The 134,260-nt window shown below is 46.2% G+C and overlaps 4 protein-coding genes across 12 annotated transcripts; 1 reads left to right on the forward strand and 3 right to left on the reverse strand.

Moving 5' to 3' along the window:
- Positions 1-10,139: 10,139 nt before the first annotated feature.
- Positions 10,140-92,363, reverse strand: NHEJ1 (non-homologous end joining factor 1). Of its 2 annotated transcripts, none has more exons than XM_043577855.1 (8): positions 92,258-92,363; positions 88,920-89,096; positions 88,292-88,504; positions 81,487-81,625; positions 80,853-80,911; positions 11,793-11,853; positions 11,078-11,196; positions 10,140-10,661 (listed from the first exon to the last, which is right to left on the reverse strand). In XM_043577855.1, the coding sequence occupies exons 2-8, from the start codon at positions 89,094-89,096 to the stop codon at positions 10,587-10,589; spliced, it is 843 nt and encodes a 280-aa protein (XP_043433790.1). In that variant the 5' UTR covers positions 92,258-92,363; the 3' UTR covers positions 10,140-10,586. The 2 variants fall into 2 exon arrangements, with proteins under 2 accessions (XP_043433790.1, XP_043433789.1); XM_043577854.1 differs by having other exon boundaries at positions 11,793-11,910.
- Positions 92,364-93,123: 760 nt separating this feature from the next.
- SLC23A3 (solute carrier family 23 member 3) lies at positions 93,124-99,946 on the reverse strand. 4 transcript variants are annotated; one of them, XM_043577856.1, is made up of 12 exons: positions 99,422-99,936; positions 99,097-99,254; positions 98,842-98,939; positions 98,557-98,630; positions 98,168-98,349; positions 97,726-97,849; positions 97,473-97,587; positions 96,257-96,510; positions 95,580-95,685; positions 95,109-95,273; positions 94,017-94,112; positions 93,124-93,924 (listed from the first exon to the last, which is right to left on the reverse strand). In XM_043577856.1, exons 1-12 carry the CDS (start codon positions 99,599-99,601, stop codon positions 93,635-93,637), a joined length of 1,842 nt encoding a protein of 613 aa, XP_043433791.1. In that variant the 5' UTR covers positions 99,602-99,936; the 3' UTR covers positions 93,124-93,634. The 4 variants fall into 4 exon arrangements, with proteins under 4 accessions (XP_043433791.1, XP_043433794.1, XP_043433792.1 ...); XM_043577859.1 differs by lacking the exon at positions 96,257-96,510 and having other exon boundaries at positions 97,473-97,518; positions 97,726-97,818; positions 99,422-99,946; XM_043577857.1 differs by lacking the exon at positions 95,109-95,273 and having other exon boundaries at positions 99,422-99,933.
- A 1,433-nt stretch (positions 99,947-101,379) lies between these two features.
- On the reverse strand, positions 101,380-107,365 carry CNPPD1 (cyclin Pas1/PHO80 domain containing 1). Of its 4 annotated transcripts, none has more exons than XM_043577862.1 (9): positions 107,347-107,365; positions 105,901-105,988; positions 105,358-105,466; positions 104,473-104,554; positions 104,186-104,306; positions 103,971-104,099; positions 103,308-103,369; positions 102,845-102,962; positions 101,380-102,618 (listed from the first exon to the last, which is right to left on the reverse strand). In XM_043577862.1, exons 1-9 carry the CDS (start codon positions 107,355-107,357, stop codon positions 102,073-102,075), a joined length of 1,266 nt encoding a protein of 421 aa, XP_043433797.1. In that variant the 5' UTR covers positions 107,358-107,365; the 3' UTR covers positions 101,380-102,072. The 4 variants fall into 4 exon arrangements, with proteins under 4 accessions (XP_043433797.1, XP_043433800.1, XP_043433799.1 ...); XM_043577865.1 differs by lacking the exon at positions 107,347-107,365 and adding an exon at positions 106,983-107,094; XM_043577864.1 differs by lacking the exon at positions 107,347-107,365 and adding an exon at positions 106,944-107,052.
- Positions 107,366-107,464: 99 nt separating this feature from the next.
- Positions 107,465-113,306, forward strand: RETREG2 (reticulophagy regulator family member 2). 2 transcript variants are annotated; one of them, XM_043577860.1, is made up of 9 exons: positions 107,465-107,861; positions 108,142-108,248; positions 109,247-109,277; positions 109,629-109,764; positions 110,178-110,262; positions 110,595-110,738; positions 110,895-110,989; positions 111,149-111,284; positions 111,540-113,306. In XM_043577860.1, exons 1-9 carry the CDS (start codon positions 107,578-107,580, stop codon positions 112,163-112,165), a joined length of 1,644 nt encoding a protein of 547 aa, XP_043433795.1. In that variant the 5' UTR covers positions 107,465-107,577; the 3' UTR covers positions 112,166-113,306. The 2 variants fall into 2 exon arrangements, with proteins under 2 accessions (XP_043433795.1, XP_043433796.1); XM_043577861.1 differs by having other exon boundaries at positions 107,496-107,861; positions 110,895-110,986.
- The last annotated feature ends 20,954 nt before the right edge of the window (positions 113,307-134,260 follow it).

Genomic DNA, 134,260 nt, shown 5'->3' on the forward strand with positions numbered 1-134,260 from the left:
CAAGTCACTTGACTTCTCTAAATTTTAGTTTTCTCATCTATAAGGCGAAAATATTATCACTTACCTCGTAGGGTTGTTGCAAGGGTTAAAAATATAAGCTGTGAAGTACAAAGCTTATGTGTAATTTGTTTTTATCCTCCACTGGGCTCACTAGCAGCAGTGGTTCTATGATTCCTATCACCCGTCTCGGGGGAATAATATACAACAGGTTGCTCATACATGTGTGCCCCAAGACAGTAGTGGGATTAGGAGGATCCTTTCTATTAGTGAGCATCTATCTTGTGAACAGTAGTGTGATAGGTGCGTAAGGATAGAGAATACAAACAGAAAGTAAAAAAACACAGTTGTTGTCCTCAAGAAATTCACTATTTAACCTTAAAAATAAATCATGAAAATAAAAGACAGTTGCAAAGCTGTGAATGCCATTTATGAGTGAGTACAGAATAATGCATATATAGTAAGCTAGATAGGTTAGTAGGTAAGATGAACTTGGCCTAGAAGGATATGGAATTAAGAAGAGATTAGCCTGGGATCTTTCTTCCCATTGAATTCTCCCCACTAGTTGTCCAAGTTACTTAACTGTTGAAATATTTTCCATCATCTTTGGATTTTTTTTAAGTTTATTGGTTTACTTTCACAGGGAAAGGGGGAGGGGCAGAGACAGAGGAAGAGAGAGAGAAAATCCCAAGTAGTCTCCGGACAGTCAGCGCAGAGCCCAACATGGGGCTCAAACTCATGAACCTGGAGATCTTGACCTGAGCCCAAATCAAGAGTTGGACAATTAACTGACTAAGCCACCAAGATGCCCCCATCTTTAGGTCATTTTGACATCTGTTTCATATGTGCTTCAATTCCATCTGATGATGGGGTTAGACCTCTTGGAAGAAATCAGTTTTGAAGGAGGGAAAGGAATGCCTGAAAAGAATGAAGGGGATTCTCAGTGACGGGCAGTGGCCCAAGCAAAGATGATGGCGCCAGTGATAATGAAAACCCAACCTGGATGATCTAGTAAAGGGGGAAACCCCAGTGTTATCTGATGTAACCTTCACAAAAGCCTTATGAAATTGACACCATTATTTTCACTTTATGGATGAGGAACTGAGGTTCAGAGCTTGTAAATGAGCGAGTTGGAGTTGGAATCCAGGCCATTTTGACTCCATAATGACCCCGTTTCTTTGTAAGTGATTCCTAGGGCAAGCGTGCTGGGTTGTTGACCTCTGTTCAGGTCACTCATTTTCTCTCCAAATCTAGGGGACTCTTTTGTTACTTTCATCTTGGATTTTTAAGACCTCATACTCTTTAATTTACCATTTCCCCAGCTGGTTGCGATCACTCTCACTTCTACTGTTGATTTTTGAGAGAGAGAGAGAGAGAGAGAGAGAGAGAGAGAGAGAGAATCCCAAGCAGGCTCCACACTCAGCACAGAGCCTGACACAGGGCTCAATCCCATGAGATCATGACCTGAGCTGAAATCAAGAGTTGGATGCTCAACTGACTGAGCCACCTAGGTGACTCCCTACTGTTGATTTTTTAATTCTTTATTTTTTTAAAGTAGGCTCTATGCTCAATGTGGGGGTTGAACTCACAATCCCAAGATCAAGAGTCTCATATTCCACCAACTGAGCCAGCCAGATTTCCCTCTGTTGATTTTTTTAAGAGGTTAGCAACTCCACCAAATTTGGCCCATATTCAGAAATGGAAGCAGGCTGTCTTTCAAGCCTCAGATTAGTCCAGAACACATTTGGAGATCCAATTAGAGCCACTCAAATGCTTTGAAAGCTGGCTATTGATTAGAAATGGGAATGTCAAGTTACCTTTGCCCTAACAATAAGCTCATTACGAGGCACTTCAGAGAGATTCAGGCATTAAAGATCTTGTTTTGATGACTTTGAAAAGGTAGGAAGAAGTAGCCAGATTGTTACATAGAAGAGTTTTTGCCCTCAAATCAGAAACTAAAGATTGTGGGAAACTCTTATAGACAAAAAGACATATATACAAATATATTTTTTGTGTATGGTTAGTAACATGTTTACTAATACTAATGCGCTTTATTTCCACCCCAGCATCTCTATTAGGAAAGAAATTAGTTGCTTAAAGAGAGTCTTGGAAAATACTAGTTCAATGAATGGTCAGTAAAGGGGAGGGTACTAATCTTTAATACTCAAGCCATGCTCCTCGGCTTTCTGTAACAGGGTCTGGATTGGTCCACCCACACCCTCTCACCAGTCTCTCTTGGTACGTATAGCATCCTAAGGATGCTGGAGATGTATAGCCAAAGAAAGCAAGAAGGTATCCTGTCCCTTACTTTTAATAACTTGTATTCTTAGTTTCTGCAAAATGACATCATTCCATTATGGTCCTAGCTAACAAAATGGCATTTAACCACCACTCTTGCCTTACTACTGGTTGCTGTAAACAAAAAATATTACAGTAACTTGTGTCTACAAATTTCTAAAATCGCTTCAAGATACTGCCAGTGTGGAGGGTGTGTGTGTGTGTGTGTGTGTGTGTGTGTGTGATCCTCTTTCTTCATATATCCACTCACAAATATTTTTGAGCACCTATTAAGTGCCAAACACTGCACAAGATGCGTGGGATGTGACAGAACCCGAAAAACAAAAAAAAAGATTCCTGCCCTGATGGAGCTTTAGTCTAGTGGGGAGGCATTAGGGAGACCAATTAAAGATAATGTAAAAACCAGGAAAATGCATAATGTGTTAGAAGGGGACCCAAAGCCCTATGAGCACAAACTGTAAAAAAGGGAAGGAAAGGATTGGGAGGGCAGCCACCTTGCGGGGAGGGTGTGAGGCTGGGAGGCAGGTTCTGGTAAGTGGGGCGGTGAGTGGAGATCTCATTGAGGTGTGACTTGAGCCAAGACCTGAAAGAGGTGAGGTCTTCAACCAAGAGGATATCTAGGGGAAGAACATTCTGGGCAGAGAAAAAGGCATAGAGCAAAGGCCTAACGTACTTGCATATTAAAGAAATAGCAAAGAGACGAGTATGATGGAAGACGAAGCTGGGGAAAATGGAATAGGTTGGCTTTCTGCTTGCTGACCACGAGTATGATTTTCAAACTTTTTATATAGCTCATAATGAAGATAATTTGCCCTTTAAAGACATTTGTGTTTGACATGTAGATATGGACACAACCTAGTCAAGTAAAAATAAAATCAGGGAACAAAACAGTATTTATACATAGGATTCTTTTAAACTTTTTAAAACAGACATAGGCATGGCTCTCACTTTCTACTTTATACAGTTGGGAAAAAAATCTATCTTTTAACTATCATCTTGGGATTGCAGACTTCTTGAAAACAGAAGATATGTCTTCGTGGCCCTGTTGGTGGGCGTGCTGATGTGTAAGCTCTCAGTATGTACAGGATTTGAATTAATTCACATTTAATTGTATTTGTTTCTTGTTGGATATGGTTTTTCTGTTTCATTCCTGAAACATTTCCTACAAACCTGTGCCTTTCTTTGAATTCCTTTGTGATGATCTGAAGCTTCCCTGTTGGACTTCCCCATTTATAGTTCAAGTCTATGTACAGCACAAGGTTTAACCCACCAACCTGGCTCCTTACATCCCCCTTCCTGGTCAGAATTTTCTGGAGCTTCCATTAGGGATCTTTCTTGCCATTGAATTCTCCCCACACTGGTTGTCCAAGTTACTCAACTGTTGAAATGTTTCCCATCATCTTCAGATCATTTTGACATACATTTCATAACCTGCTTCAACTCCATTTGATGATGGCCATTAAGGTGTTTTTAAGATTCTTATCCAGAAGCTTACGTATGTCTTAGATTCTCATTCCCAAGAACTATTTTCCAGATGTCTTTCTGGTGGTAAGGTCAGCTTCCACCAAGTGGTTTCTGCTTCAAAATGGTTTTGGTGAGGGGCGCCTAGGTGGCTCAGTCGGTTGAGCATCCAACTTCGGCTCAGGTCATGATCTTGCGGTCTGTGAGTTTGAGCCCCGCGTCGAGCTCTGTGCTGACAACTCAGAGCCTGGAACCTGCTTCAGATTCTGTGTCTCCCTCTCTCTGCCCCTCCCCCACTCATGCTCTGTCTCTCTCTCTCTGTCAAAAATAAATAAACTTTAAAAAATAATAAAAATTAAAAAAAACCAAAATGGTTTTGGTGACTGACCCACAGGAGCCATGGCCACCCCTGAATTATCACATGGCACCATCGGTGAGAAACAGCAAATGCTCTCTGGTATTGCTTCACCCTCACCCTACGTGAGTAGATTAAATATAGTTTCATTTGGCACGGTTCTGTTTTCATTCTTCAAATCCTAAAAATGCACATACACTTTGACCGTTCAATAGTCCAAGGTGCTGGAGCTGGGGCCTCCCTGTACTTCACCTCCCTGGTGACACCTCTGTAACCAGGGTGGCTGTGACTCGTGCCCAGTGCACCCTGGGTGCATGACGGCCAAGTACGAACTCACAGTTGGCCGTTTCTCCAGCCAGGTGCTCTAGTGTCTGCAAGAGGAACGTCCTCTGCCTTTTGCTGAATGTATCACTCTGCTAGTTTTCCCTTTAGCACAATCCAGACACTCCGTCTTCTTTTTGATCCCAAATGCCATTGTACAGGCTACCTGTTCCCTCTGTTCTACTCTTCTAATCGTGTAAATTATCCTGCCACACTGAACTGGTACTTATTAAAGACAGCAACGTGAAGGGCAACGTTTCTGAGTGGCAGAAAACCACTCAAGTTGGGGTATCAGTGTCACCTCCATACATCATCGGACTATTACTATTTACATTGCTGTTATATCAAGTTACTAGTGAAACAGACATACTTGTTACCAATTCCTCTTCCCCCACCCGGGGCCTCCCTGGTCCTTCCATACACGACAAGGACCCACTGGTTTTGCTCTGTGTTCTGGTAGTGCCAGGCAGCAGTCATAAATGAAACTGGCAGTCTTTCCTCCTCATATGGCAGCCGTCTTTTTGTCTTGAATATGGGATCTCTTTACCCCCTCCCAGGACCCCCAACACTACTGCTCTTGACCCCTGACCCTAGACCCAGACCCTGCAGGGCTTCCCCCCCCACCCTAGCTCCAACTCTGCTCACCACCCTGCTCACCCTTCAAGGCCTGGGTGGGAGGGGAAGAACAGGATGGAGGGCTAGTCAGGAGGATTACCCTTCTCCTACTCCATTCTCTCTTCTCCTGTCACCGATTTCTGACCGGCTGTCGATCCTATCAGGGGTCCATAAAGCGAGGAGGACTCTGGCCTGGGAGAGGGGGGTAGGGGTTAGGCAAACAGGCCAGGGAGGCAGTTGGTTGAAGTTTAACCACAATATTCTTGGTCTCTATTGTTTTGAGTGAGGCCCAATATTTCCACAGCAGGATTATAGGATCTGATTAACCATGTTAGACAACAATGCCGAGCTGGGATGGGCTTCCCCTTCCAGCTGCCAATATGAAAAAGTAAATATAACACCCAGATTTCAGAAGGGACTCACAGAAGCCCCCAAGCCCTACTCCCCAATTCTAACCCTGCTTCTGTTTTGGGCCCCCAAGTAAGGGGAGGAAGAGTGTGGTGCTGTATGCTCCTTTAACTCCTGGCCCTTGGCCCAGCAGGACAAGTAATCCTGGCACAATCTTCCCAGGTGAGTCAATGGCTGTGTGCTCCCCACACCCTGGAGTCCTTCCAGTGCCTCTTCCGGGTTCCCCTAAGCTGGCCCAGACTCTCAGGAACCCATGAGAGTTAGGTGCTGAGAGGCTAACAGCCATTCAAAGGGTCCAGGAGTGTAGAAAGCACAGCAGAAGCTGCTGGGTTTCAGGATAGAGAAACTGAGGGCAGGTAGGAGTTAACAGCTTGGAAGAATGATCGAGCCTTTGCTGGAATGCTTTGGTGCCACCTGATGACTTCCCCTTGTGCCAGGGCAAAGTAACGTGACCCCAGAATTGAGGAGAAGCATAAGGGACCATCATAAAACAAAGTCTCAGATGGAAAAGTATTCCTCCAAGGGTCTGGGATGAAAGACGGAGGATAGATGGGCTTCTAGGTCAAGTAGTGAAGGATTCCCAGGTCTACACACACACACACACACACACACACACACACACACAAGCTACCTCATACTCTCCCTGTCTGGAGGTTTCCCCACAGGATGGGATCTTCTGAGGCCCTGTCCGACAGAACAGGGGGGGAAAATAGAGCAATAAGGAACACACAGCAAGAATAACTGGTAGCAGTTTCCAGAAGGTCATGGCAGTTAGGGAAAGCTCTCCCCTCAAAGTGGGGCTCCCTTCCCTTCTGGCATTCCTCTCTGTAACTGAGTGCCCAGCATAACCCATTGCAATTCGGTGAGCCCACGCATTTGCTGAAGTTGATAACAAGGACTAGGAACCCAGGGTCGTGGGCTCTGAATCTGGAGGCCTCCCATAGTAAGGTCACCTCTCCTTTTGAACAGTTTCTGCATCAGGGAAACTAGAATAGAGAAAATACTTCAGGACAGAGCTTAGAAAAGCATACATCCTGGGGCTCCTGGCTGGTTCAGTCCATAGAGAATGCAACTCTTCATCTTGGAGTTGTGAGTTCGAGCTCCACATTGGGTGTAGAAATTTACTTGAAAAAAGAAAAGAGGGAAGGGAAAGGAAGGCAAGGCAAGGCAAGGCAACATCCTGATCCTATCAAAACCCAGTTAACATCAAGTTGCACCCTTTGGTAATATAATACCACCACGGTGATATTTTCTGAGTTAGGGTTAAAAACTGACCCTGTTCTCAAAGAGTATAATCTAATGAAAGGATGAGAAAACAAAAAGCACATAGGAAATGTGTATATAACACAGATGGTATTAATAGCACAAATAGTGAGGGAGTAGGCAGAACTGATAACATGACTTTATCACATCATGAGGAAGGGTTATCAAGAGGATCTTAGGTTTCCCCTATACTCTTTGGGGCAAATCTTCCGTTTTGTAAGTAGAAGAAAATGAAGGACAGAATGATTAGAGAGAAGGAGATGCCCCTGGTGACAATATCAAGAACGAGACTAAGTTGTTGCCTTTTCTGTTCCCCTCCCTCCTGCCATCTCAGTTGGGTACAGCTGGAAACCCATTCTCTGGAAACCCCAGAGAATGACACACGAGACTCCTGCTCATCTCCCAGCAGATGAGGTAAGACCAGGGCGAGGGGAGGTAAGGGCCTGGGAAAATGGGAGTTTTCAATGAATAGGAAGGCAAGAAAAGGAGGCAAGAAATAGGAAGGCAAGAAATGTACCACCCGATAAGATTAAGAAGCAGTAGCACTGAGTATTCAGGAGAGTTGACCCTCATTCCTTCCCCCAAGTGTTCCCTGTAGGTGCACTGCATCAGACCTGTGGAAGGACCCTGGTCTGACGGGGACAGATTCTTTCCTGCGCCGGAGTGTAGGAACACAAGACTCTCTCTTTGCTACCTTACACCCTAGGAATTCCAGGGCAAGCTCCTCGGGGTTCAGTAGGAACATGGAGACCAGAAGCTCCTTCCCTCCTTCCTTATCAATCACTTTGCTAGTTTTTGGAAGCACTCCTTGATCTGGGAGACTGGCTGACCCATAGCAGAACAGAGAATGATCCCCATGGGATTTTTCTAGGAGGCGGCTGGGACTTTGCCTTAGAGGCTGCTGGGAAAGCCCTCAGTAAGGGCTAACTAAAGGAGATGCTGCCCAGCTGGAGTGCTGAGGGATGATTTCCCTTCTAGCAAAGAGCTTGCCTGTCCCAGCTGACTGTGGGGGGAGGGGAGCCAGCCAGCCCGGCCAAGTAGGCCTTGCAGCCTAGGTGGCGCTATTTCCCTATTTTTAGGTCAAGTTGCTGCAGGAACTTCCTCGAGGTCCCTAGTCCCGCTCCTGGTTTGCTGGCTTGCTCATGTAAACCACCTTATATTATTTTTTTTTCTAAAAATACTCCAAAGCAATTGAAAGAGTCCCTTCTCCCACCAGCCAGCCCTGGCCCCAGCCCCGGCCCCGGGGAGCGGGCGGGTAGGCGGGGAGGTGGGCCACTGCTTTATTAAACACAGGGAAAACTAATATTTACGGAATAAAATTTATGGAGCAGCCACGAGAATTCGACCCTTTTATGTGCATGTGGGGTGGGGGTTGGGCCGGGCTGGGGGCCTCGGGGAGGGGCCCAAGCCAGGGGGCAGGGCTGGAATACAGCCTGGCTAGGCCAATTTGTCCAGGCAGGGATTTCCCTGGTATTGCCCAGGGATTCTCAAACACCACCCCTCGTTCTGGGGGGCAAGAGCTTCGGGGCAAGAATACCTGAAGCAGACCCTCTGGGAGCAATGTTTCTCTAAGGATGTGTTCAGGCAATATCCCCATGGAGGCTGCCACCTTTGGGGTAGAGGGGGGCAGTGGCAGGGAGATCATTGGGCATACTCTTACTTAACCTTTTAAAAAAGTCATGCATTCTTTTGAGAACATGGAAAAGTTATGCTCTTAGAATTATTTCTTACAATTTTAGGGGGTTCACAAACCCCTGATTCCCCTCTGATTAAAAGTACAAGCTCTTGAGACCATGGTCTTAGGGCAGAGGGATTATCCAGGGTGAAGAACCCTTATTTTCTCCCAGCTTGCTGGGGCAAGTCTTCCCATTTTCCATGTGGTCTCATACCTTACAGATGCTGAAATATGGCTATCTAAATTATGCCAAAAAAAATCCCTAAAGAACAAAGTGAGCCATCTGATAGATTGTTTTTACATAGTCCCCAATTTGCATCAGTGATAGTCACGACAGTGGGGCACTGTGATCTGGAGGTGAAGAGTTATCAACGGTGACTGGGAATGAGCCCCGGTGGAGCTCTCAGACTGGGCTAGTCAGTAAAAGCATGGGGGTCCTGAAGTCCTGGAGTCCTGAAAGGCTCCAGCTGTGAAGAGGTGATGGGAACTACAAGATCCTATTGAAAGGAAGCAGGGTCCTAGGAGAAGGGCAGTTACAGTGGAAGATAGAAAAGGCCTAACACCCTTCCTGGAAAACGTTTTCTGTAATGTACATACGGGTGCAGTGAAGAACTCAGAAGTCTGGGTTCAAATGCTGGCTGTTACTTATGAGCTGAATGACCTTTGATAAGTCACTTAATCACCTCAAGACTGTATTTCTTAATGGATTAACAGTATCTTCATCATACGATGCTATGAGGATTCAATGCCAGGTAGTTATTAGAGTACTTAGTATATATTAACTGCTCAGTAACTTTTAGCTGCCTATTATTATTGCTGTTCTTATTATAATTATTATTACTTTATCATTGCTTGGATTGTCCTCTTCCCCATGACTTGACATAAGGACAGAAACACCCATCCCAGACAGAGAAGACGTGGGGATGAGGAGGCATTTGACCATCATAAGTAAATAAGCCCGAAAAGGCCCCCGTGGGTTCTGCCCCCATTCCTTCCTCTACCTAACAGCTCCCAGTAAACATCGGAGTTCTACTTTCCTTCCTGTCTCTACTAAATAATGTTTCAGGTGGTCTTACCCATAGAGGAAAACCTAGCAGAAAAGGCCATGGGACTTTGCCAATCCTGGTCTGCTAAATCTTTCCAGATCTGTCCAAAGAGTGGACTTTTTAACTAAGATTCTTCCTATCTCATACAAATTTTGCCTTTTTTCCTGCTAAGCACTATTCATTCCCTAGGCCAATTCAGTTGTCCCAGAGAACTCTGTGGCCATTCCTGTTCCCTGCTGTCCTATCTTCTCGAGTTCTTCTAGTTACCATGTTATTTGAAGTGGCATGAAGGACGGGAGAATAAGATTCCTTTCTCTCCCACTCCAGTGGGAAACTACCTTGGCGCTTGTGCTCGAAGCTCTTTATAATTTCAATCCCATATTGTGGTTTAGTCTGTTGTCTATGCCTTGGAAACAGACAAAAAAAAAAAAAAAACAAAGACAAAAAACAAAACAACACCCCATATGAAGTTGGGCAAAGGAGAACAGCAGCAATCTGTTCTGTCTTGTGCCCACCACGGAAAGAGTTCTCAAGATCAAAGTTCCCAAATGGAGGCTTAGCGTAGGCCACATGAGAGAAGCATGAGAAGAATCTGAAGGAGCAGATTGAGGGCCTAAACTTCATCTAGAGACAACAATGGGTGGGGCCCAGTAAAGTGAAATAGGTTGGTTGTGTTACATAGAATAAGCAATCTCGAAAGCAGGGGGGTGTGAGTGCTTTTTATTCCATGCTTAAGAGAGAAGTGGGTCTCTGAGGAGCACCTGGGACTGGCTAGAGACTCTTAAGAAAGGTAGATAGGCTTCCTGAGCGTGTTGTGCCTTTTTGCTGGCTTGCCCTATGTATCTAAAGTCCATGGTAGGACCCTGGGTCTGGAGAACCTCTAACAAAAGAGAGGAAGGTATGGGATTCTCAGAAGCTGGCTTCCACTTGGATAGGAAAGGCCAATGGCCAACAGGCTAGAGCCAAGATTCCCTTGGTCAACAGTACCCATGCCTTTCAACATGGACTTCAGTTATCTTGCCCCTACAGTGGGGCCTCAGATGATATAACTCTGTGTCAGAGATACTCCTGCCATGGGAGTGACTTTTAGGCTGACATTAGGGCACTATTCTCCAGGTCCATCCTCAGCAGTTGAGACAGTGACAGGTTAACTGAAGAGCCCCCTTAGCTTCTTCCTCTTGACCTTTGACAACTGAGGTCTCTTCACAGGGCCTGAAGGACGCTAGAAAGAAAAGGAATCCAAGTTAATAGAGGTTTCGAACAGTTCCACTTAGGTTAGGTTGCTCCCCTGACTCTGGGTGGGATGAGTGGCTGGCACAGGTGGTCTGAAGTCTGTGCTAGGCCGTGAATGTGACACAAGACCCTATGCAATGTGTACATCCCTTCTCCCGCAGGGAGCAACCTCATAGACTATCACTGGAAGTGGGGTAAGGGAGAGAAGGAGTCAAGGTCCCTCAGTCAGTACAGGAATTGCAGAGAGGAAATACCAAAGTAAGATGCACAAGACCATGATTCTCCATATAGAAATCCATAATCTAGAGGCCTGGTCACAAATACCCTCCAGTATTTGTTACGGCAGCATCAACTAGGTGATAGCCTCGGGGCCTCTGGCTCGGGGGCTACAGGTGCATGACTCACTGTGGGGTCTTTCTCAGTCACTGGGAGGGATGGTGCTGAGGAGACCGGCTCTTCTGGCTGGCTCAGAAGTTGGTTTTCAGTTCCTTGTGGGGAGGTACTGCTTGAGGGCTGAGGATCTCCTGAAATCAGAAAGATCAAGAGAAGACAGTGATAAATGTCTTCTTCTTACCAGGAAGGCATTAGCATTTACCAAGCATTCTGATAAAGGCCAGGGTTTAGTACTAAGATATAAACAGACAGAAGTAGCCACAAATCCAACTTCCAGCTGACTTTTGGAAAGCTCTGTGTCTACTCTGAAGATTCCCCAGGCCCACTTTAACTAGGTAGGACAAGAGCTTCTTTGACTCAAAACAGCCAACTGCTCTTCAATAGACATTTCCTACCATGTCTCAGGTAGAGAGATTAGTCTTTCTCCTGGTCCTCTCACTAATTCTCCAAATACCTAGACCAGTTCCAATAGAAGTTTCTGCAGTGATGGAAATGTCTGCATCTTCACTGTCCGCCTTGGTAGCTGCTGGCCACATGTGGCCACACGTAGCTATTGAGCATTTGAAATGTGGCTACACCAAAGGAGGAGATGTATTTTTCATTTTAGTTCATTTATTCATTTTTAATTTAAATTTAAATCATGACTACCATATTGGACAGCACAGACCTATACCTTAACTCTAACCCCAGGGAGACCAAGAACCTCCACAGCTACGGAGCTACTCACCAGTGCCTTGATGCTCCTGTCTCACTTGGATCTCTTGTCTGGTGACTGCCACATACAGATTCTGTAAATGCATGACAAAGGGTCTTCCGTCACCTACATGGCATGCCTCTGGTAGTTTCTAGAGGGGAGAGAAGATGTTGTCATTGGTTGTACTCTATTGCCAGAGAAAAGGAGTTTGATACCTCCACTGGCAGAAACAGCATCAAACCCAAAAGAATTTATGTAGGGAAGTTAGATCCAGTATAGGACATCCATATCCATATATTGTTGGGAACAATATAAGACCTCTTGTGAGCTCCTCTCCTCTGAAAGGCAACTCCAAATGTATATCTTTAATTCCCCCAATACTTAAAGTCTATTATGTTTTCCCATGAATACCCCTGGGGTACCCATGGGTCTCTGGGGTCTTTCTCCCAAAGGGATGACCTCTTAAAGGACGGTTTTAGGAAATCATCTTCCCTACATTGTCCCTGAGCTGTACAGATGACTGTTTTACTTAAATTCACTCCTACAATTCCACACTAGAGAGAGAAAAAAAGATGAAATCCAGGGAGGGGGAGAAAGAGCAGAATGGGAATGACAGACTGAGAGAGAAGACTATAAATTATGGAGCTGTGAAGTTCAGTTAGAGGAGATGGGAGAACTAAATTTTGCAAAGCTTTGGAGGCTTCCCTGCCATTTTACATTCCTTACTGCAATCCCATGGTGCTTTACTGTAATCCCTGAACCGACAAATGGGGTTCCCCCAGGAGGGGAGAAAAATTGATTCTTTAAAAAATTTTTTTTAATGTTTATTTATTTTTGAGAGAGAGAGAGAAAGAAAGAGAGGCAGAGAAAGAGGGAGACACAGAATCCAAAGCAGGCTCCAGGCTCTGAGCTGTCAGCACAGAGCCCGACGCGGGCCTTGAACTCACGAAATGTGAGATCATGACCTGAGTGGAAGTCAGATGCTTAACCGACTGAGCCACCCAGGTGCCCTGAAAATTGATTCTTGAGGCATAAAAACATCTTACTCTTTTCAAGTATGAAAGATCAGGGCACCTAGGTGGCTTGGTTCATTATGTGTCCGACTCTCAATTTCAGCTCAGGTAGTGATCTCACTGTTCGTTGGGATCTAGCTTCACGTTGGGCTCTATGTTGACAGCATGGAGCCTGCTTGTGATTCTCTCTCTCTCTCTCTCTCTCTCTCTCTCTCTCTCTCTCCCTGCCCCTCCCCTGCTCACGTGTGTGCACACTCTTTCTCTCAAAATAAATAAATAAACATTAAAAAAATTTTAAAGTATGAAAGATAACACACACCATATATAAACAGAATTTTGGTATGTCTGTGGATTAAAATTTCTTGAGAGGAAGTGATTAGAAAAAAGTGTCTTAAAAGGCTCCTTATGGGGTGTCTGGGTGGCTCAGTCAGTTGAGTATCTAACTCTTGAATTCAGCTCAGGTCATGATCTAACGGTTCTTGGGATCAAGCCCCCCATGGGGCTCTGTGCTGAACTCGAGGAGCCTGCTTGGGATTCCTTCTCTCCCACTCTCCCTGCCCCTCCAGCCCTGTCCTCACCTTAAAAATAAATAAACAAACATTTAAAAAAGGTTCCTTAGCAAGGTGATAATGAGAAAAAAGTTGAGAAATACCACTATCATCACACTCTGTTTGCTTCCTTGTGAATGAACCATGGATTTACATCTACAGGAAAATGCTTTGCCTAGTTCAAGTTTCGTACACTTGGCTTAACTGAGTTGAAGTAATGGCTGAAGACGGAAGAAAGGCAATAAAAATGAGATGAAGGAGCATGGTATCCCGTGGTCCCAAGCCTGGCTGCACTCCGGAATCTTGGAAAGGACCCAGAGTAACTTCCCCTGTCCCTGTGCATGCAAATAGTCATGGTCCCAGCCAAGCTAGCAGGTCTCTGAGGGAAGCTGTGCCAGCAGCTCACATGGGCACCAATCCAAGCATCCTGGATCGACCCACATCTCGTGTCAAGGGCACTTGCTCTGTGCTATAAGGGCATTCGTTTCTGAAAACCCACCATGGGAGAAGGCTGGAAGAAAGAAAGTGGGAGAAGCAGTGAAGTAGTTGCTGAACCACAGTCAGGATTATCTTTCCCTGAGTAGGGTGGTGGCTGGAAAACTTGTTGATGCCCAGGAAATGTAACACACATTTATACTCCAATCCCATTTCCCTAAGGACTATATCAGGCTTGGACTTCCACTGGAAACCACAGATAATGAATCAGGAGCCTTAAGTTGAAATTTTGCTTCTAGCCAATAATCACCCCAGGAGTAAAACAGCCCTGAGGAACAAACTGAAACAGGGAAGGCAAACTATCAGGCCACACACCTCTACCTCGCCTCACTCTCCTTCTTAGTGTCAGCTTCCCCAAGCCACCTCCTCCAGCAGAACGTCCTCTACTCTACAGCCAGAGAGCCCTGACAGTGGAGAGGTCAACAGCTGTTCTCCTTCCTTATGTCTCATGTTTCCAGACTGCTCAAGAAATGGGGGCTCTCAGGGCACCTGGGTGGCTCAGTCAGTTAAGCGTCTGACTCTTGATTTTGGCTCAGGTCATGATCTCAAGGTTCGTGAGATCGAGCCCAGTGTCAGGCTCCCACGCTTGGAATTCTCTCTTTCCCTCTCTCTCTGTCCCTCACCCGCTCACATGTGTGCACGTGCTCTCTCTCTCTCTCTCTCAAAATAAATCTTTAAAAAAAGAAAAGAAAGATGGCCTCTCTTAAGGGTCCTCCACACACAGCTTGTTAGGCACGGTGCTGCCTGTACAAATGGGCTTAGGCAGAATCTAGGCAGTCCCATGTCACCCCCTCCTGCCCTTTCTATGGAACTAAGCAGACTCATACATTTTCTAGGGTGATTTTTAGCCAGCTCCTGCATTTAGTGTCAAAATGAAAGGCCACTAAAGCCAGTGCTGTCCTGAACCTAAGTTCAAATACAGAATCTGTATCTTAAACCTCTTCCATCCTTCCCTGTCTCAGGGACATCTGGTCTCGGCAGCTGTTGTCAAAAGTCACCCCACCTGAGTATTCCCTGAAAAGTACTACAAAGAGAATATGGGTACATTTGCTGCATATTTACTATGTGCTAGATACTGTCAATGTATTAACCCATTTGCCTTGTTCACTGCTGTTTCCCTGGTACCTAGAACAACAATAACGACTTGTGAGTTGGGGCGCCTGAGCCATGCAGTCAGTTAAGCTTCTGGCTCTTGATTTCAGCTCAGGGCATGATCTCATGGTCGTGGGATCAAGCCCCCGTGTCGGGCTCTGCACTGACAGCATGGAGGCTGCTTCGGATTCTCTCTCTCTCCCCTTCTCTCTCTGCCTATCCCCACGCTGGCATTCTCTCTCTTTCAAAATAAATCAATAAACATTAAAAACAAAATAACTATTTGTGAAGGAATGAACATGGCAGGCACTAGTATGACCCCGTTTTCCCGAGGTGGTGCCTACTGGCAAGCAGTGGAGCAGGATTAGAACCCGGAGAGGTGGGCTTTAGGGCCCGTGCGTACAATGACTACCCTGCTCACTTCCCGAAACAGCAGAATTTTAGTCAAAAGGGCAACACAGCCTTTCCCAGGATCACAACGCTCTCTTGCCTCACATCACAGTTCACTTGCCTAAACTCCCATCCAGCTCAGGAACACACTCTCTCAGGGAACAAGGAAGGAATGAGCAGAGAAAATGGACGTTCTACCTGAAAAGCTGGCCCCACCTGGAACCCTCAGGAGGCTGAGGCCATCCCTCAATTCCATTCCAGCCATTCCCATCATCACTGACTCCGCAGGCATCATCCTCACAATATGCAAGGAGAAGGAGGTGGAGAGGCCCCGGCTTGGGAAGGAGGAACATTAGCTCCAGGCAGGACAATGGCAGGGGCGAGCTAGGGCAGGCGGCAGAGATCAAAGGGAGAACATTGGGGTCAGGACTAAGAAAAGCAAATAGCAGTGCCCCCTGCCATAAGTACAAAGGAGCCAGGAGCAAGGTGTACCAGCCACAAAGCAGGTCACTGCCCAGAGTGGGGAGGGGAAGAAGAGACAGGTCAGTCTACTGTATAATGTGTTCATCCGATTAACCCAGAATCAGTGCTACGCAGCAAAAAGCTATTAAGATTCTCCCACGTGCCAGGCACTGCAGGACTGAGGCGAGGGGGAAAGACGTGTACCCTGCCCTCCTCAGAACAGGACTGAGCTAGTCTAAGATTTAAAATAAGAGTCCCTGCCTCAAAGAGTATATTCAGGTGCAAGGAACGGGCAGTGTAGGGTTTTTTCCAAGTGTTGTGTTATCACAGAGTTATAAACAAAGAGTATTAGGAACCCAGAGAAGAAGAAAGAGGAGGAATTTGAGAGTCTCCCAAAAAGCCTGGGGTGGGGAGGGTGACACCTGGCTAGCTGTGCAAGGTTAGACTGTGAAGGTGGGGAGCTATGTGAGGCACAAAGGTGTGAAAAGACAAGACATGTTAATGTATCTCATGGGAAACAGGACCCGAAGGCGAAGTTCATACCCACCAGATTGCTAAGGGCTTCGTTTTTTGAATTAAGGGTATGCCCGTGGGAGTTTCCTTTTGTTTCACAAAGTGGCTTTCTCCACTACACCCGTGCTTGCCAAGGCTTGCTTCGCTCCAAACGAATACTGAATCAAGCGTGAGGGGTCAGAAGCATTCTCCAAGTTTGCCTCTGCAGGCTTTCGGCAACATTTAGCACCTCCTCACTAACTAACCCACTAACTAACCGTTACACTGTGACTCTTCAGGAGTCCCACAGCGACACTTCCCTCCCATCTCCAGTTTGCTGGGACTTTGGCCCCTGCCATCTGGCCATATCAGAAGCTTTAGGAAAACCAAAGCTACAGATCCTCTAGGGCATTTTATTTCCCCTTCTTTTCCCTACTGCAGCTCATTTCAGTTCCCAGTGCCCAAACTCCCCTCTGTTGTGGAGCTGTGTCTGTAGCTCCCATCACTATGAGTCCTCAAACTCACTCCCAGGGGTCCAGAAATTCCAAGGCTCCCTCTTACTCTCTGACCCCAGCAGGATCTGCTGGAGAGATCCCAATCGTCTCTTTCCATTAGAAATAAGACGTCAGACTGGGGTGGGGTGCCTGGGTGGCTCAGTCGGTTGGGCGTCCAACTTCAGCTCAGGTCGTGATCTCAAGGTTAGTGAGTTCGAGCCCCAAATCAGGCTCTGTGCTAACAGCTCAGAGCCTGGAGCCTGCTTTGGATTCTGTGTCTCCCTCTCTTTGTGCCCCTCCCCAGCTTTCTCTCTCTCTCTCTCTCTCTCTCTCTCTCTCTCTCTCTCTCTCTCTCAAAAATAAATAAAACTTAAAAAAAAAAGAAATAAAAGGTCAGATTCCCAACCTCACTCCCCACCTCCCTACCCACCCTCACCCCGCCCCGACTCCATCCCTCCTTTCCTCTGAAGCTGTTTCAGAAAAGAAACTTTTAGAGTCCTGGGTAAAGAAAGGCTGGACCCTGACTGACAGTAGCTCACCCTACTCAATAGGGGCCCACAGCCGAGGAGACTGGGCGTAGGGGACAAAGGAGAAAAGGGAACAGACCAAGTGTCAGCCGTGAGCAGGTCTTTGGTGCCAGCACCAGGCCCAGAAGCCTGTGCAGCGCCCAGCCCCCAGGCCCCCACAGACTGTACTGTCACACAGCAGGGCAGAGCCCCCAAAGCATGATTTCCTAAGGGTAGGAGTTCCTCTCCTCCCTCACGCAACCTGGTAAACTCTGCTGGGATGTTCACAAACTTCCTCGCCTGGAGAAAGCAAGTCCCAGTTTAGGAAATCATGGTGATTTTCATCATTAGCTCCGCTTAGGGTTAAGGGCACATTGGAAAATTCTTCTAGGGTCCCACATTACCAAAGGGTTACCAAAATAGCGAAGAAGGAGAAAAACGTTTAGGAAGATGACTCTAATAAGAAAGATTCTAACAAACAGAACTCCCCAGTGCTCCTCTCCACCTTCAATCCATTCACCCAACAAATATTTACTGACCATCTACGGTATTCAGGATGATTGAGATGCTGGGGATATAGCAGATCGAGCACAAGAGATAAGAAAAAAATCTCCTGCTCTCGTGAAGTCTACATGCTAGAGAGGGGGATCAACAACAAACATATAGCTAATTAAAACATACACTCTATCAGATGGTGACCACAGAGAAAAATAAATCAGCACAGGCGTTATGGGATTGGGGCAGGATTGTGCCGCAATTTTTATCAGAGGCCAAAGAAGGCCTCACTGAGAGGGTTAATATTTTTTAACAACCCAAACAGAAGTGAGAGAATGATCCACATGGCTCTCTGGGTCAAGGGACTAGATTCCCAGTTTGCCTGGGTCCAGTCCCCGCTTATGCCTGTTGCCGTTTATTAACAGAGGTCCCTTTCTCCCTGATTCAGTCCTAGTTTGCACGATAAATTAGACAGTCACCCTGTACCAGAGGACGAGCATGGCAGCTATGTGCCTGTGTGTTTGTGTATTTTTTGAAATCGGCAGTTAATGTAGTTTATTAGCTTTTGTTCTGGAGGATGGGAAGCCATTAGAGTTTACAGAGGAGTGAAATGATCTGATTTACATTTTGAAAGCATCACTCTGAGTGTTGAAGGACCAGAGAAGAAGTAGGCAGATCTTCTAGAAGGCTGCTAGGATGACCAGGAGAGCCTGGGCCTGGGTGGTAGAGGGGAGGTGGCCACGAAGTGACCAGATTCTGGGTATGTCTGAGGGTATGGCCAACAGGATCTGCTGATGGAGTGGGTGTAGCATTCGTAAGGAGTCAAGGATCACCCCATTCCAGAACAGAAGGTGGATGTCACAGAGGGATGACCCAGAAACCGAAAATAAATCCCCAGACCAAAGGAAACCTGAAATGACCCCTAAGTCTGCAACACAGAGCCAGCTGTGGTAGCAAAAGGGTGAGACTAGAAGGAAAGGTGAATCCAACGCCCAGGGGAAGTATCACGGTATAAAAAGAGAAAGCCCAAAGTGGCTTCTCACTCAAAGAGGAAGCAGGAAGATTATCCAGGGATTAGAAAAATAAATTCTTCGAAGAAAAAAGAGAAGTAGAAGCAAGCTTTAAGGTCTGGCTCGAGAGTCCAAAGACTTGGATTCGTACCTTAGGTCTATTTGCTAGCAGGAACACTTAGGGCAAGTTATTATACTTAATCAATGTCTGATCTTGAGAGAGAGAGAGAAAGAGAGATGGAGGGATGGACAGATGGGTGGGATGGGGGGGGGTGACTAACAACAACTATGGTCATGGTTCATGGAAGGATTAAATGAGAGAGTAGAGTAAGGACCCAAGAAATGTCTGTCCCTTCCCTTCGCAAGGCACACTGAGACTTCTCTTGCCTGGAAAAGTCCAGTGCCAAGGAGGCTCAAGAAATGTCTTGATGCTCTAGTGCAGACAGAGAAACCAGGTCTGACTCAATTATTAACCCTTCCCCACTGCTCTTCCAACAGTTCAGTGACAAGTCAAAGCCCAGAGCAGGGACACACTGTCATGGAAACCCTGGTTGGTAACCCTCAGGGAGTTCACTGCCCACCATTGCCACACTAGCCCACTCCTCAGACTCTGGTCAGGACCAAGGCCGGAAGGCTTCTGTACCAACAAGTCCTGGCTTTAAATCCTCACTTTGCCAGTCAGCGTCTATGTTCCTAACCTCTTTTGGCTCTGTTCCCTCACCAGAAAAGCGAGGATACCTAGTGACACCTGTTCATATGAGATTGCTAGAAGGGTCACACGCAATAATGTAAAGGTTGCCAGCTCGGTATATATTATGTCTCCCAATCTACCCCAAACTGCTCTGTTGCTTCTCAAAGATCTTCTTTGATCTCCCAAGTTCAGGACCTACCCAAGAGGTCAAGGTCTTGCTTTTCGTCCTCCTCACTCTCTTTTTTTTCTGGTGGGGCAGGTGTGACGCTAGAGAGTAAAGCTACCCTCTCCGGAGGCACACAGAGCACAAGCAGCTTGCTCCCCAAAAAACTTCAGCAAAAGCATTCCAACTAGCCCAATTTGTCCAACGATGTTTCAGCCAGGAACCCTTTCCCACCACCCCTTCCTGCTCCCTAATGTGCCTGGTGCAAAAGGCTCTGCCTCGCCATTTCCATTTTAAACCAACACATGCTCAATCAACAAAGGCTATTTGGAAAGTAGAAAAACATAAAATATGACCTGCAGATACATCATCCACAGTTGACAGACAAATGTATTTTGATGGGATTGATCTCTGTTTCTTCAGAGTCTGAGAGAAAAAAAAAAAAAAAACGTTAATGGGACAGAAAAAAGAGAGAGATGGCATTGATATCCAGGTTTTGCAAATACAACCGCTGGCTCTCCCTCCTCCGCACTTCAGTTACTCCACAGCAGCTCACTTGGATGAGCAGTTTTGGAGCTTCAAGCAAGATCCAGCCTCTGTCTTGTCCCTCACAGAGCGCCCCTGTGAGTTCTCTCAGTTCGCTGATTGCAAATCTTGCTGATTTGGGAGAGAACACAGTACCCTGAGCACACAAGGCACGCTGCCCTTGAAGACGGCATGTGAAGTCCAGACGGCTGAGGCCGCTCCTGTGTTTGGTCTGGGTTAGCTTTGTTTGGGTCTGGGCCCCACCGGGCCTACCCTGACCACTCTGCCCGCCGCTGCTGACCTCACCGTGCTCTCCCGGCAGCCTCTAGCTCCTGAGCACCCGCCCACTCAGCGCTGGGCTCTGCTAAGGAGAGAGCACAGACAGGTCTGGACTTAATCTTGTGTTTGGGGGAAAAAAAAAATCTTGCACTGGGGACCCTGCAAATCAAGTGCAGTCCATCTTGCCCCTCCCCACGTTAACGCGAGGTGGGAGAATGGCTGTGTGCACGCGTTCTTACATTCAGGCATGCAGGTATGCCGTCTAGTCAAATCAGTAAATCGCTTTGTGGCCTGCCCTTCTAATGGGATAATTTTGCTGCCTCTCTCTCTCTCAGGGTGCTGGAAATGCAATGGAGATAAGATACGCGCATAGTTCAAAACAGTTCGAGATAAAGTCCGGTCCTACTTGTATTATTCAGATTTTTCTGGTTCCACTTGAGGCCTAGTGAGCTCCCTGAACTGCACAGCTAGAAGAGATGGGAGATGGGAAGAGAGACTACAAAAGAGGTGTCCAAGTAGATGGCTTAACTAATATTAGTAAGATTAACATTTGGAGACACTTTTAATGTACTAGGTACTAGGCTAAGCATTTTAATGCATTATCTCAATTAATCTCCACAGTAACCCTATCAGCAAGGCACTAAAATCATTGTCATTTTATATATGAGAAAACAAGGGCCCAGAGAGGTTAAGTAACCTAACCAAGGCCACAGCTAGAAAGTGGTAGGGTGGGGAAGCAGAAGACCTGGGAAGCCAGACTCCAGAACGTACCCCTGAACCACTATGCTCTAATACCTCTTAGAGTCACCCCATGAGACACGCATGTCTCCCTTCTGCCCCCGCAACCCATTCCCCACAAGGAAGCTGGTCCCCATTCTGAGGTCCAGTACTAGAAGCTAGCCCTCACCTACTTCTTAACTCCCCAAATAGCCCAAGAGGCTGGCAGAAGGAAAAGACAGAAGGCCCTCCAGAGAAGGAAAGCCTTACTCAAGCCCTGGCATGTCCTCCGATGGTACTAGAAAATCAGAAACAGGAGTCTCTGGTACAGGGAGGCTCTAGACTCTAAATCTCCTTTTAAAATAAGTACAGCCCCTCAAAGTCATAGCAGGAAGGCCCCTCAGCTCTGCCCCAAAAGAAAAATAATGGTAAAGGGAGTGGAAGTGAAGGGGGCGGGGTGGGGGCCGCCGCTCTCATAAGAGCCCTTTGTGGTGGCTGCCTCTGAAAGGAGGTTTTGCTAGACAAGGTGGAACTTCTCAAGGTGACAAGCAAATGGTACAGCCTAAGCTGTGACCCTTTGCTCGCTCCAGAGCCACCCCTCCCCTTTGCAGGGCCAAGCCTAAACTGTCCCAAAGCCCCACCCAGCCCCAGCACAAACCGCGGCTTTCTAGTCTGGGGAGCGCCTCACAAGCGGCAAAGGGGCTGGGGGACCAAAGTGGTTTCCTGGGGGGGAGGAATCCTCGGAGCCCCTCAGAAACTTCAGCAGCAGCTCCCACTCCTTCTCCAAGAACAAGCAGCTCCTGTCAGCTCTGGCTCAGGGAGGGGACTCCGGCCAGCCTGTGCTGGGGAGACAACCAGTCTGAATGACCATCAAGCACCTCTCTCAAGTTCAGCCGCCTCACCATCCTTTCCCCAAACGGAGATGAAACAATGTGGTAAAAATCAGAAAGAAAAAGCATCATATTTAATAACAACAAAAATCACAGCTATAAGGCAGGCACCTGGCTCTGAAGGCTCTGGATCCCTGCCCTGTGCCACGAGCAACTGTTCAGAAGTGCAGATTTCATTTTCTTTCTTGTTCCAGTGGAGAAGAGAGGACAGTCAGCTGGGTCTACAGGACACAGAGGTGATTTAGAGGACCCGCTAGTATTCTCTGTAGGACCTCTACCACTAAAGGGATTCTCTTTCACTCCAGATTACACGCCTGACAGCTGGGAACACAGCCCATGGCGGCTGTCACCTCATGGGCTCCCTGCCCCCCCGCCCACCGTGCCTTCTGCCTGCTCCCTGTAGGGTAACACAGTATCCTGTCTACCCTGCAGAATCTTACTCTAGAGGGTGATGCACCGCCTCCCCATATACACATAAGTACACACACACACACACACACACACACACACACTCATGAGAGGGGTCTGATCTTCATGACCTTAGGTAGGTAAAGATTTACTAGGACACAAATCACAAAGGAAAAGATTGATAAACTAGACTACACTAAAATTAGGAACTTCTGTTCACCAACAGATACCATCAAGAGCAAAACAGCAAGCTACAGAATGGGAGAAAATACCTGCAATACATATAAGCAATAATGGACTCATTTCTAGAATATATGAAGAATATATGGAAAACTCTTAAAAATCAATATGAAAAAGACAAATCACTCAAGAGAAAATTGGCAAAAGGCTTGGTCAAATCTAAATGACCAACAATTGCATGAAAATGTACAAAACCCCATTAGTTATTAGGGAAGTCAAAACCACAATAGGGTGCCGCTACATACTTACCGTAATGGCTAATAGGGAAAGGGCAGATGATATGTGTTGACAAGGATGTGGTACAACCAGAACTCTCAGATGCTGCTTGTGTGAGTACAAACTGAGAGTCACTTTGGAAGACTGGCAACATCTAGTAAATCTAAACATATGTGTAACTACGAAGAGACCATTCCAATTCTATGTATGTATCCATTGCAAATGGATAAATTGCGGAATGATCTTACAATGAAATATTATCCAGAAATGAAAATTAACAAAGCACTGCTCTCCACAACACGGGTAAACTTCATAAACATTTTATTGCGTGAAAGAAGTCAGGCATAAAAGAGTATATATTATGTATATAATTCCATGTATATGAAGTTCAAAACAGGCAAAAATAACCTATCGTATCAGAAGTCGGGACAGCGGCAACCCTTTAGAGATGGTATGCACTGAGTAGAACTGAAAGTTTCTGGTTCCTGATTTGGGTACTGATTATATGGCCATGTTCAACTTGTAATGATTCTTCAAGCTATCTGCTTATGATATGGACACTTTTCTGTATATATCTTACACTTCAATTTAAAACGTTTATTAATAAAAGATAAACCACCATGGAAAGCAATCTGGCAGTTGCTCAAAGAGTTAAATGGAGAGTCACTATATGCCCCAGCAATTGTGCTCCTAGGTCTATACCAAAGAGAACTGAAAACATATGTTCATGCAAAAACTTTTACACGAATGTTCATAGCAGCATTATTCATAATAATCCCAAAGTGGAAACAACACGAGTGTCGACCAACTGATGAATGGATAAACAAAATGCGCCATACCCATATAATGGCAAATTATTCTGCCATAAAAAGGAACAAAGTACTGATACTTGCTTCAGAAGATGGATCTTGAAAACATCAAGTCAAGTGAAAGAAGCCAGATGCAAAATACCCCACATTGTATAATTCCATTTGTGTAAAATATTCAGAATAGGCGAATCCACCTAGAGACAAAGTAGTTTAGCAATTTCCAGGAGCTGAGGGATGGGGTGGGGGGGAGGAAATAAAGAGTGACTGCGGATCAGCACAGAGTTTCTTTTTTTAGGGTGATAAAAAGGTTCTGGAATCACAATAACAGCTATGGCTGTACGACCCTGTGAGCATGCTAAAAACCACTGAATCGCACACTTCTGGTAAATGTTAAAGTATACAAATTGTAACTCAATTTTTAAAAGGATTTTTTTTTCAACGTTTATTTATTTTGGGGACAGAGAGAGACAGAGCATGAACGGGGGAGGGGCAGAGAGAGAGGGAGACACAGAATCGGAAACAGGCTCCAGGCTCTGAGCCATCAGCCCAGAGCCTGACGCGGGGTTCGAACTCACGGACCGCGAGATCGTGACCTGGCTGAAGTCGGACGCTTAACCGACTGCGCCACCCAGGTGCCCCAAAAGGATTTTTAAAAAAGATAAAGTCTCTGCTCTCCCCCTCTCCTCTTGCCATTCTCCATTCTGTTTCCTCTTTTAGGAATAGACGCTTTGTGCTCGCTTCGGCAGCACCTATACTAAAATAGGAATAGACGCTTAGGCTCTCAACAGGCTTGGACAACTTTTAAAGGGCTTTAATACAGTCAGTGGAGCAGACTCCTGCCTAGTGACTGAGTGACCGGAGTTAGCACAGAACAGGGACAGAACACAGGATCCAGAGTCACACGTGCCCGACTCTGAAAATACGCCCCTCCCCATTTACATATCCATTTTATGATCTTAGCTAAGTGACTTAATCCCTTTGAGCCTCAATTTTCTCTCCATAAAATGAGAAAAATAATTCCTATCAATGAGGGTTTCCGAGAGGATTGTTAAATGAGATAATGTGTGAGACGTATTAATCACATTCCTTTGAGAGTTCTAAGCAATCTGTGTTCCTTGAAGGCAACCAGAAGAAGCACTTCAATCAGCTGAACAGTGTGGGCTTTGGAGTTGAAACGCTTACACTTGGATCCCCAATACATCACTTTATCTTGCTAGTAACCCTTTGTTTCTCCAACTATAACCCCAGGAATAATAATACTACCTGCGTTACAGAGTTATTGTGAGGATTAGATGAGATAATGCATGTGAAATGCTTGCTACACCGCCTGGCACACAGAAAGCGCTCAATAAATATTATATTAACTATTATTAGCAATTCAATCATTCAACGAAATTGTTGAATATGCCACACAGTGTGCCATGTCCTAAGGATAAGATGGAGTTCACTGCCTTCAAGAAGCTCATATTTTGGTTGAGGAGTCAGACCCATAAACAAATAATTGTTCTTCGTGGCCAGCCACACACTAGAGCCTTTGATTCCCAGTCAATAACACCAGGTCTAAGGTATTATAAAACAAAGCTGGATATGTAAGGAACGGTGTGGGGTGGGGGCAGCGGCGAACACACTAACCATGAATCAACAGTAGACCCTCCTTTTTTTTTTTCTATAAATAGCCTACAAGAATCTAGATAAATAGGCATGCAGACTTCCTCCTCGGCATTACTTCTAACTGGCTAGGGGTTTAACAGCATCTCTTATATATCTATCCCCTGCTGGCTTCAAAGCTGGTCCCTTCTCATCTTTTAGATCTCTGTTTAAATGTCACTTCTTCAGGCCCCTGGACCATATCATCTAAAGTATTTGTCCTTATAGAACTCTGTTCTTTTCCCTCCAAACAATTACAATAATTTTCAACTGTTTGTTTGTTTACTAATTTCCTACCTCCCCAACCAAGCTGTTAGTTCCTAGAATTCAGGTTCATTCTGCCAATATTTACCAAGTGTCTACTATGTGCCAGGCTCTGAAGTATGTGCTGGGCATTCAGTTTGGGGGTACAGACATGACTACTTCACTCATGGAGCCTACAACCTATATTCACTGAGCTTTGGGATGGAAGTTTTCCCCAATCCTGGCTGAGGATCTTCTTTTGACTAGCTCAGTTAGATACAGGCCCTTGACTGCCAATCTCTCACTCAGTCCAAAAAACAAGAGGTTGGAACTCTGGGGACTTCTTAGTTCTTCCTTTTGCAGTCCTAGATTCCCATAACCCAGTAGAGTTTAAGTTAGGGCACACGGCACAACCTCAGAGCCATTTCTGCAAGTTCTTATTTAAAAAAGCTATTCAGGGGCACCTGGGTGGCTCAGCCGGTTGAGTGTCCGACTTCGGCTCAGGTCATGATCTCACGGCTTGTGGGTCCAAGCCCCGCGTCGGGCTCTGTGCTGACAGCTCAGAGCCTGGAGCCTGGGTCCTGCTTCGGATTCTGTGTCTCCCTCTCTCTCTGCCCCTAACCCACTTGCATTCTGTCTCTGTCTCTCTCAAAAATAAATAAACATTAAAAAACAATTTTAAAGCTATTCGTATCAGTTTGCTAGCAGCAAAAACTGTTGGTATCAGGCAAAGGATGTACTCATTGGGATAGGAGATGGGATGGGAGGTGGGGGGAAGAGAGGCAAGGGTCACCCTAAGTCCTGCGGAGAAGGAATAACTAGACCTAGAGGTTCTGAGCCCTTAGCACCTTTCAAATTCAATGCCCTGAGATTTTCTGATGGCAGCTTCCCACAGTCTGAGCTTCTCTATCACTGAGCCTGACTTCATCCCAAAGTCTGCTTCCTGCTAAGGCCAGTCTGAGGTCCAGGGATGCTGAATTAGATTCTAGTAAATATATTCTGCTGCAAGTTTTCTGGGAATAGGTAAAGGGAACACTGTTTTCCAGGTCTGGGGACCGGGAGATAATAAAATTCAAAGGGTTACTGAAAAAGCTGCTTTAAATTCTTTATTAAATAAACAAGGGTATACACGCATGTGCGCGCACACGCACACATACACAGAATAAATCTTGCTTAATAGCAGGAGATAATTCCCGAAAGCAGGATCAAGGAAAAAAATCTCAAGCTACAGAAACAAATAAATTTAGTCACTTACTTGGCACCTTCTGTGAGCCATATTATGCTAGGTCTAAAGAAATAAATGAATGATTATGGGTTCAGCAAAGTATGTTCAGCTCTATGATACAGGTCTGTGCCCAGTCTGCCTTGAGAGAACAGCAGGAAGCAGGCAGGATTTTTCACCCTTGTCAGGGCTTTCCAAACTCTGTCCTCAAACTCTCTGCTCTTAACCTACGCTGGAGACAAACGGAAGCAATGCCATGGGGCAGACCTGGAGGGTGGAGCTGGGGTAGATATATGTCCATTAATTCAGAACAGCATACTGAATTGAAAATAGGGGGGAGATCTACAGGAACCAGCGAACTAATAGCCCCCTGCCCAAATCACTGTTGCCAGATTGATCAGAATTAGTGGCATGACTGAAGGAAGGCTAGCAAGGAAAAACAGTGTCATGTAAGGAATGAGATTCTGCAGCTAAATCTGTGTGATATTGTCACAGGAAAATGAGATTCTCTGGAAATCTCTGCACTCAAATTCCTAACTCAGCCCCAGGTTAGAAGAATGCATGTCCTCAGCGTTAGCCTCCCTTGCTCCTCATTGTGCAGATAGTAAGTATCATGTTGTTTTCCTGGCATAGAGACTGCATATCCTAGATGAATACACTGAGCACATCTATGACAGATTAAACATGGAAGCTCGGGGCGCCTGGGTGGCGCAGTCGGTTGGGCGTCCGACTTTGGCCAGGTCACGATCTCGCGGTCCGTGAGTTCGAGCCCCGCGTCAGGCTCTGGGCTGATGGCTCAGAGCCTGGAGCTTGTTTCCGATTCTGTGTCTCCCTCTCTCTCTGCCCCTCCCCCGTTCATGCTCTGTCTCTCTCTGTCCCAAAAATAAATAAACGTTGAAAAAAAAATTTTTTAAAAAAACATGGAAGCTATAATTTGGAGAAAATGCATGTGGAAAGAATGGCTCTTCCAGGATCCATGATCCTGGCTGGGGGAAGAAGAGAATTTTTTTTTTTCACTCAGTATTAAAACTTTACTATTAATTCCAATTACAAACTGTGTTTTCTTGCCATACTAACATGATGCTACTACTTAGACGATCAGTAGATCTCTTTCTGGATTCATATTGATCTATCCACATTCTACTGGTTCCTTTGACAACCAACACTACATACTTTCTTTTCTTTTTTTTTTTTTTAAAGATTGTATTTTTAAGTAATCTCTACACCTAACGGGAGGCTCGAACTCACAATCTAGAGATTAAGAGTCGCATACTCCACCAATGGAGCCAGCCAGGTACTCCAACAGCACACATTTCCTAGATAGATGATACAAGTAGGAAGAAAACTGTTCTCTATATCAAATACAAATGACTACAAAGTAAGTTAAGGTGGCCAGGTCACTTAAGCTCCCTTCTCTGGAGGTGTATTCTATTCACCCACATACCCCCATAAAAGGACAAGATGAGGTGGTCAAATCTGTACTATGTGACCCAGATCTCCTGAAGCCAGCTAATTAGACCAAGGGTGGACATCTGACCCAAGAGAACTCAATCCTTAGACCAATCAGATTCTCTCCATCCAATATGTGACCCAAAAGCCATAGAGCAGGCATTCTTTGCTTTTTTGTGTGTGCCATGGACTCCTATGAAGTCTGGTGAAGGCTGAGGACTCTTCCAAATATGTATAAAAAAACATACAAGAGGGGTGTCTGGATGGCTCAGTCGGTTAAGCATCCAACTCTTGGTGTCAGCTCAGGTCATGATCTCCCAGTTTGTGAGTTCGAGCCCCACATCGGACTCTGTGCCGACAATGCAGAGCCTGCTTGGGATTCTTACTCTCTCCTCCCATCCCCTGTTCACAGTCTCTCTCTAAAAATAAATAAACATTTAAAGAAAATAAAAAACAAGACATATAAGATTACAAAGAAAACCAATTAATTAAAATGGTGTTTTTTTTGAATATTTTTTAAAATGAGTAATACATTAATATGTATGCTTCTTTATTAATATATTAAACTACAAGATCTAGCCACGGGCCTAATAACTTGTCATTTCAAACAGCAGTGAATATAAACTATATTTCTTGATAAAATTTCATATATAAATTATTTCATATATAAAATGATATAAAAATATCTGTAATATCTATTGGTGACAAAAATTATAGGCACTGCTAATGCTGTAGTGGTTTCTGTTTATAAGAGAAAGAAATGCCAAATTTCAATTACAGGTTAATGAAGATAAGGTTGCAATTTTCCCCTCCACCCGATTCACGAATCCCTGAATTCTAAGCATGGATTTTCAAGGGAACCACGGACCCTTGGGTAAAAAAAAAACCCTGCTGTGGACTTTCACTGAACAACAGTGGATGCTTAGTTAGAACAGCCACGTAGAGTTAGTCCGAGCGAGCAACAAGTCAAACCAAAGCCACGTGCCAGTCAGTAGTTTGTGGGAGCAGAAGCAAACTGGCCAGGGGGCGGGCATGAGGGATAAAAAGTGATTTGAGATCTCTGGGAAAGAAGCCACCTTTCCAGCCCCTGTGAGGCATGGTTAGTGCCCTGAAATCAGGTACCAAGAGATCTCTCTGTGCCTTTTCAGTATATTCCCTTTTCACTTAAGCTAATTGATGAAATTTTCTTCCTGACAATTAATTGCTGAGACAGTATTTAAACAAACAGGGGCACCTGGGTGGCTCAGTTGGTTAAGCATTTGATTCTTGATTTTGGCTCAGGTCATGATCTTGTGGCTTGCGAGTTTGAGCCCCGCATCAGGCTCTGAGCTGAGAGTGTGGAGCCTGCTTGGGATTCTCTCTCTCCTTCTCTCTCTGTCCCTCCCCTGCTTGTGCTCATGCTCTCTCTCTATAAATTAAAATAAACTTAAAAAGGAAAACAAATAAGCTTACTGAGAGTTGATAATACACTATGTATATTTGTGTATATTAATATTCCACTGGATTATGAATTCCTTAATAGTTGAGACTATGTACAATCTTAATTCTGTAAAACCTGTAGCTGCTGGTTTCTGTGAGCCTGCTGTAGAAGACACTAATAATGTCCAGTGGCTCAAGGGCTCAAAGGGAGGGGGAGAGCGGCCTGTCCTCTGTCTATGTGACCAACCCTGGCAGGCAAACCTGGGCAGTTTAGATATTTCACTTGTAGGAGCCAGACAAAATGAAGCAGGATGAAAAATCAATGAAGTCCTGGAACTATCTGGATCATTATAGATGTTTAGGTTTAGGGAGGGCAAGGGCAAGAGGGAGACATAAACAGCCAGAAGAAGAAACCAAAGCTGTCAGAGTTCTTCTTGGGAAATGCATCTTAAATAGATATTCCATTTTATTGGGGGAAGGGAGGGACTGAGAGGGATAAACTGTGTCCTGATCAGCCTTCCTGTTAACAAAAATAACACCGATGGTCAATGTCTAAACTCCCATTAGACGAATGTAGGTCTGGGGCCACTTCTGTGGAGAAGGGAACAGAATGACCCTCAGGCTTCCCCAGCTGCTTTGCCCACTGTTTTCAACCCACTGAGGGTAAACAGGAAAGAGGGACAGGGGATGGAGGGGAATGGGGCTGAAAATTACTGTTAATTGCTTTAAAATGCAGTGACTGGTGGGTACACGGTATTTGCTTTATTATCCTTTATGCCTTATGTACATCATATATTTTCCTTTATATGTACCACTATTTTATAGTGAAAATACTTTATTTTATTATTATTATTTTTTTAATTTGAGAGAGTGCATGCACACAAGCAGGGATGAGGGAAAGAGGGAGAGAGAAGGAGAATCTCAAGCAGGCTCCACGCTCAGCATGGAGCTCAACGTGGGGCTCAATCTCATGACCCTGGGATCACGACCTGAGCCAAAATCAAGAGTTGGATGCTCAACTAACTATCTGAGCCACTCAGGTGCCCTATAGTGAAAATATTGTAAAAGACACAGTGAAAACCAGATCAAATCAAACATCAAAAACATGAAAAAGTGAAAATTATTTAACACAATATCTGCAGTAACTACCAAAGTCCAAGCATGGTGGTAAGTCCATTGAGGGACATGCTCTCCAGACCTGTGGCCAGTGCCTGGCCCCTCTGGTCTCTGAGTTTAAAGAAGGGCAAGGATTCCAAGGATTCTGAGGTTCTAGAAATAAAAATTCTGGATACAAAGTCACTTTCCAGAAAGACAAGAAGACTGGCAGGTTGTGGGTTAGGAAGCTGAAGTGCTTGAAGGTCAACTGCTAAGCCCCAGTCGCCTGCTACTAGTTTAACTCAAAATACTCATTCACAACAGGGCACCAGCTAACCCCCTGGCTGGGGTGGCAGTGGAGGGACGTGACCTAAACGTGTCCAATGATGCTCTAAAATCCAGTGCCTACCTAGGTTAGAGCAGGGCCTAACGAGGCATCAAAGAGATAGCAGAGGAGGATGGAGCAGAGACAGACGAAAGTGGGGGTTAAAAGATATGCTTCAAGTTAGACCTCAACTCAGAACAGACGTGTGGTCGTGATGAGGGTGGGTGGTGGGAGAAGAGGGCTGGAGAAAGAGAGAAGTGTGAATCTGCACAGGAGTCAAGACAGGTCTGATGAGGAAATTTTCCTAAATGGATGTGATCAGGCCTGAGGCTAAAAGCTGCTTTCTGAGACTTCAGTCCCTCAGCCCAGGATTTCTACACTCCTTGTCCTCTCTCCTGGCTGCAGCCCAGGTACTCTAAGATCATTTCCAGGTATAGTACATCTCGTGCTCTCTTGGATCTAGGTTTCACTGAGGAGGAAGGATGCCCTGGTTACCTAATTTAGTGCTTCCTACTGATATACTCCCCACTTCCTTGCAGGAAGCCATAATCTTGTGGGTTTAAGATTCCCAGTGAGTTTGCTAAACCCCTAAACCCAGGCTCACTTAGGAGGCAAGAGCAGGCAGCCCTGACACCAGGCTGACCCTAGGGAACAGAAGAGCTACTCCAGGGTTCATCTCCAGGTGAGGGGATGAAGGAAGGACCAAACCTAGGCTCTGGTTACAGGGCATCTTGAACACCTGCTGACAATAAAACATTTTCTGTCAAGGCTTTGGCCCTCCAACCCTCCAAAACAGAGGAAGAGGGTGGGAGAGGAATCTTATTCTCTCTGATTCCCACCCCAGCGAATAACAGCTCCCACCCCAATGCCACCCTAAAAACCACTAGCCAGAGCACAAGGGCACCTAAGGGAGAATCTAAAGGAAGGACTGACCAAGGGTCAAGAGACCATATGGGTCCCTTCCTAATAAAGGGAAAGCATATAGTAGACATGGGAGAAAGGCTAAGGAGACACTTGGCCAAGCCAGCTTTCCTCCATTCCCATTTGTATTATCTCTAACAAGCAAGGTAGCTTTTGGAAGATCTGTTGGGAGAATAAAGCAGAGAAGGGAAAGGAAGTAAAAGCCAACCATGATAAAAAGAGACCATGTAGCGTGTAGACGTCTAGCCCAAGAGGCCAGGTCTCCAGGTCTTGAGGAGCTTATCTTTCACCAAGAGTCCTAAGTGTTAAAGGAGCTCACCACCAGTGCTTAGCACGTGTTTCTATATCAGTACAATGCTTTACACCTGGTGGTCACTTAACAGCTGTCCCCTGCCCAGCTCTTTCCCCACATAATCAAAACCTTAGTTCATGCAGACCCTTAGTCTGTGCCCATTTCTTGTGCCCAGGACTGATCAGGAAGAGCCTTACCAGAGCAGCAAGAGCCAAGAGTGAATAGGAATGGCGCCATTGATAGCAGGAATTAGTTTCTCAATCAAATTCTTAATAACCTGGGATCTAGTTCAGAGAGAAGGGGCATGGGCACTATTATAAATGCAGCTGGAGAGGGAGCGTCATCAGAATAATGTTAAAAGAGCAAAGGGGCAGGTTTTAAGGCAGACAGGAAGTAAGAAACATTTTCACTGAGGTCATAAGGGGTGCTGAAGACAAAAAACCAGAGGTATAGTCAGTTAGACTATATCTGGGTTGGGCCCAAGAAGAGAAGCTTTGAGAAGCTGACAAAAAGTAAGAGGCTCAGTAAACCAAAACGTAGATTGGGGGAGAAAGGTGGAGACTCACTTACTGAGGGGCTCCTGGTGCAAAGCATTTTGCCTCATCCAGAAACCCTTCCTAAAACTGGATCCCAAAGCCCAGAAATCAAAGAACCATATTGAGAGAGGGACACTTGGAGAAGAAGGAAACATGGAGCTCTAAGATTTCCTTCTTTCTAAATAATTCAGGACAGGAGGAAAGTGAGAGGGCCAATTTCTTGCTATTTTGGTCTTTTTTTTTTTTAAATGACTTTGAACTTTGTATTGCATAAAGCTGGTAGAATTTTGCAAGACTAGTCCCCCAGGAGGGGAACACCTGATGAGGGAGAAGAGTTGGTAATAAGCCAGGAAAGATTCTGTAAATATAAGGTGCTGCAGAGACACACAAAATTACTGCTCATTGGACTCAACTGGGCAGTCACCTGTGCTCTGTGATCATGCCTAAAACTAGATGGGCATTAATTCAACAGATATTTACTGGGACCCACTGTGTTCCAGGTACTGTTCTTGGTTAGTGAGACACAAAAATGAACAAAACATAAAACAATTCCAGCCCTTGTGGCACTTATATTTTAGTGGTAGAAGACGGGTAATATAAAATAGTAAGTATGTTGGCGGATGTTGCATTCTATAGGGAAAAAAAGAAAGAGTAGCGTAAGGAATTGAGAGTGTAGGGATGGAGGAGTGGATTGCTGTTTTATTTTATTTTATCTTATTTTATTTTATTTTATTTATTATTTTATTTTATTTATATGTGAGGGAGAGAGAGAGTGAGGGGGGGCAGAGGGAGAGAGGGAGAGAGAGAGAGAGAGAGAGAGAGAGAGAGAGAGAGAGACCCAAGCAGGCTCCATGCTCAACGCAGATCCCAATGTGGGGCTCAATGCCATGACTCTGGGATCATGACCTGAGCCAAAATCAAGAGTTGGGCACTCAACCAACTGAACCACCCAGGCACCCCAGATTGCTGTTTTAAATAGGGTAGTCAGGGTGGGCTTTGAGGAGATGATATCTGAGCAAAAAACTTGAAGAACCTGAGAGATTTAGCTCATGGATATCTGAGGGACAAGTGTTGGAAACAGAGGAACAGCTAGTGCAAAGGCCTAAGACGGGAGTGTGTACAGTGTATTGAAAGAATAATAAGATGGTCAATGTGTCTAGAGTGAAGTAAGGGAATAAGAGATTGTAGGAGAGGTCAGAGAGTAGTTATGGAGGTCAGATAATATAGGACCTTATCAGTCACTCAAAGGGCTGCTTTTACTTGAAGTGAGATGGGTTTTGAGCAAAGAAGTGGCATCAACTGACTTAGAACGTTAAAGGATCAGTCCAGCTTCGAAGTTGAGAACAGACTATAGGAGAGCCAGGTGGAAGCACAGAGTCCAGTTAGGAGGTTACTATAGTCATCTGAGAAAAAACTGAAGGTGGCTCAGATCAAGGTGGAAGAAGCAGTGGAAAGTTCTGTATCTATTTTGAAAGAGGAGCCAACAGAATTTCCTGATGGACTGGATGAGAGAAAAAAGGTAAGAGTTAAACATGATTCCAAGATTTTTAATTGAACAAGCAGAAGGACAGAGTTGCCATCAACTGAGAAGGAAAGGTTATAGGAGGCCCATGTTTGGCATATGCGTGCTGTGGACACAGAGGGAAATCAGGGGTTCAATTTGAATGTGTTGAGTTTGAGCTGTCCAACAGACTTTCAATGGGAAATGTTGGACAAGCAGCTGGAAACACAAGTCTAGGGTCTGGGAAGATCTGGACTGGAGATACAGGAATAAAGATGGTATTTAAACCCATGAGATTGAATGTAATTACCAACAGAGTGAAATGTATGTAGAGATCAGAAGAGGACCAAGAACCAAGCCTTGGAGATAGTACAGGAAAAAAGAAGTCATCAAAGGAGATTGGGAAGAAGTAACCAAGAAACAGAAAATAAGGCCAGGAGAGTGCACAGCTCTGGAAGTCAAGTGAAGAAAGTATATCAAGAAGGACTGGCTGACTAATTGTATGAAAGGCTGCTTGTACACCAAATAAGATGAGAACTAAGAACTAACTATTGGATTTTGCAATGAGAAAGTCAGCAGTGATCTTTTCAAGAACAACTTCAGTACAGTGATACGAGTCAAAACCCCAATGAAGTGGTTTTAAAGAGAGAGAACAGGAAGAGAGGGACTGAACACAATGTAAATAGACAGCTCTTGTAAAGAGTTTTGCAACAGAGTGGGCAAAGAAACAGACTAGTAACTGGTGGGCAAAGTAAGATATCAAGGGGAGGATTTTCCAGGTGGGAAAAATAATAGCACATGTGTATGCTAATGTGATAAACCTAAAGAAAGCAATAGGTTAGAGAGAGGAGAATCGCTGGAACAATTTCCTTGATACGTGACATGGAATCTAATGCACAAATGGAGGTACTGCCTGTAGACGGGCAGATGGCAAACTTACCTATGCAAAAAGGTAGAAAGGCAGTGTATGAGAGCATATATGTTGGCAGTGAGGAGAAGTGGTGGTGGAAATCTGTTAAGTTCACTTCTGATGACTCTTCTTTTTTTTTTTCCCCAGCAAAATAGGAAGCAGAGTGAAGGTGGCTTGGGGAAAGAGGAGGTGTAAAAGGACGGGAGAGTGAATGGGTCAGGGAGACCCAATATGACTGCCTGGCAGTATTAGGGTGCATTTGAAGTTCATGGCCAAGAATTTAAATTGAAACTAGTCAGCACAGATGTTATGTCTTGTTTTTGTTTTGTTTTGTTTTGTTTTGTTTTTCTGACCATGTTTGGCTACATATGCAGGTATGGAGGAGGTCAAAAAGTCGGGTTTAACTGTACACAAGACAAGAGATGGGCAATAGAATCAAAACGTATGCAAGGAAGTGATTATAATGATTGACCACAGGAGCTGAGTAAAGAAGGGAAGCAGGACATCAAAGAAGCCAGGACAATAAAAAGGAGGGTAAGATCAATGGACTGCAAGTCCCTGCAGGATTAAAGGAAAGCTGAGTCAAGGTAGAGAAAGAGACCTGGAAGAGTAAAAGGAATGAGTGGCTAGAAAGTGAGATGTATAAAATTGAGATTATGGAGGGGCTGCATTTATTAGCCATGACAAGGTCTAGAGTAGGCTCTAGGGCAGAGTTTCTAAACAGCAGCACCATGGCCTGGACAGCTTCTTTGTTGTGGGGGGTGGGGCATCCTGTGCACTATGGGTATTGAACAGAGTCCTGGACACTACCCACTACTACCAGATGCCAGTAGTGCCTCTCAAGTTATGCAACCAAACATGTCTCCAGACACTGCCAAATGTTCCCTGTGGACAAAACCCCTCCTTGTTAAGAAGCACTGCTCTACAGTAGGACCACAGAAATCAGTGAATGAGATATAGCAGAGGTCAAAATAATTCAGGAAGACTGGAGAAAGTGGCAGTGAATCAGCAGCTCAAGTCCTCAAGAAACAGATAGGAATGAGTCAGAGTCACTGCACTATAGCAATAAAGAGTACTGGATGATAGAATCGTTTGTTTTGGTTTGGTTTGGGTTTTTTGTTTGTTTGTTTAAGTAGGCTCCATGCCCAGTGTGGAGTCCAAGGTGGGGCTCAAACTCACAACCCTGAGATCAGAACCAGAGCTGAGATCAAGAGTTGGACACTTAACTGACTCAGCCACCCAGGCGCCCCTGGATGACATAAACTGACGAGAGCGTGAAAACCGGGCTTTTTAGGGAAGGAAAAGGAGAATGGTCAGAAAGCAGCAATTAGAAGCATGAAGGATACACCTCCCACCACCATACTCAGTGATAAGAGGACTGTAAGAAAAGAAATAGCCACCATGTGAGTGGGCTGCAGATAAAGAAGCATCCTCAGCAAAAGCCATGTTTCTGAGCAAGGAGAAAGGAATGCTTAGAGAAGAGACTGAAGAGGAAGGACATTTTGCTGATGATGCACTATTGATTCCAGAAGGCATAGTGGAAGGGGTTCAGGAACCGGGGAAGGCTGGGAAAAGAGGACAGAGTGAAGAAGTGCAAGACACGCTCCTCCAACTGGAAGGTGGAATCCGGTGGGAGGTCCACTAAGGGCAGCGGTGGTTTGGCAGACACAGGTCTTCAAAACAAGAGAAGAAAAAAGCTTCCTGTTATTTTAGCAAGAAGGTGGACCTAAGGTAAGAATCTGCCGGGAACATGGCACGTGCCACTAGGAGTGACACTATAATTACCGACCCTAGGCTAGACCTGGTCTAGAATAAGAAGGTAATTTTCTAGGCTTCACTGAGGAGCAGCACCAGCTTTAATACAAGAAGGCCAACCGGACAGACACACATCTATCGGGAGATGAGAACAAGGGTTTCAAAAGTCTAGGAGCTGAGGAAATCTTCAAGAAGGGTAAAGCTTGAGTAAGATTAGTGTGGACAGGCCTAAAGCCCTAAGTGACATTCTTGGGGTCAACTAGGGAAGTGCCTTCCTCACTAGGGGATTAGAAATTAGGGTGATCTAAGAGGGGCAAGTGGCTCTAAAGAAGCAATGGAATATGGCCAAGAACCCAGAGGACCTGACCTAGTGATTACACTGTGGAAGAGAAGCAGAATGTGAATTCCCAGATGAACCGAGAAGCCCCCTAAACCAGACAGGGTTGAGAAAAGGAACCTGGACTAGGGGGAAGCTAAATAAATCAAATTAAGAAATAGCAAAGAACGCTATCAGGATAAGGAACTGGTACTGGGTAAACTCATCCAGTACTTTCTCTTCCTCTAAGAAAAATTACAAAATGATATACTGACTTAACACTTAGATATACATTTAACACTTCATTTTATTTATTTTTTTTTACATTTATTTATTTTTGAGAAACAGAGTGAGACAAAGCATGAGCGGGGGAGGGACAGAGAGAGAAGGAGACACAGAATCTGAAGCAGGCTCTGAGCAAGCGGTCAGCACAGAGCCTGATGTGGGGCTTGAACCCACAAACGGTGAGATCATGACCTGAGCCGAAGTCGGACACTTAACCGACTGAGCCACCCAGGTGCCCCCATTTAACACTTCATTTTAAACACTACAGAAGTATAGAAGTAAAAGGCCCCCTCTCTTCATCCCCAACCCATTCTCAGAGGTAACCACTGTGAACAATTTGGTGTGTATCCTTAACCAGACTCTTTCCTATTCTTATATATAAACATACATACACAAAGGTGATTTCCCCCCACAAGGAGCCACATAGTATATATTCGTACGCATTTTGCTTTCTTCACTTACTAGTACAGGATGGCCATCTTTTCACGGTATATACAGGTCTACCTCATTCTTTTTAATGGCTTCATTGTATTTTGTGTTACGGATAAACCATAATTTTTTCACATTTACATAACAGGCATTTAAACTGTTTCCAATTTTCCCCCATTAGAAGCAATGCTGCTTTGAACATACTCATGCACATGTGTTCACAAGTTAATAACCCTACAGATTACATTCCTACCTGCTGGATTAAAGGGTATATCTGGGTGGCTCAGTCAGTTGAGCGTCTGACTTCAGCTCAGGTCATGATCTCACAGTTCCGTGAGTTTGAAACCCACACCAGACTCACTGCTGTCAGCACAGAGCCTGCTTTGGATCCTCTGTCCCCCCCACCCCCCACCCCCGCCCTTCCCCTGCTTACACTCTCTCTCTCTCTCAAAAATAAACAAACATTAAAAAAATTTTTAAAGGATATATCGGATACTGCCAAAAGATTGCCCTCCAAAAACAATATATCAACCTATATTCCCACTAAAATTGTATGAAGAATGCCCAATTCCCCATAATCTTGCCAAAAATATAACAATCGACTTCAATTTTTGCCAACTGATAGAAGAGGATCTCGTTCTTGTTTTAACGTGAACTCTATTTTGTTCTGTTTGGTGGGGGACGATACATCAATTTGAGAACAATGAGAACTGTTTTCCAATTCACTTATATACATCAACATTGAACCAAAAACGAAGTGTCTTTGTTAAATACACTGAATCCTAAATGGAAAGAAATAAGAGAATAACAATAATTAGACACATAACCAATACTTTTGATTGTTTATTATGTGCCACACCGTGAAATGCACTCAAGTACGTATCATACTGAGCCCTCACAACTCCATGAGAACATGTATATGCCCATTTTCCACAAAAAGAAACTGGAGCCAGATAGGTTACGTAACTTTCTCAAAGTCACACATCTAGTAACTGAGTAGAACCAGGTTTTGAACTCAGACCACCAGACTCTGGAGCCCCCATTTAGACAAGTTAAGTAACTTGCTCAGCAAAGTCCTGTAGCCAGTAGATGGTGCCGTCAGGATTCAAAGCCAGGTCTGCCTAACTCCAGAGCACCCATATGCAAGGTGTTTGTTTGTTTAACAGAACTTACATCATCTATATGAATAATGTAATGATAGTGCAGGGAAAAATTTGTTCCTATCTAAACTTTTTTTTTTTCTTTTGGTTCTGGTTTTGGTATTTTTGGCTCTGTTTTGCCTAAGGTTAAAAAAAAAAAAAAAAATACTGACATTGCCTTGGCTGGACTAAAGGCAGGGCCACTGCATCGCATGACTCAGAGGCATCCTACTTGACGTGAATGATGCTCACTGGAGCCGCTTGGTACCCAGCCTGCAGGGCTGAATGTGGTGGCCCTGGGCCAGATACAGACTGACTAAAGGAAATGGCAGATTTCCCCCCACAATTAGGCCAAAAGAGCTAAGGAAAACAGAGTGCCCCCTAGTGGCTGAGAACAGTGTGGCAACTGCAAACATCTAGCTAGAGATCTCCAGAACTGACAGAATGAGGCTGGTTGCGGAAGTGAAATCAGGAGACATGAAAAACGAATCGCTACTGTATCCGGAGTGTGCAAGTGAATGCAAGATGTGTCAAGACTACTCTGGAGAGTCCATGGTTCCTCCAGGAAACAAAGGAGAACAGAAGAAAAGTATCACCCAGAACTCAGGTCTTGAGAATAAGATGCCCACACAGTAAATGAAGACAGGAAAGGGAAATGATTTTACTAAACCGGAGAAGGTGGGGATATACATAAATAGACTCAAGACTAGATAATCAGTCCTGGAAACTTCTGAGTAATCTTCCAAAAGGCACCTCCCCCACCCCCCCCAAAAAAGCACTAGAAAATTAGGAGAACCTTGAAAATGTTCTCAAGGGGGAAAATGATGCTAAAAGAAACCCAGATGTGGTGAATGGAAAATGAATGGAATTTTGGATTCATTCCTACTGTCAGCCTCTCTTAGAATTGAGGCAAAGGCAATTGCAGACTTGGGAAGAAAGGCTTAACTTGACCAAATTAAAATGGCTTAAAGCCATGAGGAGACCATGGGTAAAACAGAAACACACATCAGCTGGGCAGAAGATGGGCCCTGAGAATCAGCACAGTAAACGAAAGAGGCGGAGGAGATACAGCCAAGGTAAACATGATTAGAGCACGTGCCAATCACTTGCTTGATGGGGAAGGAGATATTCTGGGTAAGCGCATTTTCTAGTTTCATGTTTACCATTTGTTACTTACATAGGTTATCAATCTTCAAAGAATTTACAAGTATGTTGTAAAATAAAAATAACACTAAAATACAAGACACCTCATCATCTTCCAGTGACGTTGGGTGTTTATCAAAAGTATCAATTTCACTACTGCCCAAGGTTTGTACAGAATCTGGTCTCAGTTACTGACCTGCCAAAAATCTGGCTAAGAGGAAAGAATCCAGAAAGATGGCACCAAATTAGGAGATGACAATATGTCCAGAGGGTGTAGTTCAAAGGACTTAGTACATTTAGAAGTATGGTGAACGATAATGGGGCACAGAAGAACAATGCCACGTTCACTCTGACAACTCACTTGACTGTATTTCTATGAGAGCAAAGACTTTGTTTCGGTAACTGCTCTATCCCTGCATCTAGATTAGTGACTGGCACATAGTAGGCACTCAAAAAATACTCAAAGGAAGAATAAATGTTGTCCTGCTTAATGCCCTTTCCCATTCTCCTCTCCCCCGCCCTGACAAAAAAAAAATATTTCTGGAAAGAAAGAATGAATGCTATTCACTCTAATATCCTTTTCCACACTCTCTACTTAGAGAAATTCTCATCCTTCAAGGTCCAGCTCAAATTTCTTTTCTTTCTTAAGGTCTTCCCCGAGATCCATTCCTGCTGCCCACCACCCAACCTTCTTCAAAAAGCCAGAATTAAACCTTTTTTATTCTTTGCTTCCAAAGCACATCACTTGGACCTATATTTGCTTTCATTTTGTTCTGCATCATGTTGTAATTTAGTCTTTGCATGTCTGACCCTTCAGACATGGGTTATAAACTCCTTGAGGGCAAAGTTTTTGAGAGATTCGGTTATTCTGGAACCCCCACCTTCTAACATAATGCCTAACATAATGCCTAACGTAATTACTTAAATGGCTGCTAAGTTTAATAGAACAGAAGGACATCCTTGGTGTCTAATAGAAAGCCAGCATATAATAGGTGCTCAATAAGTGTTTATTATATGAATGAACTGAAAGAAAGATACCAACAAAACTAAGTTCTGTGCCCCAAATCCCAACGCTGGAGGGCATACCTTGAAGATAGAGAAGAGGTCTCTTTCCCCTGGTTCTGAGAGACTTGCCTGGTTCACGTGCCCAGGATCAGGTGCTCCCGCAGCAGAGCTGCAGAGATAAGTCTCCGGGAGTGCCAGGAAGAGGACCATAACTGATGTGAGGTGGGGGGGGGGGGTGGAAGGATGAAAAAGGAGGGAGCGAGCGATGAGGGGTGCAAGGCAGATGGCCTAAGTGACGTCTGGGACTACATACGATAATCTTCTGCTAACACTGGGAGAGTGTAAACACCCAAGCAGGGAGGAATTGTTTAGCCTGCTCTGAAGAGCTAAAAGTAGGAGAAAGGATGAAACAAGGGATGGGTGATCAAAGCCCTGTGACAGGAAAGCCAACCAGGGGAGACACTGCTCTCCTTGGACTCGGAAAACAACGTCACATACACTTTCACGGATATCAACTAGCGTTATTATCCTCATCTTCAGGCATAAAGGAGGTCTACAAACAGACGGATTAGTGAAATGGAAACAACTGAAACCTAAAATAAAGAGCCTATGCTTGCAACATGAAGTCCTTTTACCATTCTGCAAGATAGAGCCCCACACTCCAATGTTATTAGGCAGTGCCCAAAAGCACCACTAATTCAGACTGCACCGTTAAGAGAAAGCACCTTCAAGAGAAGAGGAAAGAAGGGAGAGAAAGGAATCAGTGCAGCTGTGGGACTGGCATCCCCCGGTTCCGTAAAACACATGAAATCTCCCTTCTGGGTCCTCATTTGCTGCTTTTCATGTTAGTCTAACAAAGACACCTCTCAAAGTGGTGTTTGCTGAAAACATACTCATTTCTTCCTATTTCCCATTCCACTCCAAGCTGGGCTGCCCGCTCTCAGGAAGTTTGAGTGGGGGTCAATGGTGCCTACAACATTAATACTAAGTGCTGAGTGGTAGGAACAGAGAAGACAAGGTTTCCCGCTTCAAAGAATTCGCAATCTACTTGAAGAGACAAAATATAAATGTATGCGAATCGCAAGAAAATAATTGCAAAGAAACATGTGACATATGCAAGAAAAAATAGGATAAACTATATAACTGCAAATGGTCTGTGAAGTAAGAGGAAGATAAGACAGACCCAATAATTCAGGAAAGGCTTCCTGGCAGAGGTAAATTTTCTTCCTGAAGAAGAAAAACTGAGGAGCACTTGGGGGGCTCAGTCAGTTAAGTGTCTGACTCTTGATTTTGGCTCAGGTCATGGTCTCACAGTTTGTGAGTTCCAGCCCTGCATCAGGTCCTGTGCTAACAGTGTGTAGCCTACTTGGGATTCTCTCTCTCTCTCTCTCTCTCTCTCTCTCTCTCTCTCTCTCTCAAAATAAATAAATAAACTTAAAAAAAAAGAAAAGAAAAACTGAAATGGACTGATTGAAATGATGTATGGGTTTATAAAAGCTAGAAGGAATGCTGGGGTGTATTCCATCAAAATTGCTCGTTGACAGATGAAGAAGCAGAAGCCCAGGGAGCTTAAGTAATATGTCCAGTGACAAAGAGATAAGCAGAAGAAACGGAATGCAGATCAAAGTATTCTGTCTTCAAATCCAGGGCAGACAGGGGCACCTGGGTGGCTCAGTCGGTTAAGCATCCGACTTTGGCTCAGGTCATGATCTCACTGTTCGTGAGTTCGAGCCCCACATCAGGCTCCGTGCTGACGGTGCCGGGCCTGGAACCTGCTTCGAGTTCTGTCTCTCCCTCTCTCTCCCTTGCTCACACACACATTCTCTCTCTCAAAAAGAAATAAACGTTAAAAACAAAATTCAAATCCAGGGCAGACAACAGGAGCAAGAGTTGGCAAATGCCTGTGAGGAAGAAGGTTCCCACAGATGGGCTGGCTGTGACAGAGGGACTGTTTCATTGGGTCCTGAGAGGTAAGTCCCAGTCTACTGCCAAATGAACTGAGTAGTTCCATGTGAGACTGTACTTTTGTCCCCTGCAGGAGCACCCGTCACACCTTAGTGACAGGGGCCCTGCAGGACTTCTGCATTTCCCATACCACACGCCCTGCTCCTAGACTCAGCTCCTAGCAGCTACCATTTCTACTCCCAGATCCCATCTAGTCCTAAGGGCCCCCAAAGCTCCAAGATACAAACTAACCAAGAAGCTACTCCACATATGAACTTCTGGTTCTGCTCACAACCCCACCCTCCTCCTTTGCCCCCACCAACACGGAGGAAACCAGATGTACAAATGGTTAACAGAGAAAAAAGAAAAAATCCCACCCAGACCACTTGAAACGCGGCTAGTCTGGCTGGGCTTCGAGTCCGCTCAGCGACTGCTCCATGCCTGCTATTTATAGCCTCTGGGTGCCCAGCCCAGCTTCCAGGTCACTAATTGTGGCCCAGCCCCGAGCCAATCCCCCCATCTCCTCCCCCGCCTTGGCAACACAGGGAAAAAGAAGCAAATCCAGTTTTGTCTGGCCCAGGAAGAACAGCCAGGAGTGAGATCTGAATCCAAGACCCTATATTATGTATCTTGTAGAACGTATCAAAACTGTCCAGAAAGGTCTGCCCTCACACTCTAAATCCTGGAGAGCTGCACTATTCCTTCCTTCTAGAGCAAGCATCCTTTCCTGAATTCTTCAAGTTCATCCAAACTTGAATCCTAATTTCAGGCTAACCCATTCAAATACTGGAGAGGGGAGGTATGGGTTTAGGCCACGAAGGACACCAGTAAACAGTCTAGTCAAGAGCATATGTCTTTGAGTAAATGCTTAAGCACCCATAGATTGGTATTTTGCCCCTTCTTGGGGTCTATTTGCTAGATGACCTACCTGTTTATTTGTTTTACTACTCTACCACAAGAAAAGTACCCAGGGCGGAGGCTTGCTCAGTATTAAACGTCTCAGAATTCTTTTCTAGCACCCACCAAATACATTTGAAATCCCCCACATTCTTAGTTTCAGATAGAGGCCCTGAATATGATAGTTTTATTAGGGCACTATAAATAATCACTTCTGATTCCAAGATGCTATTATTTGCATATTATTCTATAACATTGTTTTCCCTCTAAGAGTACAGATGACTCTGAGATGGGCAGTGACTTTTTTTTTTTTTAACATATGAGACTTTGTGAAGTTATTCTGAGTAGAGAAAGGCTTTTTTTTTTCATAAAGGCATGGCAGGTGGGGGTGGGGGTGGGGAGCTTGGCAAAAAGACCCAGCGAAGCTTTCTCTGTCAGTTCTGTATCTATGCTACACTGGGGTGACCCCCAGCAGGCCATATACTTGATGATTAATTCTATATCTGAAGCCTTGTCTCCATCCTGGTGAAGCCCGCCCACTGTCAAGGATGTTCGTCTTCAGAGCAAAGGGCTGGGACCGGAGGTGTGGGGACAGTTACAAATTACAGCAAAAGGGAGAAGTGCCCTTCCTTTCCCAGTGCCTAGCTAGGCTTACCTCTCTTTTCAGATAGTCCAACAAACCCATAGGCCCCTACATCTTTGACCACGACTGCCCAAGACTACGCACGCCAGTGTCAGTCTTCTCCTTCTTGTTTTGGGGTTCATCTGGGCCACTGGGTAACATGCCAAGGATTCTGGTTTACTGGAGCCAGAGCCAGAACGCTGCTGTGCTATCTCATCATCACCCACAAATACCAATTCCCAGCCCCAAATGGCCCCAAATCTTTCCTCCCAAGACCACAAGGGGAAAAAAAGTTTCCAAATTAAAAAACTAAAACTGGCAACAAAGGTGCCCCATGGCAGTAACCTTTAAAACTGGCCATTAAAGTTTATAAGTCAGACGGGCACCAACATGAACGATCAAGAAGAGAAAAACAGCCCCCTCCCTTGGGGACCCGGAGCCACAGCCTTCCCCCTAAAGCCACAGAGTTGATGTCACAAGAAGCGCTGACTGCCGTCAAGGGCTCTCTGTGTCCTGACTACAGCCACACCGCCTCTGTGAGCAGGAGGTGGAGGTGGGTGGGTGTCTGGCTGAGAATGAAGGAAAGGGGAGGGGCAGGGAGGCATGGGCTGAGGGTATAGAGTAGGCAGGGGAAGGTGGGTAGGGGGTGAGAAAGAACAAATCTCCTCCTAGCCAGCACAGCTCTCTGCAAGTCACAAGCCAGGAGGGGACAGGCCTGTTGGGCTGCCGAGGACAGTGGTTCTCAACTTTTTTTTCCACCCAACACACATGAGGCATACCACATATTTTCATCAGTAACTATGGGTCATTATGCAGTGATTCTTAACCATCCTGGGGCAGAGGGAGTGCATATCAGAAATTTTTTGGTAAGGGTATGAATAGTCTGAAAAGACCTCCAAATCATTCTGACCACCTCCCCTAGGGGCTATGTACCCCCTGTGAAGAATCATTAGTTTAGGGAGCCTACTTCTCCTTCCCTCCCTTCCTTCCTTCCATGTATTCAACAAATACGTTTTGAGAGCTTACATGTGCCAGACATTGTTCTACGGGCACCGGGGAGACAGCAATGAACACACAGACAAAATTCCCTGCCCTCATTGAGAATCCATGCCTTCGCAGGGGAGAAAAACAACATAATAAAAAAGTATAATCTGTGGCATTCTGGGTAATGATACGTGCTAAGGAGAAAAACAGAGTCCAGGGGGAAGGGACAGACAGTGCTGATGGGGGCGGGGAGGGAGGTGGGGATGAAATTTTAGATAGGGTAGCCAGGAAGTCCTCGACTTCCTGAAGGAAGAGAAAGAACGAGCCATGTGGATATCTGGGGAAAGAGCATTCTTAGCAAAGGGACGAGCAAGTGTGAAGGCCCTAGGGTGGGGTTCACATCTAATATGTTCATGGAAGAGCTGGGAGGTGGCCACCATAGCGGGAACTCACATACTCTCCTTCTGTTTCAGATCCCACGGCTCTGAGGAGTCAGGCGGATCATCTGCTGGACTAAACTGTCCAAGCCAGTCACATGCTCACAAGCAGAAAAAGCATATATAGCTTGGTGCAAGGGGATACGGGTAGGTAAGATGAACTTAGTATTAAAGTACTTCTCTTTCTTTAAACAGCTCAGACTTCTTTTAAATAAAGTCTCTTCATTTGAGGATAAAAACGACTTGCTCAAGGACCAGTTTTTCACTGTTTTTAAAGCTAGAAGCTGGAATAGAATTTCCTCTTGACATGCAGTCCAATGCTTTATGCTTTTTCATAAAATCACAGGATAATAAAACCTGGAGGAGGCACTAAAGAGATTATCTTATATACTCCCCTCGCCTTACTCGAGAAGCAGCTGGCAAAATTAGAGCCCAGGGTTCTTGGATAAGGGGCTAACACTCCTTAGAAAGCAAGGTAGGGGGACGGTGCAGATTATACAAGAGGGGACCATTTCTCTCCAATCCTGCATTCTAGAATCTCTCCTGTAAAGGCAGATATGGTGGTGATATTAGGATTCCCGAAGACCATATAGTGTTCTCTGTCCCCTGACCCCAGGAAAAGGGCCATTTCCACATGCCAGGCCCACTGCCCTTTATCTAATGCCCTTTAGCCCAAATGTCCTCCATGAGACAGAGGCTGGCCAAGCCAGTGGGCTGCAGGTTTGGAAGACCAGAACCAAGCCTCCAGTGTGAATCCAGATGCACACACACACACACACACACACAGACGCACACAGCCAGTGGGAAGGAGGGAAGGAAAGCACACACAACACAACACACCAGGGCAGCTGCAGAAAACAGCTGCTTGTTAAGTTAAAATTAAACTCTGCACAAATATTGACCTTTGGAGGGGACAGAAACCGGTCCCATATTTACCAGTTTTATAAATGGGACTGACCACAGCTGCCCCACGCGCTTGGCCAGCATGATGGCAGGATGGGGCGAGGCCATGCTTTGGGGGTGGGGGAATGAAGGAGAGGGGAAGGAGACATTTTAAACACTCTCTGAAATGCAGTTACTACAGGTAGGTCAAAGTTCCCAAAAGCCTTACAAGAGGAATTTCTAAGAAAGCAAATAAGGCAGTCTCTGAAAGGGGGGCGGGGGTTCAGGGAAGTAGGGAGAGAGAGGAAAAAGGAAGTGTCAGAAAGAAAAAGAATTGCTAAAAATAGTGAGAAATACGACAGAGATTAAAACAGAATGGAGGGAACACTGGGGAGCTTACCCTTTTGAACCCTGGCCCTTGGTCAAACCAAGAGTCATAAGGTAGAAGACCAGGTGACCAACTTAACCTAATGGAACAGTCTAAACTGACCTGGTTTGAGCCTTGGCTCTGCTGCCTACTTGCTGTGTAACCTTGGGAAACTCAGGACCCCAGTTTTCTCATTTATAAAATAGGGACAATGACACAAAAACGCTGCTTGAATTCGCAAAGACAGAACCAGAAGGAGACAATGTAAGCAAAAGCGATTTGCCGACCATAAACGCCACACAGATACAGATCATTATTTTTACTAATCCTATCCCAGCTAACTGTACACCTTTACACTCCAAACTGGCCAATAAACTTCAGTCTCTCTGAGAGCAACGCCAGGGGTCAGAAGGGGAACTTGAGCTTCCCCCGAACTTGCTAAAAGCCTCCTGCAGGCAACTAAATCCTTCCCTGGCGGAAGGATAACAGGGAGGCCAGTTTGCTGAAATAGGCCCCCAAAGCCATACCGCCAGCTTCAAAGGTCCAGATACCACGGGAGAGAAGGGACTCATCAATACTATTTCCCTGAAAGCTGATCTCTGGCAACCCACGTTTTTTAGGAACAAACATCACAGATGCTGGGCAACTCAGTTCTGTTCCAAACCTCTGATGACTTCACTCTCTTTTTGCATTTTCCCTATACTCACGACTTCCACAATTAATAATAATAAGTATAAAACAATCTGGATCCAGTCTCTATATAGAAAGGCACCTCTGTAGTTGTGCCACCAGGAATCATAATCTACAAGTATTTCAGATAAAAACACTTCAAAAAAAATGTATGAAAAGATTTTGCCAAAATGATTCGCCCGGGTGCATGGAAAGCTCCTGTGCCTTTACGCGATACATGGCTTACACTCTATACCTTAAAAGTACAGACCAGCGTCACTTACAGCACAAGAAACAGGCAGTGATGAAGTTAAAGTCCTCTACCTCCTCACTGCTAACCAAACACACGTCGCTAGTGTCTTTTGACTCTGTTTCGCTTGTTCAATGTTTTACCTTAATATATTACAGTTTATATTGTTAAACGTGTGCCATAAAATATAAGCAACGTACAGCACAACCATGTCAGCAATTCAGGAAGAATTCCCAACGCTGCAGTCTCTGCGGTCACAAGGCAGGGAGATGTTTTGCATTTGGTGCACCAAATATGTGCTGAAGCATAGACTCCAAACAAATTGGGGAGGGGGAGACAGACAGGAAAGAAAAGGGGAAGAAAATGGGGAAATTATACTCCATGTGGGGAACCAGTTTCCTTGAATTCCGATCCAAGAATTTATTTTTAAAAAGTAATCATTGAATTTCTAGAACTCTCTTTCTATGGCTTTGTCCTCCTACAGGGAAGTGCTGTGCCTCCAGGTTCTGCCACTCAGGGCTTCTGAGGGTTTTGTTTTTCTAACATGAATAACAGTCCGCTCCTCACTCCACCCCCATCTTCCCCAAGAGCAAGGGACTCCCCTCCCTAGGTCTTAGTTCCATCTTTTTTAAACAAGAGAACCTGAGCTAGCTGACCTTCCCTGGATGAGCCTAAGATTCCCTGCCAAACCTGTTAAGTTGTAGCCAGAGCTGATAGTATTTTCAAGTATTCCATACTTCTAGAAAAAGGGAAATGAGAACTACCATAATTAAGACTGTCACCCATTTAATACTCCAAAAAAGTTCATTCTCTCCCTCTAAACACCCAAGCTCACAGGAGTAGCCCCGAATAGGACCAGTGAGTCAATCACTCCTCAAGATCTTCCTCCCATCATGTTCCTATCCAAATAAAATCAATGCCTCAGACAGGGAGGTTTCTAGGCTAGGAAAATAGCGCAGGAGCTGAAAACACTCCCCTTCAAAAGCAAAACTTTCTTGGGGTGGCTGGCTGGTTCAGTTGGTAGAGCATACAACTCTTGGTCTTGGGGTTGTGAGTTTGGGCCCCACGTTGGGTATAGAGATTACTTAAAAAGAAAATCTTTAAAAAAAAAAAAGGCAAAATATTCTTAAGGAAAAACACACAGGGTTCAGTAGATCTCTGAAAAACAAAACAAAACAAAACAAAACAAAACAAAACAAAAAAAACAAAAACCAAACAATAAAGCCCACAGCAGGACAAGCAATTATCACCCAGCAATTAGAAGTCATGCTTCCAAGGATGCTTTGCCTATGAAGGCTCTCTTGACCCCCTACCCACAGCTCTATCTATGAGACCCTGCTGATACCCTCCCAGACAAAATCCAAGCTGCCTAAGTTCAACAAAATGCAGTAAAATGCAGCCCCACATAGGACTTCTAGTTGAATACTGCTTGTTTCAGCAATCTCCTGCTCTCTTTTTGCCTAACTGGTAGATTGGTCTCTCAGAGAAGTCCCTAAGCAGATCATGTGACAGGGCTGATTTCTGTTTAGAATGCCTGGGCCCAAGCAAGTGACATGTCATTCCTGGGGGCTTCAAGACAGAAAGGGCACCTTAATATTTTGGACAACAGCAACATAAGTGCTCCTAAGGCCTAAAAGAGGTAATGCTTATAAGGCCTGAGAAACAGTGAATGGAAGCCAGGGTCCCCAGAAATGCTCTGATGTCCCAACAAGGACAGCAAGGACAAGAAGGGGACTCTTCCACGGGGACTGGCTAAGGCAGGGAACAGAGTGCAGCAGAGAGACCTGGGGAACATCTCCAGACACAAGTGCATGCCTATCTTATATCTGCAGCCCAGACACTGCAGAAGCTTTTGATGATGTAGGAACTATGTCCATAATCCAGAAACAACTAAACTTCAAGCACACAAGGAAGCATCCCTCCACCGTAATCTTTAAAGCCCAGAGAGAAGCCAATAAGGAAACATTGCTACTGGGTACCAGTGACTGCTGCCGACTCACCAGCCCTAGGAAATGTCTGAACAGAGTCTTATTCAAGCCAAGGGAAAACGCTGTTAAAACACACAAAACTCCTTTGACTAATGTGAGAGGGGGAAAGAGCCTCTATAATTAACAGAAACTGTCACAGGCATTGGGGGCCTCCAACGTGTTCAACGCAAACCACTTGAAAAGACCCGGTCTTCTAGGAGAAGGCTGGGGTTTGTGAGTGGGGCTCCAACAGGCTGGGGACAGTTTTTCCAAAAGAATCCCACCATATTAAAAAAAAAAAAAAAAAAAGAGGGAGGAGGAGGAGGAGGGGAGGAAGAGAAGAAGAAGAAGAAGAAGAAGAAGAAGAAGAAGAAGAAGAAGAGGAAGAAGAAGGAGGAGGAGAAGGAAGGAGGAGGAGGAGGAGGAGGAGGAGGAGGAGGAGGAGGAGGAGGGAGGAGAAAGAAAGGGGTTGGTGGGGGGAGAAAGGAAAAACCCAAAACTCAGCTGCATATTTTTCCACCACTGGAACTAAAAAGCAGAACAGAAGAAGAAAAGTCCAAATGCAACCAGTTTTCAATTAGGGCCTAATTAGAAAGGAAAGTGGCAGTGCTGTTATTACAGATCTGGGGAGGAAGAAATGCAGTCAATGACTTTAGTTTGGGCTGAGCCGTCCACTTGAAAGCTGTGATGATTAGGGGAACAATTTATGGTGAGAGATGCTGGAGGGGAGTAGGGAATAGGAGAAGAGGGCCTAGGGCTGGTTCAGCGTGCCTGTCACAAGCCAAAGCAGAGTCTGAAACATCTATTGATCCCCCACAATGTGCAAAGCATTGCGTGAAGGGCTGAAAGGAGAAACAGAGATCCTAACAGACCTGAAGAGGCTTATAAACACTGTCCCTGCACTAAGTACCCACCTCTTAACACTCAGCTGCTATATACACATTGCACACATCTTCAGAGAGAATCTAACCTCGGCTTCTTTTTATACACAACGTCCAGTGTGACCACTCATGTGGCCTCTCTCTGCATTTCTCCCAGCTCCTTCCGCATCTCCATATGGGACACACAGAAGCCCTAGAGAAAAAGGAGCCATCATCAAGAATAATCCCCAAACGAAGCTATCTGGATTTGCCTCAGCCCTCAAAAGAAGCCAGTCAATGGGGTGCCTGGGTGGCGCAGTCGGTTAAGCGTCCGACTTCAGCCAGGTCACGATCTCGCGGTCCGTGAGTTCGAGCCCCGCGTCGGGCTCTGGGCTGATGGCTCAGAGCCTGGAGCCTGTTTCCGATTCTGTGTCTCCCTCTCTCTCTGCCCCTCCCCCGTTCATGCTCTGTCTCTCTCTGTCCCAAAAATAAATAAAAAAAAACGTTGGAAAAAAAAAGAAGCCAGTCAAGGTCTACCCCCTGGCATGGATAGACTGAGACCCTACACCAAGATGGGGAATCTCAGAATAGTTGGAAGGGCCTTTTCTGCTTTCTTCATGATCCCAGAGGATTCTGGTCCATTTTCTAGGTAAAGGCCATACTCCCTGAGGACAAGCAGAAAGGCACTAAGGATGGGCACCCTTACACCTGGCTAGAGGAAGGAACGGGTCAGCTAGTTCCAGTCCCTATTGCAATAAAACAAAGGAGTCTGACTGGTAGATACATGAAGGACTTTCTTCCCTTCCTCTGGGGTACCCTCTCCCTTGTTGATTTAGTTCAGGCAACTTGGAGGAGGGACAGGAAGGGCCAGGGCAAACATGTCACAGCCTGCAGTGAATAGGGCCAACAGAAAGGAGAGGCAAAGAAGAGAGCTGAGAGGAGAGGAAAAGAGAGGAGGCCTCCTTTCCCATCCCACAACCTGGGCTCCATCCAACACAAAGTTAATTCCTAACCTCGGCTCACCACCCTGCCCACTGCTTGCATGATTTATCCCCCTATCTGCCTGCATCGCCTTTACAAGCCTCCTAGCCCTGCATACCATTATAAAAGCTGTCTGTGCTGCTGGCTCGACCTGGCCTGGCCCGGGCTCCTGCCACAGTAACCCTTCCCCACCCCTGCATTTTACAAGCCTTCCGCCATCATGGAAATCTGAAATCCCACGAAAGAACAGTAAACATCGTAGGGAAAAGAAAATACCTAGCCAGGCCACTCTGGACAGCAGAGTCACAAATGGACTGAGGTCTCTGAGCCAGGGATGAAGGCGTCTAGGCAACAACAGGGAGCTGCCTTCTTGCCCGAGCTCCGCTGGGTAATAACAAAGAGACGCACGCCGCACAGATGTGCCAGTCCTTTATGGGGCACAGCCAAGCATCCGGTGCCCTGGGAATTCCCAGGCTCAAAGAAGCAGCCAAAACGTCAGGGAGACTCACAAGTAAACACAGGTGTCAGGTTTAGAGACCATGTGGAAATGTGAACATTTTAAATAACGGAAAGAGACTGAACATTATTCAGACCACAAATTAAGTCAGAATCAGCTTTGTCACCTTCTTATGGGCTCTTTAGGGAGGTAGCACGGTGTCGTGGAAAGAGCAGGGGCTGTGGGTTTAGCTCAATGGCTTTGAAGCCTGGCTTCATCGTTTGCTGATTAGCTCCATGACTCTGGGCAACTTACATCCTCTGGATCTCAGGCTTGCTCTCCATCCCAGGGGAAAATACCAACTCCTAAAAATGTTGTGAACAATAAGAACAAGATTTACAGCTGGAGGGCCTGGGCTGGCACTCAATAGGTATTAAAAAGTTATTGCTGCTATTGATTACTTGGGATATTAGACATCCCCAAATTGGTGGTGGTGGGGGGGGTGCTGTCTACTGCTTCCCTATGCAAATTTTAGCCCACTTAACAGGTTTCTCCTTTATTCTATGCAAACTTTCCCTTTCTAGACCAGATTTCACCTTTTTCTCTCCTGGCCAGAGAATGAGCCAAAAGGAGTCCCGGGGGCAGGGGGGCGAGTATTCTTTCCTACCCACTGTCTTAGGTACACTGTCTCCTCGCCACTTTCAACCATTCAATCCAGTTCTGCTCCTGACCCTCCTCATTAGGCCCCCATTGGCTCCTCCAGCCTCAGTTTATAAAGGTTCTTCTTTCTCTTCATTTGCCTCAAGAGAACCTGCCAGCACCCACTGGGTTCCATTCTTTTTGAGAAATGCCTGCATGCCCTCTGACAGCCAGAAGTCAGGGTTCATACCTTCCCCACCTAGCTTAGTGGAGAAACGGACACTAAAGAATTCTCCACGAGTCTCTGGAGTTCCAAAATGCTCTGCCAACGAGGCTGAGTGCTCCCCAGAGCTCTGTTATTCACTTGGGGGTAGCTAGTGGGAGATGGAGGGGGAGGGACGGGGGAGGGCAGGAAGAGAAGAGAGCCTTGATTCAGGGGCCAGACTGAGTCCGCCACAGGCCAGGCTCCGCTGAGGTTTCTCGGGTGAAACACGCCTCTGTGATGGCTGTGCCTGTGAAGCGGATGGAAATGCCCATAAAGCCGTATCAAACCCTGTGCAGAGAAGGACAGGGATATATATAGAACCAGGAACCAAAGGGGCCACAGGGGATTCAGGCGGACAGCTCCGCCCAGCCCTTAAACCCGCCCTAGGGAAGGGGGGAGGCCCAAGGAACAAGCTCAAGGAATGAAGGTTGGAGACAGCCCGGCGGGTTTACGAAGGGAGTGGGGAAATTGGGGGCGTCAGGGACAATACTGGAAGAGAGCTAATGGCTCCGCGGTGGTGGGAATCAGTCAGGGTTGAGGGAGCCGTGCCTGCCCAGCGCGGCTGCAAAAGAGCCTCTGAGTTCTAGTCCATCCTGACATGACTTTTAACACACTGCTTCGGTGTCCTGCAGTCTGGACAGTGCTCTGCTTCCTTCTCAGAACCAGAGAGCCTCTAATGGACTGGCTTGCCCTGTCCTCCTCTGCTCTCCCAGCCAGCACCTCTAGTTTAAATTCATCTAGGGGCCAGTGTTCTCCATTCCCTACTCCCTGATCCCCACTTCCAGCACCACCCCCCACAAAGAAACTTGGGAAGGGGGGACGTGAGAAAAAGAAATCTACCCATAAGGAGAGTGTCCTGAAACAAGAAAAGTATCTCAAGATAGACAACTGTCAAAATTTAGAAACAAATTCACAGAGAGGAAAAAGAGGCTGACAGTATGAGGCAAGAGCCTCAGAAACCATTGCACCTGGCAGAATCAGGCCCCAAAGGAGACACAGTGACAGAGACAGAAAGTGAACGGGCTCTTCTTCCACTCTGATCTGCTGGGACCTCCCCACCCCCACCCCAAACAATCTTCTTGCCAAAGAAGAACACTGTAGGTACAGATCCTGGATGATAAGGAACTGGCAGGCACCGAGCCCACAAAGATCTCTTACCTGAGCAACAGGGCCAAGATAGCCAGTCTCCCTCTCTGTCCCTAGTTCAAAAGAGAATCCTCTCCACCTGGAGTCTTTTCCCAAGCCAGCACAAGTATGACAATGTTTTGGCGCCACCTGCTGTCCTTTTCCTGACAGATGAGTAGAATAGATCCTAAAACCAGATGAACTTCAAATTTACCTTTAATTCATCATAAGCCTGAAAGGAATGGAACCCAAGAGAAGAGAAACCATAACTCCCACCAAAGGGACTATTCCAATGTAGCGCAATGGACAGATCCAGTGTTCCACCCTTCCCAGGCTTCCTGGGACTGATGTCTTGAGAATCCAATTAGCCAAACCCCTGTCCCTGGTTTCTGGTTCCAGTCTTAACAGCCATTAGTCTGTGAAGTTCATTCTCCAAGCATCTTGCTGGCTTGAGAGCCGTGAATACTTAAGAAAGCTTTTCTCTATTTAATAGATTCCCTATATTTTCCCCCTATATTTTAAAATTATTTCTATATTGGGGTACCTGCATGGCTCAGGTGGTTGAGCGTCGGACTTTGGCTCAGGTCATGATCTCACAGCTCATGAGTTCAAGCCCCACATCGGGCTCTGTGCTGACAGCTCAGAGCCTAGAGCCCGCTTTGGATTCTGTGTCTCCCTCTCACTCTGCCCCTTCCCTGCTATGGCTGTCTCTCTCTCTCTCTCTCTCTCTCTCTCTCTCTCTCTCTCTCTCTCTCAAAAATAAATATTAAAAACAAACAAACTTAAAAAAATTATTTCTATATCACCCTGTTTTGGTTTTTCTTGGTTTTAGGTAGAAATTCTAATTTTGCACCAAAATGACATGATCCTTTGTCATCAAGCAGTAGAATGAAAACACTGTCACCCAACAGCAAGGACTTAGACATTTTACACTGCTCTCCCATTCCTGTGGTCCTTAATATGGTCTGGGCAAACATTCTAATAAGCAAAACGCTCATTGAGAAGTCAGCTCATCTCACAAATATAAACATTTGTTCATCCATTTAACAAATATTTCTGTAGCACCTCCCATGAACCAGGAGCAAATTGGAGGTAGAGGGTGAATAAGACAAGGTTCCTATTCTCACACAGCCTCCACCCCAGCATCATCTGCCTGATTCGTGAAGGTAGTCTAGCAATTTCTCACCCATCTTAAAGAATACCTGTGTGAACAGCAATGATCAAGACAAAAAAACATGAACAGGCTTTGTAAAGAAACAGAAGGAAGAAATGTAAGAGGACAGAAGAGGAAAGATGTACAGAGGAAGTAACAACTGAGTGTGGAAAATAACAGGTTTTTTTAATTTAATTTTTTTTCATTTTATTTATTTGAGAGAGGGAGAGAGAGAGAGAGAGAGAGTGCCCATGGGGGAGGGGCAGAGAGAGAGACAGAGAGAGAATCCTAAGTGGGTTCCACACTGACAGGACAGAGCCCAATGTGGGGCTCGATATCACGACCCTGAGCCGAAATTAATAGTCAGATGCTCAACTGACCAAGCCACCCAGGGACCCTGAAAAAGAACTGTTAATATACTACACCTGTTGTGAGGGAAAGACGCAAAGAATTCTAGGAAGGGAGTTTCCAAGTTTCCCTGGTAACATTCCAGTCAAGTAAAAAATATATATATATATTTTTTTCTCTCTCTCTACTTCAACTATATCCTTATCACTATAATTCAAGTTCATCCTTTCTTGCAGTATCTTAAATGAAATGTGGAAAAGTTCTTTACCATCGTACATGTACCAATATTCATATTTAAGCGAATGAGCTACCAACCTACTTTCTGAATTAAATAATCCCATTTTCCTTGGATACCTTTTTAAAAATTCTGTTATACCCCTTTTGTTATTGTCCTGATTTTCCTATGGCACCAAGGCCCCATGTATCTTTCAAACATGACACAAAAATCCTAAGAAGCCAACTACCGCTAAATACAACAGGAGGGTGATGTGGCCTCTCATGCTCTTCTTTTAATTATACAATCTGGAATTATGTTCATCTTTTAAAATAGCCAAACTTGCCAAAGACTATATCACAGTTGGGAGCTCTTACTAGTTACATTTTTCAGAAGAAAAAAAAAAAGAAAAAAGGTTAAAATGGCCATCTAGGAAGTAGAAGGATACTTTATGGGAAAGAAGTTCTATTAAATAAGATATCAGAATAGCTAAAGCATTTGATAAAAGGATACAAAGGTGAGGTTGGTAAGCAGGAAGCCCCGGAGGGGCATGTAAAGTAGCTTTCTGCCTTACTGAAGGTTATTAAGAGTCACAGAAAATTCTCCTTTACTTCCCTTAGATTTGCCCTCTTTCAAGAGCTCCCTGGGAATCCTTCACTGCCTTCCCCACAGAGAAGGACTTCCTCATCCGTCCCCACCTAAGTACCTGGTGTACATCTCTATTTAGCATGGCATTCTCACCTGGGATTAGAGGTATATACACACCTGTGTCCCCTTCTCTTCCATATGCTTCTTGGGGCAGGAATCATGTCAGGTATCACTGAAAACTTAGCAGTGCTAGCTTCCTACTCCCCACAGTGCCTCATACAAGAACCCAAACCCAGTGGTATTCAATAAACACTGGATAAGGATGATAACATTAACAGCCATCCAGCCCAACTCCACTAAGTTGTCAGACCAGTTTAGGATATTGGCATGAAAACTCCTTTTTCTCTTGGCCCAGACATTTACTCTTAAGGTTTGTCTCCTCCTCAAGAGACTTCAGGAAATAGGGTTAGTTTTAAAGTTCTAGAAACTCTAATTATTCCTGTTTTCTCCGAGCTAAGGGCCTAAAGGAAGACTGTAGATACCTCATGAATATTAATGAGCCTCTGCGGTCACATGAATATTAACAACACCCTGTGGCTTTCGGGAACAGCAGCCCCGCTAGAAGGCCTAATATTAACCTTGGCTAGGCCCAAAATGTGGGAAGAGCATATACCCATAGGTCTCCATGGGGAGTAAAGAGTGCATGGCAGAGCCTAGTTTGGGGGTTGGCCCCTAGGCAAACACTGGGCACAGAGGCAGTGAAAAAAGGACTAAACATTGTGCCCCCTGTCCCTGGCACCAAGGGCTCTTGTAGCTGCTACCTGGGCAGAAATCCCCACTTCTCAAGCTTTGCAGAAGAAAGGATGCCGAAACTACATCCTACAGGGGGGTAAGGGAGGTTCAAAATCAGTTCTCAGTGGACAAAAACCAGAATCAAATAATAAGAATCAATCAGACAATAAAATACACAGTTAACAGATCACATGTTGACAGTAATGAAAGAACTACAGAGTGTAGCGTTTCCAGCCCCACACCTCCCATGAGGCTAGCAGACACAGAGACCAGTGACTCGGGTTTAAGAGGAGAGGTGTCCTAAGGTTGAAGCAGCAAGAGATGGGAGGGATCAGGTTCTTCTAGCACTTACAGATTCTGGAACCAAGAGACATCAGAAAGAATGACGGGTGTTATGAAAAGTAAATATGGGGCGCCTGGGCGGCTCAGTTGGTTAAGCGTCTGACTTCGGCTCACATCATGTGTGATGTCATGGGTTCGAGCCCTGTATTGGGCTCTGTGCTGACAGCTCAGAGCCTGGAGCCTGCTTCAGATTCTGTGTCTCCCTCTCATGCTCTCTCAAAAATAAATAAATATTAAAAAAAAAAAAAAAAAGTAAATAAGGGCACCTGGGTGGCTCAGTCACTTAAGCATCCAACTCTTGGTTTCAGCTCAGGTCATGATCTCAGTTTATGGGTTGGAGCCCTGCGTCGGGCTCTGCAGCTGTCAGCTCAGATCCTGCTTAGGATTCTCTCTCTCTCTCTCTCTCTCTGCCCCTCCCCCACTTGCATTGTCTCTCTCAAAATAATAAACTTAAAAAAAAATGTAAATAAAAAAAAAGTACTGTGAACCAGAGCTGACCAAAGAAACCCATGCACCCTTGGCCCCGAGTCTCAGTTCAAAACCTACTTCTATGGATGGGCACATGACAACGCTATTAAAAGGAAAGGCAAGTTGAGGTGCCTGAGTGGCTCAGTCAGTTAAGTGTCCAGCTCTTGATCTCAGCTCAGGTCTTGATCTTAGGGTTGTGAGTTCAAACCCTACACTGGTCTCCATGCTGGGCATGGAGCCTATGTAATAAAAATAAAATTAAATTAAAAATAAAAGGATGGAGCGCCTGGGTGGCTCAGTCGGTTGAGCATCCGACTTCGGCTCAGGTCATGATCTCGTGGTTCATGAGTTCGAGCCCTGCATCGGGCTCTGTGCTGACAGCTTGAAGCCTGGAGCCTGCTTTGGATTCGGTGTCTCCCTCTCTCTCTGCCCCTTGCCTGCTCATGCTCTGTCTCTATCTCTCAAAAATAAACATTTAAAAAAATTTTTTTAATAAAAATAAATAAATAAATAAATAAATAAATAAATAAATAAAAGGAAAGGCAGGCTGAGTGGCCTCGTGCGGCAACTGGAATCAATGCTAATGATAAGACCCCTGCTGAACTCACACACCAAGATACAGCTGAAAACTAGAAAAGCACCTCTTTACTCCTCTGGCCCAATCCTACCCAAAGGCCTTGACCCCTTACTTCTGTCTGAAAAGCTGTCCCCAGCCCCCTCTGCATACACTCAAGAGGAACAGAGAGGCCTGTGGGCCTAGCCCAAGCCGAGGCGGTGAGAGGCCACACCTAGGAAGAGGGTGGGGGCCGCTCACGGGAGCTGTGTTCTGTCACACAGTTACCATATTATGTAGCTCTAATAAAAAGAAATACTTGAAGTTTTACTAGTGCCATATAATAAAGTATTTATAGAATCCGGGGGGTGGGGGTAGGCAGAGGTAGAGACCGGGAGGGAAAAGGAGGAATCAGAATTGTTAGCAGGAGCCCTGGCGAAGATAACTCCCAGGACTTATCACACAGGTAAACTTCAAAGCCGTCAGCCCGGGACATCAGGCTCTCGCTCACTAACCTAGATCAAGGTGGCTGACTGCTCACCCCCTCTCCGTAACAGTCTGTCTCTGACTTCTTCCCGCTTGACAAAGAAAGAAATGAAGAGCTGGGGAGAAAAGAAGGCAGAACAAGGAAGGCAGAACTGTGTGGCGCCTAGGTCCGGAAAGGCTGGGGACCAGAGCAAAGGGGACACAGTTGAAAGAATGAATGGCACGTGAGCGCTAAAAGGTTCCATTCTGAGGCTAAACTTCTCCATCTCACCATCCTACATACCTGAGAGTTTTGAAATTTGCCAAAACAGGGTTTTCCATCATTGCGCTAGCCCCTTCCGCACACCTTTCACCCCACTTCCAACCATGCTCTCCACTTGCCACCACCACGAGAGAAGTTCACGCCACACCTACCGTGACCACACAGCGCGTACCCGCAGCTTCCCACACCTCCCCTCCGCACACATGGGCCCTGCAGCCACAGTGTCACACACACACACACAACACGCTCACCACAACACGCTCTTCCCCGAGGGCGCTCACTGGCTGCCTGGATTTCCTGGGTATCTTCCCAACCTCAGACACATCCTAGATAAAAACATTTTCAGAGTCTACAACCCTCTTTAACATTTCAAAATTTTCTATTACCCAGAAAATTCTCCCCAAAGAGAGAGAGCAATGAGGGCTGTGGCATTATTACAGAGGAGACTATAAACAGAACAAATATAGAGCTGCTTTATTACAAGGCAGTGTGGGGCTGGTGGCTGGCTGATTACAGGGACACTCCCCAGAGCTCTCTGCAGTCCCAGACCTCAATAAAGGCCAGACTAGAGCTGCATTCAAACTGAGGGGGCAACTGGATCCAGGGGCCCCCTAGAATCTCTTCAGATTCCAGTCCAGGATATGATACCTGCCTTGAAGATAAGAAGAAAGCAGACACAATCTAAGAATAACCATGCTTGGCAAAGAGCCACCAGGCCATCTTCTCAAAGGCAAATACAATTAGAAGTACGGTTAGAGTTTCTTGAACTCAAAAGATTTCAAGCTTTAGATTAAAAAAAAAAAACAACTACAGAAATCTAGAACAAATTGATAGATTAAAATCCATGCACGCCATGGATAGTGAAGATCGAGGAGAAAAAATGGGTTAGAAGACAGAAGGAGAAGCAGCGCGGCAGTCTGAGTGACTAAAGCAACTCGTATTACGCCTAAAATCATAGAAGGAAAGAGTGGGAAATCCACAAGTCCTCTCTTCTGGGCTCTGGGCACACGGCGTCCCTTCCTGGGTGACTCACTGCGGGATCACCTTCACCCCCTGCTTCATGTGGTAAGGGCCTCTTTATAAGGAGACACACGGCGAGCCTTCTCCTCCTCCATCCCTGCAAGCCAGGGGAGTTGCGTCACTGACCTCCACACACACTCACTCCCTCCTCTTTCCAGCCGGCCACCACACAAGGGATCTTGTCTTGTGGTCCCTGTGATCCTTTCATCTGGGCTCCAAACCCACTGTCACCTTGGCCCTGAATCACTCCCCAGGAGACACTGGGAAAACACTGACGGACAAAGAACGTCTGGGTCCCGCGTGGCTCAATTTTACTGATCCCTGCTGGTGAGAGAAGCCAGGCCACGCTCTTCCCTGCCCAAAGGCCAGGGCTCAGGAGTAACTCTGAATCTGGCCTTGTGGCCAGCTCTGCCTACAGACTAGGTTTCCATTGATCTGGGTGATACCAATTCCTTCCAGCTCCCAAGAGCTGAAGAATAAAAAGGGCTGAGAGGCAGCCTTAAACATTCTAGCTCATCTACTTTACTTGTTCAGTGGCTGAGAAACTGGTGGAGATGGAAGAGGGCCAGCAAGTGTCCCCCCGAGCCCCTCAGTTCTGTCCTCATCCCACTTGGCTGTCTTGTTCTCAGGGCAGCCCCAAAGAAAACATGCTGGCAGCCGAAAATGTCAGTGTTTCTCAGATCCTTCTCCAAGATTGAGGATTCCCCTCCAACTGTGTGTGTCTCAGCTCATTTTCATGTCTCATGGTGTTGACATTTTTCCTCGACCTCCTATGTGATGATAATCTAATTTGGTGCTCAGCCATTTTTCTAGAATTTCAGACCTACATTTCAATGGGAAGATTTAAGAAGAGTTACAGGAATGCTTTTTTTTATTCTCTGGGTATCCTCCCTTCTCAAATACATTTCCTTAGAACAGAGCCTCTGAGACAGGGTGAGAAACCAGGGGAGAAGGGGACAGGGGGTGGGAAGCTCTGTGCTAGAAAGTTGCAGGACGAGGTTCTGGTTTCAACTGCAATTACCTGTGGGACTCAGGGCCACATAATTTCTCCAAATGAAGCCATCGTATCTCCTCATCCTGAAGTGACCCTTGTGGGGTTAAAAAAATGTATGTGCATTTGTTTCTTCTTTTTATGTGAGTAGGTGATCAATAGATTTGTGTTGAATTTTATTCAGCAAAGCCTGCTCATTTCACCTGCTAGTTACAAGTGAATCAAATTAGGGGCACCTGGGTGGCTCAGTCAGTTGAGCCTCCAACTTTGGCTCAGGTCATGATCTCACGGTTTGTGAGTCCAGGCCTCGCATTGGGCTCTCCGCTGTCAGTGCAGAGCCTGCTTCAGATCCTCTATCCCTTGCTCTCTCTGCCCCTCCCACACTCACACTTTCTCTCTCAAAGATAAATAAAAACATGACTTAAAAAGAAAAATGAGTGAATCAAATTAAATAATAAAGGCACAATTTCTCTGAGTACCTACAATGGATCAGACAAGTTAAACAAGGCAGATCATACCCCTGCCCTTGGGGAACTTACCATCGGGGGCAGGGAGCCAGAAAAAAATAGCAATTACAATGCAGTGTGATAGGGCCTATGATACAGGCTTTCTAAAGAAAGGCAACTAAACTGAACTTAGAGGGCCAAGGCAAATTCCCTCAAGGAAGTGACATCTTCACTGAAATCCAAACAATGAACAGGAGTTATCCAGGTGAAAAGGTCTGTGGTGGCAGGGATTTTCCAGGGAGAACAACTCGTGCCAAAGTCTAAGAGATAAGAGAGAAAATAATGGGCTCTGGGAGCTGACAGCAGGTCACTGTGCCTGAAGTGTAGATTTGGGATGGAAGGTAGAAGTGTGGGTGGGGAGTGTAAGTGTGGCCTAGCAGGAGAGTGGGAGAAGAAGCTGGGGAGGTAAACAGAGGCCAGATCATAAAGGGCCTTAATGGTTTTATTAAGGAGTTTGGACTTTATCCTAAGGTCAATAGGGAGCCACTGAGGAGTTTTAAGCAGGGACATGTGACCAGATTTAATCAGGAGCTTCCATCTGGTTTCTCTTCCTGATTGCAGATCCCTAGGGTTAGTGGGGTGTTAAAAAGAGAAAAGACACAGAGGTGAGTCTGGGCTGACTTCTCTCTTCCTTCTTCCCTTAACAAGGGTGGAACCCAGCAGGTTCCCACTCCCTCCCTCATGGAACTCTCCAGTCCTTTAAATTCCTGGCTTACTTTCCAGTCTTCTCTCTCAGTGCCCTATTCCTCTTTCTCTGGCAAAGACAAACCTTTCACTGTGTGGCCAGTCCCCTCTACCCAGCCGTCCTGCAGACCTGGGCTGTGAACCCCCACCCTCCAACTAGGGATGTTAAGTAACCCTGCCAGTAAGCCACAGTTCTAATCCAAGGCCCAGTTCTTATCTCTTACTTGAATTCCACCAACTCTGCCAATATTTACTTTTCTCCTCAATCCTAGATCTCTCAACCTCTGGAAACAATTTGGTGGCCTCCTAACAGAAGACAAAGATAATGCTGACCAAACACATGATCGATCTGTATAAGAAAGACCTCATATCTAGATGAAAATGACAGACTAGTAAATGAACGCTATGAAAAACATCCCCCTCCTTTTCTTTCTTTACCTTGGTAAGTCATCGAAAGCTACTCTTTTAAGATTCATCAAGACCATTAACTTTACCTCTTGGCCTTACCATTTAGCATTAGAATCACAGAACCTTGGCACCGGGAAAAGAAACCTTTAATCAGCTAAGTTCAAGTTTCCAGCTCAGTACCAGAGCTCTTTGGCATGACCCGGCAACTGAGATCAGATTGCTTCTTACTGCCTGAAATTTCCTTAAGAATTTCTTTTTCTATCCATCCCCTACTGAACCCCTACTGAACATAAGGGTAGGACCTCTATGACCAATAGGAAATAGCTCAAATTCACTAGGTCTTACAGTTTTAGGACAATGCTATTCAAAGTGTGATCAGCAAACTGGTGCTGGCCCATGAACTCCTTGTAACTAGCCCATGATGGGGTAAGTATAGAAATCAAGTATAAGCATTTAAAAATCTTCATAGCCATCTGACATTGCCATGATATCCACACACTAGTTCAGAGGACTCATCTCAATGAACAGGGTATAAAATGGTTTGAGTACTGTTGAACTTATCATCACATGGGACACATGCTGCATATTAGCTACGCACAGTAAGACCATGGGTGAGATCACTTTGAAAAGCACTGTTCTAGAAGGTTCCATGGGAAGAGAAGAGGATAGGTCTGGGGACAGGAGGGCTAACTCTTCCTTTTCTCAAACCCTTTCTGGGTACAATAGGGAGTGAATCTGCTGCCTGGGATGAGGAACAGGAAGCTGCTCCCACTAAGCCACTGGCTGCATGGGGTGAAGAGGAGGGCAGGAGTTGGTGGCCAGGTTATCAGGCAATAACAAACTCAGCATCCAAGCACGCGACTTCCAGCAATGCAAGGAGTTTCCTTTGTTTGGGGAAAACAAGAGCCGCAAGAAGCCTCTCCTTGACACGTTCTTGCCTGGCTTCGGGAGGAGCCCAACCACCCCTCACACACAAACAGGACAGTCCTGGCCAATGACAGACAAGCCAGTACCCTGACCACAACCCCTGTTTGCTTTTCCTTTTCCACCACTTCCTCAGTTGGAGGGCCACTGTGGGGCCATAGGTAGCTGCCAGCCTAGGTCACCATTCAAGAACTTCACCCCCAATGACCCAGTATCTACGCCATGCAAGTCTTCCGATGCTCTTTCCACAGCTTACTTTCTCTCCCCAGTATGGTGCTTTTGGTCTGAGCCCACAGGCTCCTGGCCCCTTCCCTAGAGTTAACAGATAAAGCTAGGAAGGGCACTGTTCTCACACAGGCCAGGGTGTGCTCTAACGAACTGTGCTGTCTTAACTCCAAAACTGAGAAGATTAGCATCAACTCAAGTGCCCCAAAAGAAGAATATTTGAGGTTTGAACAGAATATTCTAAACACATTCTAAACAGAATATGTTACCTGAACAGAGTTATGTTAGATCCTCGGCTTCAAGAACCCAGGTATCACCAAGACTAAGATATATATAAAACAATGTACCTCTTCGTGAGGCAGAATGTTGTCAAAAGTAAATGTCTAAGTAGCTAGCTAGGGAGCTTAGGACCAAAGACCAAAAAATCCAACAACACTTGGGAGCCAGCTCTTGGGGTTTTATAAACAGAGTAAGAGTGTCAACCTCTCAGATTCACACGAAAGTGCCTTCTAAGACTAAAGACTTCAGGGTATTTTCTCTGAGAGCTCTGAGAAGCAGGGCTAGTGAGTTCCACTTCTGACTTTACTATGTTAAATCAAGAGCCTTCGCGACCAGAAACCTTCCTCCCTTTCCGATTAATCAAGAGAGCTTAGTCTTTACCCTAATGGCCCAACAGCCCAGGTTTCTATGAAGACTCATTTGTCCAGAAAGGGGAGGGGTGTGGGGGCGGGACTCCCCCCACTCCAGGCCCCCTTCATGCCAGAGAAGGAGGAAACAGAATAAGCAAAATAAAATTCATAAAGCGAAGCAGTAATTATGGTGTGGTCAACAAGAGGCTGTCCTCAGGCCCATCATTATGTGGCTAAATTTAACGCCCTGCGCGGCCAGGGGAGCCGTGCGCCCCGGGCACCGTGTGTCCACACAGACGCCAGCTCTGCCACCTTCACCCGCTCGACAGCCGCCAGGGCTGCCAGAAAGCAGGTCACAATTTTTTTTTATAGTCTGTTTACCAAGATGCTGTTTTTACTGCCGAGGTTTCTCTCATTTTATCTCTTTTTCCCTTTTCCCCAAACAGACTGGCCTGTATTTTCTGTCCTGGTTTTTTTTTTTTTCTTTCTCCCTCTCTGAGTACTATTTTCAGAACTCTAATTTTATATGGTATGTCCCTTTTTTTTTTTCTTTTCTTTTTTCTTTTTTTTTTTTTTTTTTTTGGTAAATATTTGCCATGACTAAGCCAGGCACATCCAGTTTAAAAGACTCCGTCCCACAAAACATCGGGTCTTTAATGATATGCATCTCATTAGCTTGCCCCATGAAAGGGGGTATAGAAAAAAAAAAGCAACTTACAGACTCTCTCACTTTTTATATCTAGAGACACCTATATTTATATACGAGGACAAGCGGCAAACTGACATTCTGAGCCCCGATACAAGATCGGTACAATGGTCACTTGATTCAGGCTTTGGAGGCCTGAGAAGCAGTTTCAGGTGAGACAGGTTACTGGTCTGAATATCACTGCTGGTTGATCCAAGAGGGTCTGACCAGTTCAGGGCCACTAGAACCAAGCCTCGGGCTGCGAAGAATTAGGCTCTCTAGACCCGGGGAACAAAACTCTGGGAAGTCCTCTGACACTAAATTTCCTCAAAACGGCTGTGAGAAAACAAAGAGAGCAAAAGGGCCAATCTTCCTCTGCACCACGGGCAGATGCAGTCAGAGAAAGTTTAAATTAGAGAGCTCTGAGAGAGTCCCCCTCCAAGGCAGAACTTCCACACTTTCACTCACCACCCAAAGGGCTTCTCTAGCTGGGCAAAGCCCCAAAATGGATGGCACGTTTTCTGGAAGTACACGCTTCCAGGTTTGATGAAAGGGGCAGCATGGCCAGGCCCACCTACTGCAATGACCAAGAGGGTCAGTGTCCAATAAGCACTACCTGAGGACTTAGCTGGGTGCTTTTAAACCCAGCGCGATCCTCTACGATGGTTAGAGGAGCCCCAGGATTCAGCGTTTGCAGTAAGATGTTAGGGGAGATAAACAGCCAGATATACAGATTGAGAGACCCTGAGAAGCTGTTGAAGCAGCATCTCATGGGAAGTCTATACTTTGTAGGGGTCACCAAAAGTCCAGAGTCCCCAACTTGGTTTTCATTAGTTCATTTAGGGATAATCAGATTCCAGAGGACTGACAAGTGCTAACTAAAATCACAGAACACTACTTTAGAAATTAAAATGCCAGTGGATTAGTTTATAAGGTGGGGGGCTATACCATTCCAGTGACTGAACTATCTTCAGCTGATTTTTCCTGGGAAGCCAAATAAACACTGAGTGCTATTTGTCAAACACAGAAAAAAAGGCAGAAGACAGCAAATGACTTTATGGGAGACTTCATATACACTGTGGAAAAAAACTAGACATTTGTCCCCATTCTATTTCACTGCTTTGGCACTGTGGTAGATAAATTAATAAATTGTTACTCCTTAGTTTCTCTTTTTTCAAATTCTATACAACTCTGCTCCTCTGCTAGAACATCTTCTCGGACCTCATGAATAAATTATGTATGTTTTGCTCTAATTGCTTATGAGAGCCCAGAGGTGTGCAAGACCAAGGGTTACAAGAAAGATGTGGAGGAAGAGAGGAGTACTCAGGCAGAGCACTCCAGCCACGGACCACTTTCCCATCTCTTACGTAGGCTAGGTCTCCATAAGGCTCACAAATGGGTCTCAGTCCTGCCTACTGTCCACATAAAGTTCCAAGTGTCGCTGTGTAACACGTGGCAAGGCAATAGAATATGATGGAATAATACCGGACCTGAAGTTCAGAGCCATGGGTCCTGGTGCCAAAACCTACCCCTGTTCGTCTACAGGGGTAAAGATAAAGTTCTTTTATCTTTGCAGGCCCTAATTTCCCCAAAAGTAAAACAAAGAGATTTGATATATTCTTAGATCGATAAAGACCCTTCCAGCCCCCCAAATTCTATGGCTCTAATCTTCTCTGCACATACTAGAAACGCCATGATTTCCTTCGTTAAGTTACTAGCCTGCGCCCTTGCTGAGACTTGTAACCTAGTCTCATAGGCAATATATTTACAAACAGTAGGGTAAATCATTCCTGTAGATAGCTAATCTCACCCATTTCATATCTCAAAGATCCTCCCCATTCCTAGCTTCACTCACACCAAATTGGAAGGGGTTCTGTGGAGTAAAAGATCCTAAGAGGGCAGTGTACAGTTTCAGAGGTGCTCAAGCTTCAAGGATAAGAGTAACAGAAGCCAAAGTGTTTTTGAAGGATTCCCTCAAACCACCACACCTAGGGAGAGCCTCTCAGATTGTGTAACTGAATAAAATACCTAGTTGTGTCTTTCCTTCAGTAGCCATTCACCGCACGAAATCCCTACATTCTCTTAGCTCAAGATTTACCTCTCCAAAAGAGGTTAGAGTGGGAGAGAGCCAAAGCATAAGAGACTTAAAAACTGAGAACAAACTGAGGGTTGATGGGGGGTGGGAGGGAGGGGAGGGTGGGTGAGGGGTATTGAGGAGGGCACCTTTTGGGATGAGCACTGGGTGTTGTATGCAAACCAATTTGACAATAAATTTCTTTTTTTTTTTAAGAGGTTTTCTCTTTAAATTTTTTTTAATGTTTTTTATTTATTTTTGAGACAGAGAGAGACAGAGCATGAACGGGGGAGGGGCAGAGAGAGAGGGAGACACAGAATCGGAAGCAGGCTCCAGGCTCTGAGCCATCAGCCCAGAGCCCGACGCGGGGCTCGAACTCACGGACCGCAAGATCATGACCTGAGCTGAAGTCGGACGCTTAATCGACTGAGCCACCCAGGCGTCCCACAATAAATTTCATATATTGAAAAATAAATAAATAAATAAATAAATAAATAATAAATAAATAAATAAATAAATAAAAGATTTACCTCTCCGGAAATACCTCTTCCAAACTAGCTTGCTATGCAAATGAATCTGTTTCTTCTCTCTCTGAGGTGACATATATTTTAAGTATTTAGAATATCCTTTGTATATATGCAAATTCCAGTGGTCTGATCTCCCTCAAAAGTCCACCTTTCAAGGGCAGAAACCACATTTTCACTTTTCTGCATGATTCCACAATGTTTCATATTTCCAATGGTGCTTAAAATGTACCATCTACATAGAGTTTAAACCTCTAAATATAAAAACAAATAGACTAGGGGCACCTGGGTCGCTCAGTTGGTTGAGTGTCTGACTCTTGATTTCAGCTCAGATCATGATCCCGGGGTCATGGGATCGAACCCCTCATTGGGCTCTGCACTGAGTGTGGAGCCTACTCGAGGTTCTCTCTCTTTCCCTCTGCCCCACTCACACACACACTCTCTCTCTCTCAAATAAAATTTAAAAAAATAGACTAAAGATTTCCCATACAAAATGAAAAAACTGTTTCTTGAGATTTTTAATGGCAATCTCTCCCTTGACAATTCCTTTATGGGTGAAAGCAAGAATACCCATGAATCCTAACATCTTGCTCCCTACGCACTGGACTGCTCAACTGCTAACCTACAGGACTCAGTCTCTCACTTTTCAATGTGGCTCACTATCCAAAAGAAATATCACCCATGAGTAAGGCTATAATAAGAGAACACTTTAGGCATAAGGCTAAAGGTAGGAAGCCGGGGTGCCTGGGTGGCTCAATCGGTTAAGCGTCCGACTTCGGCTCAGGTCATGATCTTATGGTTCGTGGGTTCAAGCAGCGTGTAGTGACAGCTCAGAGCCTGGATCCTGCTTCGGATTCTGTGTCTCCCTCTCTCTCTGCTCCTCCCCTGCTCGTGTGCTATCTCTTTCTCTCTCTCTCTCTCTCTCTCTCTCTCTCTCTCTCTCTCAGAAACAAAAAAAAACATTAAAAAAAATTAAACTTAGGAAGCCAACACATCAGGAAAGCTTAAAGGTAAGTCATTTGATTCTTTTGTTTTTCCTCCACATTTCTATAACCGGAGACAACATTTACCCACGTGAGAGGATCTTCCAATGCCACGGCCTTTAAGCTATAACCACTCATCACTGTGTGCCTCCTATATACAAGGCACTACAGTGATAAGTGACATAGAAAAGACACAAAGCGACACAGGAGTTCAGAAGAGGGAAAGAATACAGCTGATACTTTCACTCCTGTCTGTTTCACTATTTTGGTCATTAACAGAAAAGTCATGGAACCATCTGATGCTAAAAGTCCTTGGGAAGGACTTTAAAATTCCTGAATGAACAGGCAACATCTCCTGGGGAAAGAGGATGGAAATAGGCAGAGATCAAGTCATCTGCTCAAAACATCACCTGCGCCTTCAGGCCATCCGCAAATCTCAGAGGAAGGACTAATTCTCCCACTCTGCTCAACTCCACAGGTCCTTGCTTCCCTCTATCATTTTCCCTTTATCAGCTTACGTTGCTGCTGTTCCAGTGGCTCCTCCTTTGCTTTCAAACACACGTGCATCTTCTCACCTTCAGAAGGGGTTCTGCTAAGCCACAGCTAACTGAGCAGCCAGCTCTCAATTCCTTTTCATTGTGAAATGAAATAATGAGAGTTCTATACCCATTGTGTCCATTGCCTTATCAACTGATCCTTCTTTAGCTGCCTGCAATCTGCTGATATTGCCCAAGATCACAAATTGCCTAATGGACTTTCCTCTGGCGGGCAGGCAGGCAGGCAGGCACTCGTTCACTTTGGTCTCTCTCCCGCAGACGGCGCTCTGGATCACCCTCTGGGGTGACGAGAAGAGCACGGGATTTGAGTAAAGACAAATATGAGAAAATCAGGCGAGTTGACTTGAAACAAATTCCTTAGCCCTTGAGCCTCTGCTTCTTTATCTTTCAAATGAAAATAATATCACCAACCTCATAGGTTTAAGGATTGTAAATTAGACAAACCACCTGGCACTGTGTTTGGCACATGTACGTATGTACTTGATAACTGTCTGTTCCCCTTTCTGGGTTAATTAACTACTGTGTTCAGATTCTCCTCCTATCTGCTCGCACTTCCTTCACTGGCTCCTACTACTACTTCCAACTATGACTCTTCTCCAAATCTCAATCATTGGACTTTTGTTCTTTTCTTCATGCTCTTCCCAGCAAAACAGGCATCCACTCTCATGACTTCAGGTATCTCTCCTCTGCAGCAGACTCCCAGATCTATTTCTATAGGTCTTTTCAACCTAAGCTTCAAACCCACTTTGTCAGTGCTTTCCTGAGCATTACCACTTATAGGTCCTACAATCAATTTAAATCCAACACGTATGTGAAAAAGACTTTCATCTTATATTTTTTCATTAACTCTGATCATATATAAGTCATCATTTTTTATACACTAAAGCACTGTTTAATGGCCATAATGTAATGAATGGACTTTGATGAAACCTTTCCTCTACTGGGGAAAGAGGAGAGAGATTCAACTGTGTGAATCATTGCCAAATGTCCCAGAGGTATGAGAAGCTTAGAGTTTAGGCCTAAGAAGGCTAGATGTTTGCCAGAAATAAGATATCCATCATCACTGCCTCACAACTCAATTCTCAACTAAGTGGATTTCTCAGACTGGAAATAAGAATGAAACCAAATAAGAGACTAATGGTGGATTCAGTGGAGCTAAACAAACAAACAAAAACAGTTTTCATTTTAGAAGAGTTGGTAACTTCCTGTGAATGAAGTACGATACACAATCCCCCAGAGCAGTGTCTGTTCAACTGTGCTAGCCTATCTGGGTCTAGACACAGGGGGCATGCGCAATTCAGTTTTCCACAGACCCCTACAAATCTCTGTTGTCTTCTATCCAGCCTGATACGCATATTTATGTTGCACGCTGGTCCCCTGTAGTCATCTGAGTTAGGAACACTTGATTTCAAGGCTTTTAGATATGAGAATTTAGAGGCTGATGAAGTCCTTCACTATTAGGATTGCCACAATCAGAAATCTTCTCTTGGAAATGAGTGATTTTATTCCACTTGTATTTGTTATGTTGATTTCCTTTTTGCTTTCCCTCAGGTTTTTGATAAATTTTCTTTGGAAAGTATCAACCCCTATAATGCTTTGTAAAAGGAAAATAAAGAAACAGGCCTTTTAATACATCCTTGGGCCCAAAAGAAAAGAGGTGGTGGCCGGTGGCAGCAGGGCTCAAGAGTGACTACAGGAACCACATTGGGAAAACCCCAGAGGAGGCAAAATTCCGAAGAAATGTAGCTGAGAAACATATGCAGCCATTCCTTCCTCTCTGGAGATTTTCATTCCAGAGCTCAAATACTGGTGGATTTGTGTTTTAAATAAGGAAAACCATTCCTTTGTATGCCCAAGATTAGATTTAATTGAGCCCCACCCATGATTTTCCTAGTCTGTCAACAGTACCACGATTCTTGAGCTCACATAGGCATACCACGGACAGACTAATCTTCCCAAAGATCACTTTCCTATGTCAATTCTCCAGCCAAAACTTTCCACAGCTTCCCACTATCTACGACACAAATGAGTAACTACAAGAAGGAAGTGCTCATCTCCTTCCTAGGAGATGTGCCGGTTTGAGAATCACTGCCTGTAATGATAGATGTTAATAACTGAACACAAACCGGCAAATAAATGGAATGCCGGCAGAAAAAAAAAAAAAAAGCTGAAACACATTTACCTTCAGAATGAAGTACCAATCTTCCAGAGCAGCATTTAAGGCCCCCCAACAACCTAGCCTGAAGTTATTATCTTGCTAACCTTTTTTTCGACTAATCCTCTCCCACTCATTATTATTTTACAGCCTTCACCCATGTGCTTCCCAGCTAAAATGTCTTCCACTGAGTTCCCTAGCAAAACCGAAACCGAAAACAAACATGGAAGTCCAGATCAAGTCCTGCCTTTTGCAGGAAGCTTCTTCCGATCACTCCACTACCGTGGCCCCTATCACCATTCATTAAGCACAGCAAAAGCTCTTTGACGATAATATTCTCATACCCTGTCTGCTCACAGAACCTGGCACGGTGCATATACATCACGGAGAATACTGGGAGAATGAATTAACCACAGGGTTCTCTCAATCAGAGAACTGACATGCATGCTGGTAGGGAGGACAGTCTCCTGCATCTAGACTTATCCTTCTTTACGATGCCCATGAAGGCATACTGGGTCCTGTGCCTTCCTCTACATACTGAATACCAGGCATATGGTAGCAGGGCAGCCCTTCTAACTGTGGAGGGAGAGCCCAGAGGGAGGAAAATTTGAGGAAAGAGGAAACTTAAGAACTTACTTTTGGCTGTATGACTAATGTTCTTTCCAGGATTTTGGTAGGTTCTTATTCTTTTGGTTTTTGTGATATTTAAATTCTTAACTGGTCTAAAAAAGAGGTTCTGGGGTCACTCAGTAAGAAAAGATTCAAGGTTGATAGTTCATCCCAAAGTTGGGACTATCTCCCAATAAACAGGCAGGTGAGAGAATGGCAATCAGACAGCATTTCTTTCCTTAGGCTCCTCATCTATTTATAGTAGGGCTATCTAGATCTCGGGCTACCAACAGGTGATCATTTCACGGCCTATTCATAAGGTAGGGAAAATAAAGAGGAGTGGGAAGATAAGATTCATTCATCCATTCAACAAATATTTATTTCATGCCTATTGTGTGTAGAGGCACTGTTCTATGCACTTTGGATAAACCAGTGCACAAAACATACGTACTTGTCTTTGCTGAGCTTACACATTCTAACAGGGGGAAGATACCATAAATGATGAATATAATGAAATAAGGAAATTTTATAATATGTTGAAAGTGAGTGCTATGGAAAAAATTAAAAGTAGAGCTTGGTAAAAATGAAATGGGAGTGCCATGTACAGAGGGGCAAGGATGTGGCTTGCAATTTTAAATAGGATACTCAGGGTAAACTCCATTGTGAAGGTGACATTTGAACAAAACCATGTATTATATTTTTGAGACACCTCCCCTTAAGAGGTGTGACTTAATTACCCTCCCATTGAGTGTGGCCTGAACTTAGTGACTCACTTCTAATGAAGGGATTACAGTAAGATAGTGATGGGCTGTCACTTCTGAGATTAGGTTGTAAAAAGACTGCAGCTTCCATTTTGGTCTTAGTCTGTCTCTTGGATCACTTGCTCTGGAGGAAGCCAGGACCATGTAATGTGAGCAGCCCTATGGAGAGGCCATATGACAAGGCAATGGCACCTCCTGCCAACAGCCACATGAGAGAGCTTGGAAGTGAAATCTCCAGCCCCTTATGATAATGGCATTCCCAGCCAACACCTTGACTGCCACTTCATGGGAGACCCTGAGCCAGAAATCACTCAGCTTAAGCTGCTTCCAAATCCCTGACCCTCAACACTGTTTGTTGTTTTAAACTATGACATTTTGGAGCAATGTGTTATAAAGAAGTAGATAACTAAATTTTTTTTTTTACATTTATTTATTTTTGAGAGACAGAGAGAGACAGAGTACAAGCGGAGGAGGGGCAGCGAGAAAGGGAGACACAGAATCCGAAGCAGGCTCCAGGCTCTGAGCCGTCAACACAGAGCCCAACGCAGGGCTCGAACCCATGAACCGTGAGATCATGACCTGAGCCGAAGTCAGTCGCCTAACCAACTGGGCCACCCAGGCGCCCCAGTAGATAATTAATATAGACAAAAAGGAAGTGAGGGAGTTGGCCACACAAATATCTGAAGAAAGAGCATTCCAGGCAGAGGAAACAGGCTGCAAAGAGGACTAAAATCAGGTGGTAGTCAGAGAGAGTTAGAAAAACAGCACAAGGCCAGTGTGGATGCAGTGGAGTAAAAGAAGGAGAAAGTGGTAGGAGATGAGGTCAGAAAGGTAACAAGCAAAGTCCATGGGGCACCTGGATGGCTCAGTCGGTTAAGCATCCAACTTCGGCTCAGGTCATGATCTTGTGGTTCGTGAGTTCGAGCCCCACGTCGGGCTCTGTGCTGACAGCTCAGAGCCTGGAGCCTGCTTCCAGTTCTGTGTCTCCTCTCTCTGCCCCTCCCTTGCTCATGCTCTGTCTCTCTCTCTCTCTCTCAAAAATAAATAAACATTAAAAAAAAAAAGAAAGGTAGCAAGGTCCAGATCATGTAGGATTTTGCTCTATAAGTGTAATGTGAAGCCAATATGAAGGACTTTGAGCAGGGGAGTATCATGATGTGATCTGTGTTTTAATAAGATCGCTTTGTTGGTAATGGGCCGAAGGAGGCATAGGTAGCAGCAGATACCAGTAAGGAGGTTACTGCAATAATGCAAGAAAGAGACAAACATGGCTCAGACCAGAAGGGTAGCAGCAGAGGTGAAAGTATGCATGTGTTTTGAAGGAAGAGCCAACAGGAGATCCTGATGGACTAGAGGCAGGATGTGAGAGAAAGAAGTCAAGGATGACTCCAAAGTTTATGGCCCTAGCAAGTGAAAGAATGATGTTTCCATCAACTAAGATGTGAGGAGGCTGTTGGAAAAGCAAATTTGGGGGTAAGATTAGGAGTTCAGTTTTGGACACATTGAGTTTGACACTCTGGCGGACTTCCGTGCGGATATGTTGAGCAGGCAGCCCAGAGTCTGGGGGGAACGTCTAAGAATAAAAATTAAATTCGGGATTCATCAACAAGGTGGTCAAAGCCACAGACTACATGAGATCACTAAAGGAGTGAGTGAAAAAATATAAGAGCACCAAGGACTGAATGCTGGGCACTCCAACGTGAAGAGGTAATAAGGGAGAAGAACCAGCAAGCGGTTTGGAGATGGAGCAACCAATGAAGTAGGGTGAAGGACAGGACAGTATCATACTACAGAAGCCACGTGAAGAAAATCTTGAGAAGGAATTAACCAGCATTATATTTAAATTTTTTTAATGTCTATTTAGTTTTGAGAGAGAGAGAGAGAGAGAGAGAGAGAGAGAGAGAGAGAGAGAGAATGCGTAATTGGGGGAGGGGCAGAGAGAGAGGGAGACACAGAACCCGAAGGCTCCAGGCTCTGAGCTGTCAGCACAGAGCCTGACGTGGGGCTCATCCCCATGAACCACAAGATTATGACCTGAGCCAAAGTTGGACACGTAACCAACTGAGCCACCCAGGTGCCACAGAATTAACAAGCATTATAAAGGAAAAGCCTAAATGAGAAAAGATCAGCGAACTCAATTTTCCCTGTCGCCCCATCCTTCTTTTTCATTTCCATATCTTCCCTTATGCCAAATGCCATGGCAGAGATATGTACAAGAGGCTGTGGGAATAGCAGGATAGTGTCCCTGTGCCTGAAAGGAGAGCAGACTGCGGAAAGGAAAAACTGTCATGGAAAACACAAAAGAGATGATGTCTGTGCAGAGTCAGGAAAGCTAAATAGGAATCTGCCACGAGGACGAGACAGAAAAGAATACCAGGCAAGTTGGTCAAGAGATGTATGGGCATTAAGACTTCAGTGTGGTAGGGGCCCCTGAGTGGCTTCGTCCGTTGAGTGTCTGACTTCGGTTTCGGCTCAGGTCATGATCTCACTGTTCATAAGTTCAAGCCCCACATTGGGCTGGCTGCTGTCAGCTTGTCAGTGCAGAGCCCGCTTTGGATCCTGTCCCCCTTTCTCTGCCCCTCCCCTGCTTGCACTCTTCCAAAACTAAATAAATATTTTTAAAATTTTCTAAATAAAAAAAATAAAATAAAGACTTCAATGTGGGAGAGTGACAGAGGATCAGACTGCAGAGGTCAAGAGGACCAAATCATATGCCATGACCTTGTGTGAATGACCTTGTGTGCCATGCAAGGAGTTTGAACTTTATCCTGTAGGCAACCGGGAACCCCTAAATGACTCTAAGCAATCTGGTTTTCTGTTTCCGTTTCAAAGAGACCACTCTGACAGAACGCAAATTCAACTGGAGGGGAATAAGGACTGACTGAGTGACAAGCTAGGACACTACTGGAAGGTCAAACCAATAAAAGGGGGACGGGGGTGGGGGTGCTAATCTAAGGCAATGAACGCCGGAATAGAGAAGAGCAGATTCAAAAGAGAGTTGACAAGTTAGGCTTTGAAAGTAAGGACAAACAGAAAAATGGGTAACTGTCAAGTTTCCAGCTTAGAAAGCTGAACGGATACTGGTATGATTCCCCAAGATAAGGAATAGAGGAAGAGAAATGGGTTTAGGGGAGTAGATGGTTTCTTTTGGACAAGTTTAGGGCATTGCATGTGGGGCATCCAGGTGGACATGTCAAATGTGCAGAAAAAAATATGGGCTGCAGCATAGTAGAGACATAAGATTGGCACTCACTGGTGTACTTGTGACAGTTGAAACTGGGGTCTGGATGAGATGCCCCAGAGAGGGAAGGGTGAGTGGATAAGGACAGGATCTTGAGTAACACTAACATTTAAGGGGCAGGTAAAGAATGGAACACTGGCCAAGGAAACCAAGCAGAGGCTCTCTGTGAATGAACTCAACAGGACAGCAGATTCCAGGTTAAAAGATCATCTTCCCCAGGGATCACTGATATAACCTCTAGCTTTCTAAGAGCAGCAGTGAGTATCTTCACAACTTGAAGCATCTGCTCTAGCATCGGGCTGCAACCAGGCAGAGAATGAAGACAGTAACTTAAAACTAGACAGGACACAAGGCTACATTTAGGACGCTGAGTCAAATCAATGCTACCTATAGGTACATAACTATAACCATATAATAGACATTGGTGAAGGCACTATACCGAACGGATTAATTTAAATCTTACAAGGCATGCAGCCTGCAGCAACGGGAATGACTGGCTATGCTGAATACTCTCCTCTGAAGATAGGGAAGGAGAGAATCCGTTAAGGCCCCCTCCCTAAGGAAGCCAACTTCACGCAACCGCTCAGGTTTTGGTGTTAAGGGCTGATTCCCCGCCAGGGGTTGCCAGCTGCAGAGGGCGGGGCTCTATTTTGGGCTGCCTGCTGTCCCTGAGCCTGGCCGCGTCTGGTTTGAGCAGCATGCAGCCCCAGTGACTCACACACCCATGCAAACCGCCTGTGGCTCAGTGGCACGGCCTCGGAATGCCAGCCTCAGGCCAGCTCCCTCCTCACCCCATTACACTGGGATAAATAAATAAAGAGCCCGCCAGCAGCCGCACAGCCTGATGGCAACCAGATGGAGAGAGGGAGGCATGGACAGGGCCAGGGGAAGGAACTCCCTCCAGTGGACTAGAGTGAGAGAGGGCCATGCCAGCCCCATCCTCCTAAACTTCTTTAACACAGTTCCTACTGCCATGTGGTAATAGTCTCCCATTCCTGGACTCATCTTCCATTCCTGATGGTGCCTCCCAGCCCCCAGTCCTAGGAAATGCTCTTTATGGGGATCTTCCCTCTATGAAGATCAGACCAGCAGCCACTCCATCCAGCCAACTTGAGGAACACTGCCAGTACTCCCCCTAGATCAGGCCACCATCAGTTGGCCCCCTGGGGCTCCCTGGAAATGAGAAATCGAAGGCTCTTGGCAGGAGAGGAAAAACAAAAGAACTAAATATGAAGATGTAACCCCTGTTCAACCCTTAAATATTTTTCCTGGCCTTAGTCTCCTAGAAACTTCCCTGCCCTACTGCCCTCTGTGCTCTATCTCTATGGCCTCTAGCCTAGAACTAGGAAAAACAGACCCTAGGCACTGACCGCATGGCCCTCTGACATCAGCCGTGGCCCCCCTCTACCTTCATCCCGAGCTCTCTGTCCCCGGTTTGTTTATCTTCCTATGTTGCTTATTTTGATGGCACATCCTTTCAGCTGTCTTGGGTGACCCCATGACCCTTCTGTGTCCTGTTTGTAGGACCCCAGGCAAGAAGAGTAACTGAAAAGGTACAGTGGCCCTAAGAAATTCTGCAGTCCCATGAGGAAACGGGTTCTAGCGGCTATGCAGGACATTCAGTGATCCCAGAGGACACTGCAGTGATCCCAGAGGTCACAAGAATTCCACATTGTCCTAGCCCTTAACTCTCCTCTAATTGGTGTATACAGCCAGTTAGCGTGGCAAAACAAAATAGGGACGATCCCAGATAAGAAATGTAGGCGGTCCTAAACATACAGCTACAGCTACATGACCTTAGGCAAGTCATTTAACCTCTCTGGGGCCCAATTTCTTAATCTATGAAATGGAAAGCTACAGCCACTTGTCTCTCAACTCCTTTGCAGATATATAAAATTCCGTTAAGTCTATGTGGTTTGGGTGTGATCCACCCAGTACTTAGAAGACCAGTATTCCTGAAGTAATTGGTTCCAAAACACCAATATTCTTCCTGGGTTGGCACCAGGACTCTCCATGCTTTCTCATTCGATTCTGCAGGATTGCCCCCACCCCAAAGCATGGAAGAGAGGAGCTTCCAATTTTACAAATGAGTAAATGGAGGCTCTGAGTACTGATTTATCCGAAGCTGCAAAATAAACCAAGAGAATAACTGAATACCCCAAATATAGGTCTCACAAGCAGCACTGTATGCACAGGCCACACCGCCACACTTTTCATGAAATTCCCCTAGCACGGATTTACCAACATCTTCATCCACAAACTTAGTGAGAACCTACGACTCCTAGGCACTCTGTTCAGTGCTGGGGATACAGAAAAGCATTCAACACAGTCCTTGTCCTCAAACTGTCCACAGATCAATGGAGGAGAAAGGCATAGTCTGGCAGACATATAAACGGTAATATCACAAAGCTGTAAGTGGTAAAACAGAGGGAGGAACCAAGGTACTATGGTGGCGGGAAGAAGGACTATCTTTACAAGGAGAGTCTGGAAAGGTCTCCCAAAGAAGCCAAAGCTGACATTTCAAAGATTAATAGAAGTTTACAAGGTAGATAAGGCCAGGGCGTTGGGCATTATAGATTAAGGGAACAGTGTATGCCAAGACATAAAGGCTGAAGAAAGGCACTTTGGCAATTCAAAGTCATTGTCTGTCACTGAAGTATAAAGTTCATAAAGAAAAATGTTAAGAAATCAAGTTGGTAAGTATGTGGGCACTAGATTAGGAAGGGACCTCTCTGCTGGGCTAAGACGAAGCTTTGTATTGTTTAACTAAGGGGCTGAGGCAGGGAATTAGCATGTCACCCCCAGCCTGTGTTAACCTCCTTAATACCTACACTTATGGACAGAGGAAGCTATCTGGCAGAAAAATGGCCTAGGAAATCTCTCTGTGGCAAGTGTAATGGTCTCTCTTTCCCCATAAAGACTTGAAATCTCCTCTGCTTCAGGACTCAACAGTACATGCTTTCCTTCTTCTCCAGAGTTAAATTGCTTCAGTAGGTGGACTGAGCACTCAACTCGCATTTTTTGCTCTTAGTGTTAAGACCCCAAGCATCATGGCGTCTTGGCTTGGCCAATGCACAGAGGCAGAACAGAAGGTTCCAAGTCAAGAACACCTGCTTTAGGCCTAGCCCTGTGAAAAACATTAATTTCATGTTCAAAAGAAATATGAGTCACCGTCCCTGTCCACAAAGAGTTTACAAATTAGCCTAGATGACAAGACAAAAATATGAATAATCTATACAGAACGCAATATTATAATAGCATTATTTGCTTACATAGTAAAGTACCAACTTGGGTAACACATATAATTAGAAAACAGGGCAATAATACTAAGGTACTCACTGTACAACTAACCAGTCCCAAAAGAGTTAGAGAAGGAGAAGATCAATATTGACTGTTATTATCAAAGGTCACTATTATTAATACTCCCCCTGTTTGGCATTTAATAGATGTTTCTTTTGGCCAAGCTCAATCCTTAGAAGGGAAACCTAGGCAGGAGCTTCTGACAGGCCACAATTATCTACTCCCCATTCATTCCTTTGCCAGTCCCCTTGTATAAACACTGTGATTTTCCACAGCCTACTGTGCCCACAAGACAGTTCCCAAATGGTAGCCCTGTGCTTTTCACCTTCCTCTGCTGTGGGATGTTGAAGGGGCCTGGACAAGTAATAATAACTAGCCCCCCACCCTATAATCCAGACCTGCGATCTGATCTCAACAAGCAAAAATTTATCAACTGGTCAACCAAACTTTCCAAGGTTAGAGAATTCCAAATGAAATCCCTACGTTAACAGAGATGTTTTACAAATGTTAACCAGCCCACTTTCGCCTTTTATATTCTTGCCCCCTATTTCACCCTATCTTCCCCAATATGCGTCTCAAGTTTTATCAGATTTTCTCTACGCACCTTTTTCAGAGAAAGGACTTCCCAACCATGCAAGCGAGCTAACACCCAAAACGCGTGAGAAAATAAAGCAAAGTTGCGCAAGGAAAAAGAAAGTTCTTATTGTTGCATACACTACCTCTACCATAAATTGTTCCAAGAAGGAATTTTCTTCAAATGGCTCTGTCTTCAGCCGATCTGTAATAAGAAGGGATACAGAAAAGAAATATTAGTCTTAGGATGAGCTTCTTGACTGTGAGAAGGAAAAGAAACGGAGCCCAAGATTTCTTGGGAAAGAGCATAAACATGCAGCACCCAGCGTCCAGCAGGAGAAGGGATGAGAGTGTGTGAGCAAACAGGAGGAGGAAAGGGTGATTAGCCACACAGGACATGTTCGGTGGCAGCATGTGCTCTTAGGAGTTTTTCCTGCCACGAAGACAAAGGTCAAACTGAGTTTTTATTCTGAAGCTGAAACTCTAGCACTTCCTAAGGTCCCAAGTCTGTGTCGCCCTCGTACAATTTTGTATAGAGCTGTTGGCCCTTTTCCAAAGTCCCCCCTTGCCATAACCTAGGCCATGGCTGGACTCAGTTACAGCTTCTATGGCTACTGGACACCAGCCAAGTCCTCAAGGCAGAGAGAAGTGTCACCCAGCATCTGGTCAGCATCTCCCCAGGGAAACCCATCTCTAATGCAAACGACTCTCCCCTTTTCTGAGGCCCTTTGACCATCTGAACCATTCCCCTCGCAACACCCCCAAAGAATACCCTCTCACCTCGGCTCAGCACAGCCCCACTCTCCTGGTAGTCCTGGATCTCCAGATCTTTCATTCGAAGCAAGGTTGCTAGCTCCCTCCCTTGGCACTGCAAGGCCAGGCTCATGCCCATGAGAGGACGAATCAAATGCTGGGAGACCTTTCATAGAAGAGACGTCCATCAGCCAACAGACACTTACAGAGTACTCCCTAACACTATATTAGGAACTAGGAAAAATATTGAAAAATAAGTGTTTTCACAGGGACTTACAGTTTCATAGGCAAGCAATCCATCTACACAAATACAGTAATAAAATAATTAAATAGGTATGTGAAAGAAGTTCAAGGGTTTTCTTCGCAGCACGGATAAAAGGATGGGAAGAATAGAGGAGAACACAGGGACAGATAACCCGGAGTGGCAATTTAAAGAGAAGGACGTGGGGTGCCTGGGTGGCTCAGTCAGTTAAGCATCATCTCTTGCTTTCAGCTTAGTTCATGATCTCACGGTTTGTGAGTTCAAGCCCCACATTGGGCTCCATGCTTACAGCACTGAGCCTGCTTAGGATTCTCTTTCTCTCCCTATCTGTCCCTCCCCTACTCATGCTCTCTCTCTTTTTGTCTCTCTCTCTTTCTCTCTCTCAAAATAAAGAAATAAACTTAAAATTTGTTTAAAAAAGAAGAAAATAAAGAGAAGGATGTGACAGAGTTGATAAGAGGAAGGTGTTGCCTCAATTCTCCTCAGAGACTGAGGGACAAAAGCGGAAACCCAAGTAACCTTCAGGAAAGTAGGTGTGGCTTAAACAGAGTGAGCTAGCTGGCATATAACAGAAGACAAAAACCAACAGAGAGTAGAGAGCCTTGGGTCAGTCTCAAATTAAACCCAGACACTGATTACGAGCCATTTCAGGGCTGCCAATAGCCCAGAATGAGCCCAGAGTTTCAATTTGCTCCCACAAATGCACCAAAGTCTCAGGTCATAGTAACAGAAGCCAGCCAGTCACCAAGAGGCCAGCCTGGGAAGGAATAAACCGACTAGCACACCTTGCTTTTAACAAGAGATAAGAAGGACGTGAGCATAGCCACGCCACCGAGCAGCTAAGATGGTATTCTCACATGATAATACACAGCTATATAGGAAAATCATTTAATTCACCTACGCAAGGTATTCAGTAGCTTTAGAAAGGAGAAAGCCATAGCCAAAGAAAAAAGCTAAAATCAATCATCTCTCTGTGGCTAGTGCATGCTATCGGAGTTCCTCTCCCTACCCCCAAGCAGATGAGCTAAAGGAGGCACTAAGAAGAAATGCCCTAGATCAGAGGTCAGCAACATTTTCTGTATGAGCCAGGTAGTCAGTATTTTCAGCTCTGTGGCTCATACAGTCCCTGTCACAATAGTCAATTCTGCTATTGTAGCAGGAAAGCACCCACAGACAACGTGTAATACATCAGGGTGCTGGGGTTCCAATGTAACTCCTGAAAAATAGGCAGCAAGCCAGAGGTGGCCCACTGGCAGTAGTACACCAACCCCCACGTTTCTCTAAGGACAAATTAGGAGAAGAGATGGGGGGGGGTGGGGAGGCATAGGTGACAAGGGTTAGTGGCAGCAGCTTTTGTACCACCACCAGGACCCAAGAAGTGCAGGGTACTGACACAGAGTGGAAGGCCAGAAATCAAGTCTAGCTGTAAATACCAGTCACTTCTTTCCATCACACAGTACATCCCAACCTGGTCCTATTTCTCAGTTCAGGTCCTTCGGATAAACTTAAGCCTCCAGGAAGTACTGTTCAAAATGTGGCAGAAGTTCTGCCTCGGGAAAATTAATCTGCTCTAGACCCAACCCTCTTTCCTAAGAATTATTTTCTTAGGTTTGGTCCTGTTCAAGGTAGATTAGGAGGAAAAATAGGTGAATACTTGTATGAAAGTAAGTCAATGTTTGCAGGGGTTGAAGTGAAAGTAATTACAACTGGTAACCAAACAGTGTCACCGTCCATCTGGTAACAGCCTTCAAATAACAGAAACTCCTGGGGTGCCTGGGTGGCTCAGTCAGTTAAGTATCTGACTTCGGCTCAGGTCATGATCTCATGGTTCCCGGGTTTGAGTCCCGTGTCGGGCTCTGTGCTGACAGCTCAGCGCCTGGAACCTGCTTCAGATTCTGTGTCTCCCTCTCTCTCTGCCGCTCCTCTACTCATGTTCTGTCTCTGTTTCTCTCTCTCAAAAATAAATAAACATTAAAAAAAATTAAATAAAAAATTTTTAATTAATTAATTAAAAAATAAATAAATAACAGAAACTCCTAACGTAGTAACCAGCCTCTCTCTGGGAATCCACCTTAATAGCAATTTCTTTGAGTGGCAGTAAATATAACAACATGAAACACAATGAGAAACAGTTTTTAACCAATGCCATGTTCTAATTAAATATGGTAATACCATACCAAGCACCTGAAATGATCTATCAGACTCTAATGTCTACATAGCAAAAAAAAAAAAAAAAAAAAAAAAAAAAAAAATTTAAGCTTTTTATCAGTAAATATTTCAATTTCCCCAACAATTTCATAAGATTGGGTTACACCACTCTGGATTATCAGGGTATAACTCATTTCAAAGTTAGATGAACACTAATATAGATAAGTATGACAAGGCATGTGGCTGAAGTAACAGATTTCAGAGCAAATCCACAGATACTACAAGGAAAAATCTTGAAGTACTTCAGGTGAGGAACACCCCACCCCTTCATTTACAGACAACAATATATGAAGAGAAGGAGTTCAATAAGTCAATTCAACAAATAACTACTGTGTGCCTCATACATATTCTGACCCTTTGAGGCTTCTGCCCTCAAAGAGCTCACAACAGTTAAGGAGGTCAGGAAGTGTGGTGGATATAGAGGCAGGAGCTGCCGATCTTTTCCAGAGGAAAAGCTACTTATAACTTCCTCCGATGTCTTCATATTTCCCATTGAAATATTTACAAGTCAGAGGCAGGAGAGCAGAATGGCAGTTATCGATCCCGAGATGAATTCTATCAGGTTTGGATATAGTGAAGAGCGCAACAGACTGGGAATGACATCTAGATTCCAGCTCTGGTTCTGAGAGCACCTAGATGTGAAAATGGCTTAATCCCAAGCACCTTCAAGGTCCTTATCTTTTTCAAGGGAAAATTACGGAGTCAGAGTATTTGCTCTCACAGGTCCACTATAATGCTAAAAGTTCAGTAATACTACATATGTTCTCGATTTACTCTTCACGATTCCATAGTAAGGCTGTGACTGGCATCTCCCCTTTAGAGATGAAGAAACCAAGTCTCGTAAAAATTCAATTATTGGGGCAACTGGGTGGCCCAGTCAATTAAGTGTCTGACTCCTGATTTCAGCTCAGGTCGTGATCTCAGGGTTCATGAGTTGGAGTGCAGGCTGTCAGGGCAGAGTCTGCTTGAGATATTCTCTCTCCCTCTCCCCCCTCTCTGTTTGCCCTTCCCCTGCTTGCTCTCTCTGTCTCTCTCTCAAAATAAATAAAAATTAAAATTAAAAAGTTACATTAGATACTAGGAAGAACGAAGGAAGAAGGGATAAAGGGAGTTGGCTGGAAGCAGAAATGGGCTAGGAAGCGGTGACCCAAAGCTCTACATATTCCATGATATCCCGCAGAGCCTTGAGAACTAGTAAGTCATTAGTGTGAACATCCTGTGTTGTACCCTCCTGTTCTCCTGCATGACTAGTGAGAGTTTAGCTGCGTAATCTCTCTGGAAGACAATTTGGCATTATGTGAGCAAGAGTGAAATTACAAATATTCCTCGATTTAGCTATTCCACTGCTAGTTTACTCATATGTTTACACATAGGAAAAGTAAATACAAGGACAGTCGCCAGGCATAACAACAAAAGAATGGAAACAACTTAAGAGTCTACTAGTAGCATATCAATTAAATACATGTTGATATATTCATTAAATAAAACTCTGTTACCATTAAAGAATATTAAGGCAGATCTTCTCAATATAGTGCTATGAATGATTTCTAAGTTCTAGAATTAAGTGATGGATTATGTGGATAGCATGCTGCCATTTGTGAAAATGCACATACACACACCCAGATACGTATTTGACTGAGTATGTACATACTTACATATATACAAACCTACGTATAGCTTTAAGAATTCACAAGATGGCATCCGTAGTTGCTTTAAAGAAGGAAAAGGAACGACTAGAAAAAGGAGTAGAAAGACCTATTTTTTCACACTAGACCTTTAAATGCTATTTGAAATGTTTGTCTTTTGCATGAATTACTCATTGAAAAAAAATGAAATAAAAACTATCACAACAATGAGTAACAAACAAAAATTATGACTGTGTGACCTCACAGACACACACACGAGCCTGAAATAGTATCCGCCTACACCCTTGACAGTGTCCACTGGCTCTAACTTTTTCCCTGTAAAGCCTCCTCAGGTTCAGGGGTTTCCCTGGGATGGCATGCTTCTTCTTTTTTTAATAATAAATATATTATTTTACCTTAAAGCACTATTGTTCACCAACTGATCCATACTCACGTCTCCCTGTGGCCAGTCAGGACTGATTCCACTCCAAACACTAATGCTTCTTTCCTTATTGCAGCTGCCCAATTAGAGAAATTTGCCTACAACAGCTAGTTTTCCCTTTACATGGTATTTTCCATTCTAATATCATTATATAAGTGCTCTTTATTCTTTCAGGGAGAAAAAACAAAAAACAAAAACATTTGAGCCCACCAGCCTCCTAGGAGACCTGCCTCCGAAATCTCACTATTCTGAATTTCTAGGGCTGTGTGATGCACAGCTAGTTAGCTATAGCTGGCGCTTCCCAAAGGCAGCCTTAATGCTTTGGTCCCGGAACAGGCATTATCAAGGGAACAGTGCCCCCTGGTGTTACTTAGAAAAAGTTAACAGGGTTTTGAACAAAAGAGCGACGTCCAAAGAAGGATGGAAATTTTCATCAAAAATTTCAATTAAAAACAACAGATATCAATGACTGCTATCTGCTAAGCACTGCTGATGGACCTTAGAAAGTCTGGGATGAGAGGCGCCTGAGTGGCTCAGTCGGTTAAGCGAGTGACTTCAGATCAGGTCATGATCTCACAGTTCATGAGTTCAAGCCCGTCGTCGGGCTCTGGGCTGACAGCTCAGAGCCTGGAACCTGCTTCAGATTCTGTGTCTCCCCCTCTCTCTGCCCCCCCCCCCGACTCGCACTGTCTCTCTCAAAAATAAATAAACATAAAAAAATTTTTAAGAAAGTCTGAGGTGAATGAGAAGTAGTTCTCCGCAGCACCCAAGCCCAGCTTTACTGGATTCTAGATCAATGGGGCGCCTGGGTGGCTCACACAGTTAAGCATCTGACTTCGGCTCACGTCATGATCTACTTGCGGTTTGTGAGTTGGAGCTCCGTCTTGGGCTCTGTGCTGTCAGCTCAGAGCCTGGAGCCTGCTTCGGATTCTGTGTCTCCATCTCTCTCCCCTCCCCTGATCACGTTCTATCTCTCTCTCTCTCTCTCTCTCTCTCTCTCTCTCAAAAATAAATAAACATTTAAAACAAATTTTTTTAAACACATGAGAGAAGAGCTTCTCAAAAAGCACTTTGTCACTCACATCCACTCTGTTGATGCCAAAGCATCACATCATCTCTGGAAAACTAAAGAGGGGCTATAGGAAATGATGCCCACTTGTCCACTTGTCTTCAGGTCCTTCTGCTGATAAACCTACACCCTGAGACCTCCCTTAGAAGACGCAAGCCTCTAATGCTACTGACTGAAACAAGCCATTTATATAAAAGGGTAGAAGGGACCAGTGGCAGTAATTCCTGCAAACAAGTTTAGTGTTTACTCTCAAGCTAATTCCTAATAAAAGCTCTTGGGGCCTAGAAAGCTACAAGTGAGCAAAGAACATTATCTTCCTAGTGGCTGAAAATGGGCTCTTGAATCAGACCTACCTGGGAGTAAAATTCCAGCTCATTCATTTATAAGCTGGATGACTCTGGACTGCCTTCGATCTCAGCTTCCTACTCTGAAAACAGGGATAAGAATACTTACCTTGCAGGGCAGTGGTGAGGATTAAGTGACAAGAAGGGTTCAGAAAGGTACATGACACTACATACTCTGCCCTGTTGCCAGGCTGATCTTGATAAATTACAAATTGGATCACGTTAAACCCCTGCTTAAAGTTTTTCAGTGTATCCCTGTTGCATTTAGGATAAAATCCAAACTCATTAGAATCCTTCAAAATCTGGTCACTTACACTTCATTTCCCACAACTCCCAGCAGTCATGAAGTTCCCCCACTTGCCCACACTTCTATATCTCCTTGTTTCTCAAAATACACTCTGGCCTAGAATGACCTCCTGATCTTCTCCCAATTACTTCCTGCTCACCTTCAAAATCAGCTCAGAAACCATCTCTCCAAAAAAGGTTTTTCGGACCTTTGATCATCCTGAGCTTACCTCAATCAGAGAATTTGCCATACTTTATCCCGTTTTCCGTCTGTCTTCTCACTAGATTACGAACTCCAGGAATAGGCTATATTGTGTTAGATCTAAACACCCAACAATTAGCCCATAGTAAACACCTAATAAATGTTGAATGAATAAAGCAATGAATAAAGACACACAATAAAGCAGGTAAACCCAAACTCTGCAAGTAAAGGATACACCAGTCAAGAATCCATTTTGCCTTCTGTCTAGTCAAGGAAAGTTTTCCAACTGGAGAAGAATTTCAAATGCAGTCCACAAAAAAAGTAAAAGCACCTAAAGATTCATTTCAAAGCAGCTGGCATTCCCCTTTCCCACCCCATATCTGAATTGCACTCACCAGGGAAGGGTTAGCTAGGATGCAGTGGAAATTCCAATAAAAGGGGAGACCAGAGAGCTCACTCTGTACCCGTAGTATCATTGCCTCGTCCACACGATCACAGGAAAAGGTAGCTTTGCCAGGGCAAGCAGTGTCCTTCAACAATGGGCGAAGCAGATCATCCAAATGACAGAGAAAAGCTGCAGGGGGGGCAGTCAGGCGCTTGTTCAGCTCCTAAAAAGACAGCAGGGGTCGTACAGAGTGAGACTACTAAAAGGAAACTGACTCCCCACTCCGTAACAGCAAAGGAAAGCTCGTTAACATGAAGACAGTGGGCATGAGAAGAAGGGAGGGAAAAAAGACACAGGAACAGGAAAGAAGAAAACAAAAAGAGAGAGCAACTGGCCTCCTTCACAATCGTGCGTGTACTGCATGCCGTGCAGAAACTAACACACGTACAACCAAATGGAAAGATCCCAGGGCTTTGGGTAGAAGTGCAGGACACTCATTGGAACTGTCTCAACCTGATCCGACCTCCCTTGGCAACCTACAGGCCAGTATGCTGGTTGGTGTGAATGTACCCTGACCTCCACTGAGACAGAAATCGTATCCACGACCGCCCCACCGCCGGACTTCTTGTCACACTTACCTTGGCTCTCTGGCTGACCACACTGGCGTCCACCTGTTCGTGCCACACCTGTTGCAGATCTGAAACCAGCAAGGCATAGCCCTGCTTGGTGATATAAGCCTTGACCAAGAGGGAGTTCTCGGCGAGTGGCAGCCACGCCCATGGCTGCATCAACAGACCTTGCTCCAGTTCCTCCATCTGCAGGAAAGTCTTAATTTAGGAAAGTGCCCCGGGGTACTGCAGGCCTGGGGGTGGGGGCACCACTCAAACAGCTCTATATCAAATAAGCCTTGTGAAAGACTCCTCCCTCATAAGACAGAAGGCACGGACTTAAATCCTCCCCCTCCCCCCCCCACACGCAACCCCCCTCCTCCCATCCCCTGCCCCACATGTAACCAGCTGGACAACCTTACTACCTCCTGGCCACTACAGATCTATTTAGAATTTTTTTTTTTAATTAAGTTCCTAAAGGGCATAAAATATCTTTCTTCCATAGTGTTCAAGCCTTGGCATATTGGTATGAGTATTTCTGCTTGCTAACAATATAACTTAATGTGGAAACCTGAACCATTCTTGTTACATCTTTTTTCTTTTTTTAATGTTTATTTATTTTTGAGAGAGACAGAGACAGAGCTTGAGCAGGGGAGGCGCAGAGAGGGAGAGAGACACAGAATCCGAAGCAGGCTCCAGGCTCTGAGCTGTCAGCACAGAGCCCGATGCGGGGCTTGAACTCACGGACCATGAGATCGTGACCTGAGCCGAAGTCGGACGCCCAACTGACTGAGCCCCCCGGGCGCCCCTCTTGTTGCATCTTTATCACATTCCTAATAAAAACATCAATGCTACCCTGTCCCAGAACTTCTAGAAGTAGTTCTTGTCTTATACAACATCATAAGTCATAAGTGTCATGAGCAGGAAGTTCAACTTATTTGATCATTATCTAGAAATAAAACTCTAGAAACTCTCAGAATTTCAAATATATATTTATATTCTCTAAATAGATATATACATACATATAAACATATACATATACATACATACACATTTATATACACATACAAACATTCCTCAACACAGGGATTCTTAATCTAGTGTCTGTGCTTGTGAATCCTCTGAAATTATATGCATAATCCATGCAAACATGCGTATAGCCATTTGGGAGGAAGAAGTCCACAGCTCCGTCAAATTCTCAAAGGGATCAATGACACACATATACAGACCTAATAAACTCTTTTGTTTGTCCAGAAGCAAACAAAAAAGCCCCAAATCCCATTTCGAGAAGAATGTGGGTGACTAAGAAGTCATAAACACAAGGCACGGCATTTCGCAGAGGTAGAGACAATTCATTAACTTCCATTTCACTCATCCCCCCAGATCCCCAACCCAAGGTACTGTCATGCCCTGCTGTATATCCTGGAACTCCTGGAAACCAACTTTTCTAGTTCAACAACTAAATTTGTAGTCTTAACTTAGTAGATGTTCTGTAACTATGGTTACTTTACAGGAAGTCTGGTCATTTTTCCTGTGGGTAAAAAAAAAAAAAAAGTGATACAATTTCCTTCATTATTTCAGTCTATAAATACAAAGTGAAGTGAGGGAGTCGTCTTAGAATATAAAGGAAATAATGAAATTCCTTGGATTTCATTAACATGATTAACATGGCTCTATTCCTCCTGTCATTTCCATCACAGTCTAAGCCGTTATTCTTACAACCATAACCTCGCTTTTGAAGAGGGGTCTTGTAATAAAACTTAATTTGTACAGTCAATAGTGAGGTGAAAAGTAAATATATTTTGTGATTTTTATTTGCAGCAGCCTTGTGTTTGGAGGATGGGACTGCAGTCACTTCCCATCTGCCGCTCCCACAGGGAGGAGATCTTGGAATGATTAAGCTAGCCCTCACTAGACCAGAGTTCCACATTGCCAAAGGTCACAAAGTCAAGTGAACAAGTGAAGTCGCCAAGCCCTTCAGTGCACCCTCTAAGAGTGCCAAAATTGGGTTGATTCTCCTTGCCTAACGCTTCAGAAAGCCTGGAAGCTCAAAACCCTCAAACTGTATAGTTGTTTTCCGTCTTGTTTGGGGGTGGGAGAGGAGTCTAAAATGCGCTCAGGGGGGCGCCTGGGTGGCGCAGTCGGTTAAGCGTCCGACTTCAGCCAGGTTACGATCTCGCGGTCCGTGAGTTCGAGCCCCGCGTCAGGCTCTGGGCTGATGGCTCAGGGCCTGGAGCCTGTTTCCAATTCTGTGTCTCCCTCTCTCTCTGCCCCTCCCCCGTTCATACTCTGTCTCTCTCTGTCCCAAAAATAAATAAACGTTGAAAAAAAAAATAAAAATTAAAAAAAAAAATAAAATGCGCTCAGGGTATGGGGCACACGGGTGGCTCAGTTGGTTAAAGCCACAGACTTCGCTCAGGTCAGGATCTCACAGTTCATAGGTTCCAGCCCCATATTGGGGTCTACGCTGAGAGCTCAGCTCAGAGCCTGAGCCTGCTTCGGATTCTCTGTCTCCCTCTCTCTCTGCCCCTCCCCTGCTCGCGCTCTGTCACTTTCTCCCTCTCTCTCAAAAATAAATAAACATTTTTTTAAATTAAAAAAAAAAACGTGCTCAGGATCAAGAGGCCCCATAGGAAGGTCTGAGACATTCAGCACCAGACCTGGGATTGGCAATGCTCCCACCACGCGCGTCCTATTGAGTTCAAGGCCTCTGAATCTTATCTTTCCCCACCTCCCCACCCCCCTTCAAGGCCGTCTTTAACCTTCATGTTAACAAGATTCATCCATTTATTATTCTTGAATGACGCTTAGGAGCGCCGACAGTCAGATGCGGTAGTCTGAGAATCCGGGTCCGCACCGAGTCCCGCCCCTCGGCCCAGCCCCTCTCTCGGCGCAGCTCCCCCACCATCCTGCAGAGGGCAGCAAGGCCCCAGCCACCGTCCGGGTTGGGCCACGCCCCGTCCCTCCGTGGGGACCAACCCTGGCTCCCTTTACCACAGCCCCACCCCAGGAGTCGCCTGACGTAGTTTCCATCCGCCCTTGCCGCGAGGGACTTCGCCGTCTGCCTCTCCACTTTGACAGCTGTGGCTGCACCGAGGCGCGGCTCGGGACCCCTCGGGGGTAACAAAACCGACCACCGGCCGCTTTGCAGTTCCGAGGAGCCCGCCAACCAGTAGCCACACAAACCCGCCTCGCCACCGGAAGGCGGGCTGCGCACGCGCTGCGCACGCGCCCCGCCCACCCACGGAGGCCCGCCGCAGCACCCGGGCCGCGCGCGGCTCCCGGCACGCCGGCGGAATCCCGGGGGGCCTCTCACCGCCTGGCTCCGGCTGAGGCCTCGGCCCTGATTCGAACCCGACACCACCTACCGTGAGCGGCCGCGAGAGCTCCCACCGTCCTCTCAGCAGACCGCGCAAACCGAAAGGCCTAGAGTAGAGGCCTTTCGGGACCTAGGGGCGGGGCCGAGGCCCGACGTGGGCGGGGCATCTGGGTCCTCGCGGCAGAAGAAAGCGAGCTGGGGGGCCGCCGCTCGGAGAGAGCGGGAAAAGGGCCGCTGGACCCGCTGCTGGGAAAGTGGAGTAGTAGTGGCGCCCCTCGGAATCGCGCTGGCCGAGTAGGAAGAGTGGCAGATGAGGTGCGGGAGAGGGGTCCCAGGATTTGGACCCTTCAATAAACTCAGGTCACTTCCCTCCCCTACCTTTCTAGCACCCCCCCCTTTCTTTTTTGTAATAAAATGAGGGAATTGAACTTCACTAATTTTCGGATCCTCACCAGCGCTCAAGTTGTTTCAGAGATGATTCTTCCATGCATAAATCCCATGGTCTGACCTCATCCTTTACCTCTCCTTTCTCATTTCTCCTTCCATTTTTACCCCCATGCTTCTGCTCCATCACCACGGAGAAACTTAAAATCCCTCAACTCATCTTGTACTTTGTACAGTTTATGGTTTTGCTTCAGCTGCATGCCTGAGCCTGACATATTCTCCCCATCCGCTTTCCACAACCAGAGTCCTCTCGTCAAGGCCAGCCTCAGTGCTGCTTCTTCCATAAGGCCTTTGCCACGATCCACAATCAGAATTAACTGTTTCTTCTCTTTTGCTCCCATAGCATTGTTTTAATCTTTAATACAGACTGCCTTCTGACCTGGATTTTAATTAATAATTACATAGGTCTTTTTTTTTTAATGTTTATTTAGAGAGAGCACACAAGCAGGGGCAGAGGCAGAGAGAGAGAATCCCAAGCAGGCTCCACGCTCAGCACAGAGCCCTACACGGTGCCTGAGCCAAAGTCAAGAGTTGGACACTTACCCGACTGAGCCACCCAGGTGCCCCTACATAAGGCTTTTTAAATGGTAGGTACCTTAAGAAGGCAGGGACCCTGTGTTCTCCATATCTGTAGTTCCAAGACCTTGCACATGGGAGGCCCTCAATAAATATTTGTTAAGTGAATGCTGGGGTTCGACTATAGATAGTTCACATACAAAATCTCATTCATTCATTCATGGTCCACTAAACCATGGCCCCTGCCCAGAACAGTTAGGCCTAATTAAGAGAAGGAAAGGCAACACACCTATTGGGAAGTGAGACCTTTAGGTGGGTCCATTTCTCTCACACACACACACACACACACACACACACACACACACACACCTTCTTCCTAGGAGAAATTAGAGCCTGGGAGCTGACTCACACAGCAAGCTGGGAGATAGGGCTAAACTAACCAGGACAGGGGTAGGAGTCCTGGTAATCACTGGGACCTAAGTTCTCTGCTAGACTCAGGACACTGCTCCCCAAAGCCAAGCAACAAGTCTGCTGTCTCTCCTGGCTCACAGGCCCCTCCTTCCTCATTCCTAGGGTCTTCAGGCAGAGGGCAGAGGCAACGGAGGGGCTGGGGGATACAGGGAGACCAATTTGGGGTGGGGAAAGGAAGTTGGTACTCTTTAGCAGCCTTCTCCCTGGATTTCTGAGGCACCCGAGCCTCTTGGGTAGAGAAAGGAGATGGCAGCCCTTGACCTAGGCCTCGCTCAAGCCTTGTGCCTGCAAAAGAAAGGTTGGTCAGGCTGTTGCCCCACCCAGGGAGTGATAACATCCGGGCTGCTCCCCAGTGCTGGGGCTTGGCCTCAGCTTACCAGGAATGGTGTTCTCTAAGAGGAAACCCAAGAGTCCTGCCAGGAAGATGGGCTCTGTGAGCAGCGAGCGCAGTAATACATCCAAGGGGCTCCAGCCTACAGAAAGTTGGGGCCAGGCAGGAGGGGAACTCTGATCCTATGCAAGGCCAATGGGTCATACTTCTAGACCTAAATCTAAGTCTTGGGCTAAGGACAGATCTTTTCCCATCTACCCCACCTTTTACCCCTACTCTCTAGTTCCCCCACCCAGGCCCTTCGCACAAGGTCCCTGCCTATCATCCTGTCTTCTGAGCATCCACATGCCCTCTGAATATGCTTTGGTAGTTCCAGGCTCTGGAAAGCTTGGTATTAAAAGTCCCAAGCTTACTTCCCACTTCCTATATTCTATGCTGTAGCCTGGTTGTCTCAACCTCAGAACTACTGACATTTGGGGCCAGATAATTCTTTGATGGAGGAGGGCTGTCCTGTGCATCGTAGGATATTTAGCATCATCCCTCTATCCACTAAATGCCAATAACAATCCCCTCTTCCGTTTGTAATGGCCAAAAATATCTCTGGATATTGTCAAATATTCCCTGTGGGGCAAAATCATCCTCAGTTGAGTACCACTGCTAGTTGCTAAGCTCCACTAACTAATGTATTTGCTACTCCTCAGACATACCCTATGACCCTATTTCTATGTCCTTGTTTATGACGGTTCCCCCGCCAGAAATGACCTTCCTCTCACTAAATATGTTCAAATCTTACCATCCTTTAAACCAGCTCAGTGTTAACTTGTTCTGTAAAACTTACTTGGATCATCTTAAGCAGAAACCATTTCTCACTGCCAAGCACCCCAGCCAGCTCCTTATCTAAGCCTTTCCTGTTACGTTCCTACACATGTCATCTCTTTTGTTAGACCGTAACATCTGGAGGCCCCTTTATATCCGAAGGGGCTAGCCTGGTGCTCAATAAATATTTGCTAAACGAATGGGTGAACTATTTACACCAAATCACAGAAAAGGGTGTGGGACCTGGAGTCTAGAGAGCCTCCAGCCTCCAGCCCTTGCTTTCCCAGTACTGTCCAACTCCTCTTCCCATCCCCACCCCCACCTGTGCTCAGCACAGGGGCTTCCTGAAGCCATCTCGGAAGCAGCAGGGCCATGAAGACGGAGAAGCCAACAATGAAGACGTTCCGCCCAGAGTCAATGTCAGCCAGGTGGAAGCTGGAGAATCCAGTAGACAGAACCACGGCCTGGGTCACCCCAAGCACCCCACCTGTCTCGTAGGGAAGTAATCAAAGGGGTTGGGAAGGGCTGGCAAGGAGAGAGTATTGCAGGGTGGGGCAGGTTGTGATGGAGAGAGACAACCAAAGGCTCATTTTCCCCTTATGTCGGAAGCCCAGTCAAGAGGCCAAGATGTTGGGCTGAGAAAATGAGAGCAGCTGACCCACAGCTGACACCCCATAGGTCAGGGGTGCTGTTCAGAAAGAGAGGGGGCCAGCCACAAGCAACCAGTTGGCCATCCTGGGGTGGGGGTGGGGGGCACTGGTTCAATACCAGTCCTGCTGATACATCCACTCACCAAGTACAGGCAGCGGGATGGTGGTGAGGAGCTGGGCCAGCCTCGGGGAGAGCCCAAGCCCCACGCAGAGCAGTCCCACCAGATGGGCCACTCGCCGAGATCCAGCCTGTGCGAAGCAGAGATGCTAGAAAACACAGCCACCTCCTTGATTGCCTCTTCAAGAGTTTTGCCTGGCTGGCCCCTTCTCATCATTTGGATCTCAACTCAAATGTGATCCTTCCGAGAAGCACTCTACCTAAAGGACACTCCTTTTCTCAACCACTATCCCCCTACTACCCTGCTTCATTTTCTTTTTCTTTTTTTTTAAGAGTTTATTTTCAATTTTTACCTGCTTTGTTTTCTTGATAGCACTTAACACTCTGTACCTATCTTACTTTTTTTTTTTTTTTTAATTGTCTGCCTCTCCCTCTCTGAAGTGCCCAAGAGAGCAAGGACCTTGTATGACTTGATCTCACCGGACGCCCCAGCAAGGGTACCGTGCCGGAGGTATGGGAGTTTAGTAGTGACTTAGTGTCTTCCTCACGGTCCTAGCCGTTACCACTTCTAGGCACCTCCCTAAATGAGATCATTGAGGAGGCGTGCCTGGCAGGATGCTGGACACAGATGGCAACTGGTCAGCGTGAGTTCCCTTCCCTCTCGTGTACTTCCACTCCCCTGCCCCACCCCTGTCCACATACCTGGATAAGACTCACTGTGCCCACGTTGGGGAAGCTGGATGCAGTGCCCAGAGGGCTCCCCAACAGCCCGGCCAGCACACTGCCCAGACCCTCCAGGCTCAGCCCTCGATTGCAGGCATGTGGAGGTGGGGAAGGCAATTGCAGGAGCCGGCCACACAGGGCATAGCAGCCCAGGGAGCTGGTGGAGGCTGCCAAAGCCATGGAGATGCCTGCAGCCACAGCCCTGGGTGTCAGCAAGGGCCAGTCCCACTCACCTGGGGAGGGAGAAAAAGCCACCTTGGGGCCAGACTCAAGTCTGGAGCATCCCCCTGCTTCCAAAGGCCTGTGCCACAAGAATCCTCAAGACCCCATTGTCTTTGAAGATAATGTCTTCTGACAGAACCAACAAACTCAGGATAAGGACCCATTCCTTTATCATGGTCTACAAGGCTTCATCTTCCACCACACTCTGCCCTACTCTCTTCACTCCAGATAACACTGGCCTTGTTTCAGGCCCTTGTCCTTGCTGTGTTGCTGGCTACCACAGAGCCTTTGCACATGCTGCTCTCCCCACCTAGAATGCTCTTCTCCCTTGCCTTCACCTTGTTAGCACCTCCTCACCTCTCACATCTCAGCTCAAAGATCACTTTCTCAAGAACAGTTTTCCTGATCTCTCTGGTAAAGTCAGATTCTCCGTTATAAGCTGTCATTACACAATGCATCTCCCCATTGTTACACTTACCACATGTAATTTTCAATTTACTTGGGTGACTGTTTAATTAGTATCTGCATTCCCTAGCAGATATAACCTTCCTGAGTATAGGTACTGCATCTGTCATATTTAACACCACGTCCCCTCTCACATGCCCAGCACATAATCAGCACTCAACAGACCTCTATTAAGTTGACGAATGAACAACTTTTGTACACAATGCCTCAAAAGCAAACTTCATATGTAGGGCCACCAACTCCAATGCTTGTGAGGGTAGGTAGCATAAGTGTGTAAATCGGATGAGGATTATTAACAGGGAGTGATGGGCTTGCAGATGTCTCTTAACACTAAATAAAACACCTGTGGTGAGGGGCTGGTATTGCCCTTCGGACTGGCAATTTCTCTCCCCTGGGTGTTTTGAGAAAGCACAGGATTTAACTCAGAAATGAAATTCGCTAAATCTTGAGTTCAAAGAAATAGACCTCTGATTTGAGTAAGAGGCTGAAGGACGAAGAGCAGACCTACCTGGGTGAGGCAGCCAAACCCATGGTGCCTTGGGTGAGGCAGACAGCTCCAGGGGGATGACGCTCAGCCCCAGAAGGGCAGAGATGATCCACACACAGGCCACTGGTATCAGCACCTGAGGGGCGAGATTGAGACCGGAACCTTCCAAGCCAGCCTTCGAGGGGTAGATAGAAACCAAAAAGGTAGCGGGCCAATCAAGCGTTCCATGCCAGCCCTTCTCACCTCAACTCGCCCTGCCCAGACCCCAACATACCGAGAGGAGCCGGAAGACAGGAATGTGAGTGTGAGGCGAGGAGGCTGAAGCTGGCCTCCAGGGGCACAGAGGTAACTGGCAGGAGCCCAGATGCTGAGAACAGATCACCATGACCAGGATAAGCCTAGGGGAGAGAAAGAGCTTTAGGAGCAAAAGGAAGCAGGCATCCTGAGGGGGGTAAGGGAGGTAGAGGAGGGGCAGAATTCCCTAACAGGGATCCCAGAGAAGAGAAGGAGGAGGACACCTTGGAGGGGCAGCAGGGCACGGTGTAAAAGCCAGGGAGACCCCATGAACCCAGCGAAAGTCCTGGATTCCAAATCCACAAAGCATTGTCCCTGCTCAGATGGCTGCTGAATCGGGTAGGGCCAGCTGCTCTGCCCTCCCCCAGTCCCGCACAGCCCACTCACTGGTCACCACCCCATGCCCCTCAGGACTTACGTACAGCAAGGCCAGGCCCCAGTGAGTAGAGCAGAAAAGGGACACCTCCCTGTGGGCAGAGAACCCTGCCACCACCAGGCTGGGGGCCAGCACCAGGGGCCCACAGTGGGAGAACAAACGGCCGGGACTCCCCAACAGCCCCAGCGTGCCCTGCAGCACCCCGGATACCACCACAGCCCCGGACACCTGGAGAAGCCGAGAAAAAGACAAAGAGGATGCATTCTGCTCCATCAAGTTGACCTTAGTCTGGACTTCTCAACTAATCCCAGGGGGTGGGTCTCTGTCCCAACTCCTTCCCCCAGATCATCTCAGGCCCCAGCAAATGGAAACAGGAACCTCCTCCATCCTGGGCACCACCTTCAGCCCTCCTGCTCGCCATCCCCAGGCACTCACCTCTCGGAGAGAAGTGTTCCGGGGCGCCAGGCCATGGCAGCCAGGCCCCCCACACAGGCGCAGCACAAGGGAGGCTGGGGAAAGTTGGGGGCGTGGAGAGGAGAGAGGTAAGTGGGACAGAGCCCCATTGTTCTACAGTCCTTGCTGGTCCGGGGCACAGCTCCAAGACCCCATAGCCTAGCAGTTCCCACCACTGCCCACTCTCAATCCTGTGCCCACCCAGGTCTGGAGGCTCAGACTGGCACTCCACTCCACCCTCACCCTGTGCCCTTGCTCTGTGCTCACAGTTTCCAGGTGTCCGGATGGCCAGAGGTAGCTTCTGGCTGGTCAGCACCAGAGCAGGGACAAGGAACTCTAAGGACGGAGCCTGGACAAGAGGCAGCCTGTAGGAATAGCAGCCCTGGCTACTAGAGACAAGTGGCAGCCAAAAGGACTCCTCAGGCCACTCCTACACACACACACACACACACACACACACACACACACACACACACACGCTTGCAGGAACCCGCCCCATTCTCTCCAGGGAGTTCCCCTCACCTGCTGCCTATCCAAATTTGCAGGGTGGTAGACACACCACACGAAAAGAGGCTGGAGGCCAGCAGTTGGGCAGGGGAATATGAGAGCTCTCCTTGGGGGAGATTTTGAAGCAGGAGCAAGTGGGAGACACAGAGCAGAGAAGCCAGCACCAAGATATGCTGCAGGAGAAGAAATGGGAAGGAGAGTCTTCAGAAACAGGTGGAAATGCCTATTTCCTGAGGGTTTCTCATGCCACGCCTACTCTCCCCTCCCCCCCCATCTGCTCCCCCCCCCCCCCGCCATCACCCCTTCAGCTAGGACTAACTCCTACACCTCTGCCTCCTACCTGCAGAGCCAGAAGACAGCTGAGGCCCCAGGGAGGAGGCCCACACTGAGAGGCCCAAGGGTGAGAGGAGGGATTTTGGACAGCAGGCTGCGGTGGAAGTGGTGGTGGCGGCAGTGTGGTCAGGGCATCCTGGGGGCCCGTAGACCGGAGTTGGACGGGATGGGGGTGTGATCGGCTCATGCTGACTGCCTTTCTTCTTGTCTTGGCTGCCCTGGGCCAGAGTTAAGTAGAGAGAGTAAGAGGTCGGAGTTTGGAGGAAGTTAGCTGCCTGGAGTGGGGAGGGGGTGGAGGCATCAGTGAAGCGGAGCGAAGGGATGAGGGATTTGGGGCAGGACAGGCCCTTTCACCTTTGCCCAGCTCTTGTGCAAATTCCATCACCCATTAACTGTGGAGCCACGTTCTGGACCCCTCCCCCGCAAGAATCTCCCATGTAGATCCCCTGTTTCGTGCTTTGGAAAGTAGGATACGAGAGGTGGGGAGGAGACTTATCAAATATCCTGGGGAGGTTTTAGTGTTCCCTCCTCACAACCAGGATTTGAAACGATCATGGTTATACCAGTTCTCAACCCTTTCAGGGTCAAGCCCCCAGGACTACCTGGGAAGGAAATGCATGGGTAATGTCCCTACATCATGCATGGCAAAAGTGACCACAACTCTATATAATTTTCCCACTGTAACAACAGAAAGGAGAAATAAAGGTAAGTGATAATAAAAAGTATTTTGTGGGGTGCCTGGGTGGCTCAGCCGGCTGAGTGTCCGACTTCGGCTCAGGTCATGATCTCGTGGTTCGTGAGTTTGAGCTCCGCATCGGGCTCTGGTGCTGAGAGCTCGGAGCCTGGAGCCTGCTTCGGATTCTGTGTCCCCCTTTCTCTCTGTCCCACCCCTGCTGGTGCTCTGTTTCTATCTTTCAAAATTGAATAAACATAAAAATAAATAAATAAATTAATTAATTAATTAAAAGTATTTCATATGTGAAACTTGGGCCCAACTAAAGGAGAAGACAATGTCATCCACTGCCTACCCCATATAGAGAATAACCATGGATGTGATAACTACAACATCAACGGATACTAGTGCTTTCCTGGCGACTCATGTATCACAAGCAGTGTTGCCATTGGTGACCTGATGTTCCAAAGTAGTGAACAAGTTCTTGGCCAAGTGCAGAACAAAGCAAAGTCCAGTTTTAATTTACACGTAGGTACATTCCTGGCAAACTTTGAGTCTTTTCCAAAATGTAGAAAAACGATTTCGTGTTTACATGTTAAAAATAGTTCTATGCTCAGATAAACAGGCTTTCCGTATACATGATGTCCAGCAGGGCATTCGAAAGTTATCTTGGGAACTCTTCATAAGGGAGGGGTCTCAAGCATTCCAGGATGCCTAGCATCTGGACCATACCAGCTAAATGCCAGTATCATCCCTTCAATTTTTCGCTGCAATCAAAAAATGCCCCATAAGTTTCCAGACTGCCCCCTAGGGGACAGTACTACCTGTGTTGTGGATCATCTTAAGAAGAAGTCCCACCCAAATACTCTCAGTCCAGGTGCCACAACAGTTTACTTTCTTCCAGGGACAACCCAGCTTTAGACTTGACACCAACTACCACCATGTGTCAGACCAGACTGGAAGTCAGGACACTCGCCCTGGCTTCTCAGGATCCACAAGGATGGAGCCCACCCAGAACTTGTGACAGGGCCAACCTCAGGCATGATAGAGTCACCATCTGTGACCCAGAGCACCCAAGTCAAAGCAGTGCTACAGGCCCCTGAGTGCTGGGAGCAGGGATGAGTGTAACTTTGAGATGGAATCCTGTAACCATCAAACAACAAGGAAGTTCTAAAATGGGGCTCAGAGCAAATGAGTTGCAAGACGATGGGCTCAGGAAGTAGAAAAGCTTAGAATCTAGATATGGGGAGGAAATTCTTCCAGGGCTGCCACGGAAGAAAGAATCCCAGCCATGCAACTGAAACTGTTTATTGAAACCTCAGTTCTACAAAAGCGTGAAAAACCCAAATACAAAGCAGTGGCCAGAGAGGCCTGTGAAGAGAACACCCAGGAGAAGAACTGGAAGAGAGGGAAGCCCAGGAACAGGGTACTAAGAAGAGGCTGGAAGACAAAAGGGCAGGGCTGAAGGCGGCAGCAGTCCCTGGCTCCTTTAGGCTACACCCAAGGGATGGGGTGTGGAGAGGGTTTCCCACCTGACCCCGCCTTCCCTCGGCAGATCCCACCTTGGCCCTATCAGTCCCTCGCTCTCCTGCTTCAGGGACATCACTCAGGCCCCCAATCAACATTTCCTCCCTCCCTCACCCCACTTTTCCCCTTCCATCATAGGGAACTCAAAAGCAAAAGTCTAGAACCCAGGGAGGTGGAGAGACAGGGGCTTCTCCTCTGTCTGGCTGTGATGTGGCCCTGGTCACCAAGCTGGAGCTTTCCCTGGTACCATCACTGCTCTGGCCAAGCAGCCAGCCACTGAGGTCTAGGAGAGTGAGTGACCTTCAGTCCTTCTACCCCACAACCCCTTAAGCTCCATTACCTAGGAGGACGGGGACCAGCCAAGGACCCAGAGAGGTAGAGAGGATCTAAATCAAGCTTTCCCCCTCTAGGTTCTCAGGGATTCCCAAATCCTCTTAATGCATTTGTTGAATGCCTGCCTAGCCCGGGAAAATGAAAGACTTGAGACGGGCTAGCTCCATGACACTGAAAAGGGAACACTGCTGGGGTGGGGGGAGCAGGGGGGGCATTGGACTCCAGAGCCAGGGTGGAGCCAGGCCACGGGAGTGGTACCCAGGGCTGGGAGACCCAGTGGAGACAGTATGGTTGGAGTGGTGGCAGGCGTGGCAGCTTGGGGAGTCTCTCTGGAGCTTCTGGCAAAGGGGACAGTTATGGAAAAGAGTGGGAGGGGCAGGAGGGTCTGGGGGAGGCAATGGTGGAGGAGTCAGTGAAGCCAGAAGACTGCCCCAGAGTGAACGCAGCCCTGTGTCACCATCCAGGCAGCTGGAGACGTTAACAGGACATGGCAGGCACTGTGGCACGGGAGAAGGTATGCAGGGTTCCAAGAGGCACCTGGAGGCCAGTCCAAGGTCCGGGGGGCCGGGCGAGGGGCTGCAGGGCAGCCCCAAGGACTGGTGAATTACAGCCAGTGACGCCACAGCCAAGGCCACACTGCTCACATATGCCATAGCTAACAGGCAAGACAGCTGCGGGAGCGAAGATAAGAAAAGTCAGTGCCCAAATACCCTTCCCCCAAAACCTGCTTCTGACTGCCTTCAACACATCCATCCCTTGTCTGGAAACTTGTGCTCAAGTCAGAGCTCTCTGTTGCCATCTACTCTCAAACCCCATTTCCTGAGACTTTCAGCATTTGCTCACCCCACCTTACACACCAGCCCAGTTAAGGCCCCTATCTTTCCCAATCCTCCTCACCTTTGCCAGCCGCTGGCAGAGGGAGCCCAGGGCCAACTGCCAGGCCGGCTGCTCCAGCAGCACACACAGGTCTGTGTAGGTGTACCAGCCCCGCCGCCGTCCCTGCTGCTCAGCCACACTGTTGGAAGGGGAGAGAGACAGAGGACACCTTCGATACTCCTGCTACTGGCCCAGTGGCACCCTCACTCCCCTGGGGACCCACACTGGGGAACCTGTTATACACACAGGTTCCTAAACTACCTGTTGGTCCAGAAACGGAGAGCGAGCCTAAGATCTGTGTTTTAAATAAGGTTCTACCACCCTTCCAAAGAAGATTACAAAGAGGGCAGATAGGTTTAGGAGCAATTACCTTGGGAGATTCGCCTTGTTGTCTCCTCCCTCCCCCAGTTACACCCTAACCCTAACGGTTTAGATCTAAGCCCCCAAATTCCATAAGCCCCTCTTCCCAACTCCTAGAACCTACCAGCTCTCCAGCCAGCTCAGCACCTCAAAGATCTCCCGAGGGTCAGTGTAAAGACGCCAATCCTATGGGTAAGAAGAGAAGGGCACCAGACCAAGTTCAGATAGGAGCCACAGCCATTTAATAACCAACCAAGACCACGGCAGCAGCTACAACCGCCACTACGGCAGACGCTTTCCTTGGCACTTACTACGTGCCAGATACTGTTCCAGGAGCTTTTATATATTAACTCATTTGATACCACATTATCTGGTTTCACATTATACCCTCAGTTAAGGGCAAAGAAAGAAAATAATCCTAAGAACGGTCCACACTCATAGGGAGCTCACAGTCATGAGGCAGAGAAACTCTGGAAGCAAATAATCAGAACCCAGGGAGATAAGCTCTGACTCAGAGTGTAACATGTTGGGCCTGAAGGAATTAGGGAATGGTGTGGGGCCGGGAGTGGGGGGGGGGTTCCATTTCTGGCCTCACCATGCCAAGAACCTCCAAAGGCTGTGGTTGGTCCAGAAAAGCTGGGAAGGGAAGACACTAATAAGGAAAGACACAGGAGAAGAGGCAAAAAGAAACAAAGAAACTACAGAACGCTGACTGCAAAAAGCAAAGGATGAAGGGAACATGAGGAGCGGTCAAAGAAACAAAGTGAGAAATAGACCAGCTACTCACCATGGCATTCAGGAAGCCCCTCTCCAGGGCATTGAGAGTGGGCACGGCCACACCCCCTGCAGCTCCCCATTCATCATTGAAGACCTCCTCCTCCTCCCCTTCATCATAGAGGTACTTACTGGCCACCATCTGCAGGGCAGCCAGAGGTGGTTATCAGAAGCGCTCACACCCGGCTCCTGGGTTACCAGGACCCAGAAGGGGAGGGGGCGTCTTACCATGGAGATCAGGAACAAGTCAGAGGACGACACGTGCTGTAGGTAGTCTGGGTTTCGATGGCGGAGCCGTTCAATGTACACCAGAGCAAGCATCATAGCACACGGGGAGATGCACGCCTCCCTGGGGGGCAGGAAGGATCAGTAATTAACCACAAGGGTCTTTCAACACTTGTAACTCTTATGATGCTCATCCCTGTGTCTTTATACCTTCTCTTTAGAGACAACCATTTTCCCCTTTCTCTAGGGCCCAAATACTACCACCCTATCCCCCTCAATTCCAAGCTCACCGGGACACATGAGCTACGTATTTCTTCTGGAGCCGGCGAATAGGGCTGGGGGCTGCCTTCTGGAGCAGTTCCACAGCAATGTCTACAGAAGGCAAAGGGAAGGCAGAGTAAGCAAACAACTCCTCCCTTGCCACCACCACCCCCAACTCCCCCACACACCCCCATCCCCAGTGCTATCAGCAGAAGACCCAGATCTGTATTATCTGAAGCCTTGGGGACAGAACCACAGTAACAAAATGTATCAAATTCTCCCACGTTGAGACAAAAAAAAAAAAAAAACCATTCTACATTTGGATTTCAGCTCCTTCCAACAGGAAGGCTTATTTCCCTGTCACCCGAAATTATCTAGATTTGTCTTTCACCTTGCTCATTTGAGAAAATAAACGTGCCTTGCGAATTTGGGATACATATGATGTGTTTCTCGTATACAAATCAACAGTGGGGGCACCTAGGTGGCTCAGTTAAGCATCCAGACTCAAGTTTAGCTCAGGCTCATGATCTCACAGTTAGTGAGGTCGAGCCCCCTGTCAGGTTTTGAGCTGACAGCGAGGAGCCTGCTTGGAATTCTCTCTCTCTCTCTCTCTCTCTCTCTCTCTCTCTCTGTTGCTGTCTTACCCCCCGCCCTACACACACGCACTCTAACACACCCTCTCAAAATAAATAATTAAAAAAAAAAAAAAGAGTGGCACAGATTTGTAAGATAGCAATGTTTTTTTTACTCACTCAGGCTAAAAAAATGTGGAATGGAAACCCAGTCCTTACACCAGACACGGATAAGTTAGCTATGAAAAGACGGTGTAGCTCATGGGGTACACCGAGTTATTTTGGTGACTGCTGACAACCCCATTTTCATGCTTCTTACTTGCCCAGGTACAAAACACTAACCTGCCACGGGGCTGGAGAGTTCCTCCAAGCTGCAGTCAGCTTCCCAGTCCCAGCCATAGTAGAGTCTCCTTCGGATCCGAGCGCTGAGCTTCTGGTGTCCAGGGAGGAACTGAAATGGCAGGTGGTGGAGGGTGAAAGGCAGGGAAGGCTACGATGGAGATCCTGGCTCCAGGCTGGGAATGGGGTGCGGGGCGGCGGGTTCACCTCACTGTTGGTGGGACCCATGCCCCACCCAGCCCCGTTCTCTAGATTATTTGCCAATGGTAGTTTATCTACACTGAGCGTGGGGGCGAGGCGGGGAGATATCCTCCACCACTGACTACTCTCCAGCAGAGGTTCTCGGAGAAGGTCCCCTACCCCGCGACTCTCCCTCAGGGCCCAAGGAGCCGGGGCCTCGAGTAGTTGAAGCTCGAGTGGCTGCCGCCCGGCTTCCGCACCAAGCCGTCAGGCGAGTTCGCGGCGCCGCCCGGGCCGCGAGAGGAGCGCCGGGGATCCCGAGCTCAAGCACAGGAAGGCCAGGGAGGGGGCGGGCCGCGCTCTCACCGAGAAGTCCTGGAAGCCCGTGAGGGAGAAGGTGCCTTCTTCGTCCAGCAGGAGCCCGGCCAAGTCCATCGCGCCGCCACCTGCCGCCCTGAGAAAGTGGAAGGGAACGAATGGTAAGGGAGCCGCGGAGCCCTCGCCTGAGCGCCGTCCTCCCCCGCGCGGACGGCCGCCTTCGCCAGCGCAGCCCCCAGTCCTCGCGCCGGCGGCAGCAGGCGGGGCCGGGTTGGCGGGCGCCTCTTCCTGTTCCGCCCCGGGCGGGGCTCGGGGCTCGGGGCTCCGGGCTCCGGGCTCCGCGATCCGGGCTCCGGGTGTGGGCCTCGGAGGCCAGGGCGCTCACCTCACCCAGTGGAGAGGAGACTCGGCTGCGAAGCGCGTGTTGTGCCTCTGTCCCGCGTTTAGTAGCCGCGGGGGTGTCGCCGGCGAGTCAGCGCGCGGCACTTCCTGCCGCCCGCGGGGCCCAGCCGCCAGCCCCGACCGCCACGGAGGAGCCAAGCTCGCAAACCTGGTCGCCCTGAGCCCGGGCGAGTCCCAGAACTAAGCCCCAGCGTGCCCTTGCCTGGGTGGGTAATGGGGACAATTCCCGGGGGACCACGCCACACTGAAGATGAACGAGCCCGGCTGACCTTTTCGTATCAATGTGGATGTTAATATGAGTAGAACAAAGATGCAGGACGAGTCGCTCCCAAATATGTTTTTAAAAGATACGCACATTGAACAATATACATGTATAAAATGCGCCGGAAAAAACACAGAAGAAACAACAGTGGGTACACTGTGGAAACGTGGCAGAGAAACTTACTTTTTGCTGTTTACCTTACTTTCGGTAGCTTGAACTCTAAACCTAATTACGTATTTTGTGGGGTCACTGCAGAAATTAAATGGTCACAAAGAAATACAAAGCGCCTAGTACGTTGTAAGCCTCAGTAAATGGAATTAATGCCCCCCCCCCAAGAGTCAACAACAGCTAAACAGGATTCTATTTTTAAACCCGCGACCCCAATCTCCCGTTTGAGCAAGGGAATGGAAAAAGCTCCGATACGTGCCGGCAGTAAAGTTTACGTTTGGGGAGGAAACAACTTTACTGAGTAGGTGAAGCTGTTTTCGAGTCAGTCGAGTCACGCGCTGGTGTTTGTTTATCCGCCGAGAGGAGGGAACTGGGAGGACCAGTAAGTCAAGGACTGACTAATGGGACAGCCGCCGCCCTTCCCGTGCTGAAGCAGATCCTACTCCGGACACTGGGCATTTGGCAGCCCACTTCCTGCCCCTTCGGCCCGCATCACACCGGGAAAACCGGGCCAGCACGGGACTCCCTAGCCGCCCTGGCTACATAGGCAGAGGAAGACTGCTGGAGTGCGAAGACACGGATACACAGTCCTTCGGTCCCGTGGAGTCGGACAGCGCACAGTCACGACCCGAGATCACGACTCCAGCAACCACAATACGAACCTGCGCAGCATAGGAGCGCTGGCAGCCGCCTGTGCGCAGGCGCGGGCCGCCCTATCCCGGCGGTTAGGGTGCGTCACGTGACGGGCTCGTCTTTCCTCCGTCACGTGACGGCCCCTGGGCGGCCTCGGCTGCGCTCTCCGCGGCGTGCGCCCCCTTCCGCCTGACGCGCCCCCGGCGGCGGCCGCGCAGCCCTGGCTCCTCGCGGGCTCGGGCGGCGGCTGCGACGGGGCTATGGCGAGCGGCGGCGGCGGCGGTGGTAACACCGGCGCGGGTGGGGGCCCGGGGGCAGGCCTGAGCCTCGGCCTGGGCCTGGGTCTGAGCCTAGGCATGGGGGAGGCCACCGGCGAGGCGGAGGAGGAGGCGGCCACGGCCGAGGCGGTGGGACGCCTGGCCACGACGCTGTGGCTGCGGCTCCGCGGCTGGGAGGCAGTGCTGGCGGCAGCGCAGCGGCTGCTGGTGTGGGAGAAACCGCTGCACAGCCTGGTCACGGCGGCCGCACTCAACGGCCTCTTCTGGTAACGGCCACGGAGGAGGGGGCGGGGCCGGGCTGCGCGGGCGGGCGGGGGCGGGAGGGGCCGGGAGCACCTTTCCTGTTCCTGGGGTTGACACTTGCCTCGGGGGAGTGACCCCCTTCCCCCGTCTGTTGTCGGTCGGGGTTGTCCCATACCTCTGTCTCGGGTCTCATGGTAGGCCTGGAGGTTCCGGTTCCCCCATCAGTGGGCGCTTTTCCGCCTTTCGCGATGGATGCGGGGGCCTCTCACCCACTCATCGCTGAGGTGCCTGTCTCTCCCTAAGGTTGCTCTCTTCGTCGTCCCTCCGGCCCTTCTTCCTACTCAGCGTCTCACTTTTGGCCTATTTTCTGCTGGATCTCTGGCAGCCTCGCTTCTTCCCTGACATCGCAGGTGAGTATTCATTCAGTAAGCCCCGTTGTGCACTTGCTTTGTGCCTGAGCCCGCTGGGTGGGTTGAATGGTGAGGGCAAATGTACAGCAGGCCCCCGGGTCCCAGGCACCACCTTAAAATTAGTGTTACTGTGAGCGTAGTAGTTAAGAGTGCAGACTCTACAGCCACATTGCCTGGGTTCCATTGCTTGCTCTGCCAGTTTGCTGTGCGTGTGACCTTGTAAGAGCCACTCAATTTCTATTTCCCTCGGTTTTCTCTTCTATAAAACAAGAATGATAGAATTTAGTCGGTAAGCAACTGAAGACTAAATGAATTAATACCTGTTCTGTGCTCGTGGTAGAGGTTCAGATAGCACAGGAATCATGGGAATATTAGGTTCTGTTTTTGTTGTTGTTATGCCTGTATTTACTGAATGGGTATTTTGGAGCAATTAGATGTCACCTGTGTGTGAGCTACTTGGGATGTAAACACGAATAATGTGTGTTTGAAAAGAGTGAAGTTTAGGGGCACCTGGGGGGTCTCAGTCAGCTAAGTGTCTGACTCTTTTGATTTCTGCTCGGGTCATGATCCCGAGGGCAGTGAGATCGAGCCCGAAGTCAGGCTACGTGAGACTCTCTCTCTCTCTCCCTCTCTTTTGCTGCCCCTCCCCTATGCACGCATCTTGTGTGCTCTCTCTCTCAAAATAAATTAATTAATTAAAAAAAAATTAAAGTGTGGGGTACCTGGCTGGCTCAGAGCATTCTTGGTATCGGGGTTGTAAGTTCAAGCTTCAGGTTGAGTGTAGAGGTTACTTAGAAATAATAAAGAAATCTTTAAAAGAAAGTGAGTAAAGAGGGAGACAGTTGTGTAAATAGAAACAATTACGACAATGTAACTTTTCCTATGATTGGTGTCTGAAGGTGCTCTGGGAATGCAGAGGAGGGGCAACTGTTTCTGCCCTGGGAAGTGTCTCCCAGAGCCCTACCACTCCATAACTTGTTTCCCACCTCTCTCTATAGCATCATCCCCAGAGGAGCCCCACTCTGACAGGTAAGTGCAGGCCAGCTCTTGAAGACAAATGCCCAAACCCTGTTTTGCTTTGGTGCCAGTGTCCCCACAGGGCAGGGCGACACTGCAGGGTCTGCAGAGACCCCAGCATAGCAAATGGACTGGCAACAAGTTCGGTCCTGGGTTCCTATTTAAGTGTTTGGGTGCCTGATGCTTTGGGGGCAGAGGGTTGGGAACTCTGGGCTTTGCTTCCCAAGATGAGGACAGCCTCCTTTTGGGAGGTGGGGTTGTCCAGTTTTTTAGACTGAAGATCTCATTGGCATTCTCAGAGGGATTTGAGTGCCTAGGAAGCTGGTGTCTGAGGCCTCCAGGGGTCATGTCATGTCTCCCCAGTGAGGGTGCGGGGTCAGGCGCCCGGCCGCACCTGCTGAGTGTGCCCGAGTTGTGCAGATACCTGGCTGAGAGCTGGCTCACCTTCCAGATTCACCTGCAGGAGCTGCTGCAGTACAAGAGGCAGAATCCAGCTCAGGTAACCTCTTTCATGTCATATAACAGTTTCCCGCACTGTGGGGAAATAGAGGTAGGGGAATGGGGAGGAGTAACATGAAATCCCTGGTTGGACACTGAAGGAAGAGGGTTGGGTGCCTTTTTGAGGCAACACATGCAGCGAGTAGCCTGGTATAGGAGTAGTCTCATTTCAGAGAGTAAGTTTGTGATGTTTTGATACTGTTTCTTGTTAAGGGATATCAGTCTGAGTTGTAGGCGTTTGATGATGCCTATTGTAAGCTTAGTGAATTGGTTGTCTTGGGCATTCTCTTGACTAGACTAGATTAGATCACTGCATCCCCAGAAGGCATACCCCTCCTTCCACCAGCTGAACAGCAATTTCTTGCCCAGATGAGTGGGGCATATACCTCTCAGACCCTGTTCTCTTCTCTGCAGTTCTGTGCTCGAGTTTGTTCTGGCTGTGCTGTACTGGCTGTGCTGGGACACTATGTTCCGGGGATTATGATTTCTTACATTGTCTGTGAGTAGACTTTAACCCCTGCCTTTCCCAAAGCTGGTTCCTTCTCTTTCCTTGGACTGGGTCAAAGGGACTGGCTAGCCCTAAGGGAGGGAGGATGGTGCACTCTCTTTTTTTTTTTTTTTTTTTGATGATCTGTTTACGGAGATCTCCAGGGGATGCTGGAGTGTTAGTGATGGTGGAAGAGTCATCTGGGCAGGAGAGTGGTAGATGTGGAGGGAGAAGGTTTGTCCAGCCTCCAGAAAGCCTTCAGCAATTTCTGTTTAGGGACCAGTTGCATGAGGGCCCTCAGGAAATAGGCATAGGAAGCCCTGAGTGGACTCTCTAACCTCCAGTGCTGAGCATCCTGTTGTGGCCCCTGGTGGTTTATCATGAACTGATCCAGAGGATGTATACTCGCCTCGAGCCCCTGCTCATGCAGCTGGACTACAGCATGAAGGCAGAAGCTGATGCCTTGCATCACAAACACGACAAGAAGAGTAAGGGGCTCCCATGCCCAGGAGGGGGGTGTGGGGGAAGGCATCGGTTTATGGCTCATGAAGTGCCCTGGAACTTAGATACTCTCTAGTCTCTTGACCACGTTTGTCCCCCACCACCGTCTCTGCTTGGTCACTGCCCTGCTGTTATTTCTCTAGAGCGGCAGGGGAAGAATGCACCCCCTGGAGGTGATGAGCCACTGGCGGAGACAGAGAGTGAAAGCGAAGCAGAACTGGCTGGCTTCTCCCCGGTGGTGAGGTCCAAGGGAGATGGGATGCCAAGTAGGGGCTGGAGGAGAATCTGCTTCAGAGCAGCTACTTCTCAAGAGGGTGGGAGGCAGTGGGCGGGGGTGCTTTTGAAAAATCGGTTCTCTTGTTTTCTCATCTGTTCTGTTATCTGGGTTCTCCTGCAGGTGGATGTGAAGAAAACCGCATTGGCCTTGGCCATAACAGACTCAGAGCTGTCAGACGAGGAGGCTTCTATCTTGGAGAGTGGTGGCTTCTCTGTATCCCGGGCCACAACTCCACAGCTAACTGATGTCTCAGAGGGTATGAGAAGCCCTTTGTCCTCCCAGTCTTCCTGTTCCCTGTTGTGGATGCTGGCCATGTTCTCTATCACCCCCAGAAATGTTTTTTCTGAGAACTGATCCTATAATTCGACTTCAAGCTCTGAAAGACCTTAACGCCTAAGGCCTGGTCCAGTATTCCATGTCCTGAGTTCTCATCCTTGAATTGACTGCCTGTTGTGAGAGTTCAGAAGAGCAGGCCCATCCACCCATTCCTGACTCTTTGTTTTCTGCATAGATTTGGACCAGCAGAGCCTGCCAAGTGAGCCAGAGGAAGCCCTGAGCCGGGAGCTGGGGGAGGGAGAGGAGACAGAGCCAGTCCCTCCTGAAGACCTGCTGGGCCCTCCTCAGGCCCTCTCAAGGCAAGACCTGGACTCGGAAGAAGAGGAGGAAGATGTGGTAGCCAAGGAAACCTTGCTTCGGCTCTCGTCCCCTCTTCACTTTGTGAACACGCACTTCAACGGGGCAGGCTCTCCCACACATGGAGGGAAGCTCTCCCCTGGAGGACCAGCGGAGACACTGAGCCCGGAGGCAGTGAGTGGTGACCTCCCCACTCCACCGAACACCCTGTCACCCCTACTTTGCCTGGCCGAAAGTGACCCGGTCCCCTCCCCCTCAGTGCTCCCACCTCCTCCCCAGGACTTGCCCCAGGCCCTGTCTGTCCCTGAGGAAGAAGAGGCGCTTACCACTGAGGACTTCGAATTGCTGGATCAGGGGGAGCTGGAACAGCTGAATGCTGAGCTGGGGTTGGGGCCAGAGACACCCTCAGAGCTCCCTGATGCTCCACCCCCTCCATCCCTAGGGCCCGACACCCTCTCTCTGGTACAGTCAGACCAAGAGGCTCAGGCCGTGGCAGAGCCATGAGCCACAGGGGAAGGAGTTGCAGGCACAGTAGGGTTTCCTGGCCAGGGGCGTCACCGTTTCCTCTTTTCCCTACTCTAGGGAGGGGTCGTACATGGGGAAGCTGGCTGTCAGACGGTAGCCAGTCCACCCTCTGCCTGCCTGCCTGCCTGCCTGCTGTCCCAGGCCTGGAACAGTGCCCGTGCCTGGGATTGGTTTTAAGTTTGTAAATAATTTTACACTTGGGTTAGTGGATGTGAACAGGGCTAGGGAAGTCCTTCCCACAGCCTGCACTTGCCTCCCTGCCTCATCTCTACTCTCATTCCACTATGCCTCCAGCCCTGGTGGTCGTTCCCTTTCTTTTTCCTCCTATCCTCAGGGACCTGTGCTGCTCTGTCCTCGTGTCCCACTGGTTGTTTAGTTTGGGCACTTGACCATTTGTCTTTCCTGTCCCGTGTTCCTCTCTGCTTTATATCCTGCCTGTGTCCTGTCCTTAGCAGCTCCATCCCCGCTCTTTGCCGGCTCCTTCCCAGCAGGTGGTGGCTAAGCTTTAGGGAGGCTCCTGTCTGGGTGGTACAGACTAAACCTGGGGTGGTGGGTCAGGCCGGTGGTTATGCACTTAACGTCACTATAGCCCACGTAACCTGCACCGCGCCCTTGCCCTAGATCATCCCAGCCTTTCGTGATGAGGGAGGAGAGCGGGAATCCCACAGCATGTGCACCAGCACTGCATTAGTGAGCAGGAGCTCCGTTTTGTTGGGATGAAGGGTCCTCTTACTCTAGGAAGGAATAAGGCAACTGTTCTCTGGGCCGTGAATGGTCCCGGTGTGGTGGGACCCCCTACTAGGGTCAGGAAGTGGACAGTAACATCTGTGCAGGTGTTGAGTGGAAAAATAAAGTGTTGATTGGCTAGAACTGCTGCTGCCTGCCTGCCTCGCTGTGAGCTGCCTCCCACACTGCTCTGTTCCTTCCTCACCCCTCACCCCTCACCCCTCACCCTTGTGCCCTCAGACTTGTTCCTGGCTATTTATTTACCTTGGTGCAAAACAAGGCCAGAAGCAAGGATTACCCCAACAGCCCTAACTTGCCCTTAGTCATCTTCCCTGACAGAGTGATCTGTACAGTGAGATTTAGCATGTGTGAATAAAGTGTACGCAGGAGGAAACTGCCTCGTCTTCCTAGTCAGTACAAATCAAGGACCAGAACGATCGTTTTCTGCCATGTTGCCTACAACCTCAGTGTCCCCACAAGTCCTGTCCCGTCCGCATATTCACAACTAGCTCACTCAACCGTGACTTGTTTATACTGGGGACCCAAACAAGACCTATACCCATATCAAAACTGCTTTGAGTCCAAGGAACACTGAAGAAATAGTACGAATCAAAAGCAGAATATGTGCGTGGCACTCTTCCAAGCGGTTTATTATATTTATTAACTCATTGTTTCCCCTCCTAATCCTGAGACACGTAGCAACTCCATTTTACAGGTGGGCTAACTTTCCTGAAGACCACAGTCCTAGTAAATGATGGAGTCCGGATCCAAACTTAGCAGTTTGGCTCCAGCAACCGCCCTGGAACAGGAAGCCCCTGTTCATTAAAAGGGCACAAATGGGGAGGTGTTGGAGGATGTAGAACTATAGAGAACCAATCTAATAGCTTCGTAGTGTGGACTCCGGAATCCTTGCTCTAAACTTTAGGGGGAAAAACAACATTAGAGAAAGCCCTGAACTGAGCAGATGGCCTCTTTGAGGAGTTCACATTCTCTGCCTTCAGCTGGAAGCATACCGTACTTCAAGGCTGCCTGATTTTGGGGGGTTGACTCACATGCCATGTCTCTCCTAAGCACGTGAGAATATTTTCCTCCATTTATTTCATCTTTTCCTGAGAGACCATCCGTTAGGGTTGATTGAGGCCCTGTCCTCTGCCTCCAAAGGACCATGCACTTCTAATCACCTGGCGGTCTCAGAAGGGAAAAAATAGAGTTCTAATCAACAAACGGGAGATTCGAGAAAAATAGAATTAACCGATCAGAAAGACAATAGCTGCCATATGCGTCACCTTGAATCCATTTTTTTTTTAACTGAATTTTATGTTTACTTATTTTGAGAGGAGGGAGGGGCAGAGAAAGGGAAAGAGAATCTCAAGCAGGCACCGTGTCCAGTGCTGAGCCGGATGCAGGGCTTGGTCCCATGACCCCGGGATCATGATCTGAGCTGAAATTAAGAGTCAGATGCTTAACGGACTGAGCCACCCAGACACCCCCATTTCCTTCTTACACTTACAGTCTGAAGATAGAGCCAAAAGCCTTGGATCAAAACATTCGCCATAGATTTGAAGTTCATGAGGGTCAATTCTTGACATTCACCTTGGTCTGATGGTTGCTACATGTTTGTCTACAATTTTTTTCATTATCAGGTGTCCTGGCTATTTCCTGCCCATGATGAAAGGGACAAGAAGAAAGCTTTTCCTATGAGTGAAAGAAAAATGGGCAGAGATGTGAAACCTACAATTTAGGCTAAACAAAAATCACCAGTAGTAGTACAGGCTGGGGCAACAAGAGTCGATTACATTTATGTTGGAGGAAGGGCAGTGCTCTTCAGTCAACTATACATTCAAACAGCTGACAGTGTAAGGTGTCTGGTCATAAACTTAATTTTAGGCTGCATTGCTAGAAATAGAGTTTCCCAAGCAAGGAAGATAATACCTGTAGTGTGCTGTGCACAAGTTAGAATACTGACAGGGGATGGCTTCCTACGCTCATAGACAAGCTGACACAGTGCAGTGTGCCCAGTAGAGGATCACCAGAGATGAAGGCTGAAAATCGTCATCTGGGGAACCGGTGAGGGAACAGAGAATGTTGTCCCAAGAAAAGAGAGAGCTGAGCTGAGTCACATTAGCTGCCTTCAAACTTTGAAGGGTTATCTGTAGGACTTCAGAGGGCAGAAATTAAATCTTTGACAAGAATTTGATCAATAATAGTGCTTGGCAGAATTTGTTTTTCTGGTCAAAGGATATTGCAAAATGGAGTAGATTTAAATGATCTTTAAAAGTACATGGGGCGCCTGGGTGGCGCAGTCGGTTGAGCGTCCGACTTCAGCTGGGTCACGATCTCGCGGTCCGTGAGTTCGAGCCCCGCGTCAGGCTCTGGGCTGATGGCTCAGAGCCTGGAGCCTGTTTCCGATTCTGTGTCTCCCTCTCTCTCTGCCCCTCCCCCGTTCATGCTCTGTCTCTCTCTGTCCCAAAAATAAATAAACGTTGAAAAAAAAATTAAAAAATAAAAAAATAAAAGTACAGAGATCAAGGATTAACAGATCAAGAACTGTCCATTCCATCGTGGAAGGACAATAATATACCACCATGTTGCTTTTCTTTTAACGTCTGACTGAAGTTTCCTTGGACTCCTTCCTGCTCCCTTAAATGTTGGTGATCGTCAAGTCTGTCACTGGTTCATCTTTCTTCCCACTGCCAGGGCAATTTCACGTTTACCCATTTAGTTTCTACTCACGTGCTGATGACTTCTGCATCTTAACGCGACTCCTTGCCCAGAACTTCCAACGAGGCATCTCCACCTGAACCTCTCTTAGGTACTTACTGCTCAGCATACTGACAACTCAACACACCCTCTTTCCGCTCTGCCCTCCACCCCCACCTCCCCTAAATAGATGGGCTTTTTCTATATTTTCCATCCTGCTTGCTGCCGTCACCAACCATGAAGCCCTACTATCCGCCTCATCCCACACCCAGTCACCAGTTGCTATTTTGATGTCCTAATTACTTCTTGATTCTGTCACTTTTATCACCGCCCTGATCCACATCTCTCTCATCACTCATCTGGCACACTGTGACAGTTTCCCTGCCCACACTCCTGTCCCCCACTGAAATCCGTGCCCCGAAATATGGCTAGATTATTTAAAATTTTTTTTCAACGTTTTTATTTATTTTTGGGACAGAGAGAGACAAAGCATGAACGGGGGAAGGGCAGAGAGAGAGGGAGACACAGAATCGGAAACAGGCTCCAGGCTCTGAGCCATCAGCCCAGAGCCCGACGCGGGGCTCGAACTCACGGACCGCGAGATCGTGACCTGGCTGAAGTCGGACGCCCAACCGCCTGCGCCACCCAGGCGCCCCGAGCTAGATTATTTTAAAATGCAAATTTGGTAAGCCTTTCTGCCATTTAATATTGATCAAAGGCTCTCCTACAAACTTTCATTCAAGCTCCCTGATAGGGCTTAAAAGACTCTGAGATCTGTCCCTGCCCTGTCTTGCCTTTTTTTTTTTTTTTTTTTTTTTTTTGGTGGTGAAACTAGAGGGGAATTTATTTCAGTGAGCCAACACTGGGAGTGCCCTGTCTTGCTTTTTACATTACAGCACCAAACCCCACAAAGCTTGTCCTCCCCCACCCTTGCTTTGCACACAAACACACACCCCATCCTTCTGTTTGGCAAACACTTCACTTGTCTTTGAACATGTACTTTAGGGCACTCTCCATCTACAAAGACTCCCTTGATGTCTCACATCCCTTGCCCCCCACGTCAGATCTGCTCTCCTGGTGTTCCCTCAGTGTCCTTCTGTTTTTCCATGTATCACGTGGAATCTTCATTCTCTCTATACAAGTATGATATGGGGGGGAGAGATACAGGTATATGTGTGTATGTATAACCTCCACTATACTGCTTATTCTGGAAGGCAGGGACTATGTTTTAATCATCTGAATATTCCCAGAGCCTAACACAGTGCCTGGCACATAGTAGATGTTCAGTAAACATGTCAAACTATACTAAACCAGTGTTTGAACTTTTGAAGCAGCCAATGTAAATAGATTTTTGTGTGGTACATACCTATTGACAGTAAATATCTTGCCTTTGTTTGTTATTGTTTTAGAGTGGATGGTAGCTAAGCTAACATAACCCGCACATAGACTTGTGAGCTCTTTGTTCCTCTACTAGGCTAAAGGCAGTGAAAATGATCTAGATTTGGAATTTCGTATTTGTTGGTTTTGGAGCTAAAAGCTTTTCTGAGTTTAAAGTAAGAGTGCCCAACCAGCTTGATCTTCGTGATTGTATCAAAGTATCATGTTTCCAAAACAGTTTTGACCAAACTATTTAGACTCAGCTAAATATTTTCCTCTTAAAATCTTTTTAAAATTTTTTTAAATGTTTATATTTGAGGGAGAGAGACACAGGGCAGGGTAGGGGCAGAGAGAGAGGGAGACACAGAATCTGAAGCAGACTCCAAGCGCTGAGCTGTCAGCCCAGAGCCCAATGTGGGGCTTGAACCCATGAGCCATGAGATAATGACCTGAGCTGAAGTCAGACGCTCAACTGACTGAGCCACCCAGGCGCCCCTCAGCTAAATATTTTCATCAAAAATCCAGTTATATGTATTAGTGCATGCTTGAAAAAAAATGTGACTCTGCAGAAATGGAATAAGGTTAAAAGAAATCTCATTGTCTTTTTAAGTATGAAAAGTGAGTGGACTCCCCTTCAAAATGTCTGTTTCATAAAAGATAAAGAAAATCTGAGGAACTATTCAAGATTGAAAAGGAGACCAAAGTGGGGTTCCTGGGTGGCTCAGTCGTTTAAGTGTCTGACTCTTGGTTTCGGCTCAGGTCATAATCTCAGAGTTCAGTGAGTTCAAGCCCTGCATCGGGCTCCGTGCTGGCTAGTGCAGAACCTACTTAGAATTCTCTCTCCCTCTCTCTCTACTCCTCCACTGCTCATGCTGTCTCTGTCTCTCTCAAACATAAATAAACTTAAGAAAAAAATATTAAAAAAGAAAAGGAGACCAAAGAGAAATGACAGTAAATGCAAGGGATGATCCTGGATCTGGGTGGGAGAAAAAAAGTTCCTATAAAGGTCATTATTGGGACAACCGGTAAAATTTGAATATGGATTGTATATTACATAAAAGATTGTATCAAGATCAAACTTCCTGAATTTCACTTTGTTTCTATAAGAGGATATCCTTATTTTAGGATATACATCCTGAAGATTTCAGAGATGAAGGGTCATGTTCTCTGCAAAGTATATCAAATGATTTGGAAAAGTAAATAAATAAATGAGTATGTGAATGTATGGTGTGTGTGTGTGTAGAGAGAGGGAGGAAGGGAGAGAGAGGGACAGATGGACATAATGATAAAGCAAACGTGGCACAATGTTGGGAAGAAATACGTATGATAAATACGATATATGGAAGTTTGTTATTCAGTGGATAAATGTTGTATATTTAGACAACTAAATAGAATGAACAAAGTGTAAGAACAAAAATATGCATGAATCTCAAACAAAATATTGAATAAAAGAAACTAGACACAAAAAATACATATGATTCCATTTATACAAAGTACATTTATATTGTTAGAAGTCAAGATAGTGGCTACCCTTGAGGTGGGGGAGCAGCATTTGGAGGAATCTTCTTAAGGGTGGTGATATCTCATTTCTTGATCTGGGTGCTGGTTATACGGAAGTGTTGAACTTGTGAAAATCCAATCACCTATATACATTTCTGTATGTATTAGTTATACATCAACAAGAAGTGTCAATACCAAGTGTATTGATTATCTATTTCTGCATAACAAGTTACTCCAAAACTTAGCAACCTAAAACAACATTATCTCACACTATTTCTGAGGATCGGGATCTGGGAGCAGCTTAGTTGGGTGGTTCTGGTTCAAAGTCTCCCACAGGGCTGCAATGAAGATGTCAGCTAGGGCTGGCTGCAGTCATCTGAAGGCTGGACTGGGGCCGACAGATCTGCTTCCACAATGGCACACTGAACACAGCTGTTGGCTAGAAGCCTCCGTTACTCACTGGCAAGAGGCCTCAGTTCCTTATCATACTAACCTCTTCCTATGGCCATTCAAGTGTCTTCACATGACAGCTACCTTCCCCAGAGCAAGTGATCCAAGAGAGAGTAAGAAGGAAGCCACAATGCTTTTTATGACCTAGTGTCAAAAGTCACACTCTATCACCTCCACCATATTCAATTTGTTAGAAACCGGTCACTGAGTCCAGCTCACACTTTTGAAGGGAGAAGAAGCAAAGAATTCGGGGACATATTTTAAAACAACCACACCAAGCTTACCTGGAAATTTCATTAAAAGATTTGGCTTATCTACATATTAAAAATAAATAAATGAAGACCACATATTAACATGTGGGAAGTGGACAATACAGTAATAGCTAATTATATACGTTTGCTGAGTTATTTAGTACACATGATACTTTGATACACATAGATCTAAGTGCTTTACATGTATCCTTTTATGTACTCCTCACCCCTACATTTTGACGTAGGACTCCCTCACCTCCTACTTTACAGATGATGAAATTGAGGCCGAATCAGGTAAATGGCTTGCCCAAAGTTACACAGCTAGTTGTGGTTATAGCACTGCTTTTCAGTATTCTGGTTTTCTCATACATCCTCATATTTTAAAGCACCAACATAGAATTGTAGGTGAGGTAAAATGATTCTTTCAACATTAGAACAAGAAATCTGAATTCTGGGTCATTTATAAATGAGGTATAGCTGAATTAAAAATTTGAACACACAAAGTGTTACTTGTTTAAAAAGCACTATTGCACTCCACAGACTTCAGGAGGAGAAAAATATGTCAACAGACAAAATGAACTTCTGTTACAAAAATACTTTTACTAGTTCAAGGACACTTTAAACAACTAGAATTAATAACAGGACAACATGAAAATTAATATAGATTCTCTGCATCAGAATCTCAATCTCTAGTCAATGAAATTAAAGAAGATGGATACAAATCAGAAACTTTCCATTTGAAACAAAAACGTGAGTTTGCCAGAGATCAAAAGGATCATATCTACCTCGAGAAACAAAAACATTGGTTCAAAAAGATCTCCTTGTTACACTTAGGGTGAGCATACATAACATATAGACTTGTCAAATCGCTATGTTGTACACCTCAAACTAATGTAATGTTGTGTGTCAACTATACTTTTTTTTTTAACATTTTATTTATTTTTGAGACAGGGAGAGACAGAGCATGAACGGGGGAGGGTCAGAGAGAGAGGGAGACACAGACTGAAACAGGCTCCAGGCTCTGAGCTGTCAGCACAGAGCCCGACGCGGGGCTCGAACTCACAGACCGTGAGATCATGACCTGAGCCGAAGTCGGACGCTTAACCGACTGAGCCACCCAGGCGCCCCAACTATACTTTTATTTACTTATTTATTTAGTTATTTATTTTAATGTTTATTTATTTTTGAGAAAGAGAGACACAGTGCACATGGGGGAGGAACAGAGAGAGAGGGAGACACAGAATACAAAGTGGGCTCCAGGCTCTGAGCTGTAGCACATAGCCCGACTCGGGGCTCGAACTCACAAACTGTGAGATCATGACCTGAGCCGAAGTCCGATGCTTACTTAACCCATTGGGCCACCCAGGTGCCCTGAGAACTTTTTTTAAAAGTATAATTGACACACACGGGGTGCCTGGGTGGCTTAGTCGGTTAAGCGTCCTGCTCAGGTCATGATCTCACCATTCATGAGTTCGAGCCCCACTTCAGGCTCTGTGCTGACGGCTCAGAGCCTGGAGCCTGCTTCTGATTCTGTATCTCCCTCTTTCTCTGCCCCTCCCCCACTCACACTCTCTCTTTCAAAAATTAATTAATTAACTAATTAATTAAAAAAATAAGTTCTCAAACAAGAGATGAGATTATTTTAATAAGGAGGAATCAGAGAACTATATTTGAAGTTAGATTTACAACTTCATCTCCTCACATTCTCTTGACTCAGTAAAACACCAGAAAGCCTTTCCAGCAGCTAGGAAAATTTGCACAAAAAATACACTTAAAACTTAATGGTGAAATCTTTACGTATTTTAAGAAATTATTACTTTAAAAAAAAGCAAATAATTTTATTTTCAAGTATTTATGATTATATTTTAACTTTTACTGATGTTTAGTTTATGCTTTAAAATAATATTTGATTAATTTTATATCCTGGTAATCTATAGTAAAACAATATATATTTAACATTCATGCTTTTTAAAAATTTTTGTATTTATTTATTTTTTTTTAATTTTTTTTCAACGTTTTTATTTATTTTTGGGACAGAGAGAGACAGAGCATGGACGGGGGAGGGGCAGAGAGAGAGGGAGACACAGAATCGGAAACAGGCTCCAGGCTCTGAGCCATCAGCCCAGAGCCTGACGCGGGCTCGAACTCACGGACCGCGAGATCGTGACCTGGCTGAAGTCGGACGCTTAACCGACTGCGCCACCCAGGCGCCCCAAAAATTTTTGTATTTAAATTCTAGTTAGTTACCGTATTGGTTTCAGGAGTAGAATTTAGTGAGTCATCACTTACCCACAACACCCAGTGGTCATCACAAGGGCCCTCCTTTAATACCCATCTAGCCCATCCCCCTCCCTCCTCCTTCCATCAGGGGGAAGGAAGGAGACAGCGAGACTCTTAAGCAGGCTCCACCCTCAGAGAGGAGCCCGATGCAGGGCTGGATTCTAAGACCCTAGGATCATGACCTGAGTGGAAATCAAGGGTCTGCCGCTCAACGGACTGAGCCACCCAGACACCCCCAGAAACTACTTTTTTGAATGTTGAACATTTTGCTGTAAAAATAAATGATTCCTTTATTTAAAATAAATACTCGAAACATCAGTGAAGTCATTTTGGTCTGATCTGTCAACCTCTAACGGCTAGTAATTATTGACACTGTGATTTGAACTGCTCAGAATAGCTCCAATTTTACATTTCAGCTAAATCAGGGGTTTTCCGGGTGCCTGGGTGGCTCAGTTGGGTAAGCATCAGATTTCAGCTCAGGTAATGATCTCATGGTTCGTGAGTTCGAGCCCTGTGTTGGGTTCTGTGCTGACAGCCTCCTTGGGATTCTCTGTCTCCCTCTCTCTCTGCCCATCTCCTGCTGGCTCTCTATCTCTCTCTCTCAGAACAAATAAATAAACAGTAAAAAAAAAAAATCAGGGCTTCTCAGCTGTTGACTAAATGTACTATTGACCTTCTGAGCCAGATAATTCTTTCTTGGTGGTGATACGGATCATCCTGTTCATTGTAGAATGAAGAGCAGCATCCTTGGTCTCTGTCCATTGGATGCCAGTAGCACCCTCCCCGAATCTCCTCCACCCTCACAAATGTTCCCTCAGGGCAAAATTGTCCCCTGTGGAGAACTATTGATCTAAATTATACTGCTCTGGCTATATGGAAAGAATACTAAACTTGGAATCAAGGTGTGAATTTGAATGCTAGTTTTCCCAGCTATACATGTTTAGAAGCACACCTTTCAAAATAATACAAAAGTTACCTGGCTTTTCAGCTTCAGGTCTGGGGCGCCTGGGTGGCTCAGTCGGTTGGGGGTCCGATTTCGGCTCAGGTCATGATCTCTAGGTTCATGGGCTTGAGCCCCGCATCGGGCTCCGTGCTGACAGCTCAGAGCCTGCAGCCTGCTTCTGATTCTGTGTCTCCCTCTCTCTCTGCCCCTCCCCTGCTCGCTCTCTGTCTCTCAAAAATGAATAAACCTTTAAAAATTTTTTAGAAAAAAAGACTGAGATTTTCTTACCTTTGCTTTCCTATTTTTCCATTTTGTTTTCTTTTTTGTTCTTCTTTCTAAAATATCTTCCCAATTTTACATTGCAACCATTCTTCTGAATTGTTTATCCTGTGATTGTATTTTTTATTTCGAAGAACTTTCTTTGTTTTCTGAATATCCCTTTTTAGAGTTTCTTGCTCTTGTGCGTTAGATGAAAAATCTGTTCTTTGAAGGTAATTGCATTAATCATTATTAATATGTCATATAACTATATATAATATATAATCACACATACTAAAATATTATTATATATCATACCTAATAATAGTTCTATTAATTATATTTTTATGTTCCCTGCATTGTCACTGGTGCCCCCCACCCCCCACATTTTTTTCTTTATTTTGGCCTCTGTCTTTCATGATAGAGATTTCCCAAATCCTGGTTTGCTCCTTCCTATTTGAGTAGAGCCTCCTAAAAGCCAAATGAATACTCTCCAGGCACAAGTAGGACCCAGTGCTTGGCATCTTTCCTGCAGGGTGATTTGGCAGAGACAACCATTTTGTTGGGAACCCCCCAATGCCAGTGTCTGTGGATCTTTTTGCTTAGGCCGGTCAGTTCCCCTAGAGAAGAAGGCTGCACTTTCCAGCATGAGGAGTATAAACTTGACTGCCAGTGCTCTAGAAGCCAGCTGAAATAAGGGTGTGGTTTCTCTTCTCCCCCGTCAGCTGCATCTGATGGCCCTAAGCCCAGAGTCCCTCTGGTCTGTTCTCAGGAGGATATACCTCCTGCCTTCTGTTGAGGTAAGAGAGGCAATCATCTGGCCGCTCAGATCAGAGGAGGGGATCTGGGAATCTAACTGCTCCTTATGTGGATCTTCAAATCATGTCTAAATAATATCTAGTCATTTTTAAATCATGTGTTCTTTCTTCTGCTCTCTTTATTCTCTTATTTTAGGGGAGTTTGAGAAGGGAACAAACATAAAATGTGTGTGTTCAATCTACTTTATTTAACAGAAAGTTCTTTTTCCACTCTCCTAGCCTCTTGTGCACTCAATCTCCTCCATGCCCTACTTGTTAGGGTAATCTATAACATTTGCAGTGTTCTTCCCATGCCCTTCCTGGGGCTGGAACACCTCTGGCATCTTGTCTGCCTGGGGAATTCCCACTGTCCCTCCCCAGTCCCACTCCTGGGCATTACTGGCCCCCTTTTCTGTGTTCTATAGCTTATGTACATTCATCAGAGCACAGTTTTCCAACTAGGAGTCATGGATTAGTGGGTCATGAAATCAACTTAGGGACCCTTAGATAGTATTTATGTTACATTTAAATATATTGGGATGAGACATAAAATATATTTCTTGGTGTGGGTCAAGGTTGAATAAGTTTGAAAGCCACTGTATTAGGGCATTTTTCACTTTGAATTGGTTGTTTATATGTCTTTACTACTAGACATTGAGCAACTAGGGGGTAGAGACCATGAGTTATTCACTTTCTCTATGCCCGGGGTATTATGAAATCCAACAAGGCTTGGTCAATATTTAGTGGGTTGAATCAAATACATATGAGATCACTGTGTAACCCATAAAGTCATATGAACTTGAACTATATACCTAAACTAGGACTCTAATTAGCTCACAGGACAGCTAGGGCACTTGAGGACAAGTGACAATATTGTCACAAAGGTTGTGTATCACATACCTGAGGCAGCAAGGCAGACCTCAGTGAAGGTGGACCTATGCTGCTCTACTAATTCCTGGGATCTGAAGCCAGCTCCAAGAGCTTCCCCATCCTGGTTATCTCACTTAGATATTTAAACATCTTGCTCTGCTAGGGTGTTTGATTATTGATAACCCTTGAATAGATCTGGGATTCCCTACAAACACTCTGAGAAACCCGCCACTTAAGATTCCTCTTTTCAGTTGTTAAAAAGGTTATAAAGTAGATTTGGGGGAGGCAATGTCGTATAATGATTTCATCATACAAGCGACTTACGGCCATACAAAAATCTGGCTCCAGATGCTATCTCCTTGAGAAAGTAACTTATCTCTCAAATTCAGTTTTCTTTCTTTTTTAAAAAAATTTTTAGGGGCGCCTGGGTGGCGCAGTCGGTTAAGCGGCCGACTTCAGCCAGGTCACGATCTCGCGGTCGGGAGTTTGAGCCCCGCGTCAGGCTCTGGGCTGATGGCTCAGAGCCTGGAGCCTGTTTCCGATTCTGTGTCTCTCTCCCTCTCTCTCTGCCCTTCCCCCGTTCATGCTCTGTCTCTCTCTGTCCCAAAAATAAATAAACGTTGAAAAAAAAAAAATTAAAAAAAAAAAAAAAATTTTTAATGTTTATTTATTTTTGAGAGGGAAGGAGAGTGTGAGCGGGGGAGGGGCAGAGAGAGAGGGAGCTGGAGAATCCCAAGCCGACTCTGCACTCAGCACAAAGCCCAGCTCGGGGCTTGAACTCATGAACCACGAGATCATGACCCATGACCGGAGCCAAAATCGGATGCTCAACCCACTGAGCCACCCAGGCGCCCCTCAAATTCACTTTTCTCATCTGCAAAATGGGAATACATAATATCCACTTCGAAAGGTAACACATGAATAAGACCAGGACTGGACAGTGAACAAAACAGCTTTCCTTTCCTTTTCTGTATGTGTTCTCTAAGAGTTGTTTGAAGAAGAGGAAAACCACTAAACAGATACCATCAGGCTAACATTTGAGTCAAACTGGGCCCGAGATACCTTGACTGGCATCCTCACTTTGACCTTGTCTGCTTTAAACCTGCTGGCCCCGAAACAAGAGGTGCCTGGCCATCACCCCACGCGCTAAGTTGTAGAGCCGATTTCTGCTGTTTCAGGGAGGAGGCTGAGGCTCAGTTACCCACAGCTGAAGCACAAAGCTGCTTCTCAGGTCTGCGTATGCTTTGTGGGTCTACAAAGAGACTTGCGCAGTGTTCAACTGTTAACTGATAACTTCTGACACACCTTGTTCAAGGTAGAAATATTACTGGATTTCTCTCCTTTATTCCTTTATTCAGGGAGCGAGGAACCTACATTCAATCTATGCATTAGGGGGTGGTGACTTGGGTTGGTTCACCACCCTTTTTAACTCGTGGAAAGCTCCTGGGCTATTGATCCGCACAAATAGCTATAACCCATCAGGTTAGGAAGAGTTTTGCCTGAGAAAAGAGAGACTGTCAGAGCTTCGCTCTCTCTTGTGGTCTCTGCGGTGTCTGAAGTAAGTCTTGTGGTGGTTAAAACATTCTGGCTCATGCTCAAGAGAGAGCTCCAAAGATTTTATTTTTAGGGTCCTCTAAGCCTTCGGTTATCTGAGCATCCATGCAGTGGGAGCAGAGAGAAGGACAGTGTTTATCTTTGTTTAGTCTGCTCCAAACAAGGTTCCAAAAACTGAAAGCCTACAATTCTAAAGCCACTGATGAATGTAGACAGGAAAAAAAAAATCTTGAGACCAAATGACTATAGTTTAATATGAAGAGGATGATTCAAAATCTGATAGTTGTATATTAAAACAAAATAAAAGCATTTATAAAGCCCTGGGAAATATTTATTATTTTTTTAAGTTTATTTATTTATTTTGAGAGAGAGCAAGCACGAGCAGGGGAGGGACAGAGAGAGGGAGGGAGAGAATCCCAAGCAGCCTCCACACTCAGCATGGAGCCTGATCCGGGGCTTGATCCTACAATGAGATCATGACCTGAGCCAACGTCAAGAGTCAGGTGCTTAACTGACTGAGCCACCCAGGCACCGCTAAGCCTTGGAAATTATTTAAGATTAACAATAAGTAATCAGAGGGGTGTCTGGGTGGCTTGGTCAGTTAAGCGTCCGACTTTGGCTCAGGTCATGATCTCACACTCCATGAGTTTGAGCCCCACATAGGGCTCTGTGCTGACACCTTCCGATTCTGTATGTGTGTGTGTCTCTCTCTGCCCCTCTCCTGCTCATACTTTATCTCTCTCTGTCTCTCAAGGATAAATGTATGTTAAATGAAATGAAATGAAATGAAATGAAATAAAAAACTAGTAAACAGAATATTAAAAAAAAATTTTAATGTTTATTTTGAAGGAGAGAGAGACAACGTGTGAGCAGGGGAGGGGCAGAGAGAGAGGGAGACAGAGAATAAGTGGGCTCCAGGCTCTGAGCTGTCAGTACAGAGCCCGATGTGGGGCTTGAACTCACAAGCCATGAGATCATGACCTGAGCTGGTCAGATGCTTAACCGATTGAGCCATCCAGGTGCCCCTAAACATAATATTAATGCACAGATTATAATATTAGTATATCAGGAATCTTGCCAGAGCTGTGAAGGGAGGGTCTGTAAGGTTGGTCGGGAGCTCAGAAATCATTCTACTGGTACGACCACACCCAACACCATATGTAGACAATCCACCAGCAAAAAGTTCCAACTGAATGAATCACATGTTCATTTTTATTAATGTGAGTTGCCATAACAGGTATATCATAAAGGAAGTTTGGGTTGCAAAACACAGAAAACTTCACTAACAAAGACACTTATTCCGTCATATAACAAAAGGCCAGATGTGGTGCTCAGGGTAGGTTAATTTATCAACAACCCTGGATCTTTCCCATCTCTCTTCTCTGCCACCTTCAACATGTTGACTTGTCCTCTCTGCTTGGCTCCATTCATGGTCACAAAATGGCTGCCTGAAAGCTACCTGTCACAGGTAATGTTTAGAGCAGAAATAAATTCTCATCTAAGTAGACAGTAAGTGCATATAAAGGTTTTATTTAAATCATAAATGAAGGAACTGGTAAAGAATACAAAAAGTGGAGGTGCCTGGGTGGCTCAGTCGGTTGGGCGTCTGACTTCAGCTCTGGTCATGGTCTCACAGTTCATGGGTTTGAGCCCCGCTTCGCGGTCTGTGCTGACAGCTCAGAGCCTGGAGACTGCTTTGAATTCTGTGTCTCCCTCTCTCTCTGCCCCTCCCCCGTTCGTGCTCTGTCTCTGTCTCTCAAAAATAAATAAACATTAAAAAAAAATTTTTTTAAAAGAATACAAAAAGTTGGGGCGCCTGGGTGGCTCAGCTGGTTAAGTGTTCAACTTCAGCTCAGGCATGATCGTGGTTCGTGGGTTCAAGCCCCAAATCTGCTGTCAGCACAGAGCCCACTTCAGATCCTCTGTCCCCCCATCTCTGTCCCTCCCCCACTCTCACAACCGCAAGCTCGCTCTCTCTCTCTCTCTCTCTCTCTCTCTCGCAAAAATGAGTAAACATTTAAAAAAATGTTTTAAATACAAAAAGTTGGTTCCCTGCTTTCAAGGAAGAAATATGTATATCAATAAATGAACAAAATTATTAGGTTAGGTACAAACCAATGGATGTTCCACAGGCAAAAAAAATAACGCCTTTGTGGTTAGTGTTTCTTCAAGGCTATGTAAGAACAACACCGTATCAATTTCCACAGGTTAATGGTACAAAACTGTAAACTGTACTTTTATCAGCAGTGGATTGTTAGCCAAATATACTATAACAACAGCTATATTTCCAAGAGTGCCAGATGAAGGTCAAGCAGGCTTATTAGAAAAACTCTATCATTTTAGTTTTAAAACAACAATCATCATTTTGTCTTTTTTAAGGTTTAGGACCAACTTTTCTTTCAGGTACAAATTGTATCGTATGCCTTAACCAAGGTGAATGAGGGCAGTTTAATCGGCTTAGAGCAGTAGGGCTTTCTTTTCTTTCCTTTTTTTTTTTTTTTTTTTTTTTGGCAGGGATTTTTTTTATTTGAACTAAAGTTTGCAATCCATTAATGGGATGGTGGGATGGAAATAATACAGTATGGCAACCAGCATTTAAAAAAAATGAAATAGAATATCAGAGTGCATCAAACATAAACATAATGACGTCAACTATCAGTTTTGGCCTCTGTTGTGTGTGTGTGTGTGTGTTGAGTATCAATGTAGTTATAAAATGGGTATAAAATGAGGGTGCCTGGGTGGCTCAATCGGTTAAGCATCTCACTCTTGATTTCGGCTCAGGTCATGATCTTGTAGTTCCTGAGTTTGAGCTCCGCTTCAGGCTCTGCGCTGGCAGTGCAGAACCTGCTTGGGATTCTCTGCCTGTCTCTGTCTCTCTCTCTCTCTGTCCCTCCCCTGATTGCTCTCTTTCTCAAAATAAATGAACTTAAAAAAATTTTTTTAATGGGTATAACATATGAGTAGCGGTTAGAAAGTTTGAAAAACACTGACCTAGGCCTTTTAAGACTCATCCTGGTGGCTGCAAAGGGATCCATGTAAAACACGACTGCTTGGAAAAGGGTGATTAAAATCATGGTTTTGTCCTCAAGGAGGGAGCTGGGGAAAGGCTGTTGGGTAGACAATCAACAGAGTGGGCTACAGCAGCAGAGTGGCCAAGTACTGCTCAATCCCATTGTTCTCATCTTCAAACCCCATGAGCTAAGAAGCCTTCTACAATCTTGGCTGCTATGCTACATTAAGTGACCCAGCACCTTCTTTCCTACTTCAAACTCAAGATGGTCCACATACCACAAAATTTATCCTTCATCTCCCCTTGTGACACTGGCTTTCTCCCAAATATCTGTTTTCTTTCACTGATAAAATAACTGAAATTTTATCCGGGCACATGGCTATCCAGCTAAGGACTACATTTCCCAGCTAGGGAATGAGCATGACGGAGATCATGTGACTATCCGAAGTGCACAGAAGTGATGTATGCAAACTCAGGGTCATGCCCTTAAGTTGTAGGGAGCGCTCTCCTTTTCTTCCCCCTCACTCTGCTGCCTGGAGCAAGGACTCATTTGGGACCATATGGACAAAGGCAACAGTTTAGGATGGTGGGTGTCCAAGCCCTGGATTATTACACAAACGAGAAATTAAGCTTCTTTCTCATTGGTGCCACTGTTTTTGAGTCTCTGTCATGGCAGCTTTGCCTGAATCCTATCTAATACTTTCTTCTTATGTATTATTAGTAGCAAATGGCAGAAGCTTGAAGGGCAGAGGTACATAGACATTGGACACATCTGTGTTTAAGGTGTGTGGACTTTAAACCATACTCTCAGACAGTAACTGTTTGCTTTCATGTCTGGGGTCAAAATCCCAGCAGGCTGAGGATTAGATAGAAGGTCAGAGAAACACAATTCTTGCCCATGGTAGATGCTGCTTAGATTAGAGTAAATCATATGGAAACATTTTAAGTTAAAAAAAATAGTCAAATATTAGCAATTTTGTAAGTTTCAATCTAACAGAACTGATGGTGGATTTCACAGATACGGCGTTCTGGAGTTCACAAATGGCAGGTTCTTCAACAACTGTTCTTTCTTAGGGACCTACGTCAAAAGCTGGACCCCCATGGCAGAGGGCCCTCACATGCACACCTGCATCAAGAGCCTCCACAATGTCATCAGCCTGACATCAGGTTGTGATCAGAGATTCTGACAAAGCCTTGAGAAATACCCTCAATCTACTGGGATGACTCATAACTATCTTAAAACAGACAAAATGAAATCAATGAAATAATAGCAGTTAGCCATAGTTTTATCGGGGTCTAGATTTTGGGAGGAGGCAAAAGACTTAGGTCATGATACGACTTAAGCCCAAATGTGTGAGCCACAAGATTAACCTCTTTTTATGGAGCTCACTGTGTCCCATGCAGATAACAGAGGATTGCAGATAGCAATCTCCTCTCCCGTCCCCCAGTCAGTATGACAGATGGCCATCCTATAGCTTATATATTATGAATACTGATTCTCTTGGCCTCAATTCCAAATTCTTGGGAAAGAATCTGATTGGCCGTATAGCCAAATACAGCAGATGCTCCTGGTGCCCCGGGCCACATTTGCTTGGTCCATCTATGACTTCAGCTACTGCTGGGGACAGTTCCTATAAGCCTGACTGGCTTCCCACCTCAAAACCCAGCCTCACCATTTCTGCCCCCGGGGCAAAGCCTCCATAGCTCAGTCAGCTCACACACAGGTGCAGATTGGCTGTGCCAAGTGGGTGTGGGAGAGTTATCACCCCCAGCAACAATCCCCAACTTATGGCAGACAGGAGTCCGCCCAGCCTTCTGTCCTTTAGAAAGACAATTCTGAGGGGCATTCTATATCCCAGTGGAACTGAGCTCCTATTACCACAGTGGTAATCAGCTCAATAACATTCTTTTTCTTTTTAATGTTTATTTATTTTTGAGAGAGAGACTGTGTGTGAGTAGGGGAGGGGCAGAGAGAGAGGAGAGAGAGAGAATCCAAAGCAGGCTCCGTACTGCCAGTGCAGAGTCTGACGTGGGTCTTGAACCCATGAACCGTGAGATCATGAGTCACTGAGCCACCCAGGCACCCCTCAGTAACATTCCTTTTTTTTTTTTTAACATTTATTCATTTTTGAGAGACAGAGAGAGACAGAGAGTGAGGGAGGGGCAGAGAGAGAGAGGGAGACAGGACAGAATCTGAAGCAACCTCCAGGCTCTGAGCTGTCACCAGAGCCCAACACGGGGCTCGAACTCACAGACCCCCAGATCATGACCTGAGCCAAAGTTGGATGCTCAACCGACTGAGTCACCCAGGTGCCCCTCAATAACATTCTCTATTGGTTTTCTTTCCTTCCTTGTCTCCGTCTCCTACTTTGGCTGGGATTACCTCCCACATGAACCACCTGCACCCAGATCCTTATCTCAGGCTATGCTTTTGGGGCAACACAAGCCTAGATACCTAGTATGTGTCAGATGATTACCCCCAGACCAATCATCGTTGGGAGGGCAGAAACATGGTTGTCCTGAGCCACCCCAGGGTGTGAGGGTGGGTTGAGGGAAGCAACAGCCAGAATTTCCCTGAAGGAATGGCCAAAGTGTACCCCATACACTAACCCCATTTGGCTGAGCTTTTGCATAGAGGTAAGTCAAGGTGTTTCCTGCAGATAAGGTTGGGATTTTTCTTAAAATGTTTTTTTTTTAATTTTTTTTTTTCAACATTTATTTATTTTTGGGACAGAGAGAGACAGAGCATGAACGGGGGAGGGGCAGAGAGAGAGGGAGACACAGAATCGGAAACTGGCTCCAGGCTCCAAGCCATCAGCCCAGAGCCTGACGTGGGGCTCGAACTCCCGGACCGCGAGATCGTGACCTGGCTGAAGTCGGACGCTTAACCGACTGCGCCACCCAGGCGCCCCAAAATGTTTTTTTCTAAGTACTTCATAATTGCTCTGGGAAAACAGAATTCCCCCCTTTCATTTTATCCTTTCAGTGATATATTGGAAAGTTACTTTTATTTTTTTGAGAGAAAGAGAAAGACTGTGCACATGTGCGAGTAGGGGAGGAGCAAAGAGAAGGAAAGGGAGAGTATTCCACGCAGGCTCCACACTATAAGCACTGAGCCCAACGCGGGGCTCAAACCTATGAACCTTAAGCTCATGACCTGAGCCGAAGTTGGACACTTAACTAAGCCAACCATGCACCCCAGAAAGTTTACTTATTTTAAAATATCTATCTCATACCTAAACTCCTTACTGAACTCTAATTCTAAACACTGCCCCCACTCCAGTTCAAGCCATCATCATCTCTTGCTTGGATTATAGCAGCTGGTATCCTATCTGGTCTCCCTTCTTCCGATCTCCTAGTTCCTCTGATCTGTTCTCCACTCCGAAGCCAGGGTGATCTTCCCCAAATACAAACCTGATCATGTTCCTCCCCTACTTAAAGCTATCTGTAGTCTCTTGTTATATTTGTGTTGAAGTTCTCAATACTACTGTGGCCTCCACTATCTGAGCTAATGTGACCCCTGCTAGCTCTCCAGCTTCCCCTCCACACTGCTTTTTATACCCTAAGATCCAGATGCCCCAAGCTTTTTTAAAGTTGATGTAAAGACCTCGTTCCCTCTCTTATCTCCGGGTCTTTGTCCCTGCTGATTCCTCTGCCTGGGATACCATCTCCTTCCACTCTACTCCTCTCTCCCTTAGCCTTCACTTAGCTATCATGCACTCAATCCTTCAGGTTTTGACTTAAAAAGATACTTGTCCACCCCAGACTGGGGGTTCCTGAAATGTATATATTTGCCCAGTATGACATGTCTTTGCATATATCATCCAGTTGCTTCTTCATGTGTTTTGATTAAGCTTTTTAAATTTTTTATTTCATTTTAAAAAATATTTTTTGGGGCGCCTGGGTGGCGCAGTCGGTTAGGCGTCCGACTTCAGCCAGGTCACGATCTCGCGGTCCTTGAGTTCAAGCCCCGCGTCAGGCTCTGGGCTGATGGCTCGGAGCCTGGAGCCTGTTTCCGATTCTGTGTCTCCCTCTCTCTCTGCCCCTCCCCCGTTCATGCTCTGTCTCTCTCTGTCCCAAAAATAAATAAAAAACGTTGAAAAAAAATATATAAAAAAAAAAATATTTTTTAATGTTTATTTATTTCTGAAAGAGAGACAGAATGCGAGCAGGGGAGGGGCGGGGAGAGAGAGGGAGACACAGAATCCGAAGCAGGCTCCAGGCTCAGAGCCGTCAGCACAGAGCCCAATGTGGGGCTCTAACTCACAAACTGAGAGATCATGACCTGAGCTAAGTCAGACGCTTAACTGCCTGAGCCACCCAGGTGCCCCTATTAAGCTTTTTTTTTTTTTAAGTTTATTTTATTTTTATTTTCAGAGAGAGTGAGCTGGGTAGGAGCAGAGGGGGAGGGGAGAGAGAGAGAGAAAGAGAGAAAGAGAATCCCAAGCAGACTCTGCACTGTCAGCACAGAGCTTGACTCGGGGCTTGATCTCACCAACCCGTGAGATCATGACCTGAGCCGGAATCAAGATCGAATCAAGCATCCGAAATCGGATGCTTAACTGACTGAGCCCCCCAGGCGCCCATATGTTTTTTATTAATAAGCTCCCAGGGGCGCCTCAGCAGCTGAGGGGCTGGTACCTACCTGTGAGAACAGAGGAGACCATGACAGCCTGACACAACTTACTTCATTCTTACAGCAAAACAACTTTACTTCTTTTTTTTTTAAATTTTTTTTTTAATGTTTATTTATTTTTGAGACAGAGAGAGACAGAGCATGAACGGGGGAGGGTCAGAGAGAGGGAGACACAGAATCTGAAACAGGCTCCAGGCTCTGAGCTGTCAGCACAGAGCCCGACGCGGGGCTCGAACTCACGGACCGCGACATCGTGACCTGAGCCGAAGTCGGCCGCTCAACCGACTGAGCCACCCAGGAGCCCCAAAACAACTTTACTTCTAAAAACAATTTTTGAAATACTATCAAACCCACATAAACAAAACCACACAATTCTAGGCACTGCGCTGGGTGCTAGGAACCCAGAACTAGGGAGACGTGGTCCCTGATTTTCCAGTACATTTATGTGCGCCTGTGTGACCAGCTGATTACAATAAGGTGATGTGGGTGCTAGCACAGAACCAGGGAGATCACAGAGCAGGTACTGGGGAGGGTCAGGGAAGTCTTACGGAAAGGGCATCAGAGCTAAACCTGGAGGAAGGATCCGCAGATCCGGAGAAAATTCTGCACTTCGAGGAAATATGGGAATCTTCAGCTCGTGGACAGGAAGTGCAGCCGTGGCAGCGGACGAAAGGGCGAGGGGGAAAGTGTGAGAGCGAGAAGCGGGCAAGGGACCCAACTGT

This window comes from Prionailurus bengalensis, chromosome C1 (genome assembly GCF_016509475.1).
Source record: "Prionailurus bengalensis isolate Pbe53 chromosome C1, Fcat_Pben_1.1_paternal_pri, whole genome shotgun sequence".
NCBI lineage: Eukaryota > Metazoa > Chordata > Mammalia > Carnivora > Felidae > Prionailurus > Prionailurus bengalensis.

Bases quoted from the DNA above. Each gene is read 5' to 3' on its own strand.
- NHEJ1 (XM_043577854.1), bottom strand. From the start codon at position 89,096: ATGGAGGAACTGGAGCAAGGTCTGTTGATGCAGCCATGGGCGTGGCTG. The intron at 11,911-80,852 runs GTAGTGTATGCA...TCTCCCCTCTAG, and splicing joins TGGAACAATTTATGGTAGAG to AAACTACCAGAGGCATGCCA. The intron at 10,662-11,077 runs GTGAGTCATGCA...TTTTCTTTCTAG, and splicing joins TGACTGAGAAAGACCCCACA to CGTCCTTCAGGCCCTGTGAA.
- RETREG2 (XM_043577860.1), top strand. From the start codon at position 107,578: ATGGCGAGCGGCGGCGGCGGCGGTGGTAACACCGGCGCGGGTGGGGGC. The intron at 110,739-110,894 runs GTAAGGGGCTCC...TTATTTCTCTAG, and splicing joins TCACAAACACGACAAGAAGA to AGCGGCAGGGGAAGAATGCA. The intron at 110,990-111,148 runs GTGAGGTCCAAG...GTTCTCCTGCAG, and splicing joins TGGCTGGCTTCTCCCCGGTG to GTGGATGTGAAGAAAACCGC.
- CNPPD1 (XM_043577862.1), bottom strand. The intron at 105,467-105,900 runs GTGAGAGCGCGG...CTGCCATTTCAG, and splicing joins CGGGCTTCCAGGACTTCTCG to TTCCTCCCTGGACACCAGAA. The intron at 104,555-105,357 runs GTTAGTGTTTTG...TGCCTTCTGTAG, and splicing joins ACTCTCCAGCCCCGTGGCAG to ACATTGCTGTGGAACTGCTC.
- SLC23A3 (XM_043577856.1), bottom strand. From the start codon at position 99,601: ATGAGCCGATCACACCCCCATCCCGTCCAACTCCGGTCTACGGGCCCC. The intron at 98,940-99,096 runs GTGAGGGGAACT...CTATTCCTACAG, and splicing joins CAAATTTGGATAGGCAGCAG to GCTGCCTCTTGTCCAGGCTC. The intron at 95,274-95,579 runs GTGAGTGGATGT...CCTACGAGACAG, and splicing joins CATCCCGCTGCCTGTACTTG to GTGGGGTGCTTGGGGTGACC.